General features: G+C 36.1%; 2 protein-coding genes and 1 long non-coding RNA gene across 5 annotated transcripts; 2 read left to right on the top strand and 1 right to left on the bottom strand.

Moving 5' to 3' along the window:
- Nucleotides 1-21,094: 21,094 nt before the first annotated feature.
- EED (embryonic ectoderm development) lies at nt 21,095-50,745 on the top strand. 2 transcript variants are annotated; one of them, XM_045557178.1, is made up of 13 exons: nt 21,095-21,230; nt 25,688-25,840; nt 27,532-27,624; nt 30,161-30,226; nt 31,375-31,500; nt 32,169-32,250; nt 36,693-36,784; nt 38,587-38,720; nt 40,701-40,806; nt 42,360-42,434; nt 49,007-49,165; nt 49,918-49,991; nt 50,408-50,745. In XM_045557178.1, the coding sequence occupies exons 1-13, from the start codon at nt 21,117-21,119 to the stop codon at nt 50,532-50,534; spliced, it is 1,401 nt and encodes a 466-aa protein (XP_045413134.1). In that variant the 5' UTR covers nt 21,095-21,116; the 3' UTR covers nt 50,535-50,745. The 2 variants fall into 2 exon arrangements, with proteins under 2 accessions (XP_045413134.1, XP_045413135.1); XM_045557179.1 differs by lacking the exon at nt 42,360-42,434.
- Nucleotides 50,746-56,522: 5,777 nt separating this feature from the next.
- Nucleotides 56,523-66,605, bottom strand: LOC123642255. Its single transcript, XR_006736414.1, has 2 exons — nt 66,490-66,605; nt 56,523-56,937 (listed from the first exon to the last, which is right to left on the bottom strand). It is a non-coding gene; the product is annotated as an uncharacterized LOC123642255 (long non-coding RNA).
- A 116-nt stretch (nt 66,606-66,721) lies between these two features.
- HIKESHI (heat shock protein nuclear import factor hikeshi) lies at nt 66,722-100,363 on the top strand. Of its 2 annotated transcripts, none has more exons than XM_045557180.1 (5): nt 66,722-66,967; nt 70,617-70,854; nt 94,174-94,325; nt 99,207-99,325; nt 100,284-100,363. In XM_045557180.1, exons 1-5 carry the CDS (start codon nt 66,938-66,940, stop codon nt 100,336-100,338), a joined length of 594 nt encoding a protein of 197 aa, XP_045413136.1. In that variant the 5' UTR covers nt 66,722-66,937; the 3' UTR covers nt 100,339-100,363. The 2 variants fall into 2 exon arrangements, with proteins under 2 accessions (XP_045413136.1, XP_045413137.1); XM_045557181.1 differs by having other exon boundaries at nt 99,207-99,332.
- Nucleotides 100,364-101,961: the final 1,598 nt, after the last annotated feature.

Genomic DNA, 101,961 nt, shown 5'->3' with positions numbered 1-101,961 from the left:
TGGATACTTCACTTAGTATAATGGGTTCCAGCTCTCTCCAGGAGAACCAAAGAGATGTCGTATCATTGTTATTTCTTATAGCTGAGTAGTACTCCATGGTATACATATACCACAGTTTACTAATCCATTCGTGGATTGATGGGCACTTGGGTTGTTTCCACATCCTTGCGATTGTAAATTGTGCTGCTATAAACATTCGGGTACAGGTGTTTTTGTTAAAGAATGACTTTTGTTCTTCTGGGTATATGCCCAATAATGGGATTGCTGGATCAAATGGTAGGTCTACTTGAATCTGTTTAAGGTATCTCCATATTGCTTTCCATAGGGGTTGCACTAGTTTGCATTCCCACCAGCAGTGTATGAGTGTTCCTGTCTCTCCGCATCCACGCCAACATGTGTTGTTTTGGGATTTTTTGATAAAGGCCATTCTCACCGGAGTTAAGTGGTATCTCATTGTGGTTTTGATTTGCATTTCCCTGATGATTAGGGATGTTGAGCATTTTTTGATATGTTTTTTGGCCATTCTTATGTCTTCTTTTGAAAAATTTCTATTCATGTCCTTTGCCCATTTTTTGATAGGATTGTTTGATTTTTTCCTGCTGATTTTCCTGAGTTCTAAATAGATTCTTGTTATCAGTCTTTTATCTGATGTGTAGTATGCGAAAATTTTTTCCCATTCTGTAGGCTGTCTGTTTATTTTCATGACTATTTCTTTGGCTGTGCAGAAGCTTTTTAATTTAATCAGGTCCCAGTCGTTTATTTTTGTTGTTGCTGCGATTGCCTTAGGGGTTTTCTTCATAAATTCTTTGCCTAGACCAATGTCTGTAAGAGTCTTTCCTACATTTTCTTCTAGAATTCTAATTGTTTCCCATTTAAGGTTTAAATCTGTTATCCACCGTGATTTAATTTTTGTGAGAGGTGAAATCTGTGGGTCCTGTTTCAGTCTTCTACATGTGGCTATCCAGTTTTCCCAGCACCATTTATTGAATAGGGACTCTTGTCCCCAGAGTATGTTTTTGTCTATTTTGTCAAAGATTAGATAGTTATATGAGGATGATTTTATATTTGGGTTTTCTGTTCTGTTCCACTGGTCTGTGTCCCTGCCCTTGTGCCAATACCAAGCAGTTTTAAGAACCACAGCTTTGTAGTATAGTTTGAAGTCTGGCAAATCAATACCTCCCATTTTGTTTTTATTGCTTAAGATTGCTTTTGCTATACGGGGTCTTCTCTGATTCCATACAAAGTGTATAATTATTTTTTCTAAATCTGTGAAAAATGATGTTGGTATTTTAATAGGAATTGCATTGAATCTATAGATTACTTTGGGTAGTATAGACATTTTAACGATGTTAATTCTTCCAATCCATGAGCATGGTATGGATTTCCACTTATTTACGTGTTCTGCAATTTCCTTCCTTAGCGTTTCATAGTTCTCTTTATAGAGGTCCTTTACCTCTTTAGTTAAATATATTCCTAGATATTTTATTTTCTTTGTTGCTATTTTGAAAGGTATTGAGTCCTTAATTTGGTTCTCCGATTGAATGGTATTGGCATATATGAATGCCTCTGATTTGTGTGTATTGACTTTGTAACCTGAGACATTACTGAATTCGTTAATTAATTCCAGGAGTCTCTTGGTTGAGTCCTTGGGGTTTTCCAGATACAACATCATGTCATCAGCAAAGAGTGAGAGTTTGATCTCTTCTGTCCCTATTTGGACACCTTTGATTCTGCTCTCTTGTCTGATAGCTCTCGCAAGGACTTCCAATACTATGTTGAAAAGTAATGGGGACAGTGGGCAGCCTTGTCTGGTTCCAGTTCTGAGTGGGAATGCTTTCAGTTTTTCCCCATTCAGTATGATGTTGGCTGTGGGTTTGTCATATATGGCTTGTATTATTTTTAGGTAGGTCCCATTTATGCCTATGTTGTTAAGTGTTTTTATCATAAAAGGGTGTTGAATTTTGTCAAATGCTTTTTCTGCATCTATTGAGAGGATCATATGGTCTTTATTTTTGCTTCTATTTACGTGGTTAATTACATTTATAGATTTTCGTATGTTAAACCACCCCTGCATCTCTGGGATGAAGCCTACTTGGTCATGATGAATTATTTTTTTAATCAGCACTTGGATACGATTTGCTAGGATTTTATTGAGGATTTTTGCGTCTACGTTCATGAGAGAAATTGGTCTGTAGTTTTCTTTTTTTGTTGCATCCTTTCCTGGTTTTGGTATTAATGTAATATTGGCGTGGTAGAATGTGTTGGGGAGAATTCCATCCTTCTCAATATTGAAGAATAGTTTATGTAGGATGGGCACCAGTTCATCTTTGTATGTATGGTAAAATTCAGGTGTGAACCCATCTGGACCAGGGCTTTTCTTTTTGGGAAGGTTTTTTATTGCTGTTTCAATTTCAGTTGTTGATATTGGTCTATTCAGGAATTCTATTTCTTCCTGATTGAGCTTGGGAAGGCTGTGTGATTCTAAAAATTTGTCCATTTCCTCCTCATTCTCCAATTTGTGTGCATAAAGATTTTTGTAATATTCATAGATAATGTCACGTATCTCTGTGGCTTCGGTTGTGATTTCTCCTTTCATGTTCCTGATGGAAGTTATTAAAGATTTTTCTTTTCTGCTCTTGGTTAGTCTAGCCAGTGGTGTGTCTATTTTATTTATCTTTTCAAAGAACCAACTTTTTGTTTTATTAATTTCCCTTATAGTATTTTTGTTGTCTTTTTCATTTAATTCTGATTTGATCTTAATAATTTCTCGCCTTCTGCTGGGTTTGGGGTCAGTCTGTTCTTCTTTCTCCAGCTCTTTGAGTCTATTCATTAAGTTGTCTAGTTGTAAATTGTCTGTCTTTTTGAAATAGGCATTTATGGAAATGAATTTTCCTCTCAGGACTGCTTTAGCTGCATCCCATAGATTTTGATAAGTTGTGTCACCTTTGTCATTTAATTCAAAGAATGTTTTGATTTCTGACTTAATTTCTTCCTTTACAAAATTGTTATTCAGGAGAAGGTTGTTTAGCTTCCATGACTTTGCGTAGGAATGAGAGTTCCTGTTAAGGTTCATTATTATTTTTATTCCATTGTGATCTGAGAAGATGCAGGGTATGATTTCTATTTTTTTAATTTTTTTAAGACTTGCTTTATGACCTAGGATATGGTCGATCTTAGAGAATGTCCCGTGAGCTGATGAGAAGAATGTATATTCAGTGGTTTTCGGGTAGAATGTCCTGTAGATGTCAGTCAGGCCCATTTGTTCTAGCATTCTGTTTAAGTCTACTATGTCTTTACTTATTTTCTGCTTGGAGGATCTGTCCTGTGCTGTCAGTGGGGTATTAAAATCTCCAACTATTAAAGTGTTGTTGCCTATGATTTGATTTAGATCGAGTAGGATTTGCTTTATGAATCTGGGTGCACCTAGATTGGGTGCATATATATTAAGTATGGTTATGTCTTCTTGTTGAATTGTGCCTTTCACCAGTATGTAGTAACCGTCTTTGTCTTTTATTACTTTTGTTGGTTTGAAGACTAAGTTATTGGAAATTAAAACTGCCACACCAGCTTTCTTTTGGCTACCATTTGCTTGAAATATCAGGTTCCATCCTTTTATTTTCAGTCTAAATGCATCTTTGCCGGTTAAGTGAGTTTCCTGAAGGCAGCAGACACTTGGTTTGTGTTTTTTTATCCATTGGCCCAGTCTATGTCTCTTGAGTGGGGAATTCAGGCCATTGACATTTAGTGAGAGAACTGATAATTGGGATAGATTTCTGTTTATCTTATTGGGTAGAACTTCATTGCTATGTTTTCTCTCTTGAGCCATTGTGGTGGCTAGAATTTGATCTTTAGCTCTTGGGTGGTTTTACATTCGTGGGTCTTTGTTGTGATGATCCATGTGTAACTCTCTTTTGAGTACTTCTTGGAGGGGTGGCCTTGTCTTGGTGAATTCCCTCAGTCCTTGTTTATCTGAGAATGTCTTAATTTCTCCTTCATATAGAAAGCTTAGCTTAGCTGGGTACAAGATTCTAGGCTGGGCATTATTCTGTTTCAGAAGAGTGAGAATGGGGCCCCAACTTCTTCTTGCTTGTAAAGTTTCAGTTGAGAAATCTGGCGTAATTCTAATGGGCCTCCCTTTGTATGTTACTTGTTTCTTTCTCCTTACAGCTCGAAGAAGGGTCTCTTTAGTGGATATTTTGGTCAGTCTGACGACTACGTGGCGTGGTGTTTTCCTATTTGCTATGAATCTACCAGGGGTTCTTTGAGCTTCTTGAACCTGTATATCTAAAGTTTTAGCAAGGCCTGGGAAATTTTCTTCTATTATGTCTTCAAATAGTTTATCCAGCCCTTGCTTATTATCTTCTTCACCTTCAGGGATGCCTATAACTCTCACGTTAGGTTTCTTCACATAATCCCACATTTCTTGAAGACTCTGGTCTTTTTTCTTATTTCTTTGCTCTATCTCTGTGACTGTCTTATTTAATTGGAAAGAGTTATCTTCGATTTCTGAGATTCTGTCTTCTATTTGATCTACCCTGTTCTTGAGACTTTCCACTGTGTTTTGTAGCTCCCTGAATAAATCCCTCATTTCTAGGAGTTCAGTTTGGTTTTTTTTCAATACGTCTATTTCTTTAGTGAATTTTTCTTCCAAATCCTGGAATTTTTTTGCGGTTTCTTTGCGGTGGATATCAATTTTTTCTTGTATATCATTCAGCTTATTCATAACCCAAGACTGAAATTCTTCTGGTAACATATTGGTATTCTGAAACTGGCTTGTGCCAATTGGAGGAGAGTTGGTATTTCTCTTTGGGGGCGAGGTTTCCGTTTGGTTTTTTGTGCTCCCCATATTTTTCCGCTGAGCCCTTCCCATCTGGCTCTATCGTTAGATCTTTTCTCACAGCTTTAGTCTAGTTAACAGCACGTCTTGTACTCTGTTCTTAGGCTATGGAACAGTCTAGGAATGTTGCTTCCTTTATCTATAGGGGGAGACTGTTGTGTGCTGTTTAGAGTTTCTTTTTTCTATCTCAGTTGGGGGACTGCTTCTGATGGGTCCACCCCCAGAGGGTTGGCTTGACCTAAGACCAGTTTGGCAAGTTAAATCATTGTGTTGCGGACTTTCAGTTAGTAGGCAGGATTCACACGATTTGCAAGCAGAAAGCCTCTTCTCCCTCTCTCTTTTTTTTTTTTTTTTTCCCTCCCCCTGGCTTTTTGGTTCTTCCTCTGGATGTGTGGTTTCTGTCTCCTTCAGCAGGAAAGACACTGGCTCGGCGGAGGAGGCAGTGCCCTCACTCCCTCAGTGCCCCAGCTGCTGCAGCTCCCACGGGCAAAGGTCTACACTGTCCCAGTGTTCCCAAGGTCCGGGCTCCACGCTCTTGCGTTTAGGGAAGCACTCAGTGTTCACACCTGGGAAGGGGACCTGGAGAGGGTCTATGGATCAGGGGATGGAGCCTCCTGGGGAGCCGCCTGGCACCCTATGGCTCTGCAGCAATTAGACCTTGGCCCGCACAATTGTTCCTGCCCCCCCGCAGATCACTGGCGCTGGGGGGTAATTTTCAGGGTCCGATAGGAATCACAGCTGGGGGTCTGGAGCACTCAGGAGTTTACAGTAGCTCCTGGGCTGGAGGGACACCGGAAAGAAGAAAAGAAAAAGAAAGGAAAAAAGAAAAGAAAAAAAAAAAAAAAAAAGGAGAGAAACAATATGAATAACAAGAAGAAGAAAGAGAAAACAAGAAAGAAAAGAGAAAGAAAGAAAGAAAGAAAGAGAGAGATAAAAAGAAAAAAAAGAAAAAAAAAAAAATCCCACTTTAATATTTCAGGCTCGGGGCCCCTCGCCTCGGTGCAGGTCCGCTTCTGTCCCTTTAAGAGATAGGGCTCCGGCACCGCGGAGGCCTGCCAGAGTTCAAGGTCCTTTCCGCTTAGCTGTGGGAACCGAGATGGCCACCGCGCGTCTGTCGGTTGCAGGCGCCAGGGGAAAGCGTTCAGAGCTCGGCAGGCGCCAGGGCCCACAGCGGCTCCCCAGCCGGAGAGCTGCCGTACGGGAAGAGGAAAGCAAAAATGTCCCGCTTTAATATTTCACGCTCGCGGCCCCTCGCCTCGGTGCCGGTCCGCGTCTGTCCCTTTAAGAGATAGGGTACTGGCACCGCAGAGGCCTGCCAGAGTCCAAGGTCCTTTCCGCTTAGCTGTGGGAACCAAGATGGCGACCACGCGAGAGCGTTCAGAGCTCGGCAGGCGCCAGGGCCCGCAGCGGCTCCCCAGCCGGAGAGCTGCCGTACGGGAAGAGGAAAGCAAAAATGTCCCGCTTTAATATTTCACGCTCGCGGCCCCTCGCCTCGGTGCCGGTCCGCGTCTGTCCCTTTAAGAGATAGGGTACTGGCACCGCAGAGGCCTGCCAGAGTCCAAGGTCCTTTCCGCTTAGCTGTGGGAACCGAGATGGCGACCACGCGAGAGCGTTCAGAGCTCGGCAGGCGCCAGGGCCCGCAGCGGCTCCCCAGCCGGAGAGCTGCCGTACGGGAAAGAAAAAAAAAAAAAAAAAAAAAAAAGCAAAAATGTCCCGCTTTAATATTTCACGCTCGCGGCCCCTCGCCTCGGTGCAGGTCCGCGTCTGTCCCTGTCAGAGATAGGGCACCACGGAGACCCGCCCGAGTCCAAGCTCTCTCCCGCCTATGTCACCTGTCCTCGGAGCTCCACGTCTCCCGCGGTGATTCTGCACCAATTTCAGCCAGATCCCTGACCGAGTGGATGTGGGGGTCAGTGGGGAGATCAAGCCGCTCTGCTGTGGGGCCGAACCCGCCCCACTCGCCGGTGAGGCAGGCACGGCCGTCCCGCACTCCGCTGTCTGTTTTCCGTCCCGCACTCTCCAAATTATCTCGGTCTGATTTCTCACTCGCCTCTGTTTTTTCCTGTTCCCCGTGTCCCACGGTGATTCTCCGTGGGTTCACACCGCCGTTCCTGTGGAGAAGCAATCCTCTAGCGTTGTGGCAGGTGGAGATCCACGCCTTCCTCTCTGGGAGCACAATTCCAGGAGGTCACCTCCACTCCGCCATCTTCCCTCTCCCTGTAGTCAATTGATTTTTGACAAAGGTGCCACAGACATTCAAAGAAGAAAGAAAAGTCTTTCAAATAAATGGTGTTGGAACTACTGGATACACATAAGGAAAAAAATTAAACTTGAATTTTTATCTCACATCATACATAAAGATGAACTCAAAATGTCATATAGATCTAAATGTCAAAGCTAAAACTGTACAATTTTTAGAACAAAGCATAGGAGAAAAATCTTTGTCATCACACACCAAAAAAAATTTAAAAAATCAGTAATTTGGACTCAATCAAAATCCAAAACTTTTCCTATTTAAGAGACATATATTAGCTAAAAGACTTGTGTCCAGAATATATATAGAACTCTTAAAACTCAATAAAAGAAAGGCAAACAATCCAATAAAAAAATCAACTGAAGACTTGGACAGACAATTCACCAAAGAAGATACATGGGTGATAAATGAGTGTTCAAAGTCATTAGTGATTAGGAACATGAAAATTAAAACCATAATAAGATACCATTACATACCCACTAAAATTAAAAAGACTGACAATACCAAGTGCTGAGAAGGATAAAGAGCAAATAAAAATCTTATACATTACTAGTCGTAATAAAAAATGGTACAACCACTTTGAAAAGGCTTTGGCAGTTTTTTATAAAGTTAAACATACAATTGTATAATCCAGAACTCCACTCCTAGATATTCCCCTGAAAGAAATGAAAGCATACTTCCACACAAAGACTTGTCCATGAGTGTTCGTAGCAGTTTTATTCATAATAGCCCCAAACTGTTAACAACCTAATTGCACATTAGCAGGTAAATGGGTAAACAAATTATCCTATACCCATACAACGAAATGCAGCTCAGCAATAAAAAGGAACAAATTATGTATGTGTGCAATGGTACAGATGAATCTCAAGAAGTCTGTATGTATAAAAGAGTACATACTGGGTGATTCCGTTTACATAAAATTCTAGCAAATATAAACTAATCTATAGTGATTGGTGATTTCCTGGGTCTTGGGTGCAAGGGGAAAGAGGACTGCAAAGGGACATAAGAGAATTTTTGGGATAATGGGAATGTTCTGTTCTTGATTGTGGTGGTGATTACACTGTTGTCAAAACTCTTAACTGAATGCTGTTTATTGCATATAAATTATACCTCAATAAAGTATAAGAAATGCTAGGTATATTGGTACAATGCTGAGGACTTGGAAAACATGTGGATGACAAAAGATAGTTCCTGTCCTGTAGGCTTCACATTTAAAAGTGATATAGTCATATGATAGGATGCAGAAAATTCACACCCAAAATATGACACCTCGGCATACTGAATATTTTAGGCCAAAGTGAAACTGAAAAACCGACAAAGCAGGAAGGTCACTCTCTTGACTTTCTTCTACCCTTCTCCCCCAAAATGGGCCAAAAAGAATTCTCTGAACTTCCTGCACTGGAATTAGGTCATAAGATCATCATTCCAGGTGGCCCTTATGCCCAGAGGCCAAGAAGAATCTGAACAAACAGGCCTTGCTAAATGTCCCCCAGTTTATTACCATTAGATTATATCCTTTTTTTCCTCCAATCACACTTCTGCATGACTGTCCATAAAAATACACAGTTTTTCCTGGGTCTTTGGGTCTTCTTTTCTGAAGGTTCTCATGTCATATAAAATTTACACTAAATGAATTTGTATGCATTTCTCTTGTTAATCTGTCTTTTGTTATAGGGGTCTCAGCCATGAATCTTGCAATGGGTGAGGAAAAGATACCACTTTTTCTCTTCTACACATAGGTTTCAATAAAGATAGAAGTTTGTTTTCTTTCTGCTGCCCTCTTCTAATTCACCTATCCAACAAATATTTATTGAACTTATTGCATGCCAGGTATTTGGCTCAATTTTAGCCATACGAAGGCAGACAAACAACCTTCACAGACCTCATAGAGCCTACCGTTTAATGGAGGGTAGATATAGCAATGCCAACTACAACCTAGGATGATGATTTCTGTTATAGGGAGAGTGTAGGATGTCAATGAAGCATATTTGCATGGCTGGGGAAGGCTTCCTGAAGCAAGAAGCATTTGAGCTCCTAGCTAGATTGTGAGTTTTTGTTAGCCAAAACAAAGCTAATTTTCACCCTGGAAATGTTCCCTTTCAGTACGGACAGTGGCATCCAATATGTTCATATATACTGTTTTGGATTAATGCTTCCCCAATTAATCAATTTTCCAAAAAATTTCAAAATAGGAGGTAATTTATCCATGCTTCTAGTTTAATACCCCAAATTACATATGTGTGTCAACTAAAACCCTGGTAGTTTTATGATTAAAATCCTTACCCAACTTTGTACATTATAGGTTTTTATACCACTCAAAGTTTACATTTTAAACTTTAGGCAGTATAATTCTAGACTCACTCTTTACTGCCAAATAGTAAGGTATAAATAATTATATTGATCAATCAGAAAAAAAGAGAAAGTAATAGCCTACATAGAAGATATAGTAAACTGACCTTATTAAATCTGTTTCCCTCTCTAAAAGGGGTGGGTATAGTTCTTAATGAAGAGTGTTACCACCCACCCTAGGGTGTTTGGAAGTCTGTGGATGGGTTTGTTTGGTTGTCACAGTGATTGGAAGAGCTATTAGCATTCATGGGTTGTGGCCAAAGATGCTAAATGTCCTGCAATGCTCAGGACAATTCTCCACATCCAAAAGCTGTTCTGCCCCAAATGCTAATAACATCCCTTTTGAGAAATGCCATTAGAAGGTCTCCAGTGACCTTTACAGCTCTGAAAGTTTGCTAGTGGATTCCATTCATCCATTTGAATTGGCATTGCTTTAGTATTCTAAATGTCAAATTTAATAAGCAGACAGTATTAACCAACTAGGCATCTATGATGGTTAATTTTATGTGTCAACCTGGCTGGGCCACTGTGCCCAGTCATTTGGTCAAACATTACTCTGCATGTTTCTGTGAGGCTAACTGAATGAGGTTGATGTTTAAACAGTGGACTCTGAGTAAAGCAGATTGCCCTCCATAATGCGGGTGGGCCTCAGCCAATCGGTTGAAGACCTGAATAGAACAAAACACTGACCTGAGCAAGAGGGAATTCTGCCAGCAGATGGCCTTTGGACTAGAACTGCAGATTTTGGACTTTTCAACCTACATAATTGCATGAGCCAATCCTTTAAAATAAATCCATCTCTCTCTCTCTCTCTCTCTCTCTCTCTCTCTCCTTCTCTTTCTCTCTCTCTCTGCACACACACACACACACACACACACACACACACACATCCTATTGGTTCTTTTTCTCTGGAGAACCCTAACTAATGCAGCATCCTTATTTCTTGGCATAAGATTTAGAATATATGTTTTGTAAACCATTACCCAGAATAATGAGCCTAGCCAAACCTTGAAGAGGTAGGAAGCGGAGGATCCTTAGCTTCTCAAAAGAATGAGTATGTGGTGAATGGTCTTAATAAAAGATTTACTATGTTGTAAAAAAAAAAAAAGACTTAGAATATATGAGAAAAAAAAATTATGTTAATAGAAATTACCTCCACTATTTACCTTGGATATGGATAGCCATGGTCTCATTTAGTGCACCTCAAATGTTGAAATGCAACATTTCAAGTATTTGGGCTTCAGAATGCCCCTGAGCATTTTACTGAGCATGTTTTCCCCTGCACTTCTAAACTCATGTGTACTTCGAGAAGTGTAGTCCATATGTTTCTGATTCATTTACCCTTAACTCATCAAAATCTCTATTCACAGTTATTTGACACTCTGTACTTTCTGAATGTTTGAACTAGCTCTACCAAGTCTTTGTTCTAAGACCTGAAAGTCACCTTTGTTCCCTCAAAGAAATGAAATATAGTAAGAACTCATGTTGGAGCAAATTAAAAATGTGTAATTTCTAATTTAGTTCTCTACCCCTCTTTTTGAAGCATATATTTTTACTTATCATACCTTCATTTGGAAAAACTCTGTTGTTTTAACCCTATTCACATTTCTTTCCCAGACACATTTTTAAATGTACACATATTTTCAAACCAAAAGCAGCAAGTAATTTTTGCATAAAATATATTTTATATTTCTTTTCTTGCTTTGGTTGTATGTATAGATGGTAGATTAGTGTCAAGGTCAGTGAATTCAAATGCAACCTATTTTAGAGGTGGTTTTTTTTTTTTTTTTTTAATTTAAGTGCCACATGTTGTTTTGCTAAGTCTGTGTAATTTAATCTATGTAATTACTCTTTCAACACAAAAGCTTTTCTGATGTTGCCTTATTCCAACACAAATAGCACTACCTGATCCAACAAGCTAATTCTCCTGAAACATCGTATGATAACAAACCAATATGAACATGAAAAAAAGGAAACTTGAATATTTACAAAGAAATTGGAAATACAGTTTTGCACTTCTAAGGGGCTAACCTCACAATTCTAAGTTAAATTTCAGATCTCTGTTTGGGCACTTGCCTTAACTTTAGTAGTGAATGTCTTAGGGCTGAGTAACAAGCTTTCAGACAATATAAAGACTACACATGTTAAAACAACAGAACTGCTATTTATCTGGATTTATTTCCTAAGGTTTTATTTCAGAATCAGGCATTTACCTGGAATATTCCAGACTGTAAGATAATGACAGCTAATTAACCAGGCAGTAATTATAGTCTATTTGTTAGAGAATTATGAACAAGATGTACCACACACCAGGCATTACAAACAATTACAAACAGCAATGTAATTAATGCTTAAAATCAAAATTGGGTAGAGAAGTGTTCTTTTCAGGGAATAAATGAGAATTGGGCTATTTAAAATACATTCATTTATTAGACTGCTTTTTAAATTAAAATAACCTTTTATCTTAATCCAAAAGTAATAGACACTTATTACCAAAAATACAGAGAAGCAGAAAGAGAAAGAGGGAGAGAACAAGAAGAAAGAAAGAAAAGCCATTCAGAGATGAACATGTTGACAACTCAATGGGATGCCATATGGTGCAGAGAGATCGAAGATAATGAATTCTATGAACCCAGGTCCCAGAGTTAGGCTGTGTGGATTCAAACTTAGCTATACCAGTTGCCCCCTCTGACTTTGAATTAGTAATTTAACTTCACTGTCTCAGTTTCCTCATTTGTAAATACAGATGCAAGAATGTTGTGAAGCTTAAATGAGATAAATTGTGATACCTACCTGGTCTATAGCAAGCCATCATTGAATGTTACCTCTTAGTACAATTTTGTGTATCCTTTCTGTCTTAGTGTTTTAAAATAGGAGCATATCTGGTTTTGATTTACATTTGAAAAGAGCACTTTGAATTTCAGAAGATAGTCACAATCAAAATGTATTTTTCTTCTGACTTTTTTTACTGTATAAGGGGAGAATTGTGGATAAAATCTTATCATTCCTAAAATCCAGGTTGGTAATGTTAAAGCAGGAGCAAACCTTTGCTTCAAAAATCAAAATAAATTTATCATTCAACAATTTTTTTCTGTAATAATAAATATTTTTAGCTCTTCCACACATATTGTCTCATATAAGCCTCATACAAACATCTTTTGAAAGAACAAGAAATTTAAATTCTATCCATTTTTTGAGCTAATTCTTCCCTTAAATTAGTGGCAGGGTATTGTCATTTGCATGTGCCCTTTAAGACTATATTTGTGGCCAGGAGTGGTGGCTCAGACATGTAATCCTAGTACTCTGGGAGGCTGAGGCTGAAGGATTGCTAGAGGTCAGGAATTTGAGACTAGCCTGAGCAACAGTGAAACCCATGTCTACTACAAATAGAAAATTAGCCAGTGAGGCAGGAGAATGGCTTGAGCCCAGGAGTTTAAGGTTGCAGTGAGTTATAATGATGCCATTGCACTCTAGTGCAAGCAACAAGAGCAAGACTCTATCTCAAAAAAAAAAAAAAAACAAAGAAAGGACTATATTTGGGCTTGGAGAAAAGTTAAATTACATCATATCTACCTTCTCAACACTAAAAGTTAAAAATTTCATCTACTTTTCCTCCTATTTTCCCTATTTTAGTTAGAGATATCACCATCCAGGAAGTCAATGAAACTATAAACCTGAGTCACCCTATGCCCCTCACATTCCATGAATTACTGAGTTTTGTTGATCATATTTCTTAAATATCTTGGGAAACAAGCCCTTGCTTTCCATCTCCATTGGCTCTGTCTTAGTTCAGGTCTGCAGTACTGAATAGCTCATTTCCCTGCTTCCACAGTTACCCCCGCCCTCTGCCAAAGTGTAGACTCTTCTTTGGCTACATTACTTTACAGACCAATGGCATAAGGATTTTCATGATGCAGCCCTTCCCGAACTAACAAGACAACTATTTGTGAACCATATGCCAAAGTATTAAAGTTGTGCTGCAAAAGATACCTCTCCAGTGACTGGAATATAAATGCCTACTCATTAGTGCACTTTCTTTCTGTTATCAAGGAAACCAGAAAACTGAATTAGCAATCATAAGATAGTACATTCTGAGAAATGCATCTGAGAAATGTGTTTTTAGGCGATTTTGTTGTATGCACACATCACAGAGAGTGCCTACACAAACCTAGATGATGTAGCCTACTAGACACCTAGGCTGTGTGGTATAGCCTATTGCTCCTAGGCTACGAACCCATACAGCACGTTACTGTGCTGAATACTGTAGGCAACTGCAGCACAATAGTAAGTATTTATGAATCTAAAAATATCTAAACAAAAAAGGTAGAGTAGAGATACACAGTATAAAAGATAAAAATGATACACCTATATAGGGCACTTACCAGGACTGGAAGTTGCTCCGAGTGGGTCAGTGACTACTGAGTGAATGCGAAGGCCTAGGACATTACTGTACACTACTGTAGACTTTATGAACACTGCAGGCTTAGGCTACACTAAATTAATTTTTAAAAAAATTTCTTCAGTAATAACTTTAGCTTACTGTAACGTTTTAAATTTATAAACTTTTAATTTTTGAAACTTTTTGACTCTTGTAATAACGCAGCTTAAAACACAAACACATTGTACAACTGTACAAAACTATTCTCTTTCTATAAGCTTATTCCTTATTCTATAAGCTTTTCCTATTTTTAAAATTTTTTCCTCTTTAAACCTCTTTTGTTAAAAATTAAGACACACACATATTAGCTTAGGCCTACACAGGGCCAGTTTCATCAATATCACTGTCTTCCATCTGCACATCTTGTCCCACTGGAAGGTCTTCAGGGCCAATAACATGCATAGAACTGTCAGCTCCTACGACAGCTCTTCTGGAATACCTCCTGAAGCACCTGCCTGAGGCTGTTTTACAGTTAACTGTATATATATACATGGAGTACACTCTAAAATGATGATAAAACATATCGTATAGTAAATACATAAGGCAGTAACATAGTCATTCATTATCATTATCAAGTACTATGTATTGTACATAGTTAAATGTGCTAGACTTTTATATGACATATGAGTAATGTGTTGTGCTTCTGCTATACTATAGCTATGACGTCACTGGGCAAGAGGAATTTTTCGGCTCCATGATAATCTTATGGGACCACCATATATGCGGTCTGCTGTTGATTGAGATGTCAATTTGCAGCGCATGACGATATGTGGTAAACAAGGCACTGCACAATCACAAGGGAGATTTCATTCAAGCTATACTTGATCCTGACAAACTTTTCTTTAACCACAATGTAGTGTACTTTTCTAGTGTTTGGAATGTAGCGTTTGCATCCTCTGGGTTGCCTTTGTTTCTTAGATTCTATTAGGATAACACTGACAAAACTTTACCTTCCAAGCTAATTCCCACCTCTTCATGAAGCCTTCCCATGTTTCCACCCAGTTGAAATTAGTTACTCTCTCCCCACCCTGTCATAGGACTGTATTCTGTGTTGAATATTTCTATTACAGTACTCAGCAGCACTAAAATTACTTAGCGCTAAGATTATTTATGAAGGTTGTTTTCTTCCAGAGAGCTGCAAGCGTTAGTGTTTAAAAGGACCAGCACCTGGGTCAACCAGATCTGGGTTTGAATTCTGATTCTCCCACTTACTTGCTGAAAGGCCTTTATCTAAATCCTTAACCTCTCTGAGCTACGGTTCCCTCATCCATAAAACATGGATTATATGGTACCAGCTTCGTAGTTATTGAGAGGATTAAATAATATGCTACATGGAAAGCACTTTGCGTAGTACCAGATGCATGGAAAACACTCGATAAAGTAGGTCTTACTGAGCTCGGCTGTGAGAAATCATGTGTCTAGGATAGGACCCATTGTACAGTCTTGCTTTTATTCTTAGCAATTTATCGACTTTGGAAAGCAAAAGCACTTTCTCTGTGTTAAGATTTTGTGCATTATTTAGTGAACAGACTTTCTAAGACAGCTAGAAATACTCATTTGGTTTACTTCTTCTGTCTTTCCTTACCAGACTACAAATTACTAGAGGAAAGGCATCATGTTTTAGTTATTTTTGAATCCCAGCACCTAGAAAGTGCCTGGCACAGAACAGGTACTTAAGAAAATGCTTATTGAATGAATAAATATCTTGAAACTGTTTATAAGACATTTCTGATTTTATCATGTAGACCAGCGATTCTCAAAGTGTGATCCTTGAATCAGCAGTACTGGCATCACTTGTGAGTTTGATAGACGTGCACGTTGAAGGGCTGTGTCCCAACTTAGTGTATCAGAGTCTCTGGAGATGAGGCCCAGGCAGCTATGATTTAACAGGCTATCCAGATGATTTTAATGCCTGTTACAATTTGAGGACCACTAATCTAGACAGGATTTTTCTTTAAAAGTTAGTGCCAATTTATAAGTCTCAAAAACATTCTGCTGAGCAAAAGAGGCCAGATACAAAAGAGCACACACTGATTTACTGTACGTATATGAAGTTCTAGAACAGGCAAAACTTATATACTAATACAGGCAAAATAGAATAGTGGTTGCCTAGGGAGGGAGAAAGGAGAGGTTTGATGTGAAAGAGGCATGAGGAATTTTCTAAAGTGTTGGAAAGTTCCATCTGTAGCTTGATGGGGTGTGGATTATGGGTGTATGCCTATGGCAAAACTCATTGAACTGTATACTTAAGACCTACGCATTTCACTGCATATAAATGAAATACCAACAAAAAATTGAAATAAAATAATGCCATTCTAGTTCCTTCTAGATAATTCTTATCAGCAGGAGATATATTTTACCATAGCAATCTTAAGATGGTCTACAAGGTTCTGCATGATCTGATCTCTTACCTTCTTTTCTAGCCTTATCTGTCACCACACTCCTGTTGCTTTTTCAGTTCTTTACTAGCACTGACCTTTCAGGTTACCAATGGCATTTGTCCCCTACCCACATTCCTGCCCCAGGACCTTTGCACATGCCATTACCCCTCCTCAGAATGTTTCTTCTTCTCCTCTTTCGGCTGGTTAACTCCCAGTCTTCTTTTTGTTCCACTCTTCAGTCTGTTCCTCAGAGAAACCTTCCCAGGCCTCACGTTATTATATATGTCCATGGAACCTTTGTAGGGCTTCTGTGTACTCTTGTGCAGATGGCTCATCTAAACAAGCGTTACCAGCTAAGGTGATCACTAAAGCTGAAATCCATTTTGTGCTCCATTCACAAAGACTTTGCCATGGAGCAGGGCTGTTACAACCTGAAAGAAGGGGTGCCTTTTTTTAATTCACCAAAGGCATAGTCTGCTGGCCAAGCTGTACCTACCCTGGGCTGTTTCTGCCTATGGGGGTGTCTTTATAAAAATAGCATGAAGATACCACATAGGCTAGCAGCAATCCTGACCTGTACTTCACTTTCATACCACTGACCACAGTTGTAATTTTACATTTATCTGGTGATTATTCAGTTAATGTTTGTTTTGCCTACTAGTCAATAAGCTCTAAAACAGCAGGAACCTGTCTGGTTTTGCTTATTATCAAGTCTCCTCAGCACCTGAAACAGTGTTGGGCACATAGTGGTTACTCAGTAAATATTTATTAAATGCATGAGATATTTTTTAACACTGGAAGAATATTAGGCTTTTTGAAGGTAGGGACTACGTCTTATTTTCCCTTCCAATTCCTCCCATTCCAGAATTACCATATTGCTTTGCACATAAATGGCATTTAGTAAATTCTTCCTGACTGATTTTAAAATGTTCAAAGAAGCCATATGATGTTCTGCTCATAGAAAACTAGATATACAAGCATATGATTACACATTGCCTGAGTGATGATGAACAGCTGCTATTTATGAAACAGAAGAGACAAAAATGTTGAATGAATGAGAAATAGACTTCAATTGAAATGGGAAGGATTTAATTTAGCTTTTGAAACTCATTTCCTGACATGAAGCTTACAAGATACTAGAGGACAATGCCAAGGAATGCTGTGAATTTTCTTTTTCTATATAACTAAATGATCTTGGAAAGTTTTCTGAGATAGATCAACTACTTATTTAAAGGCTAAGGAGTATTTCTTACTGAGTTCTCAACAGTCTAATAGGAGATATATATATATTTAAAAAAGAGATTTTTATTTTGGGACAATTTTACAGAAAATTTGCCAAGAGAGCATAGACAGTTCCTATATTCCCCTTATCCAGTTTCCCTCATTGTTAACATCTTACATTACCACGGTACATTGGTCAAAATGAGGAAACTGAAATACATGCATCACTATTAATTGTACTCTAGATTTCTTTTGGATTTCTCCAGTTATATCCTCTTTCTGTTTCAAGAGAGATAGCTTTTTGATGTTCTTTGATATTGTATAAAAGATTGTGTAGTCTAAAGACCAAGCTCTGTGAAACAATTATGTAAATCTAGAGCTGCCTGAGTTCTTCATCTTGAAGTAAAAGTGCTTTGGCTTTCCAAGCACTCGCATACAATCCTTAGCTCTGCAACTCGCAAAGAGCTGTGTGTCTTTGGACAAATTGAATAGTTACCCTAAGCCTCAGTTTCCTCTTTTATAAAATGTGGGTGATAAGATTGCTCCAACTGTGATGGCCGAAATACCTCACAGGAGAATTCAGTGTTGAGAAACTTATAATTTATTTATTTATTTTTTAGAGATGGGGTCTCACTATGTTGCCCAGGCTGGCCTCGGAACTCCTGGGCTCAAACAATCCTCTTGCCTTAGTCTCTCGAGTAGCTGGGACTATATGCATGTACCACTGCATTCAATGAAACTTATGATTTTTAATAGGTAATTGGACTTTTATATTTATTAAATTGATACTATAAAAGTAGTACTCTAAATAGAATACCTGAGACATTTTACACATCTTACATTAATGACAAAGACTCTCTCATTGACCAAACTTTAGTAAGGTGCCTCTGAATGCTGTTCTTAACTACGTCTTGTCCTTGGGTCCTGTCTTCAGCTTGTCAGTTCAGTTGTAGCAAGAATTAGGCTGTTAGTTTAGAGAGAATCCCACACCCTTGATATCTGATCACCCTGCGCTTCCTTCAGCATGAATCCTTTTAAGTTGGTTCAGCAAGAATTCCCCACTCTTGATATCCCTCATTGTAATTGTCCAACTACTGACCCTCTAACTCTGCTCCCTGACTATAAAGCCCCACTCCTTGCTGTATTCAGAGTTGAGCCCGATCTTTTTTCCCTATTGTGATAGTCTTGACATCTATCAAAATAGTCCCAAATGAAATCTTCCTTACTGTTTTAACAAGTGTCAGAATAATTTTTTTTAACATAGTAATAATGAATATGAACTAATTTCCATTTATCATCCTTGACTCATCAGAAAAATGTAAAAATAATCCCTCCAAGTTTTAATAAGACTCTTTAAAAATATTTTTGCTTTATTACAATGAATGCTGTAAGGCATTTTCCTCCCATATGTGTCCTTTATCCAAATGTTCAGCACTTGTCTAATTTTATGACTAGAAGTTGACTCCCACTTCCCAGCTCCCACTGATCCCACACACACAGAGTAATTTTAATTTAAAATGCTTCAGTTAATTATCCTTTACTTGTAGAGCTATATTTCAGAAACATCCTTTCCAACAAAGGGGAGTATGTCTGTCTCTGCCAATAAAATTGTCATACCAAAGCACATCTTTGTATTTTTTACAGATGGGGACTTGCTCTGTTGCGGAGGCTGCAGTGTAGTGGCATGATCATAGCTCACTGTGGCCTCAACTCTTGGCCTCTTGGGATCCTCCCAAGTAGGTGAGATTACAGGTGCAAGTCACTGCACCTGGGCCAAAGCACAGCTTATTTCTCCAGTAGCTGACTCTGTATCAGTCTCATCTCTCTCAGCAACTGAGGAGTGCTTAGCAGTGCCTGGCATATTAGAAGTGTTGAACAAATAATTGCAATTATTAAGACCTGAACTTTATTTTTTTTCAGCTTCCTTATTTTTCCTGAGTCTTCATTGCAAAAACCTCTTATTCTGCCCTGCCTTTGCTTTACCCTCCTTTTCTCATTCTCAACTGACTTCTCTCCTTATCTCCAAAAGGAAGAGTGACTTGCAATCTGCAGATAATGCAACTGATGTTTTGGCTGTAAAAGGCATCATGCAAAAGTAATTCAAGCATATTAGAATTTTATGGATGGTGTGTTCTAGACAGGTTATCCACTGGGTAATGCAATGAGGTCTCAAAGAGAAATATACAATACCAAGTAGGTGCTCAAGAAATGGTAAGTCCCTTCCTACCTCTTGATTTTTACACATGTGGACACTGAGACCCAGAAAGATAAGTAGTCACAACTGTGTCCTAAAAAATGGGGGCGGGGGATATTGCATTTTATTTTTTGCCATCATTTACCTTTTCTTGCTGCTCATTCAGATATGACCCATCCAACAAGTCCACATGGCTCACCAATGCATTTGGTACCCATCAAGAGACCAGATACAAAAACACAGACAATTATTTCGGTGAAGTATGTTTTGTTGTCCTCTACTAAAATTTCATTGTAACCGATGTGCAAAACAAATTGCCCTCCGGTTAAGTCTCACAGTCTCATTGTCATTCATAGTTGGAGATGAACACTGATTTATTGGCCTTGGCGCTGTTCAGGGCCTTAATACTCCTTCGGTTAAAAAGAGCACTTCTGCTGAAACTCATTGGTCTAGAATCATACAATTTTAGGACATTTTTGTTTAAACCTTAAATATTGGCACCAACTAGATAATCATTCATTGAAATAAATCTTCATCAGAATAAAAATGCGACAGGAATTTAGGGCGGGACCAGAGACTACAATTCGGTAGCGCTTTGAAATGCATCCCGGGTTACCGAAACCCAGCAGAAGACTACCCGGTTCAGCAAACAAGAATTTGAAAAGAGGAGGAGCTTGGAGGAGGCGGGTCCCGACTACCCAGCGCGAGAATACGCCTCGGCGCATGCGCATCTCCTGACGGGTACTTTCCATTTGCTAGATGGGGGAGGCAAGTGGAAAGCAGTCTACGTTTTTCGAATCTCCATCCTCAAGCAAGAAGTGGGTTATGAGTAGTTCCCTGAGTAATTGAGAGCATTATCCTCCAAGCGCAAGATGAAGAACATTTGGGATAAACAGTTAAAGCAAGAAGTGACTTCTTGTATCTTCCCCCGGCCCCTGGGACGTGGGTGGTCTAGTCCATTCCACAGACTTTCGCTCCCTAGCAGCGGGTCGGAGATCGAAGGATTGGGCCAATTGCGGCTGAAACGCCTTTGGAAGGAGAAAGGGGGTGAGGGAGCATCCCTTTGAGTTCCGCCTCTTCTTTTGGAGGCGGTGGTGGAGAAGGGAGACATACGAAATACTGCCCTCTTAAGCCAGCGGACCATACAACTCCGTGCAAACTGCCGGGAGGGCGGCGGGAAAAGGGCAAGACGGGAGCAGGGAAAGGGAAAGAGCCAGGAAGCCGCGCGGAAGGGCGCGCGTGCGCGCCCCTTTTTCAGCAGTGTGGCGGGGTCGCACGCACGCCCGCCTCGGCGGCTGGGCGCAATTTGCGACAGTGGGGGGAGCGGTGGAGGTGGCGGCGGCAGTGGCAACTTTGCGGCAAGCTCTGGCCGGGCTTGCTTGACGGCGGTGTGGCGGAGGCCCCGCCCGAGGCGGCAGGAACCTGGAGGGAGGCGGAGGAATATGTCTGAGAGGGAAGTGGCGACAGCGCCGGCGGGAACAGACATGCCTGCAGCCAAGAAGCAGAAGCTGAGCAGCGACGAGAACAGCAACCCGGACCTCTCTGGAGACGAGAATGTGAGTGCAGCCCCTAGCAGTCACGGGACTCTGGAGTGGAAGTTTGAAGTGCTTTTAAAACTCTAGGCGCGGGGGCGGGCGGGAGGCTATGGGGGGGAGAGGTGTCACTCTCTACTCAGGAAAACGCGGGCATGCAGGAGAAAATCTGACTTGTCTTTTTGGGGATATTGAGCTGGGGCCGAGAGCAAGTAGAAACTTGGCGAAGGAGAGTGGTTTAGGTGATGGCGTGGGTCTGAGAGGTCTGCTCCGGAATCCTTTTGCATGTGATGGGCGAGCGTTTGAGCCTTTGGGAGCTTTAGCGGATCTTAGATTCCAGTAGTTTAAAAGGCGTATAAGAGATTTTTCTAAGAAAGTTGGACAGAGGGTGCAGAGTTTGTTAGGGACCCTATTAGAAGAGTTTAGGGGTTGTGTCACTCTTAGACCGCTATGGAATCTGCAGGATCGAAAGCGTAGATCTTAGATTTATGGAGTTTGGGAGACTTTATTAGAGGGGGTTTTGTGTCTGTTTCCGTTTTATCCGTGGAGATTGCCTTTTCTGTAGGAGGAGCCGAATTAAGAGGGTTGTGTTCTGATTTGGAGGGGGAACCACCGGGAGGCATGAGAGAGGACGGTTTCTTGTTTGAAAGTTTTTCCTTAAGGTAAAGGGGGATCACCTGGTGGATTTCATGGATTTCAGGCAGCGGTGGTAAAGGCATATATAACAAGTGTGGGTTCGTGACTTTCGCGAGTGTAAGGTGTTTTGGGATCAGATTTTTTTTAAAGCTCTGAAATGGATATTAGTAATAATCATCCCGTCCCAGCAGTTAACCCAGCTGTGTTTAAGTGACCCGTTAGCAATAGCCCAATTGACATTAATAACTTTTCAGTTTCGTATTTTATTGATACCCCGTAAGGAAAGCGAAATGTGTTGACAGTTTATTCAAAGATATTACTCCAAAATGTGAACTCGCTTCTCATGATACATGGCAACAACTATTGAACATCTTTTAAAAATTTTTAAACTGTTTTAGAAGAGTGGTGAAGTTTCGTTTTTTCAATTTGGCTAGTTTTAGAAATAAATGCTATATCTTCCTAAATTCTGTATCATAAACACTGAAGCATATATATGGCATGGTGTCATGATCAAGATTTTCACTGAAGAGATGGGAAAGGATTCTTTTTGCATAGAGAAGAAAGATATTTTGGGCATTATCAGTTTGTGGGATCTCTCTCAGACTTGAAATTTCAGGAAATCGTGGGTGTTAAATGTTACTTTAAACCTTTTTTTTTTTTTTTCTGTTTGTGCTCACCAATCTCACTATATATTGGGATCTAACATTTTTGGCCCTCTTCATTCCAGTCCTTGGAGACTTAATTTTATTTTTGCATTTTCTTAAATTTCTCTAGGCAGATTAGAGTATTAATTAAGAGCACGGATAGTGGTATTTGCTTCATGGGGTATTTCTGAGGATTATATGAGTTAATATAGGTAAAGTGCTTAGAAAAGTGTCTGCCCCATACAGTACTGTACAAATGTTAATTATTTGTAATAATTACTTATTTTGTGAATACACAGAATGTAGTTATGTTTCTGGCACCCACATACTTAATAATCAGGGATAATGAAAATGTCAAACCTATTTAGATGAGGAAAATTTCAGGGGACAAAATAAATTGAAAGATTATTTTCTTTTTGCAGACCCTTACAAGGGAATCTATTCTGTGGTGCAATTTTAAAGCTATTTAGCACCAAGTGATTGGATTAGCCTTTGTTTTGGCTAATTGTGGGGTGCCTTGGAAGCCTTAATGAATCCTGTGGAGCCTTCTCAGAATAACATTTTTACATGTATGAAATACAGTATATGAGGTTACAATGCGGCAACTATAATGTAAAAGTACCTGATTTCCATTGGTGACAAAGTCACAACTCCTGTTATATTGGCATGATGTTACCTGCATTATAATAGAAGGAAGTGCTAAATTTCAGTTAAAGGTGGTGAAAATTAAGATGCATTTTTCCCCCATTCGAGTTCGCAGGCCCTCTAAATTCCTTCCAAGTATCCCTGATCTAGGACTTAGGTTAGGAGAGGCTGTAAGGGAAGGGAATAGAGAACATTGTATAAAAATGAGTTCAGAAAAAACTAACAAGGGCAGTAGTTTTACTCTTGAGAGAGCTGAATATTGACAAAAGGCCAAAAGCAGACAGGAAAGGTGTTTTGAGTTGGATTTAAGGCAACCTGAGCATTTACTATTGTTAAAGTGAGTCAAAGAATTAAAAGGACACATTTTAAATTTATTGTATATGTTGTCTGCCGTTTTACTAATGGTTGGGTTGGTAGTAAGATGAGAGGGCTGAATTTGTAGAGTTCTTTTTGCTTAAGTAACTTGTGGCAACATTAAGGACAAATTTCTGTCTTTGTATTTGTTTCTTTGTTGAGCAAATGAAGATGGGATTTGTTGCCCAGTATCCTTCTGTACTTTGAGGAGGCGGGTAGAGTGGAAGTCAGTTTGTACACATATTAGATGCTCAGCAAAGATTTGATTTTAATTTAAAGATAAAATGAAAACATTATGACTGTATTACATTTCCATTTGATTCCATCTTGATTTGCCTTTGGAGGAGATGGGTAAATTAAGTGGTCAGAAGTAAAAAATGTAGTGTGCCCTATTGACAGGGTTTTGTGTGGCCTGTGGATTGGCAGCTTATTGTTTAGCCAGAATGTAAAGAAGCTGGTATAGAAATGTCTAAGAGTTTCTTTGTTTCATTTCTCCAGTGTCAAAAGATAATTTTTCAGAAAAAAGGTAAGTGACCACGTGTTAAAAATTTTATTTTACTCATCTGAGGAAACAAGGCGAATGTTATATAGTAACTTGATAACCAGAAAAGTCAAAACAGTACAAATTTATATGGAATAAAGGAATATAGAAATGAATTGCAAATGAAGACAAAAACTTTTTTTTCCCCATTGAGTGGGAAGAAAGACATTTTGAACTTCTATCTACTGTGGAGACAAAATTTGCATGTCTGTCAGTTACCTAGAATTTAAAGACTTAAGGTAGCCCTATAATCCGATAACTTGGAAGGGTGTCCTATAGATAACCTGAAGTCTTCCATTAAAACACTAGATTTCTGCACTTTTTAAACTATATAAGTACAACTGAAAGGTGGGGAGAGATAGGGAGAGATAAAAATTTCAGATTTTCTATTTCTATAAAGAATAATTACATTTACATTACAATTGAAATATTCCTGAGTTGAGTACCTACTTTGTACCACCTATCCACTTCATTTTTTTTGCACTACATAATCATTATGTTTCAGATAGTGTAGTTTTTTAAAAAGCATTTCATTTGGAAACATCTGAAATTTTGAAAACACCCAAGAACTGTAATGCCATATTGTTTTTGAGTGAATTAATATGACTTTTTATATACCTTTTGACACTCTAGTTAATTTTTAACTTTCTGTAATGTCATAAAACCAATTTTAGGAAGCAGTAATTTAGAAATAGCCCCTAAAGCAATGTTTCCTAGACTGTGTTCTAACACATGTTAATAGATTTCATGAAAAAAAGGCTTCCTCTGGAATGAATTTCAGAACTACTGCCCTGAGATCATAGATTTAAATAAATTTTTTCATTCCAAACAAGACATTGGAATCTGTAATCAAAGGAGGCAGTGAAATCTGAGATTAGAGGGCCATTAATATGCCTTCTGGACTGGAGATAAGGTATAAGGAGAATTTTCAAGGTTTCTTGCAGTCATCTCTCTATTTGAAAATATTTAACTATTGAGTGTCTCTAGAGTTCTAATATATGAGTATTGTTATTCCTTTAGAACTGTGAGGCAGATTTCACTTGTAAATAGCATAGAATATGTAGGACTTTTAAAAAAATTCTAAATGGTTTGTGTTATAAATATGCAGAATTTGAAAAACAAGATTTTTAAAAAACGGTATCTTGAAGAAACATTAACACTCCTGCTTCAAAGGGCTACCTACCCACTCCTTGTGCTTCAGGCTGAGCAACAGTCAAATAAATTGTGAAGACATGTACATCAGTCACATATAGAAGTCACAGCTTTGAGTTTGAATTCTAGCAACCCCTACCAACAACCAGTTAGGCTGTCTCAACAATACTCCCTTATCTAACAATACCTTCTGTGAAGAGCTGTAAAGATTAAATGATCCAGTGTATTAAAGTGGCACAAACCAGTGCTTTATGAAGACAGTATTATTCTTCCATTATCATTCTCATTAGTATTTTGTTTTCATTTTTGCTGAAATATAAAATATCTACAAAAATTCTGACTTGTAGCTGGATTACTTTTTATCCTTATTTGGAGGCAAAAAATAGTTTTTCCATTTCTTGCAGAAATTATTTCTTTTAGGTCATTCAGCATCTTCCCAGTACAAAGTTATTTGCTGCTTTATACAGTATTGCTGTTTCATGTAATTTTTCCTAATTTACTGCTTACAGGATGATGCTGTCAGTATAGAAAGTGGTACAAACACTGAACGCCCTGATACACCTACAAACACACCAAATGCACCTGGAAGGAAAAGTTGGGGAAAAGGGAAATGGAAGTCGAAGAAATGCAAATATTCTTTCAAATGTGTAAATAGTCTCAAGGTATGTGCAAAAATCCTGTGGGCTGTTTCTCAGTGGCACACATTTTATACTCAAGATGCTCTGTCAAGTTGTATTTTAAAGTTACAGTGTTTTGAAGGTTTTTTTTATAGTTCAGACTGCATACTTAATATAGTCCATCTATGTTTAGTTTTGTGGTTTTGATTTTTTTTTTAAATTTAAATATGTGACACTGAGTATTGCAGACTGTTTTTACTTTATTGTTTGTATTCAGATAAAAGGTTTTGGGAAATGTTACTCTTCTTAAGCCACTTCTGGCACCAGTTATTATTAAAAAGAACTGAATGTGACCTATTAACTTTGAGTCAGTATAAATTGAAACAGATGTCTTACTTTGTACAGTTTTTTAAATTTAACTTTTATCCTTTGTTTTATTTGTAATTGTTTTTGAAGAAAAACGTATAAAATTTAAAAAACTTTTGAATATTCAATATTTGGGAAAAGGGGTTTATTTATTTAAATTACTGTATCCTCAATAGAATTTCTATTTATAAAAAGGATTACTGATGTTCAAGATGTTTTCTTTTATTGTCCACTTTGTTTTTTAAATTTGGGGTTATTTTTTCTATATGAGGGAAAATATATATTACATTATCTCCTACATATGTAAATTAAAATGTTTTCTAAATATCGAAATACGCTTTTTGGTAAACTCTTGGGAAAGCATAAGAAGTCATGACTATATAACATTTTCCTTTGTAGCCAAAATTCAGTGCTCAGTGTGTCAAATTATACCCCTGTGAAAGGAGAGAAATGAATCTCAGCATATTAAAAAAAGGTGGTGTCCATTATAGTTTGATGTTAATTTTTATTTGTATTAACCTACTACTTTTAGGTTATTATATCTTGAAGATGTTTTTAAGCACCATCTAAGTATATCAAAAGCTTGAATCTGTGGCTTTTCAAATGATAAGAAAATGAAAGCTGTTACTTTAAAAGTGAAGACAGTGCCTTAAAGTGAAAAGTTAGTGTTAAATGCCAGGAGATTGCCAGTAAAATCCTAAAGCTGAAAAATAACTTTGTGAGCAAAAGTGAACAATTTTTTTGTGTGTGTCTCTTTATAGTCTCCAGTAACTATGTAGTTATAGTCCATTCCCTCCCACTCCCACTACCACTGTTCAGGTATTCTTATTTACTATATAATTTCTTGGGATATTTTTCTTTTAAGACCCAAATTTAAGGTTATTTAAAATTGTTTATTCAGTACTAACAGAAAGCAATGATTTGAGTAGCATCTGATATACATCACTTTACAAGGGAAAAATTGAGCCTAATACAATTTAGTGACTGCCAGAGAAGCTGTATTACCTCTTTACGGCCATTTGTTAGTTTCCTATTTCAGAAAAATAAGTTGTGTTCTTATGGCCCAAGAGGTTAAAGGTGTCTACCAAAATTATCCAATTTATTGTGATTCAGAAGAATATGATTGAGTTTGAGAAAATAAAAGGCAAATATCAAAGTATTTTCATAGGTAAGTAGTTATCTAACCTGTGATTTAAACTTTTAATTGTTTTAAAACTTTATCATACACAATATTATAAAATGTTAACTCTAGTGATACACAAAATAATGGATTGCTTTTTGGAAAAAATTAGAAGGAGCCAAGTTAGTTTACCGCCACTTTTTAGTTTCTAAGATACTTTAATTTTTCTTATTTCCTGATTATTTTATAGGAAGATCATAACCAACCATTGTTTGGAGTTCAGTTTAACTGGCACAGTAAAGAAGGAGATCCATTAGTATTTGCAACTGTTGGAAGCAACAGAGTGAGTGTTAAGGGGTCTGTTTGGTATTTGGTTTGATTATTAGATCTTGTGGTAATATAATATTGAAATGGAATGATTTCACAGTAGATTTTTGTGGAGTTGGTTTAACAATATGATTGTGTAAGAGTGAAGGTTTCTAGAAATCGACAAGTTAAAACAAGTATGACTGAAAATACATCTTACTATGTTATTTCCAATTCACGAAACAGGTTTTATACTTGTATTTGTCTTCATAAATATTTTGAGTGGTTGAAAGAATGGACTCTCCTCTTTTTTTGAAATGATTTTGTTATTCAAATAGGATAAGAAGTCTGATTTTTAAAAATAACATTATTAAAAGTGTTTTAATTAGTTGCAATAAACATTTGAGTTTGTTTTTAAGGAAGCCAAAAACTATCTTGAATCAAGAATGATGGGTGGAGAGAGTCATGCTGGCACATTTTAACATAAATGATTATTTAATTTTTTTGTTAAACCTGGGGTTGAACTGGAGGATTGCTAAGATTTATTTATTCATTCCATTCACTTCTAAATGTGTGGAGAACAGGAAGATTTCCTAGTGCTTTGTAGGTGGTCTTCAAGAGTGAGTTTTCTACTAAAGTTGAAATCACCTCTGGGAAAAATTGTTGTCTTAAGTCTTTGTAAGCTGATATTCTGGTTATTTTTTAATACTGTACTAGGTTGGAATGGCTGGGTACTGTAGAAAAAAAACTACTAGAAATTAAGAGGGATAACATAGAAATAGGTTGGTGTACTCAGAAAAAAAAAATAGGGAGGAAATAGATTAGTTGGATATGAGTTGGCCACAAATAAAAGTCACTTCCTCTATGCTCAGCCCAAGGAGTAAGAGAGGTGAATGTGAGAGATGTTCCGTAAGTTATTTTAATTGAGTACAATAAAATTTTATGCTTCTTTAGTAATTGTGGTAAGATTCTTAGGGAAATAAAATGGCATGGTTTTGAATGCTCACTACTTGTTTTCTATATTTGTTTCTGTTTCTTAGTATTGGTATTCTTCTATTCTCAGTGAAAATTAACTTGATAGCTGGGTAGTTGTCAATTTCGTACTTTTCAAATGGCAACATATTTTCAAGGATTTTTTTCCCCCCACTTTTCTAAAAGTTTGAGAATTATAGTAACACATACCCAACCATTCTGGGCTAGATCCTTCCTACTCATGTTTTCTAAAGTGTAAAATTTGGCTTTAGGTCATTTTTTCCTGGGCACTCCTTAAAGGATGTTTTGATGACATTTAAGGCTCTGGTGCTTTTACTATTTGAGAAAGTCATTGAAATTCTGAATATTTGAAAGTTACCACTGAAGTTGATAACATGGGATAACAGCTTTTTTTTTTTTTTTTTAACTGTTCAGCCAAATGTAAGTTGTGTGATATATAGCCTGCTTATAGTTGTTTAGTTCCTAAAATCTTTAAAAACAACAATTCAGAGGAAAAGTAATGTGGTTTCAAGAAAAGATGATGGTTATTTTTTTCCTAGTTGGTAACATAGCCCATTAATTAAATTTGAATCCACGTTTAAGACATCTTATAATCTTATAAACTTTGTAAGATTTAACTTTATAAACCATTATAATTGTATAAACCTAAGATTATAATACTTGGCTGTAATATTAATAGTACCAGAATTGGTATATTTTGTGCTTCAGTATGCTTGTTGCAATGTTCTAGGCTTTCTAAAAAAAAAAAAAAAAGAAAAAAATCCTTATTCTCATTTAAGATAACATTAAAGGCTGTTACATAGTTTATTGAATTATAAATAGTCATACTTTTAGGATTTTTTTTAAAAAGAAAAGGAAAACGTAATTGTCTCCTAAGACATAACCTAGTTAGCAGCCATGTAAAGAATATTTTTTAAAACATTAATGTAGATGAGGTTATTTTATGAATTAATAGATGGTGATGATATATAAGATCCTTATATGCTGTTATAGAATATTAATAGGTATTTGCTAATGTGACTGACTAAGCTATCAGAAAAATGGAAAGAAATTTATAAAAATTTAGTATTACAAAATTTCGTAAAGTGTGTATATTTTAAATTTTATAATATGTGACAAATGAAAAAGGCCACCATACTTAGAAAGGTAATATTTGATTAGTTGTACCTATGAAAAAAAGAATTCATTATTAGGCAAACTGTAGACTTTCTTACAAGTAACTAATATGTAAATGGTCTAAAACTGCCCAGAGACTTTTACTGTGAATTTAAAGGATGATAAACCACAATTACTTTGGGGTGTTCAGCTTTATTCACTTTGAAGAGTTGGTGCAATTATGTGGATGAAATGTAAATTTAAAAGATTAGAAGCAGAAACTATTATTATTACATTATTTAATATGCTCTGGATATTATGTAAAACATTAGGCTTTGTAATGGCTTCCTTAAGCTTAAAGGAACTTTTAAGGCAATAGTTTCTGTAGTATATTTAAGATGAAATTGTGACCAAAATATGTTTAAAAGTTGAAGAGGGTATGTTTCTCTACTTGATGAAATTTACTATATTTTTGTTTTCATTAGGTTACCTTATATGAATGTCATTCACAAGGAGAAATCCGGTTGCTGCAATCTTATGTGGATGCTGATGTATCCTTTTCTGGGTTTTTAATATTTTTGGTCAAAGAAATGTATTTTGAATAAGTGTACTAAAACTTTCCTAAATTAATTTCCTAAAATTATTGTCTTTTTAAACTTTAACCGGTGCTGTTTTTTCACTATCACCGTCTCCTAAGATCTTTACTATTACTGTCACCATCACCTAAGAGAATCCTGGTATTTAGTTTTCTTGATCCTTAGAAATTCATTGTGGGGTGGATGTGTTGGGTGGGTGCAGAAGATAGGAGCATTAGAAATCCAGTAACAAAAATATTAGTAGAGATTAGCTAAAACCTCCTGTTTCTTTGACCTTGCCTAGAATTTATCATTTCTGTGTAGTTATTTTATATAATGATGAACCTGGATTGATCCGAAGCTGTGACTGGCAATCTTTCCAAGTATTTGATCAACAAAGCTTAGAGAGAGAAAAATGTGCAGCTTAGGAAGTAAAATATTGCAAAATGTGGGTTCATAAAAAAAAGGAAAAATTTGAAAGCCAAAGGGTTACCATTGCTAGCAGTAAAAGCTAGGTGATAAGATGTTTCTTCCAGATCCGTTTGAAAAATCTAGCAAACAAGACAAGGCAAGGACATTCAGTCTTCTCTAGAAGATAAGGAAAGATCTGAGCTCTCATGGGAAAAGATGGAAAACTAAATGGTTATTCATTTTTATTTAGATATTCATAGCCAGAAGTATCAGGATAGAACAGAGGTCAGCTAACTGCGGCCTGCAGGGCTGGCCACCTGTTTTTGTAAATAAAGTTTTATTGGAACACAGCTATGCCCATTTGTTTATATATTGTCTGTGGCTGTTTTGGCACTGTAAGGACAGAGTTGAGTAGTTGTACAAAGAGATAAAGAGTAAACAAAATTGAGTGTAGGGACTGTGATTTTGTTTGATCATTTGGTGTGGATTTTAGAAAAACCTAAAATTGCCATTGTATAAATTTGGTTGCATAAAGAAATATGAGAACTTTTTACATCAAAAAATTTAGCAGTTGTTTGTAGGTTTCCTTGTAATACCATTTTTCAAAAGTTTTGAAAATTTTTTCCTTAGATCCAGGGACAGCCTAGAATGTCTGTTATAATCATGTTTATTTTTCAAAAATAAATTATGTTTCCTTAACTGGCATTTATTAGGCTGATGAAAACTTCTACACTTGTGCATGGACCTATGATAGCAATACAAGCCATCCTCTGCTGGCTGTAGCTGGATCCAGAGGCATAATTAGGATAATTAATCCTATAACAATGCAGTGTATAAAGGTGGGTTTTCTCGTTAAATTATAGATCTTCTTTTGAATGCACACCTATGAAAACATGTCATGTTAAACTTTAATGGAATCCATGACTGTAAAACATGTGATTTGATTTGTAGTTTGCTTGTTGCTTTCTTTAGACAAGTCTTTGGAGACCTTTGTCACATTTGGGTAATGTAAATTAAGGAAAAATCAGAAAATGTTAATATTTGCAATGTTTTCTTTTAAAATCATTTCCCTCCTTCTCCCTTGCCTTGCTTTGAGAGGCTCTAAATGAACAATAACAGAAGAGTGAGTCCATTTTCCAAGGCACCCAAACTTGGGGTGGAGGCTGTATAGTCAAGGGAACATAAGGGGAAGCCTAGGAAGTTGATATGAAGACAAATTTTACAAATCACTTTATCGGCTGTTTTTAACCCTGAGGATACCTTAGAATCACCTGAGGATCTTTTAAACACCACATATACCTGAGCCTGTGCTAATCCAATCAAATCAGAGTAGCTGCAGTGGGACTTTAATGTCTTTTATTTCTTTTTACTTCAAATGTGTTGAGTGATTTATGCAGCCAAGGTTGGGAGTCACTACTTTAAGTGGAAATATTCATTCTCCAAAGATTTATGAAAGAATTGATTGATTTTGAGATATGAAACTTGAAGTGTTTTCAATTTATTGTAGCACTATGTTGGCCATGGAAATGCTATCAATGAGCTGAAATTCCACCCAAGAGATCCAAATCTTCTCCTGTCAGTAAGTAAAGGTAAGAGAAGCCAATGTTTCTTTAGTTTGTGGAAGAATTACAATGGCGTCACTGATGTTGAGCAAACCCTGAAAAGGAGAGTGAGGAAAAGCCATGAGGTGAGAGTTCTCATACTTGTATGCCTGATAAGAAAAACTCACAGAAGGCTACAAAAACCACAACCTTGCACAAAGGCCCTCCCAACCTTACACACAAAAAATACCTCCGTAAGGACATATGCCCTATAACTTGCTTGTTCAGCCTCAGACTGGCATCCCCATGTTACTGATTTTTGTAGCCACAGATAATTATTTCAAAACAATTATGTAATTTTCATTTTTTTCTTTAAAAACCTTTGTCTTCCTTTACCTCTCTGAGTATGCACATAGTTGACTCTAGAATGCGTATTCCCATCGCAGTGCTTTATTTCCAAATAACATCTTTTCAAGAGCCTCTTTCTGTTATTTTAGGTCAGCAAATCCTTTTTATTTGGGAATAATTTTTTTTAAGGGACAAATAGTGTTCTAAGGAATAAAGCCAAATTAAAAAAAATTAATAACAGTAAATTTTAGTAGAAAAATTTCAGGCTGTATTAGCATCTTCAAAACAAGAATTGGGGAAAGGGACCATGAAATATACTTATGTCTGTTAATAGCAGACCCAAGTAAAATAATAGGTGCTGAGGATTAAGTATGGGTTATCCTTCTTATTTACCATATTGATTGTATCATGATAGTTCTAGAACTTTATACTCAACTGAATAATTATATTATCAGTTTTTAGGGGCATGTCAAGAAAGTTACGACATCTTTTGAAGTTTTTAAGACAGTTTTGCAAATAATTGTACTGGTTACCATCACCCTGTCCAATCATGTAATAAAAAATATTGCATATGAGAATCCATTAAAAAAGCTTTTGTTTTGAAAACGATTCCCTGTAGAATTTCTTAAAATGCTAAGTTCTCTAGCATAAGCCCTTTGGAATATTTCCCATAAAGAGAAGGCATTGCGTTGCTCTTTATGCCTTTGCTGGCATTATAAATTTTATTCTGAGTTCAGACGAATCTCTTAGTCATTCTTAATCATTTCTGAGCTATCTGGAATGAGTTAGGTTTATTTCTGCATTCCGTTCTTGATTGCCTTTTTTCTTTGCATTTCTACTGTATTAATGTAGTCAAGTTTATTCTTTTCTTAGGCTTGTCAAACCTATAACCTCCCCTGCAATCTACTCAAAGGATGTCCTGAAAACTCTTACATGAAAATGTTCCATTGTCATTTTTCTGTAACTACCAAAGCTTAAGTTTGAAAATCTCCACCTCTAGGAATAAACTAATACTTTTTCTTGTCTCTTGATAACAGTGTTTGGGCTCAGATATTTCTGTACAAGTGAATAGGTCATAATGCCTCACTTGTTCTAATATCACAACTTTTAGCCCTGGTCTTCCCCTATTGTGTCAGCAAGGGCATTAAAAAAAAAAAATCAAACAGCTTTTCAACATGAGTAAGAATTTTGCTACAAATGATACTATCAAGAAAGTAAAAAGATAAGCTGCAGAATAGGAGGAAAAACATTCATAAATCATATATCTAATAAAAGACTTGTATCAAGAACTCTGCAGCTCAATAATAAGGACAGCCCAATTAAAAAATGGGCAAATGTTCTGAATAGACATTTCTCCAAAGAACATACGTGGTAGATGAGCACATGAAAAGATGTTCAACGTATTAATCATTAGGAAAATACAAATCAAAATCACAATGAGATACTACTTCACACCTACTTATGATGGCTATTAATAAAAAATTCAGACAGGGCCAGGTGCAGTGGTTCACACTTGCAATCCCAACACTTTGCGAGGCCTAGGTGGGAGGATTGCTAGAGGCCAGGAGTTCAAGACTAGCCTAGGCAACATAGTGAGACCTCATCTCTACAAAAAATTTTTAAAAATTAGCTGGCATGGTGGTACACACCTGTAGTCCTCGATACTCAGGAGGCTGAGCCAGGAGGATTGCTGGAGCCCACGAATTGAGGTTGCATTGAGCTATGATCATGCCACTGCACTGTTGCCTGGGTGATAGAGCCAGATCAGACAATAACAAGTGTTGACTAGGATGTGGAGAAATTGGAACCCCCCTCAAACATTGCTGGCAGAAATGTAAAATGTAACCATTTTGAAAAACTGTGTAGTTCCTCAAAATGCTAAACATAGAATTATCAATCCTAGGTATGTATATACATATATTTATCTCCTAGGGGTATGTGTGTATATGTCTCCAAGAGAAACAAAAATACATCCACACATAAACTTGTACACAGTTGGAATCAAGAAATCATTTTTACAGCAATTGTAATTTCTACTATTGACACATATTATTGCCTCTTGGGTGTTATTTATGTAGCATGTTAATATTCACATACAGTATGAACATCGTCATATTTCAAGGTCTACATGACATGTCTTTTGCTGTACATTCGATTAATATTTAATAGAAAAGATTGCTCAAATTATAGTTTATAATTTTTATAAAAGGACTGTCCTATAAAATTGTGTCATGATATATGTAGTTTTCATATTTTGGGCTTACTGTAGAAATCTTATAAATCTATCAGTCTATCCTTCAATTTGTTAATGTGAGTGTGGTGAAGGCAAACGTTTGTCTTGTTCTGTGGCATAGTATAAAATTATTCATGTCAAATCCCTAAGTATTTATTTTCTTACCTCAAAAGTGTATTTCCATCAAATTAGGAGTGCTGCATAGACAGGGAGCAGAGTCTCCGGGTGGCTCTGGGAAGTGAATGTAGAGAACTTGTGAGTGCCTCTCTGGAAGCCTTGTCCTCAGGGTCTTAGCTTTGCCTCAGAAATCTCTGAAAAATGCCTTGGAGGTCATTCTCCTATTATCTTGATGAATAGAATCTGGCTTCCTTCTATCCGTATTACTCTGTTTAGCAATTGGCCGTTTGGTCACATTCTTTATATTCTCTCCCAAACACGGTTTTTTATTTGTGCAGCCAGGCTGTGCGTTGTCCAGATCTTTTTGTTCTGCTTCCCTTTTAATTATAAATTCCATCTTTAAATCATTCTCCTCTCATTTTACTGCAAGCAGCCAAAAGAAGCCATGCAGCATTGTGAATGCTTTGATGCTTACATATTTCTTGCAGATAGCCTAGTTCATTGCTCTTATGTTCTGCCTTCTACAAAGTCCTTAGGATATGGACACAATTCTGCTAAGTTCTTTTCGTTTCTTTTCTTTCTTTCTTTTTTTTTTTTTTGAGACAGTCTTACTCTCTTGCCTGAGCTAGAGTGCTGTGGCGTCAGCCTAGCTCACAGCAACCTCAAACTCCTGGGCTCAAGCAATCCACCTGCCTCAGCCTCCTGAGTAGCTGGGACTATGGGCATGCGCCACCATGCCCAGCTAATTTTTTTCTATTTTCAGTTGTTTGGGTAATTTCTTTCTATTTTTAGTAGAGATGGGGTCTCGCTGTTGCTCAGGCTGGTCTCAAACTCCTGAGCTCAAGCAATCCTCTTGCCTTGGCCTCCCAGAGTGCTAGGATTACAGGCGTGAGCCACCGCCCCCGGCGTCTGCTAAGTTCTTTACAAATGTATAACAAGGATGGTCTTTACTCCAGTTTCCAGTACTTTCTCATTTCCATCTGAGATCTCATCAGAATGGTCTTTACTATCTATAGTTTTATCAACATTCTGATCAGGACCATTTAAGTAATCTCTAAGAAGATTTAAGCTCTCCTTGCAGTTTTCTTCTTCTGAGCCCTCACCAGAATTGACCTCAACATTCCATTCATGGCAAAGCAGGCTTTTTCTATCTTGCTTCTCCAAATTCTTCCAGCCACATGTTACCCAGTTTCAAACTGCTCCCACATTTTCTGATATTTATAGGAATAGTTCGATTTCTCGGTACCAACCCTAGTCTGTTTTATGCTGCCATAACAGAATACCACACACTGGGTAATTTATAATGAACAAAAATTTATTTGGCTCACAGTTCTAGAGGCTTGGAAGTCCAAGAGCATGGCACCAACATCTGGTGAGGGCCAGGTGCTGCATAATTCCCATAGTGGAAGGCCAAAAGAGAAAGAGAAGGTGTGAGGGAAAAAGAGACTGAATTTGTAGTATTAGGTCTTTTTATTAAATATAATTGGTATTAATCCATTCCTGGAGGTAGAGCCCCGTGACCTAAATACCTCACATTAGGCCCCACGTCACAACATTGTGACGTTAGGGATTAAGTTCTCAACACATGCTTTTTGGAGGACACATTGAAACCATAGCACCTAGGTAATTCTACATGTGATGTAAATATTTTAAGTTACTGTATAATACAGATACCATTTTTAGGCTTTACTGTGCATAACTTAAGTCTAAACTTTTTTTTTAACAAGATGTTGGAAGTTCATAGTAAATGAATGATAAAAGTTTATCTGAATTTTTTGTATGTTTATACTAGATCATGCTTTACGATTATGGAATATCCAAACGGACACTCTGGTGGCAATATTTGGAGGCGTAGAAGGGCACAGAGATGAAGTTCTAAGTGCTGTAAGTTGAAAGCTACAGGACAGTGACTTAGGTTTACATAGCTATAAACAGTCACATGGAACTCCATGTAAGAAAGCATATGTTTGTTTTATATAGCCTGTCAGGCAGAAATTTCATTTATGTTTGACATACAAAATTTTAATCTTACATATGAAGGAATAAAGCAAGTAAAGGCTTTTTTTTGTATTTTTTTTTAATTACCTGCACAATTACTATGAACTTGTTCTTTTTCTGTTAATACAAAACCACTAAGTTAATGTTTGTTTTAGTGTTTCTCAGTTGTTAAAGGAAAAAATTAAACTACTTAGCCACTTACAAACTTTTAAGTTGAAATATAAATTATTCACTTTTAGGAAGTGGTTTATTGTGCTCATACTGAGTTTTATATAACTTGTTTCCAACTCTTCTCTTTGGGTGGCGTGGTATTATAAAGGCCAATAGTTGGTTCAAATACTGTCTTTCTATTGATGTATTTATTATAATCCATTGATCTATTACAATATGATATAAGTGTTTTCACTAAGGTTTCAGACTTTTACATTATTTTAGCTTTATTTATATTCCATGTATAGCTATATTCCATGTATAGCCCCTTGATTCCTTTAGAAATTTTCTAACTCTTTGGTTCTTTTCTATTTAACTATGTAAAGGGGTGCATATTTTGAAGCATGTAGTATATTAATTGGAGGTACTAAAATATTCCTATAGATGGGGTTTATATGTGTTTTTGAGAATCATACCTAACTTGGGATACCCTGTCAACCTGGATTTTCTAAAAGTTGCAGTAGCATTCTATATCTGGCTTTATGCATGTAAAAGCCAAGTGTATTATCGTTTATTAAGAACTCTAAATTAGAACTACTGACTCTGAGGATGTCTTGTTGCTGTTGACAGTGAGGTAATTAGAAATAGTGTACTTGTAAATTCAGTAAACACAAACCTAAAGTTCTCAGATTGTTATAAAACACTGCTCATAATTAACTGGAGGGTTGGATTAACACATAATACCTAGGTTAATAGGGAAAATATCTTTTAATAGAACTCTCTACTGTTATTTCTTAGAATGAAAACAGGAGACAATATATATCTCTTCTACTTAACACAGGAGTTCGCTGCTAGGAGGATAGATGTGTGAAATTTTCATTAACTTATTGTGTGCCTTATGCTAAATTATACAGCATGTCTGGGCCTCAGTGTCCACCTATGAAATAAGATTAATCTGTTAGGTGGCTATCAAAAATTACTAAACAGCAAATGAAGAAGTTAGAATTTGTTATTTTCTTTATTAGACTTTTTTATATATTTAAAAAGTGATTTCTAAAACCAATGTAAATGTTTTGACTTAGAAGTACACATAAAGTTAAATTTCAGCTGTTTAAGGTTCATGTGTTTTCACATATAGATGTCATTTTCATTGCTTGATCAGTATTGGACAGGAAGAGTAATATAATTATTCACCTTTTTGTGTCATCAGATAATTATTCTACCTTAGCGTTGGATTTACCTTCAAAATAAAGCAAAAGAAATATTTAAACATAATTAAATAGCTAAGGCTAAGTTCAAGTAATTTATTTTCTTGCCTTCCATATTGTAAAAGCTCATACTCTGGTGACAAACCAATTAAAACTGTAAATTCTTGAAAGTAGTAAACTCTGATTTATGGCTTACATAGATAAAACCCAAAATGTAGTTAGTGTTGTGGTTTAAAATACAATTTTCACCATATTACATCAGATGAAAATTGGATAAATTTAATTTGGGACTATAATTTATATACTTAAATTTTTCTGTTTTGTATACAGGATTATGATCTTTTGGGTGAAAAAATAATGTCCTGTGGTATGGATCACTCTCTTAAACTTTGGAGGATCAATTCAAAGAGAATGATGAATGCAATTAAGGAATCTTATGATTATAACCCAAATAAAACTAACAGGTAACAATTATAGTATTCAAAACAATTTGCTATGTTGTACTATTGAATAATTTTAAATCACGTAGAAAACTTATGGAATAAAGAAAGTAAAGGACACAGAATAATGTTGTATTAAGATTTGTTAACAGTGCAAATTCTAATTCAAGATGGCAAACCACAATTTCAAAAAATGGGATTCTTGGCCAGGCACAGTGGTACACACCTATAGTCCCAGCACTTTGGGAAGCTGAGGCAAGAGGATCACTTGAGGCCAAGAGTTTGGGACCATCTTGAGCAACACAGTGAGACCCTGTCTCTGCAAAAAAAAGTAAATAATAAACTGGGCGTGGTGCCATGTTCTTATTACTCGGGCAGCAGGATCGCTTGAGCCCAGGGGTTCGATCGAGGCTGCAGTGAGCTATGATTGTGCCACTGTACTCTACTTTGGGTGATAGAATAAGACCTTGTCTCATAAAAAGGGGAGGGGTTCTTATCTCTAATTCATGATAATATTAATGCTTTCCTCTAAATGATGCACACTTCATAATCAATGAAGAAAATTCACATGCAGGAGCCTTGCTTTATGTTACTATAGGGTGGGGAATTTTTCAGTTTTCTTAATATATTTTTGGAATGTCTCAATTAGTGCAGTAACTGTCTTTAGAATCTCATGAGGCTGTCATTAACACTTTCACTATAAACATCGTATGTCTGCATATGTTAACTTTGTTGGCATTTTTGTTTTAGCAAAGAGCTAGAGTTTATTTCCTGGTTATCAAGCTAGATTATTAATAGATTGTTAGTTAAATCTGTAAGCATCAGTAAATACTTTAGTGCACTAACATTCATTAGACGTCCATGGCCTCTAAGGATTATTACAACTTTAAGATTTTTCTTTTAAAACACCAGGGGCTAGTACAATGTTAAATTTATATTTTTTAATTATTTTCTAGGTCTCTGGAATAAATACAAATTATAGTTCACAGTTTACAAAAAATAACATTGAGTTGAGCTAGTCTTCTCCTTGAGAGAGGTTTAGTCATAAGATTATAATATTTTCTTGGCTAAAAAGCAATGAACATAATTACAGCAGATTTAGGAATTTATATTAGATCATTAGTAACATTTTAATGGTTTAATAAACAAAATCCCAGAACCTGAATTAGAGGGGTTGTTTGAGATGATGCAGCCCAGTGTGCTTTTTACATGTGAGGAAAAGGTAAAGAGAGAACGTATAAATTTCCTAAAACAACTAATTCATGGCATATTATATTCTACAGTTATTTCTGATTAAAAACTGAATCACTTACTAGATTAGACATGTTAGGTATAATATTAAATCACTCCAAAATTAGTGGCAGCTTGTCTTGCTTATTGTCTTCTCACAAATATATTTAAGGAAAAAATGGTGCCACGTTTTGGTTTCCTAAGGACAGAAATTATTTGGAAAATTCCTAACTAACAAATGTGAAATTCTTGTAAGGTGTCATTTTCAGAAATTAATGCTCAAGCAGCATTCTCATCATCTAAACTTACCTTTACCAGACTTTGGAATGATGTTTCATTCTTCCAAAAAAGATGACTATCTTTTGCAGTATGGTAGATATGTTGACTTTCATAAACCATTAATGGTAAATTTTACAGGATTGAGTAGGTGGCTTAGTATATTTTCTATGATAAACTTAGTGATCCCCACATTCAGGTCTTTATCATTGGTTAAGATAGCCAGAATTGAAGTGTTTAATTTTGGACTATATATAGTAAAAGGCAAGAAGCTGCAATTTTAATAAATGAAATATTATAGGACAAAGAAGTGGATTGAGACTTTAGCTCTCAATAATCAAATAAGGTATTCAGTTATATAGGTACACAGTTATATAGGTACACAGAGGAATTAATAGTCATACATTTTTTTCAAAGTTTTATAAATCCAAAAATGAAAAAGTGTGATTCTACAATAATTTTTTCTTTTAACTTTTTACATTTCCATTCTTCCTTCAGGCCATTTATTTCTCAGAAAATCCATTTTCCTGATTTTTCTACCAGAGACATACATAGGAATTATGTTGATTGTGTGCGATGGTTAGGCGATTTGATACTTTCTAAGGTATGGTAACTGCAGTTAAGATATACTTCCATTGTGTGTGTGTGTTTGTGTGTTTGTGTGTGTGTGTGTGTGTGTGTGTATGTGTGTTGGAACTTTGCAGGGAGGTTTTTATGTAGTTTGTTAACATGAATGGCAGATGGAAAACTGCCTTTTTTTCTGAAGTCTCATATTTTGATATATTTGGAAACTTGTTTTAGGGATAAAACATCCTAGTGAATTAAAATTCTTTGTGCTCCAGTAAGATGAGAAATGTAGCTTACAAGGTGATAGTGTTCTCTGATACTCGATGTTATTGCAAGGTAACCAGTATCTCAAGCCAGTGGTTTGTTTTCTGTGTTTGTTACTATTTCAGTAAAATTTTATTGACAAAATCAGGTGGCTGGAGTTGGCTCATGGGCTATAGTTTGCCAGCCTCTGCTCTAGCATATTGATACAGCTGTTCCTCGATTTATGATGGGATTACATCCTGATAAGGCCATCATAAATTGAAAATTTCATAAGAGGAAAATACATTTAATACATCTTACCTACCAAATATCATAGCTTAGCCTAGCCTACCTTAAATGTGCTCAAAACACTTAACATTACTCTACAATTGGGCAAAATCATCCAACACAAAGCCTATATTATAATAGTGCTGAATATCTCATGTACTGCATATAGCTAGCCCAAGAAAAGATCAAAATTCAAAATTTGAAGTATGTCAAAATTATGATGGTTTTGTACCATCATCAAGTCAAGAAATCATAAGTCAAACCATTATAAATCAGGAACCATCTGTGTGTGTATATATGTATTTTTTTTTAGCTGATAATTTAGAGAAGTTACTCATGATGTTATATGAACATTTAGGATTGTCAAATTGGGAGAAATTGCTGTCCCCCGTTTCTTTTCTTGATGTGGATTTCAGGCCACTTCACATTTGCTTAAGCAGACCCTGATTTATTTTTTCCTTGGCCTTATAGTTTACTGGTTTGTATTTTTCCTTAAACTTTTGATCTTGAAATAATTAGATTCACAGGAAGTGTCAAAGATAGTTCAGAGAGGTCCCATTTGACCTTTACCCAATTTTCCCCAATAGTTACATCTTATGTATTATAGTTACATCTTATGTAACTGTAATACAATATCAAATCCAGGAAATTGACATCAATACAATGTGTGTGTATAGTTTTATCATTTTTATCATAGTGAATTTTGTCATTTCAACACTGTTACAGTTTGGGACCTTTTAAGATTGTTTTTTTCCACTCAGTATAATGCCCTTGAGATTCATCCAAGTTGTTGGCCTGTATCAGTAGTTCCCTTTTTATTGCTGAGTAGTATTCCATGGTATGGATGTACCACAGTTTATTTAACCATCTATTGTAGGACGTTTTGGCTGTTTTCCAGTTTTGGGCTATTACAAATAAAGCTGCTAATAAACAGTTGTGTACAGGTTTTTGTGTGGACTTAAAAGTTTTCATTTCTCTGGGTAAATGCCTAGGAGGGCAATTGCTGGGTCATGGTTAAGTTTGTTTAGTTTTTTAAGAAACTGCCAAACTATTTTCCAGAGTGGCCGTGCCATTTTACATTCCCACCAGCAATGTATGAGAGATCCAGTTTCTCCGAATCTTCGCCAGCATTTGGTATTGTCATTATTTTTTATTTTAGCTGTTCTGATAGGTGTGTAGTGATATCTCGTCATGGTCTTAATTTGCATTTTGCTGATGGCTAGTGATGTTGAACATCTTTTTCATGTGCTTATTTACCATCCATATATCTTTTTCGGTGATGTCTCTTCGTATCTCTTTTGCTCATTTCTAATTGGATTGGTTTTTGTTGTTGTTTTTTTTTTTTTTTAACTGTTGAGTTTTGAGAATTCTGAATATATTCTAAATATGAATCCTGTGTCAGATACGTAGTTTGCAAATATTTTCTTTCAGTTGGTAGCTTGTCTTTTCATCTTAATAGGGTCTTTCACAGAGCAAATGTTTTTAATTTTTATGAAATCTAATTTATTGGGTTTTTAAAAACATTTTATGGATCATGTTGTTGATGTTGTATCTAAGGACTCTTCACCAAGCCCTAGACCTTAAACATACTCTTCTGTGGCTTCTTGTAAAAGTTTTATACTGCTGTGTTTTACATTAAATGGATGATCCATTTTGAGTTGATTTTTACATAAGGTACGAGGTTTAGTTGAAGTCCTTTTTTTTTTTTCCTCTGTGGATATTCAGTTGTTTCAGTAGCATTTGTTGAAAGACTGTTCTTCCTCCATTGAATTACTTTTGCACCTTTGTCAAAAATTGTTTGGCCATCCTTATATGGGGCTGTTCTGGTTTTTTTGTTCTGTTCCATTCTCTGTCTCTCCACTAAATATTACATACACGGTCTTCATTATATTAGGTCTATATTATTCTTAGAATCAGATAGGTTTCTCCCACTTCATTCTTTTTTTCCCCCAAAATTGTTTTTAGCTATTATAGTTCCTTTGCCTTTCCACATAAATTTTAGAATAATCTTGTCTATATTTATAAAAACTCTTACTGTTTTTTTTGGCAGGGAGGGAGATTTTGATTGGAATTGTGTTAAACCTATATATAATTTTGAGTGGAAATAATGTCTTTATGCCAAGTTTTCTAATCCACAGCTATGGTATGAGTCTTTCATTTAGATCTTCTTTGATTTTTATCATCAGCATTTTGAAGTTTTAGCATATAAATCCTGTTAGTGCTTTGTTAGATTTATACCGAAAGATTTTTTTGAACAATTGTAAATGATACTTTATTTTTTAATTTCTATTTTTATGTCTTCATAGTTAATATGTAGAAATACAGTTGATTTTTGCATATTGATCTTGAATCCTGCGACCTAACTAAACTACTTACTTTTGAAGGGATTTTTTTGTAAATTACTTGGCAATTTTCTACGTAGACCATCATGTCATTTGGAAATAGGGGTAGTTTTATTTCTTCCTTTCTGATGTGTATGCCTTTTCTTTTCTTTCCTTATTGCACTGGTGAACTTTCAGTCCTATGTTGAATAGCAGTGTTAAGGACATTTTTGACTTGTCATTCAGTCTTTCAACATTAAGTATGTTAGCTGTATGTTTTTTGTAGATATTCTCTCATTTGATACGATCATGTGGTTTTTCTTCTTCATCTTGTTAAAATAGTGGATCATATTGATTGGTTTTTGAATATTGATCTAGCTTTATAACGCTGGGATAAACTCCACTTGGTCATGCTGAATAATTCTTTTTATATGTTTCTGAGTTCTCTTTGCTAATATTTTGTTAAGGATTTTTGTGTCTGTATTTATTGGTCTGAATTTTTTTTTGCTGTTTTTGTTATTAGTAATGCTGGCTTCATAAAACGAATTGTCAGGTGTTTTGTCTTCTATCTTCTGGAAGACATTGTACAAAATTAGCATTAATTCTTCTTTAAATGGTTGGTAGAATCATTGGGGCCAGTTAAATCATTGGGGCCTAAAAAGTTTTGAGAGGGATTTTTAAAATTATGAATTCAATTTCCTTAATAGTTATAGGGCTTATAAATTAATAGTTATGAGGATGATTAATTAATTCAAATTAATCACTTCATATTATGTGAGTCTCAGTAGTTTGTGCTGTTTAAGGAATGGGTCCATTCCATCTAAGGTAAAAATTTATGTGAACAGAGTTGTTTGTAGTATTCCCTTATTAGCCTCTTGGTATCTGCTGGGTCTCCAGTGATAAACCCCTATTACATTCCTGAAATTGGTAGTTTATGTCTTTTTTTGTCAGTCTTGCTAGAGATTTGTCAGTTTTATTGATCTTGTTTCCTTGCTTTTCCTGTTTTGAATTTATTGATCTCTTTTGTTTGCTAGGGGTTTATTTTGCACAACTTTTACTAGTTTCTTAAGTTGGGAGCTTAGGTTATTGAATCGGTTCTTTTAACTTTTTTGAGAATTTGTTTTATGGTTCTATTTCAGATAGGTTCCATGGGAACTTGAAAATAATGTGTATTGTATTGGGTGGAATGTTCAGTAAGTGTATATTAGATACTGTTGGTTGATGGTATTGTTGAATCTTCTATATCCTTGTTGATTTTTTTTTTTTTTTTTGTCTACTGTTTTATCAGTTATTGAGAGGCAGGTGTTGAAATCTTCATCTGCAACTGTGGATTTTTCTCTTTCTCCTTTCAGTTCTGTCACATGTTTTGCAGCTCTATTGTTTGGTGCATTCACATTTAGTATTGCTTTGTCATGGGGGCTTGCCCCTTTTATCATTATGTAATCTTTTTTGAACCTTTTATTTCTAATCTATGTGTATTATATTTTAGTAAGTTTCTTGTAGATGACATACAGTTGGGTCATATTTTTTTAATCCACTCTGCCAATTTATCTTTTAGTTGGTTTATTTAGAGCATTTATATTTAAGCCTTATTAACATCAGTTATTGCTTTAAGTCTGCCATTTTGCTTTTTTATTTCTCCCTTTAGGTTTTTTTCCCCAAACTTCCTATAGGTTACATGAACACGTTTTAGAATTCTATTTCCATTTATCTATAGTATTGTATTTATCTGTAATATTTTGAATCTTTTATCTATATGTATTATAACTTAGCACAGTCTACTATGTATTGGCATTTTACTAATTTGAGTGAAGTTTATATCACTTTGTTTTTCTGCATTTATAATTGTCTTTAATATTTATTTTATATTTGAGAACCACATCAGATGGTATTATAATTTTTGCTTTAACCATCAAATGTAATTTAGAAAGCTCAAGAGGAAAAGGACAGTATTGAATTTACTCATTTTGCTTTTTCAGTTGTTTTTCCTTACTGGTATTTCTAAGACTCCTTCTTAAGTCATTGCCTTTCTGTTTAGAAAACTTCCTGTAGCCATTCTTTTATGGTAGGTCTTCTGGTGACAAATTCTCGTTGTCTTTCTTCGTCTGAGAAATGGCCTCATTTCTGTTTCATTCCTGAAGGATATATTCACTAAATTCTGGCTTCACAATTATTTTCTTTCAACACTTGAAAAATGTGCTCCCTCTCTGGCCTGCATAATTTCTGATGAGAAATCTGCTGTCCCTGGAATTTTTTTCCCCTATAAGTAAGGTATTCTTTCTGTCTTACTGCTTTTAGGATTTATTTCTTGCCTTTAGCTTTCAGATTGAGCATAAGTATATTCAGTTTCAGGTTTGAGTATGATATGACTTGATATGGATTTCTTTGGGTTTATCTAACCTTTGATTCTGTAGTAGGTTTATGTTTTGGGGACATACTTTGTTCCAGATTTGGAAAGTTTCCAGCCATTACTTGAATTCTTTTTCAGCCCTGCTCTCTTCCCTCATTTTGGGACTGTGATGATAAGAATGTTAGATTTTTTGTTTGGTCCCTGGGACTTAATCATTTTTTTAAAAGTATGTTTTCTTTTTTGGTCAGATTGGGTAATTTCTGTTGCATTACTTTTAGATTTACTGACTCTCTACCCTCTCCTCTTGGTGTTGAGCCCATCAATTGAGTTTTTTGTTTTGGTTATAGTAGTATTTTTCAGTTCTGAAATTTCCATTTGATTCTTTTTCTGTTTCTTTGCTGAGACTTTTGTTTGTTATAAGCGTGTTTGTGTTCATTACATCATTTTCATGATTACTGTCTTAAATCCATGTCAGATAGTTCTGACATCTTTGTTATCTCAGTTTGGTATCTGTTGATTATCTTTTTAAAGTTGAGATTTTCTGATTCTTATGGTGAGTGATTTTTGATTGAAACCTAGATATTTTGGATACTGTGAGACTTTGGATCTTATTTAGATCTTCTCTTACAGCAGGCTTTCTCTGATATTTTTGGAAAAAGCTGGGGAAATGGGGAGCACTGCCTCATGATTGCCATGTGGGGGTGGATGTCGGGTTCCCCACTCGATTGACTTGGTTTTGGTGGCACATTACTGCTGGGTGGGTGTGGGAGTTAAGGCTTTCCGTAGCTCTCAGCTGACACCACCCTGGCTGCGAGGGACCGAATACCTAATTACTGCTCCCCTAGTGGTCTCCACTGACATTGTGGATAGTTAATGGTGGCCTTACCCACTGAGTGGTTAAGGACATCCTAACTGTACTAGGCCTTCTGATACCACCCCAGCCAGAGAGAGTAGGAGGGTTACCCCATTACCACAAAGGGTGGTAGGCACTTGAGGTGCTTAGTTACAACCTGAGAATGGCTTTTGACTGGACCTTGGCTGGTTCAGGTGGAGATGGGTCCACAGATTTTTTTTCTGTAGTTTTTTTTCTGTGGTGTTTCGCTGGAGTAGAGCATTTGTTGTCTGAAAAATTTATGTCTTGTTAGGCTGCCGCTTTATTGGTCCTTTGGCTAGAAAGAGCAGTCTCTGTTGAAGCTTTTTTTGTCTTCACCCATTAGCATTTCTCAGTTGCTGCCTTCTCTAGCATCCAATCAGGAATATATAAGGCAAAAGAAAACCCAGAGAATTCAACACTATATTGTTCATGTTCCAAGGGTTCCTAACTTGTCTGCCTTTTCTCTGCCTTTCAGAGTCTTGTGTTTGCCTTTATACATGATATTCAGACTTTTAATCTATATTTAGTGGACAAATAGGGAAAATTACATCTGCTCCATCATTTTTATAGCAGAACTAAAAAGCCAGTAGCGGTTTAAAATTTCTGTTCTTAGAACTTATTCAGTCGACAGGAAAAGATTTCTGAATTTTAGGTGGGAGGCTGAACCAAAATATATTGGTGGTCTCAAATCTGGCTCTGCATCAGAGTCACTAGGAGAACACTGAAAAATAGATTCCTAGACCTCACTTCAGAGATTCTAAATCTGGCATGAGGTCCTGGGAATTTGTAATTTTGTAAAGCTCTCTAGATGATTTTGAAGTGCAGCGATCCACCAGCTCTGGCAACTTCTTTTTACCTCCTTATGCCTTAAGTTTCCCATGAGGGAGCTCTAGTAATTAGGAATTCTTTACCAGTGCAGTCAGTAAGCAGCACTCAAAGAGCTATTTTATGTTTCTTTTGCCTTGCCCTTTCTCTTAGAGATTCTGATTCAGTAGGGCTGAGTCTTTTGGGAAAACTCCATAGGCTTATTGATCCAATTATGCATTTAGTCAAGAGTCATCAAACTAGGTGGTAGATACCATATAGCACTAGGATTTCAAAAGTCTAAAGTAAGTGGAGAAGAAAAAAGAATGTGTTGTTCCCACCCTAATCTTCCAGTGGCCCTGCTGTTTAAACTGTTTAAATGCTAGTGAATCCTACAGGGCTACCTCCTGCAACTGTATAGGCTGTCCTGTAAAACTCTAGGGGGCGCTGTTCACCTACACCAGCGTTTCTCAATCCTGGTGCTGTTGATGTTGGGTCCAATAATTCTTTTTTGTGGATGGCATCATAAGATGTGCATCGTAAGATGTTTAGTAGCATTTCTGGCCTCTACACGCTAGAGCCCAGAATGTCCGCTAGTGGGCAGACCACCCACAGTTTTGGAGTTTTCCTTCCATTGTATTCTTTACCACTTACTGCTTAATTATAAGTGTGTGCACAGAGATTTGATGTTATAGGATAGGCAAAGTATAACTTTGCAGCCTATTTCAATCCCACCCCCTATCAGTGTCTAGGTATTACACCACTGCTTTCCTATTCCCCTATTAATAACTTGAGTTCTAAGGCCCTTTCTGTGAGTTCATCAGCTTTCCTAAGACATGTACTGAGTTCCTACTGGGTGGCACAGACACCGTGGAAGGATTAATAGTTAACAAATGAGGTAAAGGGGGACCACCTGTGGTTAGAAGTGAAATGAGAAATTGAATGGGGAAAGATGAAACTAGCTGAATAAGCAAGGGGTTATGAAGAGCCATGTCTTGTAATATTATGTATTTGTAATTGTATCTTTGCTATAAAACAAAGTCTCTGGGTGTCAAGAGTATCTAGAGCTGAACTTGGTTTGATTTGGAAGAGAAATTGTGACTTCCAAAATGAACATTTCAGACAGTGTGATTCTTTTGTATTGTCTAATTCTGTTGATAATCAGATTTTTTTTGTCCCTTTAAGTGTAGACATTGACTCTAAATACAAATGAATGTACATCACTGTGCTTGGTAGATGGATTAACCAGGTTCTGGGAGCTGTCAGTTCTAAAACGATAGTGGAGAAAAGCTTTGTTTTTAATATTTAAAATTCAGTTCTACAATTAACATTTCTTTTCCTCATTTCTCTTTTTTAGTCTTGTGAAAATGCCATTGTGTGCTGGAAACCGGGCAAAATGGAAGATGATATAGATAAAATTAAACCCAGTGAGTCTAATGTGACTATTCTTGGGCGATTTGATTACAGCCAATGTGACATTTGGTACATGAGGTTTTCTATGGATTTCTGGCAAAAGGTATGAACATATTTGTACATTTTGAAATGATTTGACTTATGCAAGACCATTGCAATTCTAAACTTTTTCTGTTGTGTCCATGTTTTTTTTCCTCTAAGAATCTACTTTAATGTTTTGAGGTGATTACTTTGCCCTTTGTTGTTTGTTACTCTACCTTTGTGGCCCTGCACACCATTTGCAGTGCTTATTGAAGTGAAATTGGCAGTTAGGTATCGATGAAAGTTAGGTGTTTATGTTCCATAACAAACATTAACATAACATTACTAAGACTTAATGTTTTAGTAATTAGAGTGTTAATCTTATGTGACTTTTTCCTAGAATAATGTTGAGAAAAGTCAGGATGGAAGACAAAATACAAGTTATCTAAAATTTTAAAGAAATCTATTGGATTTTGTGGTAACAAATTACCTGGGTATTTATTTCTGTAAGAAAGCTTTGGAAGAGTTTTCTGCAGCTTTTGCTGTAATTCTTGAAGGCAGAAGAAAAAGTGAGTACCATGCTAACAATGTAAATTTTGTAAAACCCTTCATAAATTTACAAAATGCTGCCTTTTTCACTCGACACCTGTTAAGTATTAATTGCTCTTATTCCTATTTACAAATCAGGAATATGTAAGATCCAAGGACATAGTCAAGAGCACAAGCAAAGGCTGGAGCTGAGATTTTTTTGAAATAAAGATATCTTGGAATTGCTTGAATGCTTTAGAGCTTAGTGATTTTATTAATTCGATGTTTTAAAAAATGTTTATACAGATGCTTGCACTGGGCAATCAGGTTGGCAAACTGTATGTTTGGGATTTAGAAGTAGAAGATCCTCATAAAGCCAAGTAAGTATTTAGAAATGTCTGTTCAAAATTTCTGCCCTTTTCTCAAATTTTATGTCAATAGAGAGAAAATAATTGATATTTGCAATGCCATCTTTAAGTCATTTTAACATCCTTAAGTCATTTACATTTCAAGGTTAAAGAATTCATGCTTTATTTTGATAATGATTATTTTTCATGGGTACCTTAGTGACAAGTTATTTCTTTTTTATATAAGTTATGTGTGCTTCTTGAACTTAAATATACCCAAATTTTATAAAGTTTGACATTGAGCTCCTAATGAAGTAAGTATATTCTGGTCTTAAATGCTTTTTATATGACTTGGAACATGTGCTCATTTTCTAATTCACTGGTTTAAAGTAGACACTGACATTATCTATGGTATTTAATTTAACCAGTTGTCACGTTTTTTTCCCTAGATGTACAACACTGACTCATCATAAATGTGGCGCTGCTATTCGACAAACCAGTTTTAGCAGGGATAGCAGCATTCTTATAGCTGTCTGTGATGATGCCAGTATTTGGCGCTGGGATCGACTTCGATAAAATACTTTTGCATAATCAAAATTAGAGTGTGTTGTCTGTGTAAAATAGAATTAATGTATCTTGCTAGTAAGGGCACATAGAGCATTTTAGAATTGTCTTTCAGCATTCAATCAGGCTGAGCTGAATGTAGTGATGTTTACATTGTTTACATTCTTTGTACTGTCTTCCTGCTCAGACTCTACTGCTTTTAATAAAAATTTATTTTTTTAAAGTTGTGTGTTATTTTATTTTCATTGTGATGGAAAAGAGTTGAAAGTAATAAAATTATGCCTTATCTTTTGTAGTGGTCATTTTTTGTAGTTCTCTTAACTAGAGAAAGCTATATAATATAGAGATTAATTGGAGGCTATAGAACTAAACTGAATTCAGATCTCGGGTCTGCTACTATGTGACCTTGGATAAGTAACTTAACATCTCATTGCCTGTTTCTTGTTTCTTCATGTGTAAAAAAGGAATAATAATAATAATAATAACCTACCTCAGGGTTATTGAGAGGATCAAAAGATGTAATATATGTCTGGCAATTAGAACAGTATTTGACATATAATAAGCCCTAAACATATTTTAAGTTTATAATTATTGGAGATTATATTTCCTGTGGTTTTATATTTTTAAATTATTTCTTCTGTAATGGTTTTATAAGTGATGTTTAAAATACTGTAGAGTTAGAACATATAATAATAATGTTTTAACCTTTCTTTACAGTTTAAAAAAAAATATATCACTGTTAGATTTGCAACTAGGCCATTAGTAACCTTAGGGGAAATATTTTGTTAGAGCAAAGGAGGAGAGGGCATACGAGGTTAAATGCAGTGGATTGAATAATTATACAAAAGAGGAGTGTGTCCTCTTTTAGTGAGTTGTCCCCTTTTCTAGAAGGATGTTACTGGCTAGGAGAGAGAAGTAGATTGAGGAAGTCATAGGGTTGAGAGTAGTTGGTTATTTTTTCTCAGACATGGGCACATTGTATTTATTTGTGGGCAAAATCCCGAAAGAGTTAGGACTGAGATCACATGTGGAGGGGTTAACCTGAAGCAGAGGCACTGAAGAAAGCCTGAGTGATCTAAAGCTAAGGTGAAATGAGGTGAGCCAGGGTAAAATACAAAAGACTGAATTTTGTCAAGTTTTTAAAAAGATTCATAAACCTTGTTTCTATAAATATATTTTTAAAATTTGGTTTTGATATATAGTATTTTATACTGCCCCTTTTTTTGAGCTGTCTCTGAAGCAAGGTTTACTTCCTGAAAATAGTATAAGACTTAACTGTCAGTAAACAGGTAAACTTTATCACCATTAACCATCTTGGTCCAGTGGGTACTTCAATTTTTTTTAATTAGAAATTTTAATAGGAACTTCAGCAAACCTTTCTGGAATGCAAATTTTGACTCACAAACATCATAAAAGATAATACTGTCATATCCTTTTAGCAAAATGATGTGGTTCATGTTCTTGTTGGAAAATTCTGTGTGATGAAATCCTTCATGTTGCATGACCAACTGGATGAAAATACCATCTTTCCTTTTGGTGCTTAGAAATACTAATTGATTCTTGAGTTTGAGAAAATTCTAGGATATGGTCATCTGAAGACTCAGGCTGAGATGATCACTCATACAATCAATTACCATCATTAGAGTCTAGAGTGGTGCTGTCTTTATCTTCTGATTTATCTAAAAACTGGGAAACATCCTCTATCAATTTTCTTCTCTGTCATGAGCAGAAAGTGAAAATTTTTGAATTCTCCACTGTTCAATGAAAGCTAAAAGCAGACTAGGAAGATGGTTTCTTCTCTCTTTTATCTTGGAAAATGATGAAATATTTTGGGCAGTGCAGTAAGAAGAATGAAGAATGACAGTTTGTTTCAGTATCATATCTAGATAATTCATTTTTTCCTTTTGTTATTTTAGTCTTTTTTAAATGTGGCTGGGAATAATCGATGAGTAATGATGAATTCTTGGTTTGATGAAATAGCAAAATCTGCCCAGGTGTAAGGAAAATAAGATAATGTCCCATGATGTATTTGGATTTGAAGGCCCCTATGTATTGCAAGGTAGAATGAATTTTGTTTATAAAAACAAAAATTTCCCTTTCTTTGAAGAACCTCTAAGAGAAATCGTGAAATAGCTTTATAAACAGAACTGCCCAAAAAGGAAACTCTGAAACAACCTGCAGTGGATCCTGATGGACTTTCAAGGGTTAAAGCTAGTACAGATAATGAAAGGTCCTAGAGGGAGAACTCAGAGGCCAGTTGTCACATTCTTGAAGCTCTATTTCTGTCCTCTCCTTACCCTGAAATACTGAGGGAATTACATTTCCTGGTCGAAGCTGTCTAGAGGCCCACAGCCACCAGTTATCTCATTAGCATATAAAAAGACATTCTTTGCCCTCTGGTGATTACAAGGGTCACCAGAAGATCTTGTGTCAGGAACCAGAAGCCAAGAACAAATATATATTCCTTTTTTAAAATTTTATTTTTATTTTAAATTGACAAATAATTGTATATATTCTTTGGGTATAATGTGATGTTTTGTACATTGTAGGATGAACAAATCAGGCTAATATATCTGTCAGTTTGTTCTTGATCTTAAGGAAAAAGCTTTCAACTTTTCACTATTGAGTATGATGTTAGCTGTGGGCCTGTCCTATATGTCCTTTATTGTGTTGAGAAACATTCCTTCTATACCTATTTTTTTAGAGTTTTATCATGAAAAGGTGTTAAATTTTGCCAAATGTTTTTTCTTCAGTTACTGCAATGCTCATGGTTTTTGGGCTTCATTCTGTTAACATGGTGAATCAGATTTATTGATTTGTATATGTTCAAAAATCCTTGCATCTCAGGGATAAATCCCACTTGGTCATGATGAATGATTCTTTTAATGCACAGCTGAATACAGTTTGCTAGTATTTTGTTGAGGATTTTTGCCTCTATATTCATCAGGAACATTGGCCTGTAGTTTTCTTCTAGTGTCCCCGTGTGGTGAGTTTTCCCTTTTTCTCTTAGTAAGTCTAGCTAAGGGTTTGTCAATTTTGTTTAGCTTTTCAAAAATCCAACTCTTGGTTTTGTTGCTTTTTCTATTTTCCTAGTCTCTATTTCATGTATTTCTGCTCTGACCTTTATTTCCTTCCTTCTGTTAACTTTGGGTTTAGTTTGTTCTTTTTCTAGTTCCATAAGGTATAACATTAGATTGTTTATTTGAGTTCTTCTTTTTTTTTTTTTTTTGAGACAAGAGTCTCACTCTGTTGTCTGGGCTAGAGTGCTGTGGCATCAGCCTAGCTCACAGCAACCTCAAACTCCTGGGCTCAAGCGATCCTCCTGCCTCAGCCTCCTGAGAGTAGCTGGGACTACAGCTATGTGCCACCATGCCCGGCTAATTTTTTCTATATATATTTTTAGCTGTCCATATCATTTCTTTCTATTTTTAGTAGAGACGTGGTCTCCCTCTTGCTCAGGCTGGTCTCAAACTCCTGAGCTCAAACGATCCACCCACCTCAGCCTCCCAGAGTGCTGGGAGAGATCTTTCTTCTTTTTTAATGCAGACATTTAATGCTATAAGCTTCCTTCTTTAAACTGTCTTTGAGGCATCCCATAAGTCTTGTTGTGTTTCCGTTTTCATTTGTCTCAAGATTTGTGTGTGTGTGTGTGTGTGTGTGTGTGTGTGTATGTGTGTGGGGAGAGAGAGAAAGAAAGAGAGAGGAGATGGGGTCTTGCTATGTTACCCAGGCTAGAGGGCAGTGGCTAGTTAGTTGCTATCATTATGTCCTCAAATTACTGGGCTCAAGCAATCCTCCAGCCTCAGCCTCCCGACTAGCTGGGACTACAAGTGTGCGCCACCATGCCTGGCTTTCAAGATATCTTTAATTTTTTTTTTTTTTTTTTTTTTGAGACAGAGTCCTGCTTTGTTACCTAGGTTAGAGTGAGTGCTGTGGCATCAGCCTAGCTCACAGCAACCTCAAACTCCTGGGCTTAAGCGATCCTACTGCCTCAGCCTCCCGAGTAGCTGGGACTACAGGCATGCACCACCATGCCCGGCTAATTTTTTTCTATATATATTTTAGTTGGCCAGATAATTTCTATTTTTTAGTAGAGACGGGGTCTCGCTCTTGGTCAGGCTGGTCTCGAACTCCTGAGCTCAGAAGATCCACCCGCCTCTGGCCTCCCAGAGTGCTAGGATTACAGGTGTGAGCCACCACGCCCGGCCAAGATATCTTTAATTTTCCTCTTAATTTCTTCTTTTAGCCACAGTTGGTTCAACATGTTTCTTAAAAAGTGTCACAGATAGTCTTAGGAAGGATAAAACCAACTTTGATATATTGGCTACTATATTTCTGAAAAGACAAGACAGGGTCTTTTAACTGCACACTTGAAAGTTTCAAATGTATGGAAGCATGAAGAAAGTAATGAATGCAGTGTACCAATAGTCAAGTTTCAACAATTATCATTACATAGCCAGTCTTGTTTGAGCCGTACATCTACTGGATTATTTTGAAGCACATCCCAGACAAGTCATTTTATCTGTAAATTTAGTCTATATTTCTAAGAGAGACTTTTAAAAATCATTAATAATACTATTCTCACACTTTAGAAAGTTTAATAATTTTAGAGCACATACGTAGTTTATATAGAAGTATAAAGAAAAAAGTAAAAAACACTTGAAATTTTACTACCCAGAAATAATAGCTTTCGGTGATGGGATGTATTTTGTATGCACAATTTTAAAGAATTGTGATTATGCTGAGTATATTGTTAACATACTGCATTTTCAGATTGCTAATCATCAAACATTAGATTATTTTGTTTGGATATCTTTCCATAAATTTCCATGAATATACCATTATCTAATGCCTTATTGTTGGACATGTTCATTGCTTCCAGTTTTTTGCTATTAAAAGTAATATTTTGATTAACAGCCCAGTACACAAGTCTTTATATACCTCTCTGGTTATTTTCTCAGGCTCATTTATCAGAATTAGTTACTGACTGAAAGATATTTCTCTCTATTAAAGTTGCACCAAATTATACTCGCCTCAACAGCATATGATAGCACCCATTTGAATTTCATTATTAGTTCCTATGTAATATCTGTGTAGATTGGGACCGACAAACTTTTTCTGTAAAGAGCTAGACAGTAAATATTTCAGGCTTTGTGTGCCATCCAGTCTCTGTCATAACTATTCAACTCTGCTGCTGCAGCAGGAAAGCAGAAATAGACAACATGTAAATGACTGGGTATGGCTTTGCACCAATAAAACTTCAGTTATAAAAACAGGAAGTAGGCTAGATTCAGCCTACAAGCCATAGTTTGGAGATAACCCCTTCAGTGGATACTAGTTATTAAAACTCTTAGGTCTCTAAAATTGCTGAAGATTTAGGCCAACCAAATAGTTTATAATCAAAGATCACGAGATAGACAATGAAACAAACTATTAATATGACTGAAAGTTGAAACAATAAACAATATGCTTAAGCCACCAATTCAGATATTGGAATTATCAGCTAGAGAACATAAAACAGCCACCTTATTTAAAGTTGCAGCTCTCCCTCCTCCCTGTACTCTCCCTTCTCTTGCTTTCTTATTTTTCATTTCAATTATCATGTACTTTACAGCATAACTGTGATGTAGGCTGTATGAGGGTGGGTTCTGTTATATTTCACTGGTATAACCCCAGGACCTAGAACAGTGTTTTGCGCATAATAGGGGCTCAATAACTATTGGCTGAATGAATGAAACCCTTAAAGAAACAAAAGGTACAATCCCAAAAATGAGCAAACAGAGAGTATGTAGACTGACCAGGTAGATTTGGGAAAGAAACAAATAGAACTTTTAGAAATGAAAAATGTATTTGTTGAAGTAAAAAACTTGATGGGTTAGATTAGACACAGCTGAATAGATATTTGTGAATTGGATGAGATCTTAAGAAATTACCCAGAATGTGGCACAAAGAATCAAGAAAATGGAGAATATGACAGCTTAAGAAATACAGAGAATAAAGTGAGAAGGTCTAACATGTTTAATTGGAGATCGAGGGGGAAAAAAGAATGAATGAAGCACAGGCGATATTTGAAGAAATAATAATTAGCTGACTTGCTGCTGGGATACTCGAGTGCTTTGTGGGCATGTGTGCTAGAGTTAGGAGAGAGAGTGGGTGGTTCTGGCTTCTTCCTTGCCATCATGTCTCCTCCCACTTTCACTGCAATCATGGCCACTGACGTGCCAGTCTGCTTCAGTCTCCACCAAGCCCAGAACTTCACCTGATCTATATTATGTCCTGAGGAAAGGCAGCCTCCATGGTTTATTTCAAGCTGGTTGAGGATCCAGTTGATGCCATATCCCTGTTGTGGCCTTCTGTGGTGAGGCAAGTTGATCACCAGGACAGTAGTTTCCTCCAAAGCCTTCTACAGCACAATCTGAAAGACAGTAAGATGTGAAAGTTCCTGGGTTTTGTTTTGGGACAATGAGAACCAAGAATGGCATCCCTACATTGTGGGTCTACCGAGGGCCTGACACTTGATCTAAACTACCTCTTCTAGTCACTCTCATCAACAGTATTCCTTTATAAAACATCAACTCAAAGTATTGTTAAAAAAAAAAAAAAGTATTCCTTTAGCTTTATTTGGACCTTTGTTAAAGAAAAAAAAAAAAGTATTCCAGTGCTGTGACAACCCACCAAGTTTTCCATGTAGCTGCACACCATGGAGCTCATTTCCTTCCTGGATTATGACTGTACCTTGGATTGTGAGGGCACTCTTGAAAGTGCACAGCTAGCTTACCCGACTTCAAACCCAAAAGAAGATAAGACCCTGTTCAGCAGAGGAGTTAAGAACCCCCACGCTGTCAATGTCCATTCAGGCCAAGAGCATGCTCTTTTCTCCCCAGGGAGCCAAAGTCATAATGACCCATGCCACAGCTTGGGTAACAGACACAGGATTCCAGGATTTCAGAACGAAGTCTTCCTGGAGCCCCCTGTACTTCATGGACCCCACACCCAGCTTGTTGTCAAAGAAATGTGGAATGATTCAGGAGGAACAGAGGATGCTATTGGTTCTGTTTCTAGTCCTGAAGACAAAGTCACCTATATAATTTGCAAGGCTCGGTGGGAAATGAAAATGCAAGTCCCTTGTTTAAATAGCAGGAAAAAGGTGAGGTTAAAGGTATTAACTATAAAGCTTTTTCCTTTATTCCGTAATTTCTTTCTCAACTTGTCCTGATATTTCTAAATTTGTAATTTGATGCCATTCTACGTAAAGTTAAAAATTTAAGCCTGGGAAACAGCGAGACTCCATCTTCACGAAAAATGAGAAAAGTTAGCCGGGCATGGTGGCACATGTCTGTAGTCCTAGCTACTTGGGAGGCTGAGACAGAAGGATCACTTGAACCCAGGAGTTTGAGGTGAGGTGAGCTATGATGACACTACTGCACTTCAGCCCCAGCAACAGAGTGAGACCCTGGCTCCAAAAAAAATAAATAAATAAATTATTAGCATGAATTTTACCATTCATTTTCATATTGTGTAGTGACAGTTTTAAATGCAAACATAAGAATCTTTAACTCTTATGTGAAATCACAGAACTTACACAACTGCTATTTTGTGGCTCACACACGTGTGTTTTGTTCTTACCAGGGAAATGGAAATGCTGCACAAAAGTAATATTACTTTTATTTTATTTGATACCACACATACCAACACTGTATGTTTGACTTACATTTAAGGATGAACTAAGAGGAAAAGGAACTACCAGTTGCCCCATCTTTCCCTTTTTTCTATGTCATTTGTGTTCAGTGTAAATAGTGGCTAATACAAGAAAGCAACATAAGAAATTTTCCTTGGTTTGTGTTTCTTAAAACACCATGTCTTCTTTCTTCGTTCAAACCAAGTTCTGGTTCAAACTGAAAGCATGGCCTCTTGAGACTGCCAGCACCCTGCCTACCCAGTAGTAGACATAACATGCTTACCTTTGCACTTGTTTTGAGCTTCGCTGAATGCCACATATTGTGCGTCCACTGGAATTCTTTGCTCAAGGGGAACTGTGAATGCTATATATTAAGGGAGTGGCAGGGAACATGTCTTGTACTCACATACATGCTGCCTGTCCCATTGGACTTCACTTATAAAACACAAGCTTAAAGATAAAATTACTAAGAGTTTCAAGATGGGGACAGCAGAATATTAAACCAAGCGTGGGGCCAGGTGCAGTGGCTCACGCCTGTAATCCCAGCACTTTGAGAGGCTGAAGCAGGAGGATTGCTTGAGGCCAGGAGTTTGAGATCAGCCTGGGCAACATGGTGAGACCCTGTCTCTACAAAAGTATTAATAATTAGCTGGGTGGGATGGTATGTGCCTGTAATTCCAGCTACTTGGGAGGCTGAGGCTGGAGGATTGCTTGAGCCCAGGAGTTGGAGGCTGCAGTGAGCTATGATTGTGCCACTGTACTCCAGCCTGGGTGACAGAGAAAGACTCTGTCTCTAAAAAAATAAATAATTAAATAAACAAACCAAGCACGGGGCCTTTCTGAGCTCAGTGCCCTGTACTACTACCTAGGTCATACACCCCGAAGCTGAGAAAACGGAGAAAGGAATAAAATATAACCTTGGAGATACCATCTCTCACAGAATATTGGAGAAGGGCTTGGTAGACATTCAATGATGTTAAAGTTGTTTTTAAGAAATGCCTGAGAAAGGCAAAGGTCTAAAGAACTGATGGTCACCTTGTCCAGAAGTGCTTTAAAGAATTAAAATGCTCACTTCAGACAAAGGAAATGGTCATTCTGCTTAATTGCATCTTTGGGTATGGATGAGGTATCATTTAGGACAGTAATTTTTTTTTTTTTTTTTTTTTGAGACAGAGTCTCACTCTGTTGCCCGGGCTAGAGTGCCGTGGCATCAGCCTAGCTCACAGCAACCTCAAACTCCTGGGCTCAAGCGATCCTCCTGCCTCAGCCTTCCAAGTGGCTGGGACTACAGGTATGTGCCACCATGCCTGGCTAATTTTTTCTACATATTTTTAGTCGTCCAGCTAATTTCTTTCTATTTTTAGTAGAGACGAGGTTTTGCTCTTGCTCAGGCTGATCTCGAACTCCTGACCTCGAGCGATCCTCCCACCTCGGCCTCCCAGAGTGCTAGGATTACAGGTGTGAGCCACCGCGCCCGGCCTGAACTTTTTCTTTTTAATGCAACCCACAGTAAGAAACAGACCATATGTAATATCCCAATCATACATACACATACATACCTGAAAACAAGAAGTTCCATGAAATGATATACTTATGATGCATTCTGAAATTTTCTATTTCATTTTTTTTTGTAATGCTGGTTGCGACTCACTAAATTAATTTCATAACCCACTAATGGATCTCAACCTGCAGCTTGAAACACAGTGATTTAGGGGAAATAAGTCTAAATGGCTTTTTACCAAGGGCATTGGGAGTGGGATCCACATTGTCAGAAATACAAGCCTAAGTAAAAACTGCTACATGGTCTTTCTCTAACCAGAGACCATAGCTCCAACTCTGTAAAGTTTGTAATTTCCCCTGCTTTCAGTTATCATCTCTGGATTTCCCCTGTTGTGATTTGTAGAAAATGACTATCATTTTGGAATTGAGCTGGTATATTTCTACAAAGATTCTTGGTATTTTATGGTTATTTTCTGATGCAGAGCAAGACTTCAGGTGAATGAAAGCAGACTCCTTTCACCTTTCTTGCTTTAGTTACCCCAGACTGATGTGGAATAAAAAATGTTGGGTGATTTCTGTTACATTTCCGTATAATGAATGAAGAAATGTGTGTGTTTAATTCTGAAACCATTAAATTTTGGGTTGTTAGAAAATCACTGCAAGAAGTGTACAGTACTGAATTGAGACCCTATATTATATTGTCCATTATTTAATTTTTTATCATTTTTAATCATTTTTTAAGCTAAAAGGTTTGGTTTACCTTTCTGAGTCTGGTTGCAAGTTAAGGCTTAATAATCCTAGTTCAAAATAACAACCATGTAAGAGTTCTGCATTGAGGATTCCCCTTAATCCCTGAATAAATCTGGCTGAAATACAGAGTTTATGACTCTTGAAGGTCAAAACTCTCAGTGAAGGGTCCTCCAAAATAGTATTTTCTTAACTTTGCCCTAAAATGTGAGCTCCTAGTAGACAGGAGAGATCATGTATTCTTACATTTAATTGGCCAGGTGTGCAAAATGTTGTATTACTTAGGCCCCTGTATAAATTCATATCATGCAGTGGTTCCCAAATGTGGAAAGAGCGAATGTACCAGAATCATTTAGGGAGCATACAACAGATCCAAGCCTCAACTTGAGAGACCAGAATTAAGTATTTTTAAAAATCTTCTCCAGATTATTTTGATACACTCATTTTGAAATCATTGCTCCATTTTGAAACTACTATCCTACTTCATTACAAATAAATTATCCTAATTAGAAAATCTTTTTTCTTGGTGTATTTCAATAATACACTCTCAGCAATTTCATATGGCTGAGTATAATACAAAGCAATCCAAAGTAGATCCAATTATATAAAGTTTATCTCAGCTCAACCCAGCACAACTTTCCACAACCAGCTTCAAACTCTCACTGTTGCTGATTAGTGTCTCCCAAACTCATGCCCACATCTACTGGTGGGAGTGGTGGAGAATTTGTTAATAGCTCTGCTGCCTGTTGGGTTGCTGTTTAGCAGTTTCCATCCAGATTGGGTCCTAACTCAGCTTTCTGCCAGGACTCCTCTCTTTCTTTCTATGGCTGTGCCTTCTAGTCTTCCTCGCCATAACCAAGAGCAGGACATCCAGGAAGCCAACTGTGAACAGACTGGGACTTGGTAGGGCCCCCCACAGGCTGATGCCTCTGTCTCTTTCCTGCTGGTGGCCTTGCCAGCCTTAGATTAGAACTAGCTCCTGCCAAGCTGCCTCCCTAGTAGTAGAGGCTTTCCAGGTGGTCATGCTGCTTTCTGCATGCACATTGCAGGGGCTCAGTTAATATTTGTTAAACAAATAAATGGGCCTGGAAGGGCTCTGCCTTTTTGAGTTACTGCCTGTCTTCTACTTCCCTTAATAATATCCTGGTTGAACCTACTCATTTTAGCATCTCACTGAAGTGCATGCACTTTTGTGGTTTTCAATGCTCTAAAATCAGTGCCAGACTAAGAGCTCTTGAAACAAGAGCCTTTCCTTATTTTTTGAATTCCTAATGCTTAACACACTGTTTGGCCCATAGTATGTATTCAAGGAAATGTTGAATGAATGAAAAATGAGCTAAGAAATCTTTGCTTAAGTGTATTTCTGATGAGTTTCAGGCATACAAAGGAGAATATAGAGAGGTGACGGCATGCTTGAACAGCACCAGGCCTATTCCCTTATGTAAAGCTCTCCTGGGAAAAGAAAGGTAAGATTCGTGTCTTACTGGCCGCCCCAATATTCTCAGCCCTTAAGCACATATAGAGCCTCTTTTATACCTTCTTTAGCAGTGTTCTTCAAATTTTAGCATGCACTGGAATCACCTGGAGGCCTTGTTAAATCAGTTTGCTGTGTACCATCCGAGTGTCTGATTCACTAGGTTTGGCACAGGGTCAGAGAATTTACATTTTTAATAAGTTCCTAGGTCTGTTGATGGTGCAGACCAGTGACCACATTTTGAGAACTGCTGTAGTTTCAGTAGTGGTGGTAGCTATTAGCTGAGTACTGACCAGTTTACTCCTTACCACAAACTGTGGTAAGTTCCTTATATATGTTATTTCAATTACCATTCCACCAACCCCATGACATAGAAATTGTTATCCTTATTTTACAGATGAAATCTGAGGAATAGAGTTATTAAATAACTTGTCCAGTGTCTTAAGTGCAGGGCTGAGATTTGAACTAATTCCTAACACATAGTTTTAGGTGTTTTAAGTAAATACCTGACAATGTGCTGCCAGTAACTCCTTAGATAAATGTGCAATTATATCTTCCTACAAACAACAACTAAATGTCAGCTCTATGAGAGCAAGGGTCTGGTCTCCCTTATTCTTTGCTTTATTTCTAGAGCCTAGAAAAAAGTTTACATAAAGTGCAGAACAAATAAATAATTGTTGAAAATTAATGCATAAAATAAGCAAAGAACCTTTCTGTGACTGAAGTAGGTATATGTTCACATATATAGACTGAGTGTGCGGAATTCTTGAGTTGGACTGATGGGTATTTATTTACTCCAGCTCAAGATCTCTGAATTGGCAAGACCTCTTTAAATATGAGACTACATTGGCTAGTGTCTCTCAAATCATGGTTTCTGGACCAGCAGCATCTGCCTCACCTGAGAACATTGCAAATAAAATACAGGCACAGTAGATTAAATTTGAATTTCAGATAAATAATGAATAATGAAATATTGGGGATATACATATACTAATCACACCATCGGTGTGATTCTGATGCACCTTAAAGTTTGAAAACCACTGCCCTAGGCAATGCCTTGTTTACCTACAGCCTGGGTTAGCCAGTCTGGCCAGCTGTCTGTTTTTGTTAATCAGGTTTTTTGGAACATAGTCACATCCACACCCATTCTTTTACTTTTTCTTTTATTTATTTACTTACTAAATTCTCTGCCCTTTTGGAGATTATATTGTAGTGGTGGGGGGTTGCGTTAATTATATTTTCAGGTGTAATAATAAAGCCAACTAAAATTGACTTAAGTAATAAGGAAGACATTATCTTGCATAGCCAGAAGTACAGAAGTAGGGTCTGCTCCAGGGCTGGTTGGTTTAGCAGTTCCTTGTGTTACAAGGGCATGACAGGAAAAAGACTTTATTGCACTGAAAGCCTAAAATGTTTATTATCTGGCCATTTACAGATAATGTTTGCTTAACCCTCACCCAAGAGAACTTCCTTTGGTAACAAGCATATTCTCAGCTATCTCTAACAGATGCTGGAAGCTGGGACAGGATAGACACTGAGGTTCAGAAAATGGAAAAGTTCCTTCTGAGCTCTCCTTGTATTGCTGTGGTTCTTAACTTCAAATGGGGAAGACAGAGAGGAAGGCAGCAAAGGAGAGGCTGAAGAGCAGAAAAAGAATTCCCAGAACCCAGAACACCAGTTATGGGCACCCTCTGCTGGAGAGTTGGGAAAATTCTGTGACAAAGGACATTTAGTTAACCTGTGTAGAGAAGGTCTATTGTATGCTGGGTTCTCTTCTTGAAGGGCTCACAATCAAGAGTAATTAGGCTCTCTAATTAGATCTTTATGCTGTCTAATCAAGTGTTAACTGCATATGTATTTAACAAATCATTATTGATATAATATACTTATATTCACTCAGTAACTACTAAATGCTTACTAGGGGGCAGATGCTGGACTATGTACTGGAGATATAATAATAAACAAAATAGACACATTACGTGGCTTCTTGGAGCTTATATTCTAGCAGAGGTTATGCTAATTATAACATCACCTGTAAGTAACAACAAAGCCAACTAAAACTGAACAATAAAGAAATATATTATCTCACTTAACCATAAGTACAGAGGTAGGGTAGGCTCTGGGGCTAGTTGGCTCAACAGCACAAGACATTAATAAAGATCTAACTTATTTTCATTTCGTTTCTCTGCTTTCCTGCTTGTGCTGGTTTTTTTCTCAAGTTATACCCTTTGAGGTTTCAAGATGGTTGGTACAATTCCAGGAGTCACCTTCAGATATGTCAAGGTACAGAGTAAAAAACTGATTATGTCTTTGTGTGCCTTTCTTAAGATCATGAAACTTTTTCCAGAAGCTCCCAGCAAACTTCCTCTCAGGTTATGGCACTAATCCTAAACCAATCACTGCAAAGGGAATTGATACCAGAACAAAACTGGGGTTCTGTTAACAAGGAAGAAGGCAGGAAATGGATGTTAAACAGATAACTACAAGTATTTGCTATAGGGAAGGGAAATTAATAAATAAAAAGTAATTTCATACTGTGAAGGAACTACAGAGAAGTTAGCTTTTGGTGCTTACCAAAACACCCCAAAACTTAATAGCCTAACACAACAACATAACTCGTTATTCTGTAACATTTGGCGTGAGCTCAGCTGGGCAGTTATTCTGGTCTTGACTGGGCTCACTCATGTGTTTGTGGTCAGGTGCAAGTCAGCTAGGTAGCTTTGCTCATGGGGTTTCACTGGCTGTTGGCTGAGGAAATAAGGACAGGTGTCTTTCATTACTCAGCAGGCTCTATTTGGCTTATTCTTCTAATAAATTGGTAAAGTTCCAAGAACTAGAGCAGCTGCTTGCAAGTATTTTTGAGGCTTAAGCTTGGAACTAGTATGTCATTACTTCTGCTGAATTCTTTTGGTCAAATCAGGTAAGAAGGTCAGGAGGATGAAGAAATAGACTCCATCTCTTGATGGGAGAAGCCACAAAGTCATATTGCAAGGACATGTAGACAGGAGGAAGAAGAATTTGTGACAATTTTTGCAATTTACCACAGGTGATAAGAGTAACAGGGAAAGCCATGTGGATCTGCCTTCAAGGGAGACTATAATTTGGCAAGTTTTAAATCAGCAATATGTCTCCTCTGAGCTGAAATTCTTATGCTAGGATGGTTGTTATTGATAATTTCATGAAAGTGTTTTTTCCAGGCAGCAAAAGTTCAGAGTCTGTGATGGTGTGATTTAAAACAATAATATTAAAGAGACATAGAATCACCGAGTATTTACTGCAGAGAATTTCAGAGATTATGTAATCCAATTCCTCCATTTTAAAACATTTATAAAATTTTGTTATTAATATGGGCACATAGTTTAAAAAATCAAACAGTAAAAAGATCTTTTAAACAAGAAAGTTTTCTGCTCATGTTCCATTCCTCAGAAGCAACTTTTAATATTTTTAGCTGTTCCTTTTTGTATTTACCTCATAATTCTAAGTAATATGCAGCTGCTTATCTTTTGATTCATTAGTTTTGACATATATTGACTATGATAGAAGAGGATTTTTAGCTATTTACAACTCTTCTTCCTCTGCTCCCATTTTCTTAATGTAGTTAAATAACAATATTTACTTAACCCACATTTGGAGTTTTTATTAAGATTATTGTGGTAGGCTGAATAATGGCTCCCCCAAATAGTCATGTCCTAATCCCTAACATTACCTTACATGGCAAAAGAGACTTTGCAGATATGGTTAAGGATTCTGAGACAGGCAGATTATTCTGGATTATTCCGGTGGGCCTTAAATACAATCACAAATATCTTCATAAGAGGGAAGCAGAGGGATGTTTTACATAGAGAAGAAGTATCTGACATAAAATAGGTCCCAGAGTTTATGGAGCTACAGTGGAGGCTAGAGGACTGTTCCAAACTCTGATCCCCCATATATAATGTGAGGTTGAGAAGACACACCTGCTTACGGCTGGTGGCCTAGGCTCAAATATTTCAAATTAGGCAGACTCTTTACCATCCTTCCAAGAGGAAGAGGAATTGAACCTGTGAAAGGGAGAATGAGTGTTGGTGGCAATCAGTACTTGATGCCAGTTCTTTTGGCTATTGTTTTGTATTTCCTATGAACCTTTTCTGCAAATGCATCTAGAAAATAGACATTTTACAATAAAACTCCCACTAACTAAACACAGCTAGGCACTATTCTAAGTGCTTTATATATATATTAACTCATTTAATATTCACAGCAACTAGGAGATAGGCACCATTATTATTCTTATTTTGCAAATGGGGACACTGAAGCACAAAGGTGTTATATAACTTTCCCACAGTTGCACCCCAAATTAGCGGGAGAATTCAGTGAAGCTAGAAAGAACTATAATAAAATTGTAAACAAGTACAAAACAATTGGTTAGAAATTACTACTTCTGAGATACTGCGTACCAGAAAGAACACTGACTTAGATCAGGACTTGAATTCGGGTTCCAACATTTACGTCTGTGTAAAGATCGGGAGCTGGTCGGTCACTCTGAGCCTCAATTTCCTCGCCTATAAAATTGAGATTATAATACTTACCTTGTAGGTTTTTATATGGATCTAGCGAAGTGACGATTGTAAAAGCGCATTGTTACTCTCTAAAATGTAATACAAACGTTAGAAGCGTCACCCAGCGGCGTTCCTGGCAACTTGGGATCCCGACTATCAATCCCATTCCCGGAAACCGGCGCAGAGCCCTCTGGGACTTGTAGTCTTGTGCTGGAGCAGCCCGGCTTTCTCCCTTAGTTGGCGAACCGAGTGTAAGCCCCGGAAGTACTCGTCGCCCGGGAGCGCGCTGGTTAGGAAGGGAAGGTCAGAGGTCGTAGGGCAGAAGGCGTTCCAGCTGCTGGCCCAGTCGCTATGTAGCGAAGGGGTAGACGTTCTCCCGCAAGTTCTGGAAGGTTCTTATGCTCGACTAGGGTAGTAGCCCCAGGACTCCTAGTTGCAGGCTTCAGGTTCCTGCCGGCTGAACGGAGCCGCCGCCGTCATGTTTGGCTGCCTGGTGGCGGGGAGGCTGGTGAGGATGGGGCCGGGTTACTGAGGGCGAAACCCTGGGGAGGGGAGGGCGTGCCGGTGCTAGGGATGCGGGGAAACCCACTCATTGCCTATATTTTGGTTGGATGTGTGAGGATTGAGTGTGGGACGCTGAGTTGCTCTTACTTGCCCAGCTCTGTTCAGATTCATTTGAATAGTAGTCAGGAGATTAGCTGCCATTTGAGTGTGCATTTTGTACTTGGTACTGGGCTAAGTGCTATGCATGCCTTTTGTCAGTTACTTGTCATTTCAGCCCCTGTGTAGTGCTTATTTGGCACCTCGAACAATCCTCATAACTCGTGAAATGGTTATTTTAATTTCCATTTCGCAGTTGAGGAATTTAAGCTCAATCGGCAATGTAAATACTCGCATAACCTCATAACATGAATTAGATAGAGGTAAACCTGGGATGTGAATCTAGTCTGTAGCAAACTATTTGTCAAAGATTAAGGTGCTCAGGCAGTGCATATCTACTGGGTCTCTTTATAAAGACCCATAAAAATATGCGTAACGTACCTGGAAGTCGGCTGAAAGAAACTCCTGCAACTTATTTGTGAGCCATATCTTAGATGACCAGAGAAAGATGCGAGCAATGTGTTTCCTTATTGGTCGGGAGAGATACATCTACTTTGTCAGATTATTAGAATTAAATGAGATCAGCGCCTGGAATTATTTGGGAATAATTTGCAGGGCGAATCTTGTTTGCTTCCTTAGAAACCACCCACACATCCATTTTCAGACCTGACTTCTTTCACCTGGAGTTCTTTTTCTTCTGTATTAAATGATGCAGCCCCTTTGTTGAATTTGTTTTTTGTCCATCAACTTTTTTGAGACAGAGTCTCGCTGTCGCCCTGGGTAGGGTGCAGTGCCGTCAGTCTAGCTCACAGCAACTTCAAACTCCTGGGCTCAAGTGATCCTCTTGCCTCAGCCTCCCAACTAGCTGGGACTACAAGCGCAGGCCACGACCACCAGCTGGGTCCCATTTTTGTTGGAGACGGGACTTGCTCTTGTTCAGGTTGATTCCAAACTCCTGAGCTCAAGGAGTCCTCCCGCCTCAGCCTCGCACAGTGCTAGGATTACAAGTATGAGCCACTATGTGCCTGGCCAGTCCATCAACTTTGGATAATGTGTTGTATTCTGTACACAGTTCTAAGAAACCACAAGGATAAATTGCAGACGGCTATAAATTGCAGCCTTAAGTTTATTGGCTGTCTCTTGAATGACTGGGAGGTTCCTGTAGTGATGGTGGTTAATAGGTAGTCCTGGTGAGATAATTTTGGATTGCCCCTGTTCCTGATAAAAAAAATGAAAGGACCAACCTGGGATAAGTGTGAGTGTGGGACTCAGATGAATGAATGTTATTAATGAGTGATGTTGAAAGGGTATGTGTTTTGTAAAGTATAAAAAGAATCCATGTATCTCTCATGTTGTCTACTAATTTGGATGGAAATTTAGTTGTAGCAGTACCCGTGTGTATTTACCAAACACTCCTAACCTCTGTAATAGATGTCCAATAGAGGTTCCTTACAGACGAGATTTATTGGGAGGTGTTTGGCTCTTTAATTCTGGAGTGTTAGAACACATTAATCAAAATGAAGGGCAAATAGACCTAGTGACATCTCAAAATTTAACTATATTATTCTGTTACCAGAAAAATCCACTTATCTAAAGTTAAGAACCCAGTTTTCATTGCTTGAATTTTTTCTTAAAGAGGTATGTTTTTCCTTAAAGTCAAGGATTACAGTGTCATAATACTGATTTACAGAATAGTGCTTGTGCAGAGTTAACACTTATGAAATATTTATTTTGCCTGCTAGTTATTTCAAGACTCATAAGTACCATAGTTTTCCACGCTTTCAAGGATTACATGCATGCTAGAGGCTGGTGGAATTGAATATAATACTAATAAAGGCCATTTGGTTTATGTTTATGTTCTTCCTTTGTTTCATTCTTTATACTTAAACTGGAGAGTTTTTAATTGGGTCATAAGACTTCTGAAGAAAGAAATCAGGACTTGACTTTAAAAACACTCAGTTTTTGTATTTTGGGGTTTAATTTAGGGTAGTTGATACTACTTTATCACTAACACATAGATCAAATTATATAGCAGTATATTTTTCTTAAGTTTGTATTAATAGATGTGATATTATAGAGGGAAAAGGTTAGCATTTTAGTAACAACCAGGAAATATTAGGAACAAAATAATTTGCATTCTAAGCAATAAAAAATGGTTTGGTCTTCAAAAATAATAGTAATAACTCGGATTTGGTGTTTTGGTGAAGAGAGTGGCAATAGCAATTAAAAAAAAAACCAAAAACCCTTATATAGGATAAATTCTTGACAGCCTATCTACCTGAGTGCTCTCAAAATTAATATTTCTTTTTGCTAATGGATTTGAAATAGCAATTTTCAATTTTCTAACTGTAAAAGAGTTTTTTCCATGAAAATAGATTTCTCAAACTTCAAAATAAGATCTCATGTTATAAATTGATGTTTAATTCTAGAACAGAAAATTGTATTATGAAATCAATCAAGAAGAAACTTTTACAAGTTCTCACGTACAAAACTTAAGGTAGAATTTTTACATTTTTATGTGCAATTGATCCTCATTCTTCTCAGTAGTTATGTTTCATAAGATCTCTGAACACCAAAGTAGTGGATATGGAATAATTGCCCCTAGCAAAACTACGCATTAGGTTTCTGTGAGCCTCCTCTAGTAATAGCATTTTTGATCAGCTTACAAGCTTGTTTTTTGTGTTTCTGTTTAAAGGTAATTCAATATATGTTGCTGATTCATTAACATTCAAATCATGGCCAACAACACTAGAAGTCATGCCTGAAGAAAAACTTACCAAACACACGTATTTTCTCTGTAAGGCGTGTCATGGCCTTCTTGCACTTAGGAACACTAGTCAGCACTTGAGCTTGGTGATTTTAAACAGCAAATTTGCCAACATAAATGCAAATAAATGTGGCATTAAATAGACTGAAAAGGATATTTGTTCATGGTATGAGGGCTGAAACAGGAAGGCGCAGCATAGTCTTGTCCCACCGCTGCTGGCAGTGTGTGAGTGAACTCAAATTTTTTGCTGTTCTGCCCATGAGTGTGTTTATGAATGACTGCAGAAGTGCAGCAAGCATTGATTTGGGGTTACAAATAAGTTTTAGTGAGATTAATTCACAAATATGGAATGTGCAAATAAGGAGGATTGACTGTAATTACTTCTGGATTGCTTACCCATTTTAATTACCTGAGGTTCTTTACCTTTAAATTGGAAGGTGAGAGCTTTGTGATGGTGTGTTGAACAACCTTTCATTTTTACAACATTCTGAAGCTGTCCTTATGTCAGTAAAATCATTTCAGGGTTTCTCTGAAATAATTTAGTTATATTTTTAAAAATTGCATTCATTAAATTATCATTGTAGGGCTAAATATATTTTGGATTCTCTATTAGAATTAACACTTTTTGGTATATGTGATAAGTTCATAATTAGAGTATGAAGTTAATTCATCATTATACTTGGTATAACAACTGTAATGGAATATGCTGGTAAGATAGCTTATAGCAGTACTATAACACTTATAGAAACTCATCAAACTATTGAACTAAGACGAGTTTCTTATTTTCTAGGTGCAAACAGCTGCACAGCAAGTGGCAGAGGATAAGTTTGTTTTTGACTTGCCTGATTATGAAAATATCAACCATGTTGTGGTTTTTATGCTGGGAACAATCCCATTTCCTGAGGGAATGGGAGGATCTGTCTACTTTTCCTATCCTGATTCAAATGGAATGCCAGTATGGCAACTCCTAGGATTTGTCACCAATGGGAAACCAAGTGCCATCTTCAAAATTTCAGGTCTTAAGTCTGGTAAGAATAATATATTAAAATAGTTTCATAATTAATCAGACTTTTTCTTTAATAGCATACATGGAATATGGCTTTTATTTACTTTCTACTTTTTTAGTTGCTTAAGTAATACATAACATTATTTTTTAAAAAGGAGACAATGTAGAAACATTTGAAAAATAGGAAGTGAAAGACTTCCCTGGCCCCTCCCTCTCACCCTCTGGCCCTGGAGAGAACCACTCACTGTTGTTCTCCTTGTATGATTTATACCTTTGTAGAGGGATTTTTCTGAATTAGTAGATGTTTTAGTAAACAATGAGAGGAATGTTCTCAATAATTTATAATATGCACATTTGTGTTTCAAATGAGCTCAGGTGGACTTATATTGGAAATAAAATGAGAGTGCTTCTTTTCTTTCATTAAGATTTTTAAACTCAGTTGGGCAGGGTGGCTCATGCTTGTAATCTCAACTGTTAATACTTGCGGGGAGGATTGCTTGAGCCAGGAGTTCAAGGCTGCAGTGAGCTGTGATTGTGCCACTGTGTTCTAGCCTGGGTGACAGAGCTAGATCCCATCTCCTAAGATTCAACTCTTAGATTTGATTGCCCTTCTTCCAGTGTTCTTTTGGTTCTGTTGACATTGCGGGGACATGATCCTTGCTTTGATACTTTGAAGTGTTTTGTGAAGAAATGTGAGAGTGAAACTGGATTAAGTGCCTTTACCTCCATTGAATCTCTGGTTCCCTTGAAAATCTATATGAAGACAGACTTGAAAATTCTTAAAATATACATTCTCCTAGAAACTGTCTATGGAGTCCAAGGAAAAATTATATTTAGGCAACATGTAGAAAACATTTATATATTTAACAAACATTTGGGTATCTACTATGGGATTTAAAGAATGATTTAAGTTCTTCCCTGAGATAACTCATATTCTTATAAAAACAGTTCCATAGACCAGTAGTTAGAAGGGTGAAAAGTAATAACAAATGTTTATACAAAGTGCTGAGGGGGAATAGAAAAGGTAGCAATTAACTCTTAAGTTGGTTGCACCAGTTTTCCTGCAGGAGGTGATTTTGGAGACCTGGAGAAGACAAGTAGAAGTTTGTCAGGCCTATGAGAGACCTACTGGGCATTCTTTTCTAGGTGAAGGTAACATGGGTATAAGGTGAAAGTTTGAAAGTATGGCATGCTCAGAATGGCACAAGGCAGGGTGTGTATGGGAAAGATAGCCATAGATCATGAAAAGTTTTATATATCATACTGACTCATTTGGAATTTAATAGGTCGGCAGTTTTTTTTTTTTTTTTTTGAGACAGAGTCTCACTCTGTTGCCTGGGCTAGAGTGCCGAGGCGTCAGCCTACCTCACAGCAACCTCAAACTCCTGGGCTCAAGTGATCCTCCTGCCTCAGCCTCCCAAGTAGCTGAGACTCTAGGTATGTGCCACCATGCCTGGCTAATTTTGTCTATATAAATATTTTAGTTGGCCAGATAATTTCTTTCTACTTTTTTTAGTAGAGATGGCGTCTCACTCTTGCTCAGGCTGGTCTTCAACTCCTGACCTCGAGCGATCCACCTGCCTTGGCCTCCCAGAGTGCTAGGATTACAGGCATGAGCCACCGCGCCTGGCCTGTCAGCAATTTTTAATGTGCTGAAGTTGCAGACTCGTTTGATAGTCTTATAAGAAATATGTGTACCATAATGTAAATACTCAAATATTTGCATCCACTCTGAGGCTCATTTATATACTCCTTCCCAAAAAGAACTGCTCCTGAAGGTGTAGAGAAGCCAGTAAACAATTTTGGGTAAAGGAATGATATTTTTATTGAAGTATTTCAAAATGAAATTGTTATTAAAAAAATTTTTTTTTTGGCCTGAGGACTGTGTGAAGAAGGACCTAGAGCAGGCTAGTTGGTGGACTATTAACTGCTTTTATTTTATATAGTTGGAATTCTACAGGAAGAAATGGGAGAGAGCAATATTTAGAGCTAAAAATTGTTGAGAATTGATGGTAAATACCAGTCTCCAGATTTAAGAAGCAGGGTAAGTCGCTATAGTCCTTCTCAGTGGTGGGTTTCATGAGATAATTATCCCTAATCTCTAAGGCAACTCTTAAATTATGGTCTCCGGATCTGCAGCTTATTAGAAATGCACATTCCTGGCAGGACCCCCGACCTGAGGAATTAGAAACTGGGTGTGGAGTCTAGCAGTCTGTATTTTGATATGTTTCTTAGGTGTTGCATGCTAAAATTTGAGAACCTCTGCCCTAGGACATCCACAGTACATAATGAATCAATCCTGCTTATACATGGTATAGCATGAGTAATTGTGAACAATCTTTGGGAAAACAATAGTCGCTCTCAAGTCATGTTTTTCTTCTTTGTGGCTGAGCCAAAAAATAGATGATCTATAAGTAGAAAAATATAAATAGATAATTCAGTATATTTTAGTGAAATTACTGAACATTAAATATAAAGAGAAAGTAATAAAGCAACCAGAGAGAGAAAAGTCATTTATAGTTAAGCAGCAGTACTCACTTTAACAAACTTATCAAGAGCATTAATAGAGGCCAAAATCCAATAGAATAATATTTTTAAAGTACCAAGGAAAAATAACTTTCAAAACTGTCATACTAAAGTGAAGAAGAAATAAATATATTTTCAGATGGAGATGTAGAATTTACTACTCACAGATTATTACTTACTGACAGAACTACTGGAGGTGTGGATCCCAGCGGTTTGGGAGGCTGAGGCAGGAGGGTCACTTGAGGCCAGAAGTTTGAGACCAGGCTGGTCAATGTAATGAAGCCCTATCTCTACAAAAAAATAAGAAATGTTAGCTGGGCGGGGTGGTGTGCACTTGTAGTCTCAGCTACTTGGGAGGCTGAGGCAGGAGGATCACTTGAGCCCAGGAGTTTGAGGCTACAGAGCAAGCTATGATCATGCCATTGCACTCCATCCTGGATGACAGCAAGACCCTGTCTCAAAAAAGCAAAACAGAACTGCTGGAGGTAGTTGTACTTGATAAGAGGAAATTGAAGCTAGAATGAAGAAAAGGATGCAAGACACAAAGTTAGCAAAGAAATTGGTAAAGATATCTGGACAGCTTGATTGTATAAAACAGCACAATAAATAAACCCAAGAATTACGTACTGTTGGAGAAAACAATGTATAAGACAGGAGGGGTAGTGATCTAAGTTAAAGTTTCTGATGTCCCATTCTTTAGAAGGAGATTGGTAATATTGATTCCACCCTCAAGTAATCTTGTTAAAAATTTAAGAAAATTAAAAAAACAAGTACATCCTCCAAACCATTGGAATAGGTGGAGTAAGGTAGTAGAGAAAACAGTGAGTCCATTAGAATGCAAGAAAAGAGGAAAAAGGTAAAAAAAGGGAAAAGCAAAGAAAAGATGTAGTATATTAAAAAAAAGATGGTAGATATAATTTTTTTTTTTTTTTTGAGACAGAGTCTCACTTTGTTGCTCGGGCTAGAGTGAGTGCCATGGCGTCAGCCTAGCTCACAGCAACCTCAGACTCCTGGGCTTAAGCGATCCTCCTGCCTCAGCCTCCCAAGTAGCTGGGACTACAGGCATGCGCCACCATGCCCGGCTAATTTTTTCTATATATATTTTTAGTTGTCCAGATAATTTTTATTTCTATTTTGAGTAGAGACGGGGTCTCGCTCAGGCTGGTCTCGAACTCCTAAGCTCGAGCTATCCACCCGCCTCGGCCTCCCAGAGTGCTAGGATTACAGGCGTGAGCCACTGCGCCCGGCCGATAGATATAATTTTGACTTTATCAGTTATCAAAATAAATGTAAACAGACTATAACCTTACCAGAGAAAACATGGGGATTCCAGGGTGAGACTTTTTTTTTTTTTAGGCAGCAAACAAAATAATTATATTGCTGTTTTTGAATAATAAGTCTGAAACATTCTGACACAAGGAACCAAAAGAAAGCTGGCACAAGTATGTTAATTTTAAGAAAAATTAGACTGAGGCAAAAGCATTATCAAGGGTAAAGAGATTAATTCAACAGAAATGAAATAATTCGGTAGGCAGACTTAAGTATTTCTAGGAAAAGGTAAGTGTCATGAATTTGTGTGTATTTAGAACATACTTTCAAAATATATAAAATAAAAGTATTGATGTTTATAGATAAATGGGCAGCCTTACAATTAATATTTTAACACACTTCTTTTTTTTTTTTTGAGACAGAGTCTCGCTTTGTTGCCCGGGCTAGAGTGAGTGCTGTGGTGTCAGCCTAGCTCACAGCAACCTCAAACTCCTGGGCTTAAGCGATCCTACTGCCTCACCCTCCCGAGTAGCTGGGACTACAGGCATGTGCCACCATGCCTGGCTAATTTTTTTCTATATACATATTTTAGTTGGCCAGATAATTTCTTTCTATTTTTTTAGTAGAGACGGGGGTCTCGCTCTTGCTCAGGCTGGTCTCGAACTCCTGAGCTCAAGCAATCCACCCGCCTCGGCCTCCCAGAGTGCTAGGATTACAGGCATGGGCCACCGCGCCCGGCCAACACACTTCTTAATACATCAGACACATACTAGTAAAGATATGGGAGACTTGAGTGAAAGAGTTAACAAATTTGGGCACATGGACATTTATAGAACCCTGCAACTAATAATTAGATCACACAAAGGAAATTTGTGAAATTTGACCACATGCCAGGTCATGAAACAAGTTGCAGCAAATGGTAGATAATTGATAGGTAGTCTACAATGTAGTGTTATTACAAATCAAAGGATAAATCATTGTCATGTTTGGAAATTTAAAAATATTTTACAGTAATTCATGGGTCATGGAAGAAATTATTATGGAAATTAAAGTTCTGCAGACACCAAAAAACATTACATATCAAGCCTTTTTTTTGGCAAAATCATTATAGCTAATTGATTTTTTTCTTTTATTAATACATAATACTTTACATATTTATGGGGTATATGTTGAGTGTTTTACATGTATCAGTTGTGTACTGATCATTTCAGGGTATTTGGGGTATTCATCACCTTCAGTGTTTATCTTTTCTATTTCTTGGTAACATTTCAAGGCCTCTCTTCTAGCTACTTCGAAATGTATGATATAATCTTGCTAACTGTACTCACCCTAGTCTGCTATTGAACATTAGAACTTATTTCTTCTAACTGTAAGTTCATATTTATTCACCAACTCCATTTTCTCCTTGGACCCTTCCTAGTCTCTGATATCTATTATTCTATTCTTTATCTCCATGTGATCAAGTTTTTAAACTCTTACATATGAATGAGAACATGCAGAATTTGTCTTTCTCGGCCTTGATTATTTCTCTTAATGTAATGTTGCTGCAAATGACATGACTGCATTTTTTTTTATGGCCAAAGAGTATTTCATTGTGTATATTATGTACATCGCAATTTCTTTATCCATTCATCCATTGACGGGTGAATTAAATTGATGAATTGATTCCATATCTTTACTATCAAACCTTGTTAATTGCAGGTAAGATAGTACTCAGGAGAGTAATTCATAAGCTTAAATGCACATATATGGAAAGGTTGAAATGATCTAAGTGTTTAACATAAGCATACCAAAGGAAGTAGAAGAAAGACAATGATAATGCTAAAAATAGAAATTAGAGACAGAAAACAAAGAAACTTAGAGAGGCTCAGTGAAACCAAAATCAGGCTCTTTGTAAAGACTAATGAAAAGATGAGCCACTCAAAAAATGTATCATGGAAGAAGAAGGCACAAATAGTGTTATTAAAAATGTGAAAATGGAGCAGTAACTACGAATCGTTTTATGCCAGTAGATTTGAAATGACAAAGAAGCAGATGAAATTGGCTGTTTTATAGAACATACTAAACAAAACTAACTTAAGAATAAATTGAAATCTTGAATAGATTTATCAATAAAGAAATTAATATTAGTAATTAAAATATACCTCTCCCACATACAGCTCTCAGGTCCACATGGTTTTACAAAGTTCTATACCTTTAAGAAACAAATTGTTCATATTATATGTAAACTTTCAGGGTGTAAGAAGCAAAGTTACCCAGCTTATATTTTGAAGCCAATATAACCTTCATACCCAAGAAGGCGAAGGACAATATGAGAGAGGAAATTTAGCTTATGCCAATTTTATTTATTTAGAATTTTAATATTGGCCAGATGCTGTAGCTTACTCCTATAATTCTAGCACTCTGGAAGGCTGAGGCCAGAGGATTGCCTGAGTTCAGGGGTTTGAGACCAGCCTGAGCAAAAGCAAGACCCTGTCTCTACTAAAAATAGAAAAATTAGCCGCTGTTGTGGTACGCACCTGTAATCCCAGCTACTTGGGAGGCTGAGGCAAGAGGATCACTTGAACCCAGGAATTTGAGGTTGCTGTGAACTACGATGACGCCACTGCATCCTACCCAGCACGACAGAGTGAGACTCTCTCTTAAAAAAAATAATTTTTGAAGCTCTGGCTCAGGCGGGTCGGGGAGGCAAGGGCAATATACGTAACCTAAACTTTTATACCCCCACAATATGCTGAAACAATAATAAATAAAAATATAGATAGCTAAAAAATAATAATTTTAATATCCAAATAAAATAGAGTAAATTGAACAGATATCTTATTTTTTAAATATTTTTCATTATAGAAAATTTAGGCATATATAGAAGCAGACCAAATGGAATATTGAATTCCTTTCTGCTCATCACCCAGCTTCAAAAATGACCAACTCATGGATAAATGTTAGTTTGATTCCCACTGAATTCTTCCTTTTCATGTTATTTGGAAGCAAATTCCAGAACCACAACATGTAATCTATAAATATATTAATATGTGTCCCTTAAAAGACAGAGTCCTGCTGGGTGTGGTAGCATGTGCCTATGGTCTGAGGCAGGAGGATGGCTTGAGGCCGGGAGTTCAAGGATGTAGTGTGCTATGATTTCGCTTGTGAATAGCTGCTGCACTCCAGCCTGGGCAACACAGTGAGACCCTGTCTCTTAAAAAAATTAAAAAAAAACCAAAACCCTCAAAACATACAAAAAGACAGTCTTTTGTTTTTTTTTTAACGTAACTATAATACTGTTTTCACACCTAAAAACAAAGAATAAGTCTTTAATATCTAACAGAATATCTGTGATCAGTGTTCAGATTTCTACTGGTCTCAAAAGGTTTGTATATATAAAGTTTTTATTTTTTTATTATTTATTTATTTTTTTGAGATGGACTCTTACTCTGTCACCTGGCATCAGCCTAGCTCATAGCAATCTCAAACTCCTGGGCTCAAGCGATTCTCCTGCCTCAGCCTCCCAAGTAGCTGGAATTTACAGGCACGTGCCACCATGCCCAGCTAATTTTTCTATTTTTAGTAGAGATGGGGGTATCGCTTAGGCTGGTCTTGAACTTGTGACCTCAAGCCATCTTCCTGCCTCAGCCTCCCAGAGTGCTAGGATTACAGGCGTGAGCCTCCATGCCCAGCCTATATAAAGTTTTTAAATAACTTTCAATCAACATCCACATAAGGTCCTTTGATGGCAGTTGGTTGATAGATCTCTGAGTTTATCTTTTATAAAATTGAAAGATTGAATATTTTCTATTTCTAAGAAATTAATTGGGTTTAGAGGTTTAATCAGATTTTGTTTGAGTTTATTTTTAGATTTTTTTTAGCAAGATTATAGGTGGGGGTGTGTTCTTCCATCAGGAAGCATATATATGATTCTCTCTTTTGTGAAATTAGCAATTTATTAATTAAATAGGGGTTCAAAATGATGGTATTTGTCATTTCTTTTATTATCTGTAAAGAGAAACTTGCATATTTACTATTTGGTTATCCAGGGGTGGAGTCATTATACAAATGGCAGGATAAATGCTTGATTCTTTCTTTTTATGTATGAATGTTCAAAAATGAGTTAATTTCCTAGCATCCTTCAAAGGTAATTAACAAGTTTTTAAAAAAAATAATTATGAAACCATGGATATATATGTGAGTGTGCATAGATATATTTGATTTATGTCTGATGTATTTTAACCGTTGATACACCATCAGAATCCATTGGAGGACCCAATTTTAATTTTTCAGTTCTCTGATATTTTGTGGCTTTTGTTCTTTCTTAAGACATCTTCCAAAGAAGAAAGAAAATTTATTTTTTTAAAACAGATTTGAATAGCTTTATTGAGGTGTAATTGACATAAAGTAAATTGCACATATTTAAAGTGTACAGTTTGATAAGTTTTGATGTATCTATAAACCTGTGAAACTCTCACCACAGTCAAAATAATGTATATACCTATCTCTTCCGCCACTGTAGGCAACTACTGGTCTACTTTCTGTCACTATAAAATTGTTTGCATTTTCTATAGTTTTATATAAATGAAATCATACAGGATTTCATATATACTCTTTTTTTGCCTGGCTTCTTTTACTCAGAATAATTGTTTTTAGAGTTGTCCATGTTGTGGCATCTGTCAGTTCATTCCTTTTTATTGCTGGGTAGTATTCCATTGTTTGGATATACCATAATTTGTTTAGCCATTTACCTGTTGATGGACATTTGGGATTTGTTTTTTTTTTGACTCATAAAAACTGCTGTGAACTTTTGTATACACACCTTTGTATGGACAGATGTTTTCATTTCTTTTGGGTAAATACCTAGGAGTAGAATGGCTGGGTCACATAGTACTTGGATGTTTTACTTCTTAAGAAATTGTCAAACTGTTTTCCAACATGGTGGTTCTGTTTTACATTTCATCTAGCAGTGTATCTAGTTCCTTCATGTCCTCACCAACACTTGGTATGGTCAGTTTTAGCCATTCTAATAGGTAGGTAGTGGTTTCCCATTGTGGTTTTAATTTGCATTTCTCTAATGACTAATGATATTGAGCACTTTTTCATGTGCTTATTTGCTGTCTATATATCTTCCTTGGTTAATGTCTGTTCAGATCTTTTGCCTATATTTTTTATTGGGTTTTCTTACTATTGAGTTTTGAGAGTTCTATATATATTCTCGATACAAATTCTTTATGAGGTATGTGATTTGAAAATATTTTTTTCCTAGTCTTTGGCTGATCTTTTCTCTTAACAGTATCTTTTGTAGAGCAGAAGTTTTTAATTTTCATGAAGTTCAGTTTTTCAATTTGTTCTTTTCTGGATTATGCTTTTGATGTGGTGACTAAGAATTCTTTGCCTAAGCCAAGGTCACAAAGATTTTCTCCTAAAAGTTTTATAGTTTTAAATTTTACATTTATATCTGTGTCTAGTTTGAATTAAATTTTATATTAGTGCTAGGTAGCTATCAAAATTTTTTTTTTCTTGGCAAATGAATGTTCAGTGGTTCAGAAAGCACCCTCTGTTGAAAAGACAAAGTAAAGTCATAAACACATTTTTGTGCATCCATCATCAAGCATGTTCACCTGATACTCACTTGGGATTTCTCAACTGCTTTCTTTTAAAGTAAAATATTAATATATGCATATGGAAGTATATATTGATTTAAAAAGGAAAGAAATGGGGATGATACTTTTGTAGTTTTTTAACAATAAAACACTAATTGAAAAACATGATGGAGAGATGATGTTTTCATCTCTAAAACTAAATATTTGTAGTAATAAGCAATACAAGAGGAGAAGCAACTAATTTGAAGGAAGGGAGAGATGATGTTACTGGTTTGGATTTGAGAAGCTTTGTGGGACATGATAGCAGTCCCTTAAATATGAAATGGTAGGTTTTATTTGTATAGCAGTTGTCTAGTAGCCAGTTGTTAGTCTCTTTTACATAGCTGGAAAGTGTAGAATTTAGCAGACTTACTTTGTACCCAGATTATATTGCATTGATCAAGGTGAATATTAGAATATTGGGTCACCATCCAGTAGACAAGAGCACATTAGTTGTTTTTGGAAACATACCAGTTAAATTGCCAGTTTAATTGTTCCCATCTTACCCTCACTTCACCATAGCTTTGCCAACATTCTGAGTTTGGAATGGGTCATAACATTCCTTTTTCCTTTATGGTCAACGCTATATTCCCTGTAGGAGATGCTTTGGGAACAATGAAATGTACTTTATCCTGTCCTTTTTGCATTGCATTTGGCTGTCTTCTCTTTCCTCTTGTGACACATAAGAGATTGGGGAGGCACTCTAGGATCATAAGAACCCAGACATTTCTTACTGTGATATTTCATCCAGTCTAGAGAAAATCCAGCAATCAAAAATAAGTTACTCTAATTACTATAACCAAAACTGTAATAGTTTCTCAAGTGAGGTACATTTTCTGTTGTGGAGTTAGATAAAACAGTCTAATACCCAACCCCAGAGTAGTACTTGATCCAGTATGGGAAATGGATTTTAATTATGATAATAAGACTGGTTCTTTTATTCTCCCACTTTTTAAAAAGTAGTTTCTCATCATTTTCATTTGCATGGTTATCGATAGTTTTATCTACAAAAACAAATTTTCAAGGCAGTATTTGTGATGGTAAAGCAGGATGTTTTATTAGGGAAAAGTAAAGCAGCTTAAAATATTTAGAGGCTTAGTGCATATCAACATTAAACAAATGTTAAAATGCTGTTAAATCCTTTGTTACTAGTTCTTCACTAGTAAGTTGTTTGGAAAAGCACTTTTTGAATGTTTAATGTATTAGAATTCTTAATTTTAAAGATTAGGCCTAGTATTCCTGGTAGGAAATTTTGTATTATTGAAATATTAAAATATGTGGACTCGTAATGGATTTATATTTTCAACCTTTGAGATGCCCTTTCAAGCCTATGGGTTTAAGTCTGATTAAATTGGCCAGACCTGGCTACCTAACACATCAGGGTGGGGAAGAAACTTGCTGAAGTAACTTTAGGCACTTGTGATTGAGAATTTATTAACAAATCTAGTAGAATTTTATAGGAGCCAGGAGGGAGGGAGTTATTCAAGTGAAACAAATTTCATGTTAAGAAATTTGGGCGGTGTTCACAGTTCTGTGCTAGATGATGTAAATGGATTTCTTAACATCAGACAAAACAATTTTGGTTTTGGACGGTCAAGAGAACTCTATTGGGAGACTTGCATTGGTAGGGGGTCTTGAAAGCAATTACTGTGAGGTTTTTTTTTTTTTTTTTTTTGCTTGAGAGCTGATTCTTTGTGATTCTTGGGTTCTGAAAAGGAGTTTTGTGATAAATATGTTTACTCTGGTGCTGGAACAATCTTCAGGTGATGGTTAAAAACCATGATAGGACTAAATTTGAAAATATAAAATGAAAGTTTTGACATTAAGAAACAAGAAACTTCTATTTCTTTCTTTCTTTTTTTTTTTTTTTAACATGGGATATAGAAATCCTAAAACAACAAAATGGCACATGCTTAGGAGATAAGGTTAGGTAGCTGGAAAATTTGGAAAGTCTTAAGCCTCTTACAATTTTGTCTTTAGATTCTGTTTTAGTTTTCATAATGTGGAAGAGACATTTAACCAAAAACTTCATAAAAATTAGGAAAACCTGGGAGTTCTCTATAAAGAGATTATTTGCTTCATAGGAGGTTTACATAAACTCAAGTTAGTACATATAAGGGAATATTGACAAAATTAATTTTTTTTATGGAATTTGTGTTAAAAAAGTGTGAAGCTGCAGGTACTATAGTATACATGATATAGGTCTTTTGCTATATTGTGGCTCTTACATTGTCTATTTACATTGTGAAAACTTGAGAAATTATTTTAGGCATTTTCATTAAATAAATTACAGAAGACAGAAGTATCTGCTTATGTAGTTGAAACTTTGTTGTGTATCTTATTCCTCAAGTAATTATTGTACATCTACTTGATGCCTACTCTCAGGATCTTTAAGTGTGTGTGTGAATATTAAAATATCATCCCAAGACTATTCAGAGGAGACAGAATAGTGAGCTGTGTGATAAATGAGAATGTCTCTATTGAAGATTAAACTAGAGAATGATTTTGGAAGTATGGGTGGGATTTGGATGAGAGGGAAGTAGAAGGATGGGAATTGCATTTGGAGATGATCAGAGTCATGAAACTAATATGCAGTCACCTTCAAGTGACAGTGAGGGGGAGGCTTTTAACGGTGATGTGATTGGTTGCTATTTAGGAGGAGTAAGAGGTAAGGTTTTAGAGATAAAGTGGAACTGCTGTATGGATGACCATGCTATGTGGGGTTTAAATTTTTAATGGTAGGTGAGTGTTTGAGCAAGAGAATGGTGTTGAAATGATGCTTTACAGCCAGATACAATGGCACATGCCTGTAGTCCCAGCTACTTGGAAGGCTGAGGTGGGAAGATTGCTTGAGCCCAGGAGTTCAAGACCAGCCTGGCCAATCTCGTCAGAACCTGTGTCTTAAAAAAATAAAAACAAAAGAGATGTTTTAGGAAAATAATACTTGTCTGGGATGGCTAAGAGAATCTTATTGAGATTAGAGCCAGAGAAATCAGTTAGGCAGATTTTATAATGATTGAAGGATGAACGAAAGGGTAGCAGATACTGAATATCTGCAATGTGCAATGCACCGTACTAGGCTTTTACCTATATATTTAATCTTTAACAACAATCTTTAGAGGTTGGAGTTATTAACTCCTGGTTTTCAAGAGGCTGAATTTCAGAGAGGTTAATTATTTTGCTTCAAGTCTGCTAACGTTTAGGTGGTGTGTGTAAATCTACCCCTTTCAAACAGTTGTACATTATATGGCAATACCATACTTTATTTAACTAATCTCCTATTGATGGAAATTTGGGTTGTTTCCATTTTTTTGTTGTTTTACTAGCAATGCTACAATAAATATTCTTACACATATCTTTGTACGAATTTTCTAGCACTGTATTTCTGTAGAAGAAACTCCTAGAAGTGGAACTGCATTCCTGGATTAAAATGGCCTTTAAAACAAATGGTATAGGAGGCCTGGGAGAAAGGGTACTGAAAGTGGATAATGGATCATGAGTGTCATGGCAGTTTTTAGAGAGTCGTAATAAAGGTACAGTGTGCTTGGTACTACATAAAAAACTAATAGAGCATATCCTTGCCAAGTATAATAACAGAGTAAGCCATGAAATATTAGAATGGAAGATCCTAAAATAATTTAATCTAATTCCTTAATTTTATTGTTGAGGGTTATGAAATCTAGAAAGTTTGAATGTTCCTGAAATAGATCAAGGATTACTATCTAGATACTCAGATTTTTAGTTCACTATTCTTAGTGTAGTAGGTCTTTTCCTCTTCTAAAGTAAATTGAAGGAAAAAAACATTCAAATTTTTTTCCATTGTTTTATGTGTATATATAGTTCAAATATTTGTAATTGCTGTTTTCTGCCATTTTTACTTAATATTATTTTATAATGGGTTGTGAAATTTTGAGGTATTCAAAAAGTGTTAAGTGTTTAGGTCTCTTTTTTTTTTTCCCTTCACTCCTTTCCTGTTAACCAAGTAAAGTGAGGAACAGATACATTCTGATCTTTAAAAGAGGTGGTGTGGGAATAGACGATGAGATTTTTATGTTTATTTAAAAGTAAAAGGTGACATGAATTAAAAAGTTTTCAGAACACTGATCTAGAGGATATGGTCCACCTACTTTTTTTCCTTCTTGTTTTAAATTGGTAGTATAGTAATACATTTTGGTTTTTTTTTTTTTTTTTTTTTTGAGACAGAGTCTCGCTCTGTTGCCCGGGCTAGAGTGAGTGCCGTGGCATCATCCTAGCTCACAGCAACCTCAGACTCCTGGGCTTAAGCGATCCTACTGCCTCAGCCTCCCGAGTAGCTGGGACTACAGGCATGAGCCACCATGCCCGGCTAATTTTTTGTATATATATTTTTAGTTGGCCAGATAATTTCTTTCTATTTTTTTTTAGTAGAGACGGGGTCTCACTCTTGCTCAGGCTGGTCTCGAACTCCTGACCTCGAGCGATCCACCCGCCTCGGCCTCCCAGAGCTAGGATTACAGGTGTGAGCCACCGTGCCCGGCCAGTAATACATTTTGTTGATAATCTATGGTTTGCCCATTTCTTTTTGGGCATTTTGGGTGTTTTTTCTAAATCTCTGAATGTATTTTGAATCCACTTGTTTATTGTTAGTATTATAGAAGTACATTTGATTTTTATATATTGACTTTGTATCCTGAAGGGTGAAGGAAAGGGTAATATATATTGAATATCTTGCTAAACTCCCTAATTAGTTCTAATAGCTTGCTAGGATTTTGTATGTAGATTATCATAATGTCATGAAAAAGACTTTTTACTTCTTTTCAATTTTTATGCCTTTGATATATATATATATTTTGCCTTATTATATTGTCCAAGCCTTCAAACACCATGTTAAATAGAAGTAGTAAGGGTGCAATGAGGTAAGAAAATAAATAAATAAATAAAAGGCATAAAATGGTTTTCTCTTCCTCTGAATTTGTGTAAGATTCGTGAATTTGTCCTTTTATCAATATGAAATGTCTATTATATCTGGTAATACTATTGTCTTGAAGTCTACTTTGTTTAAAATTTATGTAGTTTCTTCAGTTTTTTTATAGTGTTTGCATGCTATATTTTTTCTTTTAACATAAATATACTTTTAACATACTTTTACCTTTTATTTTTAACATAAATCTCTGTCTTATAAATGGCATGTAGTTTGGTGCTGCTTTTTTTTTTTGAACTATTCTTACAATCTCTGCCTTTTAAATGGAGTGTTTATTAATATTTAATGTTATTTGTATGGTTAGGTTTAAATTTTTATCTTGCTGTTAATCTTCTTTTTTTCCCCTCTTTTTGGCATTCTTTTGGATTGAGTGCTGTTTAATCCATATGTGTTCTGTTTTTTAGCTGTATACCTTTGGCTTAGTTTTTTAGTGTTTTTCTAGGAATTACAGTATGCCTTGTTAACTTTTCATAGTGTTCCATGAATTCCTATTACAGAAATAAGCGTTTGTATTTTACAGCTGTGAAACTGGATGTGGTAGTTTTTATAGAATCTCATCTTCAGTTTTCTTTGCTTATTAGTCTGCTTAGTGAAGTTCTGAATATAACAACAAAAATTTCAGGGCAGAAATCACATTTTGGTGATTTATTTTGAAGGTACTTACTTATCTTCATTGTCATCATCTTTGTACCAAATTTAACATTGCAGCTCTTGATAGCATGTAAGGGAGTCAGATAATGGGAAACCAAAAGCTCTGTTATAGATACTCTGCATATTTTCCCCAAAGTTTAGAATTTCCACATCCTTCACAGTTGAAAAAAAAATTATTTACTCACTTTTGTTTTGATGTAATCTGGTCTAGAGGAGCATTTCATGATCAGGTCCAGGTTGCCATGAGAATTTTCTCAATAGACTGCATCTTTAATTTTCTCCATGAAGTCTTTTGACTAGCTCTTACTTAGCCTGCTTTTCTGATGTGTGTCCATCTCATTAACACAAAAAATACCTGTAATAGAATTAGAAATCACATATACCTAAGTTATTTCTTTCTAGTTTTTTATTAGTACTGTCAAAGTGCTTTTTGAGATTTTTTTTTTTTAAGGTTTTAGCAGAGTTCTGAAAGTGGTATCTAGTCTAAGTAGTATCATTAAATTGTAAGGTAGATAAGAAAACTTGACAGTCCTTTTAGCATTCAGGTACAGGGTCAGCTGAATACTGGTTTCCAGTTATAACAACTTAAACAGCTATTAAAACCTGTAACAATTATGAATAATGAGTTGCCATGTAATGTTAACTTTAAGAAGTTTTGGTTCACAACATATCAGGAACATGAGTATGGTATCTTTTAAATTAAGGTTTAAAAACTTGATTCTGAATGGAAAGGGAAAGCAGTTTCTCATACCAAAACTAGTAACTGAAAAAATTGATATTATGTATATTAATGTGTGTTTATATGCATTTGTCTGTCAAAGGTAAATATTTGTGGAGTTCATATACTATTTGAAGAGTTTGTTTGAGCCACATCCACATACTCTTTCATACACACAAGGTTCAATTTAAACCCTTCCTTTTCTCTGTAGGTTAACTATTTGTAAAGTGTTTTCAAGAGACAATGAGGAAATGGCTCAATGCCTCAGTCAGGGAGAATTCCAGTGACATCTACAGTGGAGAATTATATGGAGAATGGGAAACAGAAGAGGCCAAGATTGCAAGAGCAGGTGGGGGAGTAGGACATTAGGTCAGATATACTAAAAACACTTATGTAGAGCTTTACAAATATTTTTTATTGTGTCTATAGCACTTTAATATGCGATTGTACTTAATAGAAGAAGAAATTGTTGCTCAAATCACCTGTGTCATAAGAAAGAGGGGATATATGTTTATGTGAACAAATAATATTGGTAGAGCTTTGTAGAATACTTTTGTTATGAGAAAAGGCTAATGTTTTATGTTTTAGGCCTTCGGAGTAAATGAGGCCTTATGGTGGGGCTTTATTTTGTTTTGGCCAAGGCCTTACTGTGAGGTACTGTTAGTTTGGAATGAAAATGTGTTAGGGATTTAAGATAACTTTATTTTGAAAAAATTTTTAATTAGAGGAGAATTATAAGAATAGTACAGAGAATTCCTTACACTCTTTTTCCACATTCATAAAGAGAAAGAGAGAGAGAGAGAGAGAGAGAGACACACACACACACACACACACACACACACACACACACACACACACACACACACACACACACACACACACACACACGGCACAGTCACTTAGCTTTTCTTTATCTTTAACAGCAGTGGCATTACAAATGCCCATGACAAAAGGCTTAACACCGAAGAATAATTTTTAACAAATGTTAAAATTACAGTCTTTAGAAACCATCATTTGAATTTTTTCTTTATAATTCTGCTCTTTCCCTTTATGGCCTGTTGCCATATTTTAATCTCATTGCCTTCAGCTTTCTCTACATAGGGCATCATGGTCTCTCATTTCATCCAACTCAGTTACCAGGAAAAAACATTTAAACTAATTCTAGTTTTCATTTTAAAATAGGGTTGAGATTGTCAGAGAGATTAGAAAGAACAACAAAATCAAGATGCAACTATTAGTCTGTTCAAAGTGGAGCTAATGAGCCAGAACTGGAATTGCTTATTCTGACATTTCTTGACTTACTTTCTTGAATGGCTTCCTTGTAAGTAAGTAATGAATAAAAATCAATTAAGAGTTCATACCATAGAATTTGATATAAACAGGTAGGATAATGAACTGGAATGAGCATCAACTTTGGAGCTTGATATACCTGTTTGGAATCTTAATGCTTCTCATTACTGGGTATGTAATTTTGACCAAGATACTTAACCTTAGAGGAGAATTCAGGTAGAATGGAGATAATAATACCCACAGTGCAAGTGTTTTTGCGAGCATCAGAGATAATATATGTAAAATGCATAATAGTGCCTGGCACACAGTTGGTGCTTAACAAATGGTAATTATGTTTTTATAAAATCATAGAATGTTAGCACTAGAAGGGATACTAGAAATTACCCAGATAAGGAAAGCAGTTCAGAACAGTTAAGTGACTTTTACTGCCCATGTAATTTTAGGCTTGTCAAGCTATCAATAGAAGTGAAACAAGGAGGTTTCAGAAATATATATTTGATTTCTAAATTTTTATATTTGATACTAAAAATGCTTTTAAGCAGGCATAATTAAGCTGTTTTTATGTAACTCTGTAGCATATGTCATCATATTCAAATAGCACTGCGTAGTGAATTACCGTAATTGTTTTCTTCAGTCCTCACTTTGCTGCTCTGCACACATACAGCTTAACCAGTTCTTAATTTTTTAGTTTCCCTTTTGAACACTTTTAATGATTAGAAGGATTGCTATTTCATGAGTTTTATCCTTTTGTGGAGGTCTTCCAAAGAGAACATTTACTTACATATTTTTTAATAGGATAAAACTCATTTTATCTTGAAATTACCATATGGGTCCACTGGACCATTTTATAAATTTCAGTTGCATTTGGGGGATATTAGTGGTCTTATTTTTTCTCTATCTTGAAATGTTATGTTATTTCATCCAAGAAATTATTTTGTCATTACTTATCAATTATTCTCAACTGTGCTTTTGCACTAAAATAATGAAAATAATGGAAGAATGATAGAATTGCCTAGAACAGAGATTGGCAAAGTTTTTTGTAAAGGATCAGATAGTAAATATTTTAGGCGTTGCAGGCCACATGTGGTCTCAATGGCATGTATATATTTTTAAGTAATCCTTTAAAAATTTTAAACTTAACTCCCAGATCATACAAGCTAGGTTGTGGGCCAGATTTGGCCTGTGAACCATGGTTTGTCCTTGCATTAACTGATGATTTTCATATTGAATTGCTCAAAGGATTATGCCATATTTCAAGAAATACAAAAGGAGCCTGGAGAAACCATCTTTACAAGGAGGAGGGATACTTTTAGAAACAGTCTTAAAAAATTAGCTGTTGTGTTTACTATTAGAATGTTGTTGAGAACTTAATCGATCTAATGTATACTTTTTTTAAAGACCATGTCAGATGTTTTGCTTGCTCTGCTATTTTTACAGATATTTTATTTTTTGATAATGGCACTGAGTGTAACTGATCATGTTTTCTTCTTTTACTTTGGCTGTTACAGGTTCAGATGCAAAATTAAATACTAATTGTAAATTTGTTTATTGTGTTCCAGTATTTCTTTGCACTATTTTATGGTTTGTAAACAAGGACCTTTGCACTTGTAGATTATAAACTACTGAGTCAAGCCCATTTTGAGAATAAGATTGACTAAAGGAATGATTTAATTGCGCAATAGGTATCTCTGGAAATGTAAATTAAAGATTGTTGAAGACCTTTGCATCTTTTTTTTTTTTTTTTTAAGTTGCCCTTGTGGTACAGAGCTTTAAAATGAAGAAAAAGTCAGAATATTTTCTTCTTTCTTACAATGGATCTTAGCCAGTTTAACTTAGGGCCTCTGTCACCAAGAGCTTGTGTGTGACAAAGGATGCAAGTCCGAGATGACAAGACTTTTCTTCCTGAGCAATCACTTCCCAGGTAGTTCAAACTAAGTCAATAGAAGATTGTATTGAATCTCTTTTCTTAATTGGTATCACTGGTGCTTGTTAGGCAGACAAACAGCAGTGTATTTTCTGGACTTAGCATAATTCTAGGTTTAATATAAACCAAATGGTAAAGTAAGGAACTCCAAAAATCCATCTCTCCGTAAAAGCAGCAACAGCAAAAAACTGGCAAAAACTGTCACAACCAACTTTTTCAGACCTCTGGCGACTAAATAAAAGCTTGTAGCACCAAGGAGAATACTTAATCAAGAAACACCACTGAATCTCAGAACAGTGAGCTTTGTGGCATTTAACTATCCCCTGCTCCTCCACCTCAGTGGTAGCCTTGAAAATACTGTCTACATTGTTGATACTGGTACTGGGAGTGGAATAGACCTCATTCACAAAGAATTGTAATTAACTTGTTTTGATCTGTCTGGTGGCTTTCTGGAAGACTGGCTCAAAAGGTTTGCCTTTTTCTCACCTAACTGGGAACTCTCCCAATGCAAAAGTGACCACCTTGAGGGTGTTTGCCAAAAATATTTACAGACATATGTATTAGTCAATGTGCCTGAGGCAAAGGACAACAGTTGGGGCAAAAAATAGACTAACCAAAAAGCTTATGAGGAAAGGCTGGGAAATGAGGTGCTTTGGGGAATGAGCGCTTTGAAATTCTCTGACATATTCCTGGGAATGTAGAAGGGATGTGCATGCCCAGATAGGCATGCTCAGGAAAGCCCTGAGGAGGCCCCAAGGGCTCTCTTCTCGCTGACTTTTAGGCTTAGCACAGGCAGGAAATGAAGGGTAAGGCAATTATAAACTGCCTGGTTGAGTATTCAGGGCTTGTCCCAACACATAGAGCCCATCTGCAAAGACTGGGAGAATTTTTTGATTGCAGATGTTTAATGAAATTTTTTTCTAATCACTAGCTGACCACTAAACTATTGGAACAGAGACTTCAGTGGCCACACAAAGAAACAGGCTTTGTAGAATTAGTTCAGTTCAGAATAGTCATTAAATAAGAAAACAACTATAACAAACAGTAACAACAAACCCTGAGAAGGGGGAAATACCAGATTTCTAGAGTTGCCACAATGTAATATTAAAAATGTCCATTTTTCTATATAAAATTATGAGGTATACAAAGAAACAAGAAAGTAAGGTCCTTACACAGAAGAAATTATTATAATTATAGCTTTTATAATTTCTATAATTTATAATTTCTGTAATTATAGTAATTATAATTATTATAATAACAGAAACTGTCCCCCAAAAGCAGAAAGACTTTAAGCAAACTGTGTTAATTTTGCTCAGAGAGCTAAAGGAAATGAGGATGATGTGCCATCAAATAGAGAATATCAGCATAGAAATTATAAAAAAAGAACTAAACAAAATTCTAGAGTTGAAAAGTATAATGACTGAAATGAAAGATTTACTAGAGGGTTTCAATAGCAGATTTGAATAGACAGAAGAAAGAATCAGTGAACTTGAAGCTAAGTTAATTGAACTATCCAGTTTGAAGAGCAGGGCCTTATAGACCTATGAGACACCAGCGTACACAGTGTAATGGGTGTAACAGAAGGAAAGGAGAGTGAGAAGAGGTGGAAAGAAGGTTTGCTATGGGCTTAATGTTTGTGTCCCTCCTCCCCCAATTTATATGTTAAAATCTTAACCTCCAAAGTATTAGGAGGTGGGTGGTGACTAGGTCATGGAGGTGGAATGAAAGAGATCCCTTGCCCTTCTACCAGGTGAGGACATAGCAAGAAGGTGCTACGAGCCAGAAAACAGGCCGTCATCAGACACCAAATCTGCTGGTGTTTTGATCTTGGACTTCCAGCCTCTAGAACTGTGAGAAATAAATTTCTGTTGTTTATAAACCACCCCATTTATGGTATTTTGTTAGAGCAGCCTGTACAGACTAAGATAATGTTTGAAGAAATAATGCCTGGAAACTTCTCAAATTTGATGAAAAACAGCAACCTACATACTTAAGAAGCTTAATGAACTCAGTATGATAAACTGCACACCAAGTCATATCATAAAACTGTCAGACAGAATCTTAAAAACATCAAGAGAAGTAACTCATCACTTACAAGGATCCTTGATAAGATTAATAGCCGATTTCTCATCAGAGACTGTGAAGTTTAGAAGATAGTGCAATAACATTCAAAATTCTGAGAGAAACAAAGCTGTCAACCAAGAATTCAGTATCCAGCAAAACTATCTTTCAGGAATGAAGGAGATATGAAGATGTTCCCACATAAATAAAAATGGAGTCTTTGCTGGCAGACCTGTCTTATAAGAAATGCTATAAAGGGATTCCTTCAGGCTGAATTATAGGACATAAGACAGTAGTTCAAAATTACACTGGGTAACTACATTGGTAAATATAAAAGTCAGTGTTTTAGCGTACATGTTGGTTGTTTTGCTCTTTTTTCTCTTCTGATTTAAAAGACAACTGGATAAAACAAAAATTATAATCTGTGTTGATGGGCACACTATGTATAATGATACAATTTGTGACAGTAACAACATAAGGGGAGGGGAAACTATAGAGGAGCAAAGTTTTTGTATACTATTGAAATTAGGTATTAATCCAAGCTAGGTTTTATAAACTAAGATAGTAATTATAATCTCCAGTGCAAGCACTAAGAAAATAACAAAAAATATGTAGTAAAAGAAATGACAAGGAAATTAAAATGGTACACAAGCAAGTATCTATTTAACACAATTAAACTCTCTACTTACAAGGCAGAGATTGGCAGAATGTGTTAAAAACATGACCCAACTATATCCCGTCTTAAGAAATTCACTTTATTTTTTGAGACAGGGTCTCTACTCTGGGCTAGAGTGCAGGTGGGCTCTTAGCTCACAGCAACCTCAAACTCCTGGGCTCAAGTGATCCTCCTGCCTCAGCCTCCCTAGTTGCTGGGACTACAGGTGTGCACTGCCATGCCTAGTTACTATTTTTTTGTAGAGGCAGGGTCTCAGTCTTGCTCAGGCTGATCTCAAACTTCTGGCCTCAAGTGATCCTCCTGCCTCAGCCTCCCAAAGTGCTAGGATTATAGGTGAGCCACTGTACCTGGTCATTTTTTTTTTAATTTTGAAATTTATTTTGAAATTTTGTGTTTTGTTTTTATAGAGACAAATTCTCACTCTGCCACCCAGGCTGAAGTTCAGTGGCACAATCATAGTTCACTGCAGCCTCAAACTCCTGGGTTCAAATGATCCCCCTGTCTCAGCCTTCCAAGTAGTTGGGACTATAGGCATGACCAGCACACCCAGCTAATTTTTCTTTTCTTTTTTTTTTTTTTTTTGGTAGAGACAGGATTTTGCTATGTTGCCCAGGCTGGTCTTGAATACCTGGCCTCAAGCAATCCTCCTGCCTCAGTCTTTCAAAGTGCTGGAATTACAGGCGTGAGCCATCATGCCGTGACAAAATAATTTTAAAATATTGAAAAAAACTGAAACTAGCCATGTTTAGTGAGAGGTGTATGTATGTGTGTGTTTAAATCATAGAAAAACACATTTATAAGTTTTTATTCATATGCCTGAAAATTTAAAAAGAATTGTGATACTTGCAGTGAGTATTCTAGTTATTAGAAGTATGTGTTGTCCCAGATTTTTTGTTCATCGGTATTTGATTAAACATTTTATAGTCGTATGAAAACAGCAAATAATCTAAAAATTCATTGTATGATTTTTTTTCCTTCATTGGACTAGCCTTTATGATTATGACTTATATGGATTAATAAACTTGGTTTATATTTCCCCAATATAAGTTAACTGGCACTTACAGGTGGTTGCTCAGATGTATATTTAATGATTCCATTTTATATAAAGGGGAAAAGTTAATAAATATTTTTCCTGACTAAGCTGCAGATTTCTTTATTGCCTATCTGATAACAGTCAAGTATAGAGAGGGATGATCTGTGGCATTTAGTAAAACGTGCCATGTTGTTTATTGGTAATAATAACAATGTAAAAAGATCTTTCTTTAATGGAATAGTGAGAGAATATTAAAACTAGTTCTAAAAATGTTTAACAGTATCCTTTTAGAGTTAGCATTGAGAGTCTTTTATCTAATTAATTCTTATTTATTTTTCTCTGCTTCTGTTACTGTTTCTAGCTTTAGTAGTTTTAAGATTTAGAAAAGTAACAGCTGTTTTTCTGGTGAGAAACTTTTAGTTCTCTTATTCTTTGTTCATATCCTAAAAATTAAGTAGCTTTTTACGTATATCAGAAAAGAAACAAACTTGCACATAAGAAAACTTTTTAGCGTGTATAAATTAGAGGTTCTTCACATATTTACAAAGGAATTTTTATGACTACAAGTTAAATTTGAAATATGTGGCACATGTTCATTTCTTTCAGGGGAAGGAAGCCAACATCCTTTTGGAGCCATGAATATTGTCCGAACTCCATCTGTTGCTCAGATTGGAATTTCAGTGGAATTATTAGACAGCCTGGCTCAGCAGACTCCTGTAGGCAATGCTGCTGTATCCTCAGTTGACTCATTCACTCAGGTAATACAATGCATATTTCATTGTTTTCTTCCTCCCCCCCCCTTTATTAATGTATAATTGACAAAATTGTATATATTTATGGTATACAATATGATGTTTTGATATGTTTACATTGTGAAATGATTAAATCAAGCCAGTTTAACATATCCATCACCTCACATACTTATTTTTTTGTGGTGACCAACACTTAAGATCTAATCTCTTAGCAAATTTTTTTTTTTTTTTTTTGAGACAGAGTCTCACTCTGTTGCCCGGACTAGAGTGCCGTGGTGTCAGCTTAGCTCACAGCAACTCAAACTCCTGGGCTCAAGCAATCCTTCTGCCTCAGCCTCCCGAATAGCTGGGACTACAGGCATGCACCACCATGCCCAGCTAACTTTTTCTATGTATTTTTAGTTGTCCAGCTAGTTTCTTTCTATTTTTAGTAGAGACGCGGTCTCACCCTTGCTCAGGCTGAGCAAATTTTAATTATACATTATTATTAACTGTAGTCACCATGTTGTACAACAGATTTCCAGAACCTATTCATCTGTCAAACTAAAACTTTGTACTCTTTGACCAGCATCTCCTCATTTTCCTCCCCTCCACTCTCCAACCCCTGGCAACCACTATTTTGCTCTCTGCTTCTATGAGTTCAACTTTTTTAAGATTCTACATGTAAGAAAGATCATGCAGTATTTGTCTTTCTATACTTGGCTTATTTCACTTACCCTGATTTTGAGAGGAAAAAACTGGCATAAGAGAGCAGGGAGAATTGCTAAAGCAGAATCCTTGAGTAGAAACTGGCACTATATGTGGAGGTGCTCACTTCAGATAGGATAATGGATGTATGGGTATGGATATAGGAGGTTGGTAGATGAACTTCTGGAGGCTCTCTCCTGATTGCTGCTCTTTGCTCAGTGAAATAGAAAGATCATCAGCTAAAATTGAGGGGAAAGGAGGTACTAGAAAATTTAAAAGGACTATTAAATAAGTCCTCTAGGAGAGGAGGAGGAGGGTGAATCGTCTAGAGAAACCTTATGGGTTTATTGGGCAGCACCAAAGGCACACTTTTGAAGGTTGTGGTCATGAATTTAAGGGCAGATTTGTCATATGATCTCTCGAAAATGGACTGAAATAAGAATGACAGAGTCTGGCTCTCAAAATTTTTTCTTCAGTAATTTAAAAAATAAACTGCTGTGCTGAAAACAAACTGTAAAACAATACTTATAGTATCCCATGTAGATGGCATTAGAAGTTTCTGGAAAATATACACCAAAGTATTAAGTTATCCCTGGAGAAGGATAAGAAGACTTTTTACTGTAACTAAATTATTTGAGCTTTTTAAGAAAGCACTTATATTTTTATTAAATATTTTATTATGAAACATTTTAAATACACAAGACAGTACAGAGAATAATTTATACATTCCATAAATCATTATTGTTTATCTCCTCTGTGCCAGGCATTTTCTAAGCACACATACATGTGAATAGGTAGACAAAACTCTCTTTGTAGAGCTCTTTTTATAGTAGGGTTTATACTAAGACTTCCAAGTTTCTTCCACCTAGATTTAACTGTTATATTTCATCATATTTGCTGCTAATTTGTTTTAAAAAAGAAATAAAATGCTACAGGTCACTGCTGCCTGCTTCTCTCCCTCCCTTTTGCTTTCCATGTACTCTTCTAACTCCATGTATTTTTTCTATCCATATTTTAGTACTTTAAAAAAATTCCTGTGTAGCCACGAAATATGTATAGTACTATTTGTGTATATGTTTAAACATGTTTCTAATTTAATTGCTCTCACTCTTATTTAAATTTTTATTAAAGTAGCACATATCCTTGGTTTAAAACTCAAATAGTTTTATATGCAAAACAGCTGTCCTGTTATGTTATATTCTACTTCTACTCCTCAGAAGCTATCACTTTCAACCCTTTTTTTAACCTATTTTTTTCCACCGTTTATTACTTCCATGTATCAGAGAAACCTTGCTTGGTCTGTTTTTTTCTGTTACAGATGTTTTCCATTGACCTACCAATATGAAACATGATGATTGTAGTTCTCTTACTCTCCTGCTCCCCAGCATACATACTTTTCTCCCCACTTTCCCAATATAAATTTTTGTTAAATTAATACTCAAGAGTTTTCAGTATTACGACTAGGTAAATATTTTTCAGAACTGAGCCACGTGTAGTACAATCATTTCTTGTATAACTTTTTATTTTTCCTAGTTTCGTTTTCCTCATTTTTTTTCCTTTTGTATAGAGTTCTGTGTTTCCATTTCTGATTTTTGCCCAAACTCTTCTAGTGTAAATTCCCATTCAGTATATTTAAATGTATCAGTTTCAAATTTGTCTTGGAAACATCCCTCTGAGAACTCTCCTTTCGTTGTTGTTCTACTGTGGTGTGACTATTTACTGGACCTGTTGTACAGCTGTAGTTTCAAGATACTATTTTCTTTCACGATTACCATAGAAATTCCTTTTATTTCTCTTCTGTGTTCAATCCTTTGTTTTCTCATTCTGTTATTTTTCCTTCTTGTTTGTTTATTCTTTTGTATGTTTTAAAAACAAACGTAAATGGTATCATTCTGTATAACTTACTGTTCACTCAATAGTTTTTCATTTCTATATTGATAGATGTTTATATATTTTCATTAACATTTATTGAAATCTTAAAATTTTGCCAAACTGGCTGGTGGGTGAAAATTAGAATATTATTTTTACTTGTGTTTCTTGATTACTAGTGATCATGAGCATCTTTTCACATTTTGGGCTGCATTTGTATTTCCTTTTATAGAAATTGACTGTTTATATATTTTGTCCAATTTTCTTTTGTATTGCTTTTTGCACTGTTTAATTTAGTCTTTTGGGAAGAAACCTTTAGGTGTTTTGATACTAATCCTTTGTTAAATATATTGCAAATTTCTCCTTGTAGTATGTTGCTTGTCTTTTAAATATTGCTTATGACGTCTTTGCATACAGACATATTTTTAAGTAGGTAAGCTTATTAGTTGCTTCCTTTAGGATTTGTGGAGTTTTTTTTTTTAATATTTGAGAAATCTTTCCCTACCCTGATATGTAAAGATGTTCTTCTACAGTTCTTAAAGCCTTAAAGCTTTATTTTTTTATTTTATTTTATTTTATTTTTATTTTATTTATTTATTTGGAGACAGAGTCTTGCTTGCTCTTGTTGCCCTGGGTAGAGTGCAGTGCCGTTACCGTAGCTCACTGCAACCTCAAACTCCTGGGCTCAAGTGATCCTCCTCCTCCAGCTTCCGAAATAGCTGGGACTACAGGCACCTGCCACGACACCCAGCTAATTTTTCTATTTTTAGTAGAGATGGGGTCTCACTCTTATTCAGGCTGGTATGAGAAGAGATTTAAATTCTTTTTTCCCCTTATGGAAAACTAGTTGTCCTAGCCCCATTAATTGAATAGTTAGTCCCATTTTTTTTTTTTTTACCCCTGAGTAATAGTGTCTTTCTTATATACCATGTCGTCACATGTGCTTAGTTTTTTTTTCTGTGCTCTCTCTTTTATTCCAATTAGTTTATTTGCCTGTTCCTTTGCCAATAAGTCTTAGTATCTGGTAGGGCAAGTTCCTCTTCTTAGTTATCAAAATAGGTTTACGTATTCTTCATAATGATTTTATTAGCTTGTTGAGTTCCATGAAACAGTATCAGCTTGTCGAGTTTCATGGAAAACCTTGTTGGAATTTTGGAAATAGCATTGGATTTACAGGTTTATTTGGGGGAGAACTGGCCACCTCTACCATTGTCTTTCCATCTGTGACATAGTATATCTTTCCATTGAACATGATATATAGTTATAGGTCGTTTTGTATTCTGTTTCTCAATATTTATCATATTTTATCATATTTTCCACAAATGTCCTGTCAGCTTGTCTTAGCATTTTTTTCTAGGTATTGGAAAGACTTTGTATTCTCAATTGAGTCGTTTTAAAGTTACATTTAAAATTTTTTTCATTGGTGTGGAGGGTTACTGTTGATTTTTTTCTAATATTGATCTTTTAGTTAATGATCATACTGAACTCTGATATTAATTCAAGTACTCTAGAGTCTCTTGGATTATATTACTTTCATATTGTTAAACAAACAAATTAAAAAACCTAATTAAGGTGATTTCTCTTGTGTAGAGAAGAGACAACAGGAGCCTTCATGGCTGGTTTTGTATTTTTGAGTGAGTAGAAGGTAGTATTATCTCTAGAAGTATATTTACTTTTAGGTTTGGTACTTAAACCCATCTGATTCTCAGAAAATATGAATCAGTTTACTTTTAGCTTCTACCAAGGAGACTTGGAAGATTTTTAGTGAATTTGACCATTTTAGGACCAATAAGAAAAAACAGGTTAGGAAATAGAATAATACTACTTTTCTTTATAAAGATGGGAAGTAACCAGTTGCTTCTTTATCAATTTAAACTCATCTTTCTGGCAAGAAAAATACTTCTTAGAGATGGTTACTATTTTATATGAGAAAATAGGTTGATGTTAGGAGAGTGGCATTTGAGGAGGGGAAGTTACTGGATACAGATGTGGAGATGAAAGAAAATATTTTGAGGAAAAAAAATTTCCTTTTTTTTTTTTGGAGTGAATAACATATTCTACAATGTCATTTTATGAGTCAAAAATTTTATAACTAAACTTTTTTCTTATGTTTAGAAAGTTGATCTGTAATAAACATGTATATTTAGGGTATCAGGGTATATTGCACTCTGAACATTAAAATAACGTTTTAATGCTTAACTTTCAGCACTAGATTGTCTTAGAACTTACAGTTCTTAAAACCAATTTAATACAGGAACATTTTAAATTAAAAATATTTAAGTCTAAATGGAATATTTAGTATAATCCATTAATCTATTATTAACTTTATAGTTTACACAAAAGATGTTGGACAACTTCTACAATTTTGCTTCATCATTTGCTGTGTCTCAGGCCCAGATGACACCAAATCCCTCTGAAATGTTCATTCCAGCCAATGTGGTTCTGAAATGGTATGAGGTATTCTCTCTCTAATATTAAGACTTTCAGTAACTGAATATCTGTATTGCTTGTGACTGTATTCTTTCTTTGACATTTAAACATATACTTTTATTGTGGACATCAGCATACATTAATATTTACATGCCATTAAAGTGTGTATTAAAGAGTTCAGATCAGGAACGGTTCTTACTGTAAATAATTCTGTTTATATAGTAGCCATTATGAATTTATAAAGACAGGAAAATATAATTGCCTATGTTTTAGGAACCACTATTAAGGTCGTAAATTTTTGTATATTTTGACTTAGAAGTACCATATATGAGACTTGAAATATCAATCAAAACTTTTTTTCCTTAAGTTTAGCAAGTCTTGATCTGTAATAAAGGTGTACATTTAGGGTATCAGGGTATACTGCACCCCGAACATGAATGACTAATAAATCTTTTTGCCCACCTTTCCCATGTTTCTGTTTTATAGGTATTTCTTTACACTTTGAATATCCCAGTGGTGGTGGGATGCTTAGGAGGAGGTTTTTGAGAAGTGATACTGTGGTGTATGTAGCATGCAGAGCACTGAGATGTACTAGGTTTGAGCTGCGTCACAATGTAGCTAGCTATGTGACCTTCAGCAAATTACTCTCATCTGCTCATCTATGAAATGAGGGAATATGATTTGATATTTTTCCATAGGTTCCTTCTATTAATAGCTCTCAAATTTGCAGAAGATAACAATTACTAAAGTTTATTATGATTTGTGCTCTGATAAAAGCTAATCAAAACTGCTCTCATACTTAAATCTCTATACCTGCTATCTTTTTATAAGAATAATTAAATTTCTAGATTATCTTTTTAGCTTTTTTATCTTAGCTTTTTAGAAATGGCATGTAAAATTGTTTAGGTAAGTCATTTGGCAGATTATGAAAGATCCTGTTTCAGTTGTGTTGTAAATAATATGTATTTTCTTTTCTAGGTATGAAAACTTTCAAAGACGACTAGCACAGAACCCTCTCTTTTGGAAAACATAATTTAAATAAAATAATTTTTAATGGATTCTGAAAGTTGTCATATTTTGAAGATAAAGGACACCATTTAAAAGCATGAAGTCAAAAGGATCATGAAACCTAAGTAAAAATTTCTTAGTGACTATGAGGCTTAATTAATATCTTTATAAAAAATTAAAAACATTGTAAAATGAAAATACATTTGTAATTAATGACTTTTTATCCCCTTAAGCTTACAGTACTATTCAGAGGCAAAACATTTTGTTTGGGCTTTCATTTTTTACTTAAAAATAAAGCTTGTTCACAACAGTAGTATACCAGTGCCCTTGCATATGTAACGTTTCAGTTATTTTTACAGTGGTTTGCTAAATTAGTTAACTTTAAATCAGCTATCTCAAAATTTGGGAAACTTTTGAAAAACATATCAAAAATACATTTTTAGATAAGGAAAAATTATTTTCAAGGAGTATTAAGATTACAAGGTGTTTTTTTTTTTTTTTTTTTTTTTTTTTTTTTTAAGACAGAGTCTCACTCTGTTGCCCGGGCTAGAGTGCCGTGGCATCAGCCTAGCTCACAGCAACCTCAAACTCTTGGGTTTGAGCAATCCTCCTGCCTCAGCCTCCCAAGTAGCTGGGACTACAGGCATGGGCCACCATGCCTGGTTAATTTTTTCTACATATTTTTAGTTGTCCAGCTAATTTCTTTCTATTTTTTTTTTTAGTAGTGACAGGGTCTCGCTCTTGCTCAGGCTGGTATCAAACTCCTGAACTCAAACGATCTGCCTGCCTTGGCCTCCCAAGTGCTAGGATTACAGGCGTGAGCCACTGTGCCTGGCCTACAAGTTTTTTTAATTAGCACAGGTTGGCTGTCAGTTTTTATATTTGCAGCTTTATACATTGTTATTTAATAGCTATGATTAATAGTGATGAACTCTTGTTTAATACTAGTCATGTTACTAGGCATTTATGTATTTAATATAGGATTCACATGCATATGAAGATAGAACCTTTGTGTCTTATTTAAAGGGGGACCCTTTGACTCATTTATACTGGTGAAGCCCATTGGCCAAAGACCACCAGGATCTCACCTGTAATGAAAGCTAGGTTTGTTAGCTTGCTGCAGTAACAGAGTATGCACCAGCGAAACCATGAGGAATCTCCAAAGGAAGGATACATATAGGAGTTTGGGTCCTGGAGTTAGTTTTGGATTGTCTTGGCAGATACTGGTGAAAATTTGGAAACTAGGGAATTGCTGGAATGTCTTTAGAACACATGAATCTGTGCAAAGTTATTTGTTGGGTCAGTCTGTGGTCTTGAAACATGAATTTGGTTGAGCAGGCAATAAGAGTTTAAGCTTAGGTAGTTTCTTACATTGCCACAACTTATGCATTTTGCAAGTTGTATGTTTTTGCAAGTTCTCAGTTCTTTTCTGGTCTTTCTTTGGCCTGAGTTGAAGGTCAGACTGTTATCTTTTAGAGTTGTGGTTAATCTAGATCTGTATTGCTATTTACTGGGTTATGATTGTGTATCAAGTTTTCAGTGGTAGTGATTAGGCTCAGGTCTTCTTGTTAGTGAACATTGTTGTATTAGTCCATTTTCTGTTGCTTATAACAGAATACCTAAAACTAGGTAATTTATAAAGATAAGA

Source organism: Lemur catta, chromosome 7, assembly GCF_020740605.2.
Source record: "Lemur catta isolate mLemCat1 chromosome 7, mLemCat1.pri, whole genome shotgun sequence".
Taxonomy (NCBI): Eukaryota; Metazoa; Chordata; class Mammalia; order Primates; family Lemuridae; genus Lemur; species Lemur catta.
The sequence above is the reverse complement of the archived record's forward strand: the minus strand, read 5'-3'. Positions and strand labels throughout refer to the sequence as shown.

Coding starts and splice junctions, on each gene's coding strand:
- HIKESHI (XM_045557180.1), top strand. CDS start 66,938: ATGTTTGGCTGCCTGGTGGCGGGGAGGCTG. Junction 70,855..94,173: donor AATTTCAGGTCTTAAGTCTG/GTAAGAATAATA, acceptor CATTTCTTTCAG/GGGAAGGAAGCCAACATCCT. Junction 94,326..99,206: donor CAGTTGACTCATTCACTCAG/GTAATACAATGC, acceptor TTAACTTTATAG/TTTACACAAAAGATGTTGGA.
- EED (XM_045557178.1), top strand. CDS start 21,117: ATGTCTGAGAGGGAAGTGGCGACAGCGCCGGCGGGAACAGACATGCCT. Junction 25,841..27,531: donor AATGTGTAAATAGTCTCAAG/GTATGTGCAAAA, acceptor ATTATTTTATAG/GAAGATCATAACCAACCATT. Junction 32,251..36,692: donor TCTCCTGTCAGTAAGTAAAG/GTAAGAGAAGCC, acceptor TGTTTATACTAG/ATCATGCTTTACGATTATGG.